Here is a 134,329-nt window from a genome sequence, read left to right on the forward strand (position 1 = left end):
GAGGCCGAGGCGTGCGAATCACAAGGTCAGGAGATCGAGACCACCCTGGCGAACACGGTGAAACCCCGTCTCCAGTAAAAATATAGAAAAATTAGCCGGGCGTGGTGGCGGGCGCCTGTAGTCCCAGCTTCTCGGGAGGCTGAGGCAGGAGAATGGCGTGAATGCGGGGGGCGACGGAGCTTGCAGTGAGCGGAGATCGCGCCACTGCACTCCAGCCTGGGAGACAGAGCGAGACTCCGTTTCAAAAAAAAAGTACACAAGGAGGTTGGGCGTGGTGGCTCACGTCTGTAATCCCAGCAGTTTGGGAGGCCAAGTCAGGTGGATCGCTTGAGCCCAGGAGTTCAAGATCAGCTTGGGCAACACGATGAACCCCGTCTCCAGTAAATATACAAAAAAAAAAAAATTAGCCGTTTCTGGTGGCGCGCGCCTGTGGTCCCAGCAACTTGGGAGGCTGAGACAGGAGAATCGCCTGAGCCCGAGAGGTAGAGGCTGCAGTGAGCCAAGATCGCGCTACTGTACCACTCCTGCCTAGGGGACAGAGCAAGACCCTGTCTCAAAGGAAAAAAACAAAAAAGTACACAAGAGAGTACGGTAAATGGTCTTCCTACCACGATGTATTTTCCAGAAACCCATTCCTCTCCTGGGAGGTAACTATGATCAGTTTCTTCACACCAGCATTTAATCTGTCTACTCAATTTAGAATTTCTAAACCCTTCAGGACCTTCTAAAAACAAAATCGGCCAGCGATTTTAATACTTCCAGTAAAGGTTTGAGCTGAGAAGTCGACTTTCTTCTTTTCCTCTTTTCAACTACTCCTAAGGACTCCTGGAGAAGAAAGAGCAAATATCTCTGCATCTCAATTTCTGGTCCACAGTTAACCCAGTCTCAGTAGCTTGGTAGTTACCATGGCTCCCAGTGCTGTGCGTCTGACGTCATTCTGCGGCGCTGGCTGATGGCGCAATCAGTTCCGGCGCCCTGTGAGGGCGGGGGACCCGGGAGGAGGGTGAAATTTAGCCATCAGTGTGTGGCAGGGTCATGAAAAAGCGGCGGCGGCGGGAGAGAGGAGGAGGCGGCGGCGGCGGCGTGAAACTGCGGTAGCTGCCCCCTGGGCTGGTAGTGTGGCTTTGTGGGGAGGGCGTAGTTCCTAATCCCCTTTCCGGGCAGCCGCCGGGGCTCGGGGCTGTGAGCGGCCGTCAAGGCTGCCTCCCCGGGCCCCCTGCCTCCGCCATGTTCCGCAGGGCACGCCTTAGCGTGAAGCCGAATGTCAGGCCTAGTGTAGGCGCCAGGGGCTCCACAGCTCCCAATCCCCAGCGTGGACAGGAGTCTCCCAGGCCGCCGGAGCCTGCCACGGACTCTGCTTCCAAGCCAGCGGAGCCCACAGGTGTACCCGCAGTCGATTTCGGTGGAGCGGAGCCCCAAGGAAAGGCTCCTAGGCGCAGGTAAGAGCTTGCAGAGGGAAGAATTTTCATTTGCCCCGCCTCTCCGGGCCTGTCACCTGGAAGCTGAGCAAATGAATTTTATCATAGGAGTCCGCTGTCGTTTGCTGTAAGCCTTTCAGTTGAGGCTTGATGAAACCACTCCAAACTGCAGGTTGGTTGTCTGACCTGCAGGGTGTGGCTTATGTGGATTTTGTCACGGTCTGTAGATTCTCCGAGAGGAGACCATGTCTTCCAAGTGGTGGTGGGAAGAATCGGGGTATGGCAGTCCTGAAGTGAAGAATAGCCACACTATTCATTTGAGAGTTTAGGTCACGATAGTTTTCATCCTTCTGGAGTGCTTTGCAGGGAAGTGTTTTTGTCTTTCAAAATATAAAGTATTTATTTTTTAAAGGAGAAGATAATTACCATGTTGGCCAGGCTGTACTCAAACTCCTGACCTCAAGTGATCCACTTGCCTCAGCCAAAAGTGCTGGGGTTACAGGCGTGAGCCACCGTGCCCGGCCTCTTTTTATAAATTTTTTGTGGGTCTTTGCTAGTTGTAAAAATCTATAGGATATATATTCTGTCATTATGCACTCAACATTATTGAGTGAAATGCAGATAATGCATGTATCACATTGTCATAACAGCTAAGATACAAATTTAAATTGAAGTCTTCCTGGAAAGGTTATTCTGTAAGTTAAGGCATTTTCTAATTTTTTATAAGTAGTTGTAAAATATGAAAAAAGTAGACTTTTTAATTATTGACTTATACCACCTCTTTTCTTGACTTAAGTTGCATTTATAGACCATTCCTGAAATATTTATATCTGAGGTGTACCATATCTAATATGCAATTTGGGGTGACTCAGTACTTTTTTTGACTGAAGAGTTTATTCTTTTTTTTTTTTTTTTTTTTTTTTTTTTGAGACGGAGTCTCGCTCTGTCACCCAGGCTGGAGTGCAGTGGCCGGATCTCAGCTCACTGCAAGCTCCGCCTCCCGGGTTTTACGCCATTCTCCTGCCTCAGCCTCCCGAGTAGCTGGGACTACAGGCGCCTGCCACCTCGCCCGGCTAAGTTTTTGTATTTTTAGTAGAGACGGGGTTTCACTGTGTTAGCCAGGGTGGTCTCGATCTCCTGACCTCATGATCCGCCCGTCTCGGCCTCCCAAAGTGCTGGGATTACAGGCTTGAGCCACCGCGCCCGGCCTGAAGAGTTTATTCTGATGGCTGTATAAGTAGCGTTGTACCTGACAAAAGATAAATGATTTCTGCCTCAAAGGGAACTGGGTTTGGCTACTGTAACTAAATGTTTTTCTTCAAACACTGCAATATAGGTATTTCAGAGGTTTGAAGTTTTGCATATTTGATTTGACCTCTCTTTGATAAGTAAAATGCCGGTAGTTTAGACCAGTTTAAAATGTCAGAGAGAATTAAAATTTTTTTATTTTTATATATAAATTAATTTAATGATAAATTATTACTTTTTTACTTAGTAATTCAAATTAGGTTGATTAAGCTTCGTTCTGTAACTTGGTTATTTGTTTTGAGGGAACTAAGCCTATAATTATGTGTTCTAATGTGCCTAGGGACTTTGTGTTTGGAAAAGATTAAGAGTCTATTAGAATTTACATATATTTAAAAGATTTACTAAAGAATTTTTTTTGTAACCTGTCATAATTATCATACATCTCAAGTTATTAGTTTTTTTTTAATTACGAGATTGAGGTTTTGGATTTTCACCAGACTAAGTGTTAAAACTAGCATGTGTAACAGAAGACTCATGGTGCCCTCTTTTTTTCTTTTTTAATTTCAACAGTTCTGAAAAGACTGGTAGTGACAATGATGTTGAAGAATCCAGTAGATCTTCCCCTACTGTTTCACAGAGAAGAAAGCGAATATCAAGTACTTCTAGTCTGGTTAAGGCTAGTGTCAGTGTTCCTTCAGAATCTCATCCCTTATCTACAGTTAATCAAGAGGCTGCACAGCCAACTGCCACTCCAACAAAAGAGAAACAGCCGTGCTCAGACAGATACCGAATATACAAAGCCCAGAAACTGAGGGAAATGTTAAAAGAAGAATTGAGAAAAGAGAAGGTAAAGGAGGAGAATCAGGATTTTGTTGTTGCCTTCTGTTTATGTTAGTAAGGAATCATTGGGAAGAAAAGCGTTTGTAGCATTTTGATGGGGGAACAAAACTGCATAACATCCCTTAGTCAATAGAACATCCCTTCTTGTTAATGGATTGATACACCATGGACTTAAATTACATTTTTCATGGACTTAAATTACATTTTTCACTGATAGTAATTTTTACATTATTTATTTATGTTTTCACTGTTTTTAGTTAAGGCCACAAATAAGTTTCATACACATACACATAGATATACATACACAAACATGTTTATAAAATAAACCTTCAGTCAGATTTTTTTTTTTTTTTTGAAACGGAGTCTTGCTCTGTCGCCCGGGCTGGAGTGCCGGGCTGGAGTGCAGTGGCCGTATCTCAGCTCACTGCAAGCTCCGCCTCCCGGGTTTACGCCATTCTCCTGCCTCAGCCTCCCGAGTAATGGACTACAGGCGCCCGCCACCTCGCCCGGCTAGTTTTTTGTATTTTTTTTAGTAGAGACGGGGTTTCACCGTGTCAGCCAGGATGGTCTCGATCTCCTGACCTCGTGATCCACCCGTCTCGGCCTCCTAAAGTGCTGGGATTACAGGTTTGAGCCACTGCGCCCGGCCTTAGATTTTTCATATAAAGATATCCAAGTGACAAGCGATGTATTTATTTGAATTAAGGCAAGCATATGCTGGGCTTGGTGGCTCATGCCTGTAATTTCAGCACTTTGGGAGCACTAGGCGGGCAGATCACTTGAGGTCAGGAGTTCAAGACCAACCTGGCCAACATGGCAAAACCCTGTCTCTACTAAAAATACAAAAATTAGCTGGGCCTGGTGGCACGCATCTGTAATCCTAACTACTGGGGAGGCTGAGGCATGAGAATTGCTTGAACCTGGGAGGTGGAAGTTGCAGTGAGCTGAGATTGTGCCTCTGTACTCCAGCCTGGGTGGTAGAGTGAAACGGTCTCCAAAAAAATAAAAATAAAAAAAGACAAATGTAGTTGAGCAGAATGAATTGGTAATGTTTTCTAAATTGACAATATGGGAAATTACAAGTGGGAAAAATTTGTGGTATGCATATAGTAGAGTCCATGTTCTTTTTAATCTTGAGGATTGATTTCTTTTCTAGAAGGGCAGGTAACAGCAGTAGAGTGTGCTGGCCCTGGAGTTAAATACTTAAGGATTGAACCTCAGCTTCATTTCTTTACTAGCTATGTGACCTTGAGTAATTTAATTAATCTATTTCCTCATCTGTAAAATAGGACCAATAATAGTTCAGGTTGAGCATCCCTGAAATTGAAAATGCTCCAAAGTCCAAAATGTTTTTTGAGTGCCAAAGTGATGCTCCAAGGAAATGCTCATTGGAGCATATTGGATTTCAGATTTTCAGGTTAGAGATGCTTAGCCAGTATGTATTCTGCAAATATTCAAAAATGTGAAAAAATCCAAAATGTGTATCATTTCTGGTCTCAAGTATTTCAGATAAGAGATGCTCAACCTCTGTCTATCTCATTGGAGGGTTGTGAAGATTAAATGAGTCAATACATGTAAAACACACTTAAAATGGGCCTGGTGTGGTGGCTTATGCCTGTAATCCCAGCACTTTGGGAGACTATGGTGGGCTGATAACCAGAGGTCAGGAGTTCGAGACCAGCCTGGCCAACATGGTGAAACGCTGTCTCTACTAAAAATATAAAAACTATCTGGTCATGGTGGTGCACGCCTGTAATCTCAGCTATTCAGGAGGCTGAGATAGGAGAATCACTTGAACCCGGGAGGCAGAGGTTGCAGTGAGCCAAGATTGCACCATTGCACTCCAGCATGAGTGACAGAGCGAGACTCTGTCTCAAAAAAAATCAAACAAAAAAACTATGTCTTGAAAATAGTAAGTGCCCAACCAGTGTCAGCTCCTGTTATGAATTATAAAATGCCTCTTTAGTTTTTTTTTAAATTAAGGGAAGGCATTTTGCTTCGTGCTTTATGTCTGTTATGTTAGGTAATTATATCAACTGTGTGAAGTAGATATCACTGTTTTACACAGGAGAAAACAAGCTTTGAATTTATGTCTTCTAAAATGTAAGCCTTACGAGAATTGCTTGAACCTGGGAGGCAGAGGTTGCAGTAAGCCAAAATTGTGCTACTGCACTCCAACCTGGGTGACAGAGCAAGGCTATGTCTCAAAAAAAAAAAAAGAGTAAGCCTCTAAAAATGTTTTATGGGTTGGGAATTGGGGGTGGGGGGATTAAAAAAAAGTTCTGTATTTTACAGAAACTGCTTACTTGCGTATTTATTTTGGGGAATTAAAGATTAAACATTTGCTTCAAGAATTTTACAAAATACACAGAATTTCAATTCACTACAGGGTAAAAAAAAAAGCTGTGTAAGCATAAATTCTCAGTGAGCTATTAAGATGTTTAGTTAGAAGGCATCAGTAAGCATTTTATACATTGAGCTTTATTAGTGTTATTCTTTTATTATTTATTTAGTTTTGAGACAAGCACACCCAGGATGGAGTGTGCTAGTATGATTACAGTTCACTGCAACTTCAGCCTCCCAGGCTCAAGTGATCCTTCCACCTCAGCCTCCCAAGTGGCTGTGGCTATAGGCATATGCCACCACATACAGCTAATTTTTTTGTATTTTTTTGTAGAGATAGGGTCTCATTATGTTGCCCAGGCTGGTAACTCCTGAGCTCAAGCAATCCTCCTGCGTCAGCCTCCCAAGGTACTGGGATTATAGGCATAAGCCACTGTGCCTGGCCACATTGAGCTTTTATCTAGTCCTAGTCACTTTAGTTGTTAAAATCTAAATGCTGCCTGGGTGTGTGGTTCACTCCTGTAATCCCAGTGCTTTAGGAGGCTGAGGCAGGAGGATCACTTGAGCCCAGGAATTTGAGACCAGCCTTGGCAACGTAGGGAGACTTCATCTCTACCAAAAAAAAAAAAAACAAAACCCCACAAAATTAGCCAGGTGTTGTGGCAAGCATCTGTAGTCCCAGCTACTTGGGAGGCTGAGGTGGGAGGACTGCTTGAGCTCAGGAGTTCAAGGCTGCAGTGAGCTATGATTGCACCACTGCACTCTAGCCTGGACAACACAGCAAGACCCCATCTCAAAAGTAGATAAATAAAAACTAAAAACTATTAAGGGTAATGTGCTACAACTTTTTAATATTCCATCTACAAAATTACGTAACTAGGGTGAGAATAATATTAGAGCACTTACAGTGAATGCAACAGTGGACTGTATATTTGCATATAGTACATCTGAAATTCTTTAGTATTTATAAAAGTGGATCTGTGTGTGTTTATGTATACAGAAACAATGGAAAAACAAATATGCTATAAATGAAAGTCAGAGGCCACCAGATCGTTCAAAAATGACTATGAGAGACTTCATATATTATCTACCAGATAACAATCCAATGACGTAAGTAAAATTTATTTCAGCTTTACTGTCTCTTTTTTTTTTTTTTTTTTTTTGAGGTAGAGTCTTGCTCCGTCACCCAGGCTGAAGTGCAGTGGTGCAATCTTGGCTCACTGCATCCTCTGCCTCCCAGGTTCAAGTGATTCTCCTGCCTCAGATTCCTGAGTAGCTGGGATTACAGATGCTCACCACCACATCTGGCTAATTTTTATATTTTTAGTAGAGACTGGGTTTCGCCATGTTGGCTTGCCTGGTTTCAAACTCCTTACCTTGGGTGATCCACCCACTTCGGCCTCCCAAAGTGCTGAGATTACAGGCGTGAGCCACCGTGCCTGGCCTTCTGTTTTACTTTCTTTGGGTATGTAGTTATATAAATATCACTTTTATAGTACAGTTTTTTGTTTTCCAAAAGCATGTTGACAAAATTTGGAACACATATGTCCTTTTAAATATAATTTCATAACCAAAAGTAGCTGTATTTCAAGTAATTGCTTTCTGGGGATGTTTAATTATGCCCTTTATTTCTGAGATTAAAAATAAATTTCCTCGCTAGGCGCAGTGGCTCATGCCTGTAATCCCAGCACTTTAGGAGACCAAGGCAGGTGGGCCGCTTGGGTCCTGGAGTTTGAGACCAGCCTGGGCAACATGGTGAAACCCTCTCTCTACAAAAAATACAAAAATTAGCCAGGCATGGTGGCATGTGCCTGTAGTTCCAGCTGTTTGGGAGTCTGAGGCAGGAGGACTGGTTGAGCCCTGGCATTTGAGGCTACAGTGAACAATGTTCATGTCACTGCATTCTGGGTGCAGTCTGGGTGACAGAGTGAGATCCTGTTTAAAAAAAAATTTTTTTTCTTTGTTATATTAATTACCAAGGCATAGTGAAACCAACTAAGCCACTTTTCTGTAGTCAAGATTGCAATTTTGGCCGGGCGAGGTGGCTCACCCCTGTAATCACAGCATTTTGGGAGGCCAAGGCGAGAGGATCACTTGAGGCCAGGAGTTTGAGACCAGCCTGGACAACATAGTGAGACCCCATCTCTACAAAAAATACAAAAATTAGGTGGGCATTGTGGCACATAGGAGGAGGCTGAGGTGGGAGGATCACTTGAACCTGGGAGTTCAAGGTGGCAGTGAGCCAAGATTGCACCACTGCACTCCAGCCTGGGAGACAGCGAGACTCTGTCTCATGTAAAAAAAAAAAAAAAAAAAAAAATTGAAAGGATTGCAGTTTCTATTTTTTTTTTTTTTTTTTTTTGAGACGGAGTCTCGCTCTGTCGCCCAGGCTGGAGTGCAGTGGCCGGATCTCAGCTCACTGCAAGCTCCGCCTCCTGGGTTTACGCCATTCTCCTCCTCAGCCTCCAGAGTCGCTGGGACTACAGGCGCCCGCCACCTCGCCCGGCTAGTTTTTCATATTTTTTAGTAGAGACGGGGTTTCACCGTGTTAGCCAGGATGGTCTCGATCTCCCGACCTCGTGATCCGCCCGTCTCGGCCTCCCAAAGTGCTGGGATTACAGGCTTGAGCCACCGCGCCCGGCCCCTGCAGTTTCTATTTTTAACATACTATAAACTGATCTAAAGGAGTGATCGAAGTTTTATGCCCTGCCTTCTTTTTTTTTTTTTTTTTTTGAGACAGAGTCTTGCTCTGTCGCCCAGGCTGGAGTGCAGTGGCGCAATCTCGGCTCACTGCAAGCTCCGCCTCCCGGGTTCACGCCATTCTCCTGCCTCAGCCTCCTGAGTAGCTGGGACTACAGGCGCCCGCCACCGCGCCCGGCTAATTTTTTGTATTTTTAGTAGAAACGGGGTTTCACCGTGGTCTCGATCTCCTGACCTTGTGATCCGCCCGCCTCGGCCTCCCAAAGTGCTGGGATTACAGGCGTGAGCCACCACGCCCGGCCCTGCCTTCTAATAAAGACAGTAGTAGTGTGATTAGTAAATCCTCCAAGAACAAAGTTTCTTTATTAAAGTTGGCCTGGGGTTTCTGAGGCAGAAGGTTTATAATAAATCTCATTGTTGTATTGTTGATGGTTTAGCAGGTAGAGGTAGGAATAGGGACAGTTCCTTAGCATAGTCCTTTTTGAGATTCACCAGGTCTTTGGCCCTGTTGAAGAAAGGGCCAGAAACCTAGGTTTTGAGTTGTTTAACATCTAGGAGTTGAAGACAAGTCACCTAAGCGGCTTCATGCCTTGGGATTGGGAGCCTCCTTTCACTGGGGAGTTAGAGGATAAGAACATTCTCTGCTGGGCGTGGTGGCTCATGCCTGTAATCCCAGTGTTTTGGGAAGCTAAGGTGGGAGGATGGCACGATCCCCGGAGTTTGAGACCAGCCTGGGCGATATGGTGAAACCTCGTCTCTACAAAAAATTAAAAGACAAAAATTAGCCCTGTGTGGTGGCACGCACCTATAGTCCCAGCTACTTGGGAGGCTGAGGTGGGAGGATTGCTTGAGCTCAAGAAGTAGAGGTTACGTGGAGCTGAGATCACACCACTGCACTTCAGCCTGAGTGACACAGCAAGACCCTATTGTTGTATTAAAAAAAAAAAAAGAGTATTCTCTACTTAGGACCTAACAAATTATTTGTACGTGATGACAAGCTTCTGACTGAAAAATCGGTTGTTGGATTGCACCGTCATTAACAAAATGCTATGGCATGTCTTTAAAAATTAGAAGTTAGAATAATTTTCTTCTGCCTACAGATAGAATTGAGAGGATATAAATTAATAATTTATTAAAGGTATTGTTATTTATGTTCAATAGTTCTTCACTGGAACAAGAAAAGAAAACTGAAAAGCCATCGACTCCAGTCCAGACAAGAGAGTAAGTATTTTATTTTATTTTTGAATATATTCTGTTGCTACATTTTTTAAATGAGATCAAATGGTGCTTCCTGTTATAGTCGAATTACATTTGACTGGGGTCAGGCACAGTGGCTCACTCCTGTAATCTCAGCACTTTGCGGAACCAAGATGGGAGGATTGCCCAAAGCCAGGGGTTGAGACCAGCCTGAGTGTCATAGTGACATTTTGTCTCTACAAAAAATGTAAAAATAAGCTGTACATGGTGGTGTGTACATGTAGTCCTAGTTATTCAGGAGGCTGAGGTGGGAGGATCGCTCGAGCCCACACGTTCAAGGCTGTAGTGAGCTATGATCATGCCACTGCATTCCAGCCTGGGTGACAGAGCAAGACTTTGTCTCTTAAAAAAAAATTACATTTGGTTGGACTTTTGTTTTGGTAATTTTAAAATTTTAATTTAATTTTTGAGACAGGGTATTGCTGTGTCACCCAGGCTGGAGTGCAGTGGTGTGAACACAGCTCACTGCAGCCTTGACCTCCTGGGCTCAAGTGATCCTCCTGCCTCAGCCTCCTGAGTAGCCGGGAGTATAGGTGTGTGCCGCCATGCTTGGCTAAATTTTTTTTTTTTTTTTTTTTGAGATGGAGTCTCGCTCTGTCGCCAGGCTTGAGTGCAGTGGTGCGATCTCGGCTCACTGCAGCCTCTGCCTCCTGGGTTCAAGTGATTCTGCTGCCTCAGCCTCCCGAGCAGCTGGGACTACAGCTGTGCGCCACCATGCCCAGCTAATTTTTGTATTAGTAGAGATGGGGTTTCACCATGTTGGTCAGGATGGTCTCCATCTCTTGACCTCGTGATCCACCTGCCTTGGCCTCCCAAAGTGCTGGGATTACAGGCATGAGCCACCACGCCTGGCTCAAGAAGTCTTTACTCTCTTTTAAAATGAAGAGAAACAAGCAGGACATGGTGGTTCAGGCTTGTAATCCTAGCACTTTTGGAGGCCAGGGCAGGAAGATCACTTGAGGCCAGGAGTTGAGATAAAACTTGAGAAAATCCTCTAATTGTGTCCTTAACAACACATACTGTTTTCATTTGGATTATAGGAAAAGTTGGAAATAGCTAGAAGGTTGAGTTTGTAATCATTTATTTTAAGTTTTATACTATTCAGGGACTACTTTTCATGCCTTTGTGAATTAACTCATCTTTATATCTGGTAGGCAAGAAGGTAAGAGTACTGCTAATGCTGAAGATAATGAAATGGAAGAAGAGACAGATGATGGGCCATTACTGGTTCCTCGAGTAAAAGTGGCAGAAGATGGCTCTATTATTTTGGATGAAGAAAGGTATTTAAAAAAGAGAGAAAGTGAGATTATAATTATATGAGAACAAACATGCTTTGTCTAGTGAAAGAGGTCCTCTTTCTATATCGGCCTTTGTCACTTAGACCTTGACATTTATATTTGCATAATGAATATTGTAAATGGAAAAGTGGGTTAGATTAATTTATAAATTTTAGTAATTTTTATAACTCTTTTGTATGAGAAGATGCCCTTTCTCCTATTAACCTAACACCATTGTTTTATCATCTTTACTGGTCATTGAGTCAGGCTGTTGAACTAATCATATGCTGTCTTCCACTGAGGATAAATTTCTAAGATTGACACAGTCTTGAAGTCAATATTCAGGTTCTCATATTATTAACATATCCTGATGTGTGGTGATAACTGATGGATATACAGTGAAATGTAGGTTTAACATATTTTATGATTTTTGTTATGGTGCGGTATAATTCATCTTCTGGTTTAATTTCTGTTATAACATTAAATTTCTCACATTGGGCATCGTGGAATTTAGTTGTTTTAAGGGTATTTTTTTTTTTAAAGTGATAAATTAAGTAAATAAATAGAGCAATGGAAGGTCTTTGAATGTTTAGCTAGTGAAAAATAATTTTACAGCATTTACATTCTATAATTAAACATAAATATAATACTGCTAATAATAGTTGTTTTTGTGTGCTGTTTTCCATTAGTTTGTAATGATGATTTTACTGGTCATTAAATAGTTAGAGCATGTTTAACTGCTTTGTCTGCAGGAATGTAAAAAATAAAGTGCTTATGTTTTTCAAAATTTCCATTGATTCCAGCACAGTAATACATATTGAATATCAAAGACTTGTGGAAATCAATAATACAAATACCTTTTTATAATACGTAGCCCAAAGATATTTTTTAAATATATTGCTGTTATGGAGTTTGAAAATGAGTTGACACTTCTTTCTACTCTCTTGGAATCACATTTTAGGTAAAACTTAGCAGATGCTTGGAAAATACCCATATTTCACATAAATATTATACTTTTGATATGATTGCCATGCTAAACCTCAAAATGTAACTATTTACATCTCATTTACTATTTGTTTCCTTGTTTTTAGTATAGCTCTATTTAAAAATGTATTTATTTCAGTTTAACTGTAGAAGTTTTAAGAACGAAAGGCCCTTGTGTTGTTGAAGAAAATGACCCCATATTTGAGCGCGGTTCTACAACTACATACTCCAGCTTTAGGAAAAATTATTACTCTAAGCCATGGTCAAACAAAGGTAACTAATTTTCATTTAAAAATGTGTAAGTTCTTTATTTGAAATGAAGTGACTGTTTCGGAATTAAATCAGTTCTCCCCTAAGTAAATAAAATGCAGACTACCATTTTATTCCAGCTAATTTTATTATTGACACCTCTATCTTATGCCCTCCATGGAATGGTATCTCTGACTTTATCTTACAAATCTTTAAAAAAATTTTATTTTTTATAGCAGCTGGGTCTCAGCCAGGTGCAGTGGCTTACACCTGTAATTCCTGCACTTTGGGAGGTTGAGGCAGGAGGATCACTTGAGGTCAGGAGTTTGAGACCAACTTGGGCAACAAAGCAAGACCTCATCTCTACAAAAAAATTAAAAAAAAAAATTAGAAAGTAGAGATAGGGTCTTGATGATTGCAGAGGCTGGAGTGCAGTGAAACGATCATAGCTAACTGCAGCCTGGAACTCCTGGGCTCATGTGATCTTCCTGCCTCAGCCTTCCACAGCAGCTGGCACTACAGGCGTGTGCCACCATACCCAGCTAATTTTTGGGAATTTTTTTTTTTTTTTTTGAGATGGAGTTACCCTCTTTTTGCCCAGGCTGGAGTGCAATGGTGCGATCTCGACTCACTGCAACCTCTGCCTCCTGGGTTCAAGTGATTCTTCTGCCTCACCTTCCCAAGTAGCTGGGATTACAGGCACCTGCCACCAACCCCAGCTAATTTTTGTACTTTTAGTAGAGATGGGCTTTTACCATGTTGGTCAGGCTGGTCTCAAACTCCTGACCTCAGGTGATCTGCCCGCCTTGGCCTCCCAAAGTGCTGGGATTACAGGCAGGAGCCACCGCACCTGACCTGTTTTTTGGATTTTTTGAAGAAATAAGGTCTCAATATGTTGCCCAGTCTGGTCTCCAATGCCTGGGCTCAAGCGATCCTCGTGCCTTTGCCTCCCAAAGTGTTGAGATTACAGATGTGAGCCATTGTGCCCTGCCCAGAATCTGTTCTTTCTTTTTTTTCTTTTTAAGTTTCTTTTAGTCACTGTTGTGCTTAAGGAAATATTTTTTAAGAGTTAACTTTATAGTCATTTTGACTGGAATGTTCCTCTCTGTCAAATCTCTGTACAACAAATACCATTTAAGTCAAAATTAACAATACAATATTTCCTTTTTTTTTTTTGAGATGGAGTTTTGCTGTTGTCGCCTAGGCTGGAGTGCAGTGCTGCGATCTCGGCTCACTGCAACCTCTGCCTCCTGGGTTCAAGCGATTCTTCTGCCTCAGCCTCTTGAGCAGCTGGTATTACAGGTGCCTGCCACCATGCCCAGCTCATTTTTGTGTTTTTAGTAGAGATGGGGTTTCACCATGTTGGCCAGACTGGTCTCGAACTCCTGACCTCAGGTGATCCTCCTGCCTCAGCCTCCCAAAGTGCTGGGATTACAGGTGTAAGCCACTGTGCTTGGCCAACAATACAATATTTCTAATGTGAATAATGTTCTACCTCAGATAATACTGTATAATAAAGTTTCTATAGATAAATATTATGCTGTTAAAAATCTGTTGCATGTTGGCACTTACTATTTTTATTTTAAAAACAGCAGTTTTGGGGAAAAATTCAAACAGCAGAATATAGAGTAAAAAGATTCTATACTTCCCATCTTTCATTTCCCTGTTCCTATTCTCCTGAGGTGTAACTTCTGTTAATGGTTTCTTTTTTTGAGACAGAGTCTCACTCTGTCACCCAGGCTGGAGTGCAGTGGTGGGATCTTGGCTCACTGCAACCTCCACCTCCTGGGTTCAAGTGATTCTCCTTCCTCAGCCTCCCGAGTAGCTGGGATTACAGGCATATGTCACCATGCCCAGCTAATTTCTGTGTTTTTAGTAGAGACAGGATTTCACTGTGTTGGCCAGGATGGTCTGGAACTCCTGACCTCAACCGATGTGCCCGCTTTGGCCTCCCATAGTGCTGGTATTTACAAGCGTGAGCCAACATGCCTGGCCTCTTTTGTATTTTTCTAGCTACTTTCTTTATATACTGCTTAGCACATCTTAGTTGCTTACGTGGTGTAACCCTATCCTGACTATGACTCATAGTTTTCTTCAGAGCACTTCGAATAAAATCAGCTAGGCAGAATGAATGTCTTAAAAAAAAAAATCCAGCTGCTTTTGTATGATTTCTTTTTCTTTCTTTTTTTTTTTTTTTTTTGAGGTGGAGTCTTGCTCTTTTTGCCCAGGCTGGAGTGCAGTGGTGCCATCTCAGCTCACTGTAACCTCCACCTCCCGGATTCAAGCTATTCTTCTGCCTCAGCCTCCCCAGTAGCTGGGATTACAGGTGCACGCCACCATGCCCAGCTCATTTTTTTTAAATTTTTGGTAGAGACGGGGTTTCACCATGTTGGCCTGGCTGGTCTTGAACTCTTTTTTTTTTTTTTTTTTGAGATGGAGTTTCACTTTCGTTGCCCGGGTTGGGGTGCAATGGCGCAATCTTGGCTCACCACAATCTCTGCCTCCTGGGTTCAAGCAATTCTCCTGCCTCAGCCTCCCACATAGCTGGAATTACAGTCATGTGCCACCATGCCCGGCTAATTTTGTATTTTTAGTAGAGATGGGGTTTCTCCATGTTGGTCAGGCTGGTCTCAAACTCCCGACCTCAGGTGACCCACCCGCCTCAGCCTCCCAAAGTGCTATGATTACAGGCATGAGCCACTGTGACCAGCCCTGATCTCCAACTCTTGTCCTCAAATGATCTGCCCGCCTTGGCCTCCCAGAGTTCTGGGATTGCAGGCGTGAGTCACCATGCCCAGCCTATGATTTCTTATACTGAAAAGTTTTTATTTATAATAAGGTGTTTTTAGGTATTCCATGGGGATCTTTCTAGTAAAATTAAGTACTGTCAAATTTTGTAAGATTTCTTTTCTCTGAAATATTGGTAGGATTAATTTTCAGTCATTCTAAATCTTTTATTTTCACAGAAACAGATATGTTTTTTTTAGCCATCAGCATGGTAGGAACTGACTTTTCTATGATCGGACAACTTTTTCCTCACAGAGCAAGGATAGAAATTAAGGTAAAGTAAACCCATCACATTTGTTGATTGGAAAGAGACCAAACATTACAAATGTTAGTAGTATTATTTGTTTACCTTTGGTTTAAATCTCAGTTCATCTTTTTTTTTTTCCATTGAGACAGAGTTTCACTTTGTTGCTCAGGAGTGCGATGGCACTATCTCAGCTCACTGCAACCTCTGCCTCCGGGTTCAAGCAATTCTCGTGCCTCAGCGTGTCACGTAGCTGGTATTACAGGCGCTTGCCACCACGCCCGGCTGATTTTTTTTGTGTTTTAGTAGAGACGGGGTTTCACCATGTTGCCCAGGCTGCTCTCAAACTCCCGAGCTCAGGTAATCCCCCCATCTTGGCCTCCCAAAGTGCTAGGGTTACAGGCAAGAGCCTCTGCTCCCAGCCCATCTTTTTTTTTTTTAAAAAAACTGTTATGACGTTTTTGTTACATTTGTCCCTCTTTTTTGATTGAAAAGTAATATTTATGAGTTCTTATTTGGGTACAGTCTTCTTTATGTTAGTTTCGTGTTTTCTTATTTATATCTACTAATAAAAACGCACTGCAACTAAGATATAGAAGAGTTATATAATGAAAAGAGAAAATAAATGTACCAGAGTACCTTGGTTAAGGGTAGCTTTTTTTTTTTTTGAGATGGAGTCTCGCTCTGTTGCCCAGGTGGAGTGCAGTGGTGTGATCTCGGCTCACTGCAACCTCTGCCTCCTAAATTCAAGTGATTCTCCTACCTCAGCCTCCCTAGTAGCTGGGATTACAGGCGCACACCGCCATGCCCAGCTAATTTTTGTATTTTTTGTAGAGGGAGTTTCACCGTGTTGGTCAGCCTGGTCTCGAACTCTTGACCTCTGGTGATTCACCCGCCTCGGCTTCCCACCAAGTGCTGGAATTATAGGCATGAGCCATCATGCCCGGCCAAAGGTAGCTTTTTGAACACAAAATGTATTTCAGAATTTCCTAGGAAAGCTTAAAGAGAAGAAATCTGAGTTTACACAGTTCTCATTTTCTGATCCACTGCTTTCCTAGGCCCCCTTAACTCTGGGACAACCAGTGGCACTAATAACAACAGTGATGTCAGTTACAGCTATTATATGCCCCAGAGCATGAGCTGTCTCTGTTTTTTAGTTTCTTTGCTTGAGAAACTTATATAAGTTTTCTGGGTTTAAGCTCATTTGAGTGTCATCACACTATGTTGCCATAATGCATTCTTAATTGATAGTGAGATCTTTACCCAACCATGGGCTTTTTCTTTCATTTCTCATCCATGTCATGTTCATTACATTAATAAAAGGAACCATTAGGATGGTATGTTTTTTCCTCTAGAACTAAATTAGGCATGGATTGTCTGGGGACATTACATAAGGGGCATTGTACAGTGTAATGAAATAGTCTTGTATTTCTGCAAGAGATGAGGAACTGTTTATATTCTTTACGTTCATTTTCTGATGTTGATCTTTGATAAAAGAACAAAATGTTAAAATTCTGTGAAGGCTAGAAATTGTCTACAATTGGAGCTCTCTGCTGATCTGAGTAATTAATTATAAATTTGTCACTGGGCTATTTGTCTCAAAAATCATGTAGATTCTTTTCCTGAAAGGTTACTATGGCTCTAGCAGGTCATTGGGTAAAGTGTAGAAAAGTAAGAGTAGGCCGGGCATGGTGGCTCACACCTGTAATCCTAGCACTTTGGGAGGCCGAGGCAGGTGGATCACCTGAGGTCAGGAGTCCAAGACCAGCCAGGCCAACATGGTGAAATCCCGTCTCTACTAAAAATACAAAAATTAGCCATAAGCATGGTGGCGCATACCTGTAATCCCAGCTACTTGGGAGGCTGAGGAAGGAGAATCGCCTGAACCCAGGAGGTGGAGGTTGCTGTGAGCCGAGATTGCGCCACTGCTCTCCAGTCTGCGCAATGGGAGTAAGACTCCATCTCAAAAATGAGAATAGACTATATTTGAAGCTACTGAATTACATTACATTGATTTTCAAATATTGGACTGATGTTGTATTCCTGTATAAGCTCCATTTGGTCATAATTTATTTTTCTGTGTTGTTCTGTTTTGCTACATTTTCTTGAGAATATTTTTGCTACTTTGTTCATGAGGGATACTGATTTGTAATTTTCCTTTACAAAGTCTGTCCTATTTTGATATAAGGCTTATACTGGTCACAGAAATTGAGCTGGAAAGTGCTCCCTCTTCTATTTTATGAAATAATTTGTTGAAGATTAATATTATTTTGTCTTTAACATTTGATAGAATTTACCTGTGAAACTATTTGATTCTGTAGTTTTCTTTGGAGGAAGGGTTTATTTTATAAATTTACTCTTTCATTGATAATTTGTATTTTTCCTCTCTCTCTCTCTGTTTTTTTTTTTTTTTTTTTTTTTTTTTGGAGACAGGGTCTCAGTCTGTCACCCAGGCTGGAGTGCAGTGGCGCTATCATAGCTCACTACAGCCTCAACCTCCTGGGCTTGAGTGATCCTCCCACCTCAGCCTCCTGAGTAGCTGGGACTACAGGCATGTGCTGCAATGCCCAGCTAGTTTTTTGTATTTTTTGGAGAGACTGGGTTTTGCCATGTTGCTCAGGCTGGTTTGGAACTCCTGGGCTCAAGTGATCTGCCTACTTTGGCCTCCCAAAGTTCTGGAATGACAGGTGTGAGCCATTTCTCCCAGCCTCCTTAATAAACCAACTTTTCTTAATGTCAGTTTTAAATTTCCAATTGTTTGTGTGTTGTTATTGATTTTTTTTTTACTGTTTAGCACTTCCATTTACTTTTTGTAAATTTACCGTTCAGCACTTCCATTTACTGTGTTTGTTTTTCTAGCTTCTTAAGATGAACACTTAAAGCATTGATTTTAAAGCCTTCTTTTCTAAAGTAGACATTTACAGCTGTACATTTCCTTTTTGTTTTTGAGACGGAGCCTCGCTCTGTCACCCAGGCTGGAGTGCAGTGGTGGATCTCAGCTCACTGCAAGCTCTGCCTCCTGGGTTCACACCATTCTCCTGCCTCAGCCTCCCAAGTAGCTGGAACTACAGGTGCCCGCCACCACGCCCGGCTAATTTTTTGTATTTTTAGTAGAGATGGGGTTTCACTGTGTTAGCCAGGATGGTCTCCATCTCCTGACCTCATGATACGCCCACCTCGGCCTCCCGAAGTGCTGGGATTACAGTCATGAGCCACCGTGCCCAGCCTGTACATTTCCTTTTAAGCATCACTAGAGCTGTGTCCCACAAATTTTGATTTTTTTTCTTTTTTTTTTTTTTTTTTTGAGACAGTCTTGCTCTGTTGCCCAGGCTGGAGTGCAATGGCATGATCTTGGCTGACTGAAAACTCCACCTCCCAGGCTCAAGCAATCCTCCTGCCTTAGCCTCCCAAGAAGTTGCGACTATAGGTGTGCACTACTATGCTCAGCTAACTTTTGCATTTTTTTGTACAGATGAGTTTTCACCAGGTTGCTCAGGCGAGTTTCTGACTTCTGAGCTTGGCCAGGCATGGTGGCTCATGCCTGTAATCCCAACACTTTGGGAGGCTGAGGTGGGTGGGTCACTTGAGGTCAGGAGTCCAAGACCAGCCTGGCCAACGTGATGAAACCCCACTTCTACTAAAATATAAAAATTAGTCAGGTGTGGTAGCAAGCTCTTATAGTCCTAGCTACTCGGAAGGCTGAGGCAAGAGAATTGCTTGAACCCGGGAGCGAGAGGTTGCAGTGAGCCAAAATTGCATCACTGCACTTCAGCATAGGTGACAGAGCAAGACTCTGTCTCAAAAAAAAAAAAAAAACAAACAACTCTTGAGCTCAAGGCAGATCCTCCTGCCTCGGACTCCCGAAGTGCTGGTATTGTAGGCACGAGCCACTGTGCCTGGCCCGATGTTGTTACTGTTCAGTTAAAAATATTTTCTAGTTTCCCCTGTGATTTCTTCCTTTACTTCTCAGTTATTTAAAAGTTGGTTGCTTAATTTCTAAGCATCTGGGATGTAAGTTTTTATTTTATTTTTTGAGACAGAGCCTGGCTCTGTTTCCCAGAGTGGAGTGCTATGGTGCGACCTTGGCTCACTGCAACCTTTGCCTCCTTGCCACAAACCATCCTCCCACCTTATCCTCCCAAGTAGCTGGGACTATAGGTGTGTGCCACCAAGTCCAGCTAACTTTTTTTTTTTTTTTTTTGTAGAGATGAGGTTTTGCTATGTTGCCCAGGCTGGTCTTGAACTTCTGGGCTCAAGTGATCTGCCTGCCTTGGCTTCCCAGAGTGCTGGGATTACAGGCATGAGCCACTGTGCCGGGCCTAAATATCTTATTGTTTCCTAACCTAATTTTATTGTGTATGTTGATATAATTTGTAATTTAATATTTTTAAAATATATTGATTTATTTTAAAATTTAGCATATTAAAAAATGAAATTTAGCATATTTCCATCTTGGTATGTGTTTCCAGTGTACTTGAAGTTAATGTGTATTCTACAGTTGTTGGATGTGGTGGTATCTAGTTCTGTCAGTTACTAAGAGAGGAATTAAAATCTCCAACCATGACTATGGATGTATTTCTGTTTAGATCTATCAGTTTTTACTTTGTGTATGTTAAAGTTGGTTTGTTGGATGTTGACATTTAGCATGCTGATGAATTTATTCTTTTACCTTTAGGAAATGTTTATTTTTGTTTATTTAGAGACTGGGGTCTCACTATGTTGCCCAGACTGGAGTGCAGTGGCTATTTATAGGGATGATTGCAGCCTCAGTCTCTTGGGCTCAAAAGATCCTCCTGCCTCAGCCTCCTGAATAGCTGGCACTACAAATGTGTGTCACAGTGCCGGGCTCCTGCGTGGTTGTGTTTTTTTAAATTATTGTTACAGAGATGGAGTCTCACTTTGTTGCTCAGGTTGATCTCAAACTCTTGGGCTCAAGCAGTCCTCTCACCTCGGATTCCCAAAGTGTTGGAATTACAGGTGTGAGCCATCCTGACTGGTCCATGAATTTGTTTTTTAATTGTTTCTTTAACCTGCGTCTTCACATTGTAAGTACACATTTTATAGACTACATAGCCTGGTTTTTTTGTTTGTTTTGTTTTGTTTGTTTATTTGTTTTAACCTTGTCAAGGGGCCAGGCTAATCTTGACTGTATTGTTCCAGTTTTAGTATATATCCTACTGAATGGAGCATAGGTCATGCTTTTTTATCTAGTCTGAAATCCTCTGCCCTTTTTTTTTCCCAGGAAGAACTATGTAAATTTTCTAGTAAACATTCTTAGAAAAGCATTACTTTACTGTATATCTCACTGATTTATAAGAAATAACATCAGCCTTAAAAAAACTAGGAAAAAAGATACAGATAATTAAACTTACATGAAAATGGAAAATTATAACAAAAGACTGAGCTTTATACATTTAGTTAAATTAATGAGATTATAATTTAAAAGCTGCATCTGAAAACAAACTTCATTTAATCAACAGCAGTGTTTTATGACTCAAATATACTGAATTTTTTTTTAAAAGAAGGAAACCCACTTTGAAACCATGTTTATTTTAAAACTAGACCTGGGTCAGATGCAGTGGCTCACGACTGTAATCCCAGCCCTTTGGGAGGCTGAGGTGGGTGGATCACTTGAGGTTGGAAGTTTGAGACCAGCCTGGCCAACATGGTAAAACCCCATCTCTGCTAAAAATACAAAAATTAGCTGGGCGTGATGGCTTGTGCCTGTAATCCCAGCTTTTTGAGAGGCTGAGGCATGAGAATCACTTGAACCTGGGAGGCGGAGATTGCAGTGAACTCAGATAGTGCCACTATGCTCTAGCCTGGGCAACAGAGCGACACCCTGTCTCAAAAAAAAAAAAAAAAAAAAATTTGGCCTGTATTCAGCTTAGATTTTTTCCTCTCAGGCTCTGATCATATTTATTTTATTTTGATTTAGGAAGAAAATACTGTTTCTGATGGTATGAAAGGCAAAATTTAAAAGTTTTATGTGTGTTTTTTTTTTGTAATCCTAGTATGGAATTTTTTCCTTCTCTTTTTTCTCTTCTCTTCTGTTCTCTTCTCTTTCTTTCCTTTCTTTTTGGAAGTCTTGCTCTTTTTCTCAGCCTAGAGTGCAGTTGCGTGATCTTGTCTCACTGCAACCTCCGTCTCCTGGGTTCAAGTGATTCTCCTGCCTCAGCCTCCTGAGTAGCTGGGATTTCAGGTGCCTGCCACCATGCCTGGCTAATTTTTGCATTTTTATTAGAGACAGGGTTTCACCATGTTGGCCAGGATGGTCTAAAATTCCTGACTTCAAGTGATCCACCTGGCTTGGCCTCCCAAAGTGCTGGGATTACAGGCATGAGCCACCATGCCTGGCCCCCACTATAAAATTTTAAGAATTATTAATTATTACTGATTAAGGTTATTAAATGCATAACAGTAATTACTTGCCAGCTGTTGGTAGTCTTTTTCTTCTCTAGTTCATCCAGGGAACTCTTAAATTACATCTTCAGCAGAATAATCCTTAAATGTACTTTAATTTTTTTTGAGACAGGGCCTCGCTCTGTTACATATCGTGAAGTGCATGGGCATGATTACGGCTTACTGCAGCCTCTATCTCGGCTCACTGCAGCCTCTTATCTCCTGGGCGCAAATGATCTTCCCACCTCAGCTTCCTAGGTAGCTGGGACTACAGCACATGCCACTATGCTTGGCTAATTAAATTTTTTTTTTTTTTGTAGAGACTAAGTCTCACTACATTGCCCAGGCTGGTTTTGAACTCCTTGACTCGAGTGATCCTCTTGCCTCGCCCTCCCAGTGTTGGGATTACAGGCATGAGCCACTGTGCCTGGCCCTTCAGTGTACTTCATAAGCAAAATGGGAGCTTTTGTTTGGATTTTACTGTTCCTAATTTTATTCTGAAACTCAGTTTTATTCCAGGCCATAAATAACGTATTAACTTTGTAATGCACAGTTGTATCCAATTCAGCAAAACAGTAGTTCATCATCAGGCTGTGTTCACCCAGAGGTTAGGAAAACCAGGATTCGTCACACCTTTTAAAACAAATCTATCTCATGTTATTTGCCAATGTGTAGTTTCAGCCTAAATTCTGACAATGTAATTATATAGATTCGTATCTGTGAGATGAGATATCTTGATTTTCAAAAGGAGCCAAAGGGAGTTCCTCACAGCTTGCCTTTGCCTGGCTGAAGCTGAAAACTTTGTAACTTCATATTGCCAGTGATTTTCCCTTTGCCTTGAAGGAAGGCGAACTGAGGATTCATTTTACCAGTTCAATCACTAAAGCAAGTAAGTCTTAGTATTTGTGATTGTGTGGTCAGCTTTCTCATCTGAGTTGGAAAGCACCGATCCTTTGCTGTTATTTACATCCACCGCTAGGTGGCTTCTTTACCCCCTAGGCCATGCGTTCTTCACCTTCAAGGCAAAAATGCTACCGATTTTCTTCACAATCTGTCTGCTTTCCTCTTCAGGCTTCCTCTAAATCTCTTTATTTTTTTTTTTTTATTTTTTATTTTTTTTGAGACAGAGTCTTGCTCTGTCGCCCAGGCTGGGGTGCAGTGGCCGGATCTCAGCTCACTGCAAGCTCCGCCTCCCGGGTTTAGACCATTCTCCTGCCTCAGCCTCCCGAGTAGCTGGGACTACAGGCGCCTGCCACCTCGCCCGGCTAGTTTTTTGTATTTTTTAGTAGAGACAGGGTTTCACCGTGTTAGCCAGGATGGTCTCGATCTCCTGACCTCGTGATCCGCCCGTCTCGGCCTCCCAAAGTGCTGGGATTACAGGCTTGAGCCACCGCGCCCGGCCTAAATCTCTTTAAACACAAGATTTGCCTTAAATCCATTCCCTGTAAAGCTGGCTGGAGCAGCCTCAATTTGATGAGTTCTAAAAGAACTGGCAGCTTTGAGAAAGCACATCTCGTAAAGTGTTAAAACCCCGGCTTCTCCAAGGCCTAAATTACGCTGCACAGCCACCTTTGCACCAGGAGCTTGCCTCTTTCCAGCTTCCTTTCTCAGCTGCTAGCAAAGTTCAGCACACTGAACCAGCTGTTTATTGGTTTATTATAAAGGATATTGTAAGGGATACAGATGAAGGATTCATAGAGTAAGGTCTGGAAGGGTCTTGAATGCAGGCACTTCTGTCCTGGAGGAGTTGAGGTGCACTGACCTCCCAGCACCTGGTTGCATTCACCAACCGTGAAGCTCCTGAAAATCTCAGCCTTTTATTTGCTTGTTTTTTCAGTAGCCCCAAAGAACATGGCCAGCTTTGCCCTTTTTTCCCTTTTTTTTTTTTTTTTTTTAAGACAGAGTCTCGCTCTGTCATCCAGACTGGAGTACAGTGATGTGATCTCAGTTCACTGCATCCTCTGCCTCCCAGGTTCAAGCCATTCTCCTGCTTCAGCCTCCTGAGTAGCTTGGAATTACAGGCGCGTGCCACCACGCCCAGTTAATTTTTTTTTTTAACTAGAGATGGAGTTTTGCTATGTTGGCCAGGCTCGTCTTGAACTTCCTTACTTCAAGTGGTCTGCCTACCTCAGCTTCCCAAAGTGCTGGGATTATTATAGGCGTGAGCCACTGCGCCCAGTCTCTTTTCCCTTTCCTTTCCTTTTTTTTTTTTTTTTGAGACAGGGTCTTTGTTGCCCAGGCTGGAGTGCAGCAGTGTAACCATGGCTCACTGCAGCCATGGCCTCTTGGACTCAAGCAATCCTCCTACCTCAGCCTCCTGGACCACAGGTGTGCGCTACCGTGCTTGACTAAATTTTTTATTTTTTGTAGATAAGAGATCTTACTATGTTGCCCAGGGTTGTCTCAAATTCCTGGGTTCAAGCAGTCCTCCTGCTTCAGCCTCTCAAAGTGCTGGCATTACAGGCATGAGACACTGTACTTAGCCCTATATATCTTTAAATTCACTTTACAATGAACTTATAATAGTTTAATGAGGCAGCTGGTCCAAGTGTACTGGTGTTTACAACTAAATGATCTCAACTGATAACAGAATTGTTTCTTTTTTAATATTAAATTTTTTAAAAAACCAGCTGACCCATGTTCAGATAAATTTCTTCTTTTCGGGTTTTTTTTTTTTTAGTACAGGGTCTCACTCTCTGTTGCCCAGGCTGGAGTGCAGTGGCATGATTGTGGCTACCTGCAGCTTCAACCTCCTGAGCTCAAGTGATCCCTCCATCTCAGCATCCCAGGTGCCCAAGTACAGGCATATGTCACTATGCCCACGCAATTTTTGTATTTTTTTTGTAGAGATGGGGTTTTGCTATGTTGCCCAGGCTGGTCTCAAACTCCTGGGCTCAAGCAGTCTGCTGCATTGGCCTCCCAGAGTGCAGGGATTGCAGGCTGAGCCACCATACATGGCCCAGATAAATTTCTTTTACCCTACTCTACTTCCACTGCTTTACTTGACTAGCCTTAAAAACAAAAATAAACAGCTGGGTGCGGTGGCTCATGCCTGTAATCCCAGCACTTTGGGAGGCTGAGGCAGGCAGATCACCTGAGGTTGGGAGTTCGAGACCAGGCTGACCAACATGGAGAAACCCTGTCTCTACTAAAAATACAAAATTAGCCAGGCATGGTGGCACATGCCTGTAATCCCAGCTACTCGGAGGGCTGAGGCAAGAGAATCAGTTGAACCTTGGAGGTAGAGGTTGCGATGGCTGAAATCATGCTGTTGGACTCCAGCCTGGGTAACGAGAGAGAAACTCTGTCTCAAAAACAAAAACAAACAAACAAAAAACCAGCTTTCCTTCTCTGTATATAGATATATATGGGTTTTTTGTCTTTTAAGGAAATTGAGTAGAAAAACTAGTTTTTAACATTTAACTATATATTTACCATTTTTGATGTTTTCATTTCTTCCTGTAGGTCTGAATGACAGGTCTACTGTTGAAAAATTTTCTGAGCTTTCATTTTTCTGAATGTTTTTATTTCAACCTTATTTTTGAATGATATATTTTGCTGGTTTGACGGTTTTTTTTTTTTTTGTCTTTTAAAGATATCATTCTGTTTTCTCTTGGCTTTCAGTGTTTCTGATGAAAAGTTGACAGTAATCATATCGTTCTTGCCCCCATATATGATTAATTGTACTTCTCTGGCTGTTTTCAGGATTTCTTTCTTTCTTTTTTTTTTTTTTTTTTAGTATTCAGCTGTATGATGATGATATGCCTAGCTTTAGTTTTGAGTTTGCTGAGCTTCTTGCATCTTTCCCTGTATTTGGGAAATTTTAAATTACTTCTTTTAATAGTTTCTCTGTTTAATTCTCTCGTTCTGGAACTCCACCAACATAGTTTACCCCAAGTGACATTCTACAGGTTACCAAAGCTCTGACCACCTTTTTCCAATCTTTTTTCCTTCATTTCAGTGTTGATAGTTTCTATTGTCATAGCATCAAGTTCACTGACCCTGTCTTTTATCTTCAGTCTTCAGTCTGCTGTTAAGCCCATTTAGTGAATATTTTGTTTCTGATACTATATTTCTTATTTCTGTAATTTCCACCTGGGTTTGCTTTATTTTTATTTTATTTTATTTTTTGAGACGGAGTCTCGCTCTGTCGCCCAGGCTGGAGTGCAGTGGCATGATCTCAGCTCACTGCGAGCTCTGCCTCCCGGGTTTACACCATTCTTCTGCCTCAACCTCCTGAGTAGCTGGGACTACAGGTGCCCATCACCACGCCTGGCTAATTTTTTTTTTTAACTTTATGGAGATGGGGTTTCACCATGTTAGCCAGGATGATCTTGGTCTCCTGACCTTGTGATCCACCTGCCTCGGCCTCCCAAAGTGCTGGAATTACAGGCGTGAGCCACCACGCCTGGCCTCCTCCTGGCTATTTTTTATAGTTTCTATTCCTCTGCTGAGATTTCCCCATCACTTCACTATACTTTCCTCTAAATCCTCAAACATCTGTATAATTAATGGATCCTTTAACTTTTTTGTCTGTTCATTCTAATATCTAGATCACATTGAGATCTGTTAATTTTTTTTCTTTTTATTCTGAGTCTGCTTGCCAGGGAATGGGATCGTGCTATTGTGACTTTTCCTTTTCTTTTCCTATCACATTTTCCTATCTTTTCTCATGTCATGTGGGTTTTAAAAAACAATTAATTTTTTGGTCTCTGTCATGGGTTTGTTTGTTTGTTTGTTTTTGTTTGAGACAGAGTCTCGCTGTGTCACCCAGTCTGGAGTATGGTGGCATGATCATGGCTCACTGCAACCTCTGCCACCCAGGTTCAAGTGATTCTCCTGCCTGAGCCTCCTGAGTAGCTGGGACTATAGGTGTGCACCACCATGCCTGGCTAATTTTTTTTTCTTTTTTTTTTTTTTTTGAGACAGAGTCTCACTCTGTCGTCAGGCTGGAGTGCAGTGGCGCTGTCTCAACTCACTGCAACCTCTGTCTCCTGGGTTCAGGTGATTCTCCTGCCTCAGCCTCCTGAGTAGCTGGGACTACAGGCATGTGCCACCATGCCCAGCTAATTTTTTTTTTTTTTTTTTTTGTATTTTTAGTAGAGACGGGGTTTTACCATGTTGGTCAGGATGGTCTCAATCTCTTGACCTTGTGACCCACCCGCCTTGGCCTCCCAAAGTGCTGGGATTACAGGTGTGAGCCACCGTGCCCAGCTTAATTTTTATATTTTTAGTAGAGATGGGGTTTCATCATGTTGGCCAGGCTGGTCTCGAACTCCTGACCTCAAGTGATCCACCTACCTTGGCCTCCCAAAGTGCTGGGATTATAGGCGTGAGCCATTGTGCCCAACCATTTTTTTTGTTTTGAAATGGAATCTCGCTTTGTTGCCCAGGCTGGAGTTCAGTAGCATGATCGCAGCTCACTGTAACCTCTGCCTGCTGGGTTCAGGTGATTCTTCTGCCTCAGCCTCCCAAGTTGGGATTACAGGTGCACACCACCATGCCTGACTAATTTTTGTATTTTTAGCAGAGATGTGGTTTCACCATGTTGGCTAGGCTGGTCTTGAACTTCTGACCTCAAGTGATCCTTGACGTCCTGACCTCAAGTGACCTCAGCCTCCCAAAGTGCCAGGATTATAAGGAGTGAACCACCATGCCCGGCCAGCCGTGAGTTTTTTTGAAATTGCATACTGGGCTGGGCGCGGTTGCTCATGCCTGTAATGCCAGCACTTTGGGAGGCCAAGGCAGTTGGATCACGAGGTCAGCAGATCGAGACCATCCTGGCTAACACGGAAACCCCGTCTCTACTAAAAATACAAAAAATTAGCTGGGCGTGGTGGCATGCGCCTGTAGTCCCAGCTACTCGGGAGGCTGAGGCAGGAGAATGGCGTGAACTCGGGAGGTGGAGGTTGTAGTGAGCCGAGATCGCGCCACTGCACTCTGGCCTGGGAGACAGAGCAAGACTCTGTCTCAAAAAAAAAAAAAAAAAGGAAATTGCATACCAGACATTGTGAATGATGTGTTGTATAGTGTCTGGATTATGTTTTTTCTTTTGTTTTAAAGAGCATTGGGGCCAGGTGCGGTGGTTCACACCTCTAATCCCAGTACTTTGGGAGGCTGAGATGAGAGGATTGCTTGAGCCCAGAAGTTCAAAACCAGACTGAGCAACATGGCAAGATTCCATCTCTACAAAAACAAAACAAAACAAAACAAAAAAACGCCAGGCGTGGTGGCACACGCAATTCAGGAGGCTGAGGCAAGAGGATTGCTTGAGCCTGGGAGGTCAAGGCTGCAGTGAGCTGTGATCACACCACTGCACTCCAGTCTGGAAGACAGCAAGACTCTGTTTCAATAAACAAAACAAAATAAAAAATAGTGTTGACTTTTGTTCTGGAAAGTCGTTAATTTACTGCTGACCTCTTTGTTCCTGTTAAGGCTTGGCTTAAAGCTTTGTTGAGGCAGATCTAGACTGGTCTTTAATCTAGGACATCCTTTCTCCAATGGGATTTCTTGTCTGATTTACAGAAAATAATTTGAGTTACTATTATATTATTCTTTTTCCAGAACAGTCTCACGGTAGGCATGAGTTACTATTTTCTAAGTTCTCTAAGGATGGTTATACTAATACTATACTGTAAATAGATAAATGAGAGAAGGGAATGCATTGCATACAGTGGCTGCTTTAATGCATTAGTACTTCATTCTCATGCTACATCCCTGGTAGAGAAAGGCTACTCTAGGGTATCGTCTTTATCTCTAATGATGACCTTTCTGGTGTCTGAGGTGAATGTATTTGGGTGTTAGTGAGGTCTTTCCATTAGGATGCACCTGAACTCTGTTGTTGTATGGTGTTTTGTGACTTTTAGCGTCTTCCTTCTGCTCTCATCCCTTTAGCAGCTGTTCTCTTTTAGGCCTTATATTCTGGACATATGCAACCCATACTTAGGCCAAGGTACCATGGAGTACTTCCACCTAGGCATGTGAGGTGCCCCTCACAGTTCCTTTTTAGAGCTATGCTCCTAAAGATTCCCTACTTCTGCAGCCTTAGTTGGATTGCTGTACCCTGTTTAGCCTTCACCTCCCTTTCCTTGGTTGGGAAATTGAGCCCAGGCAGAGAGCCAAGGTAAACATGGGCACATCTTGTCTGTTTTTCTTCTCTCCATGATTGTAGTCTTGCTCTGACTGTTGTCCTTTGCTTGAAAATAATTGATGTATATATTTTGTCAGTGTTAAAAGTCATTCGTGGTAGAGTTGGATATTATCCATAATGAGTTACTTTGTCAGGGCCAGTAGTGGAAATTATGGGATTTATTTTGTGATCATGGAATTTGACCTGTTACTGGTTCTTACCTATGAAATCAATAACTAGTTTCAATACATTCTTCGAGAAAGTTTTAAATTGTTTTGAATTATATTACCAATTAAGTACAATATGAGGTAGCACTGTTTTAGAATTAAATGCCTGAAACCTATTGATGTTTCTTTTAGGACATTTAATTTAATGTTTATAGCCAGTCACTTTTTGTGGAGGTAACATTTGTTAACTTTTGAGGAAATGTTTAAATAACAGTATGATCTTTTAAGGTAGAAATAAGATTATCTTTGAAAACTTCTGTATTGGTAATAAGTTTTGTGAAGAAAAATAAAGAAAAGAATGGGAAAGAAGGGCAACCTGTACATTAAAAGATGTTAATGTCATATCAGGTTTTAAAAATGTGGGTAAGGCTAAACTATAGCATCTAAGAGTACACACTTGGGTCATAAACAAGAAAGTGATTGCTTTACAAGTCATATTAGTGGTTAAGTTCTTTTGAAGGGAGGAAGGGGGCATGAAGTACTTCCTTTGTTTTATGTGATATTCTCTCTCTCCCTCTCTCTTTTTTTTTTTTTTTCCAATAAAAAGCTTTATTTTTTGCTTTTAGTAAAAACTTGTAGATCACTGACGTATAGATGGGAAACATTGGCTGTTTCCTCTCCTACGATGTGTGTATCTTCAGACACATCTTCAGACACAAACTTATGCCCTCAGTCTTCCTAATGACCTTAGGATGGATTGAGCCTTAAGCCTTAAACATCTCCCTCTTAATGGAAGTAATCTGGTAGTAAACTGAGGACAGGGATTTTTGGGGCTGAGAAAAACGTGATGAAATGTGCCTTAATATATAGAAGGTTGTCAAGATAAACTTGGCCTGCTTCAAAATTTCACTTGTTTCTCTATAGCCTTCTCTCCATGCCACTTGAAATATATTAGAACGATGATGTCAGAGGCTTAACCTGATACGAATACTTAATTTTTTTAAAGTTAATACCAGTTACCTTAATCATAGGTTTGATCTGCTTCTGTGTATGTTGACTTTATGTTTTTCTGTCCTTTGTAAATCCAGCTTTCATTGCTGATTCATGCTATTTGTAATGAGAATCAAGAAGCTCAGTAAAAATCTTTCATCCTTATTTTTAAAAAGCCAAAGGTTTAAGTAACTTGCCTATGGGCAAAGACATATTAAGTAGAGAACAGTATGTTATTCCTAAGAGTTTCATTTTAATGCTTACTGCATTTAAGAAAAAAAAGCTTGTTTTATGGGAGAAAATTACCATAGGGTTTTTTGTTGTTGTTAACAGAATAAATTTAAACGTGAAGAGAAAACAAATGGATGGAGAATAGACAAAGCATTCCGTAAGTATTAAGACCTCTTTTACAAAGTATTACTTGGAGAGCCTAAAAAATGACCAGTCTTTTGTCTTTGGCTCCAGTGTGTTTTAGATTTGTTTTGTTCCTGTATTGGCATAAGAGGAAGAAGTCTGAAATTTTTCTGTTTAGCAGTATGGGTCTGGTACTTGCTACAAATATATAGACAGGAGATTATCCAGAATATCTAGGTGCAGGTAAACAGTTTTAAGTCCAAGAAGTTATGGAGGGATTGATGCTACCACTTCTAAGTGTTATTTATTCTGAAGGAACTGTATTGGAGGAGATAATTGTTTCTGGAAGACAGTACTATTAGTTATATAGATGGTTCTTTCTAGTTCTGAATGACTAATCAGTCATTCAGTCTATAACACTGACCACCTACTATATGGTAGTCATTGTTCTAGGTATTGAGTATGTAATGGTGGAAGATATATGGCAGATGAGAATCCTGCATTTAGAGCCCTAAGTCTAATTGGATGGGGGAAGAAAGATAGTGGATAAACATAATTTTAGGTAGTGATTCATTTCCAAAAAGAAGATAAAAGAGAGGGTGGCTGTTTAGATCTCTTTTTCCCTAATGATCATTGGGGGGAAGTTCTGTCTGAAGAGATATACTAGCATTTGAATTTAGATCTTGTCTGAAGGAATGATAGGTATCTTTCAATTTGTAACTAAAATCCTCATTAAAATTAACATTTTTCTTTAAGTCTAGAGAAAGACATCTAAGGATCTATAAAGAAAAATAAATTTACTGTTTAAAATAGTTCTTGTAATTTTTTATTGGAAGATAGGTCTTTTTCTTTTTCACCACACTGGTGGACAGGAATATATTTTTTGTGGATTTATAATTATCAGTATTTTATTATTAATGAATATATTCAATGTCCATTTAGTCATCAGATTAGCCATAGTGCTAATTTTAGGGAAAAAAAATCCAAATGTAGAGAGTACTTACAATTATGTAGCATGTACATTTATTTTATGAGTAGACAGTAAGGTAGGTGGGTAGATTCTATACCCAGTGTTTTATCGGGTCTTTAGGGAAACTGCTTTGCGGAATGGTTCTTAGAAGATCTGGAATATTGTGTTCCTTGGCCCATTCCGTGTTAGAGAAGTGGTCCTGAAACTTTTCATTAAGTTTAACACATTATAGTCAGAAAATAATTCATAAATCTATAAACAGTCTATTTAGAGTGTGAAGCCTTTTATAGACCATTATAATAGATATCGTTAAAATTTATTGATCTTAAACACGATACAGTGTTGTATGCCTGTAGTCCCAGCTACTCTCAGGGGTCGCTGAGGCAGGAGGATCCTTTCAGCCCAAGAATTCGAGGCCAGCCTGGGCAACAGAGCAAGATCCTATCTCAAAACTAAAAACAACTCATTGATTTGGGGGCTTTCTGTTGGACTTTTATTTTATTTTATTTTTTTAGTTAAAACCTATATAGGTTTTTTAAGAGAACTTACGTTTTGAATTTCTCTGAGAACCATGTGGAGATCCTTTATGATTCTTTGAGTCTATGTCTTTCAGAATCATTGTGGAGAGTCAGAACAAATTAAGTCTGGGTCAACAGTGAAATAGGGCCTTCAGGAATCCCAGATTTGGGTTTAGTTTCCTGAAATTCTTTTTATTTTAGTATATACCTTCTTTTCTGAGGCTATCTTGTAATCAAACCAGTCTTCAGCTTATGTGCATAGAGCACCATTTTCTCTACATTTACTGTAAGATTAGATGTAAAGTTCAAGCAAGGATTTGCCTCCTGGCCTGGATTCATTCTTGGAGTGTTCACTGATTACTTTCAGATACAATGCTGTTGATAGGTATTTAGTGGGCATGTTCCTGATTAAATTCATTTACTTCCCACTTTGCTGATTCTTATAAGAGTAAATGGTGAAATGGTTGTGATAAAGGTGGCACCATAGGGCATATGGTGGTGAATAGGCATTTCAAGGACTTCTCAGTCCATAAAAAAATTGATTTATATTTACACACAGTTCAAAGTATAGTTCGAGTTTTGACAAAGAATATGCCTGTGTAACCACTATCCCAAACAATAGAGGAAATGTTTTCATCACTTCACAAGGCCTGTTATGTCCCTTTCTGGACAATCAAATGCTGTCTTCCTGGCCCATGGCAACCACTATTTTCATTTTAATCACCATAGATAGCTTAGTGTGTTCTAGAATATCTTATACATGGTATCATACAGTATGTACCCTAGTATCTGTTTTCTTCCACTCAGTATGTTTTTGAGATTGCCTCAGATTATTGCATGTATCAGTAGTTCCTTTTGTTTAAAACTAGTTTATTTGTAATAAATTATTACAAATTTGTAGTAAACAAATTATTGTTTGTAATAAACTAGTTTATTCCTTTTGTTGCTGAGTGGTGTTCTGATGTGAATTTACCTATTTCTCTGCTAAGACAAAGCTATTTTATTGCTGAGTGGTGTTCTGTTGTGTACTTGTTTATCTGTTCTCCTGCTGATAGACAAACCCATTTGCTTTTGATGTTATGATACTTGAAAAGCTAGAAGTAGTTTTGAAAAATAAAAACTTGAAAGTTCTTTTCCTTTTTTTTAAACAGAGGAAAAGCGCCCTTTTGACTTCGATTTTTTTGCTCATTTGCTTCAGAAAGTTCTTGCTGAAGAAGAGAAAAGAAAACAAAAATCTGTTAAAAATCACAGTTTAAAGGAGAAGAAATCCACCAAACCACGGAAAAATGTAAAAGGTATTGATTTTAAAGGAAAGTGTGCTAGTTTACTTAGTAGTAATAAACTCGTAATGTTGTCCCTCAGGCCTTTGAGAGTTCATGTGTAGCTCAGGTAGTTAAGATCATCAAAGCATCCAGTTGGAGGGAGTATATCTTTTTTCAATCAATTAGTTATCTGGTCCAAAACAATAGCTTTGTTTTAAAATTTTTAACTGGCATGATTGGGTTATTTGATATCTTTCTAGCATAGAGGATAGTTGTAGCCAGTCAAAGAGCATCAGAATTTGGAGTGTCGTATTCTAGTATTAAAAAAATGGAACTCTAATCTTTTGGGGTTGTGACTAGACTGTATTGGTTGAGCATAACATTTCTGAAGGCTAATGTTGACTTGTAAAAGGTAGAAAGACGTTGTATATATGTAGGTATTTTTATTTTTAGGCTTATGTTTTCTTAACTATTTGAACTCTGATCTATGAGGACAATGTTTAGCTGTAATCACATAAAGAAGATGCTTGGAACTATAGGGAACCTTATATGTTAGCTATTTTACGTTTTAGCCCCTTTTGTATTGGTTTTAATCACCAAGAAACAGCCCCAGCGATCGTAAGACACTTTTTCCTAAGGACTCATAGTGTGAGTAGTGGCAGAGGCAGAACTGAAACCTAGGATTGTGAGAGCCTGTGTTGGGGGTCCCCACGACCACCACCGGGGTTTGAGTATTCACCAAGAAGACTAAGGATTCAGCATCCTTTGCCTGGAACATACCAAAATTTCAGATATTCAAAAGGAAAGCAGTTCAGCATAAACCACATTATACGGCTAAGGCACAGTGAACCACTCTTATCAGTTAAGAGTGGTAGGAACCGTTCCCAGAACCAAATTCTGAGACATGACCTGAGGGCCAACCTTGTAAGGAGGATTTTCAAAGGATAGCAGTCAAGCCTGCTAAATTAACTCTTTTCTGTTCAAAGCTGGGCTAGAATTTCTTCTTCTGGAGCATATCTTTTAAAAAGTAGTATTGAGGCCGGGCGCGGTGGCTCAAGCCTGTAATCCCAGCACTTTGGGAGGCCGAGGCGGGCGGATCACAAGGTCAGGAGATCGAGACCACAGTGAAACCCCGTCTCTACTAAAAATACAAAAAATTAGCCGGGCGCGGTGGCGGGTGCCTGTAGTCCCAGCTACTCAGGAGGCTGAGGCAGGAGAATGGCGGGAACCCGGGAGGCGGAGCTTGCAGTGAGCCGAGATCACGCCACTGCACTCCAGCCTGGGCAACAGCGTGAGACTCCGTCTCCAAAAAAAAAATAATAAATAAATAAATAAATAAAAAGTAGTATTGATAACTGCAAAATACCTTTATTCTCAGTAATCTTTTTTTTTTTTTACTTGCACATAATCCTAGAAGATTAAAATATATATCTTCTTGTGATTATCATGTTATAGGTGATAACATGAGTAACTCACTGTATCTTATTTAATGTAAGAACTTTTTTTTTGAGACAGGGTCTCACTTTGTTGCCCAGGCTGGAGTGCAGTGGCCCGATCTTGGCTCACTGAATTCTTCACTGCTCGAGTTCAAATAGTTCTTTCACCTCAGCCTCCTGAATTGCTGAGATTACAGGCACGTGCCACCATGCCTGGCTAATTTTTGTAATTTTTCGTAGAGATGGGGTTTTACCATATTGGCCAGACTGGTCTTAAACTCCTGACCTCAAATGATCTGCCCACCTTGGCCTCCCAAAGCACTGGGATTGCAGGTGTGAGCCACCATGCCCAACCAGAACTTTTTTTTTGAGATGGAGTTTTGCTCTTGTTGCCCAGGCTGGAGTGCCTTGGCGCCATCTCAGCTCACTGCAGCCTCCACCTCTCCAATTCAAGCGATTCTCCTGCCTCAGCCTCCCAAGTAGCTGGGATTACAGGCATGTGCCACCATACCCAGCTAATTTTTGTATTTTTAGTAGAGATGGAGTTTCACCATGTTGGCCAGGCTGGTCTTGAACTCCTGACCTCAAGTGATCCACCTGCGTCAGCCTCCCAAAGTGTTGGGATTACAGGCATGAGCCACCATTCCCAGCCCAGAGTTTTGCTGTTATCGCCCAGGCTGGAGTGCAATGATGCGATCTTGGCTCACTGCAACTTCTGCCTCCCGTGTTCAAGTGATTCTCCTGCCTCAGCCTCCTGAGCAGCTGGGATTACAGGTGCCTGCCACCACGTCCAGCTAATTTCTGTATTTTTAGTAGAGATGGGGTTTCACCATGTTGGCCAGGTTGGTCTCGAACTTCTGACCTCAGATGATCTGCTCGCCTCAGCCTCTCAAAGTACTGGGATTACAGGTGTGAGCCATCGCACCCGGCCTGTATTAAATGCATTTTCAATTTACAGTATACTCAACTTATGATGGGTTTATTGGGATGAAACCCAGTATAAGTCAAGGAGCATCTCTATATGTAATTGTTTTTGTTTAATAAAAATGAGATTTTAAAAAAAAGATTTTATGTGTATCTTGTTCTGCTTGATTTTTTAATGCAACAGTATGCTTTGAAATTTTCATGTGACTGCATATAAACTTACCTCATTATTATTATTGGCTCCATGGATTTTTATATATTATTTAGTCATTTCCCATTGGACATTTTAGGTTGTCTTTAGGTTTTTTGTTCTTGCAAATAAATACTACAGAGGACATCTTTGAGTCTCTTTTCCACCTTCACAAATTTTTCTTTAGGTTGTTTGCATATTTATAGTCGTTTCTCTTGTTTTCAGTCAAAAAAATTGCCTGTGAAAGAGTGAATGATGATCCAGATGAGTCTATGAGTTCTAGAATTTCAGACACAGAAAGATCTCAGAAGGATGCTCAGACAGTTGACGAAGAGTCTCTGACCTTATCAGGGAAGGATGCAGAACAGGTTGCATTAGAAGTAGACCTAAATCAAAAGAAAAGAAGAAGGAAGAAGCAAGATGGAGTTAATGAACTGGAAGTAAACAATCTTTTAGAAAATGCCACTGTTCAGGCGGGTCCTTCTAAAGGAGAAAAACACAAGAGTAAGTTTCTTACATATTTAAAAAGCCTCTATATTACTTGAGAAGACATGTACAGCAATATGGTATGTAACTTAATTTTCTGTCTAGATAGCAATTAATGGTGCTTATTAATTGGTTCTGTACTCATGGTACTGTGCTAACTCTGTTTATTTTTAATTAAAGAAAAAAGTTTATTGTAAAAAGAAAATTAAACAAATTAAAGTGGGGAGATTGTTCTCTAAAGTTTGTTTCTAAGTTGTGTCACCTCCTGTGCATTCCCATTAACTATGATTAGAAATCACATGTATATATAGTTTGAAGTGTGTTGCTTATGTCTGTTAATAAAGCACAGGTTTTCGTGTTGTACCTCTACAGAGCACCTCTGTGAACCCAGAAGGGGTTAATTCCTATAAAAGAACTAGAGGAATATGTGTTCCTTCCATTTTTCTTTTTTACTCTTTGAATGCAAACATATTGCCACTTAAGAGTTGCTTGGGATGAGGGCTAAGAGTTTGAGGGGGAGTCTTGGTCCCTTTCCTTAAGAATTCATATGTACATTATTTAAAGCCGATAACCAAGGAAAAGGTAGGAGCAGACCAGAACAACCTTTCTATAAAATTTATGTTTTCTGTAGTTCAGATTTACCAATCTGATTTTAATATAAGAGTCCTGGTAGCTAACATCGCATGCTTTGTAGGCATCACAATATTATGCTCTTTTTTGGCTTATCATTAGAGTCATTACGTATAATGCAGAACAGCTTAATGATTCACAACCAGATTTTAGAAATCAAACAGACCTTGCTTTAAATTCCAGCTTTTTTACTTGCTTAAGTATTGTATTGGGCAAGTTACTTAAGATCTCTGAACTCAGGGGTTCTCTATGAGGTTAATATTAATATCTTTTAACAGGTTTGTTTCAAGTATTAAATGAGATAATGCATTTGATGGACTTAAGGGTTCCAGCCACTTAATAAGTACTTAATAAATGATAGCTATTACTTTGTTACTAATTGGTATACTTCTGAAGGAGCAAAAGAATAGTTAAGTCAACTTTTAGTTTCCTTACTTGACATATAAAATAAGCCACTTTAAATACTTAGAATTTAAGATAAAAGAAAGATGCTATAAACTATCCAAGAAGCTTGGGCTGATCCTCATCTATGTTAAGTTTTTATTGTGGTCTAAAAATAAGATGTGTGCCTTGCAAATAGGAATTTGAATGTTGAATGGATTAAGATTTTGTAGGAAAAGACAGTGTTATAGGTAAATTCCTTTGTGCTTTAAAATATGTTTTTGCTGTCATTTTTTAGAATAACATGCATTTTGTATTTGTAGATAAATGTCAGGCTATAAGGCCCGAGGTAAAGGAAGGTGAATGCAGTAAGGAGCAGATGCTTTCCTGCACACAAAACGTAGATGGCATTGTGGGTTTTGCCTCCAGTGAAAAAGTTGAGAAAACAACTGACCCCATCCTTTCATTAAGGTATTTTCTGTGTGTTTTCTGGTTTTACCCACATCTGTTGATTACTGAGAAAGGAGTGTTGAAGTCTCCATCTGTAATTGTGGATTTGCCTGTTTCTTTTTTTCAGTTCTATTTGTTTTTGCTCCATATATTTTGAAGCTCTTTTGTTAGGTGTGTACATATCTAGGATTGTTTTGTCTTTTTGGTGAAATTCCCTTTATCATTGTGTACTATCCTTCTGTTATTGCTCTTTTTTTCTGATGTTTACTTTGCCATTGTAGCTTTCTTTTGGTTGGTGTTTACATGGGTTTATCATTTTCTATAATGATTTTCTTTGTCTTTGGTTTTCATTAGTTTGAATATAATGTGTCCTGCTCTGTGTGTGTGTGTGTGTTTTAAAATCTTAATTTGTAATATAAAAACATGAGATTTACCCTCTTAACAGATTTTTTATGTGTACTATACAGTATTGTTAACTATAAGCACAGTGTTGTATTGCCGATCTCTGGAATTTTTTTTTACCTTGCATAACTGTACCTCTGTACCTATTGAACAGCAACTCCCATTTCCTCCGCCTCCCAGCCCTTGGCAATCATGATTCTCTCTTTTTCTTTTTTGTTTTGTTTTGTTTTGTTTTTGAGATGGGGTCGGTTTCTGTCACCCAGGCTGGAGTGCAGTGGCACGATCTCAGCTCCCTGCAACTTCCACCTCCCAGGCTCAAGCAATCCTCCCATCTCAGCCTCCCAAGAAGCTGGGACCACAGGCATGTACCACTACACCTGGCTAATTTCTTGTATTTTTGTTAGAGATGGAGTTTCACCATTTTGCTCAGGCTGGTCTTGAACTGAGCTCAGGTGATCCACCTGCCCTGGCCTCCCAAAGTACTGGGATTACAGGTGTGAGTCACAGCGCCCAGCCTCATGCAGTAGTTTTCCTTCTGTGACTGGCTTATTTCACTTAATGTAATGTCCTCAACTTTCATCCATATTGTAGCATATCAGAAGATTGCCTTTTTTATGACCGAATAATATTATAGTACATGTATAGGCCACATTTTCTTCATCCATTCATTGGTTGATGGACATTTAGGTTGTTTTTGTCTGTTGTCGTCACTGAACATGGGAGTGCAAATATCTCTTTGAGGTCCTGATTTCAGTTCTTGTGGATGAATACCTGGAAGTAGGGTTGCTAGATCATGTGGTAGTTCTACTTTTCATTTTTTGAGGACCCTTCATACTGTTTCCAATAGCGGGTGCACCATTTTACATAACCACCAACAATGTACAAGGGTTCCAGTTTTTTTCACATCTTCTTCAATACTTGTTATCTTTCATTTTATTAATAATGTCCTTCTGAACAGGTAGAAGGTGGTTTCTTATGGTTGTTTTGATTTGCATTTCCCAGATAATTATTGAGTTGAGCATCTTTCGTAGCTGTTAGCCATTTGTGTATCTTCTTTGGAGACATGTCTATTCAGGTCCTGTGCCTGAGTTTTTAATTAGGTTATTTTTTTTTTGCTGTTGAGTTTTGAGAATTATTTATGTAGTTTGGATTTTAGCCCCTTATCAGAAATATGATTTACACATTTTCTCCCATTCCATAGATTGCCTTTTCACTCTGCTGTTTCCTTTGGTGTACAGAAGCTTTTTAGTTCAATGTAGTCCCATTTGTCTAATTTTGCTTTTGTTGCCTATACTTTTGGTGTCATATCTAAGAAACTATTGCCAAAAACAAACTTAAAGCTGTTTACTGTTTTTAAGCATACAATTTAGTAGCATTAATTACATTTACATTGTTGTGCAGCCATCAGCACTATTTCTAAACCTGTTTTATCACTGCAAACAGAAAACCTGCACCCATTATGCAGTAATTCCTCATTCTCCCCTCGCTGCAACCACTGATAATCTCTAATCTGCTTTCTGTTTCCCATCCATGTACTAATCAGGACCAGACTTGCTTAGTTTGAGATCAAATTAGGCCCATTAAGAGTGGTAAGGTTGTAGACAACTTTCTGTTTCTATGTCTAATCTAGATATTTCACATAAGTGGAATCATGCTATTTCTCATAGTTGTTTGTTCCTAGGTGACAGATATCTAAAGTGTGACTTCACAGATACACCTAGTTTTGTAAACTACACAAAACTACTCATGACTTTTTCTAATTTTTAAAATAATTTAAAAAAATTGTGACAGGGTCTTACTCTGTTGCTCCGGCTAGAGTGTAGTAGCATGATCGTGGCTCACCACAACCTTGAACTCTTGGGCTCAAATGATTCTATCACCTCAGCCTCTCGAGTAGCTGGGACTACAGTCATGGGACACCATGCCTGGCTAATTTTAAAAACATTTTTTAGTGGAGATGTTTTCCAGGCTGGTCTCAAACTCCTGGGCTTAAGCAATCCTCACACCTCAGCATGAGCCACTGTGGCCCTAACTTTTTCTACTTTAGGGGAAAACAACCTTGTAATGATCGTTAAAGTCCCAGTTGGTTTTAGAAAACAAAGAGTTGATTCTAAAATTGTTGTGTACACAAGAGTAAAGGCTCAAGAATGGTAAAGACAGGTTTAAAAAACGCCAGCTTTGGAGAGGGACTGTCCTAGACTAATTTTCAAGCTACAGTAACTAAAGCAGCATGGTATTGGTACAGGGTTAGATGAATTGACTCAGCGGAACTGAATATAGAGTTTAGGAAGAGACATTTAGGAATCTGTCATATGGCAGAGGTAGCTTTAGAAATTAGCGGGCAAAGATTGAACTAACTAACCATCAGATTGAGCTCAGATTTGAAAACCATAATATTTAATCCTCATGTTACCATATCCGCTAACTTCCTGATGGATTGAAGACTACATGTATAAAACAAATCTTTACAACTTTTAGAAGAAATGTAGAAAAATATCTTTGTAATGTCAAGGCCTGAGGTAAGACATTTCTATTAAAACATAGAAAACACAGACTTTAAAAGATAAGATTGGTAAGTTTGATGGTAGTAAAATTAAATAGTTCTGTTAACAAATCCTCCATAAAGAAAATAAAAGGCAAGTTACTGATCGGGAGATTTTATGTGTAATATCTAGACAATAAAAATATATAGAGAACTCTTGCTGATAAGTCAGGAAAAGATGAACACCTAGTAGAAAAAATGAGCGAGAAAAAAGAAAAAAAAAAAGGTATGGCTAAATGTGAATATGTGTTGAAATGGTCAGTGCATGACTCTCAGTTATATTATTGTTAGTTGAAATTTATTTTGTGACCGAGTCTTGCTCTATCGCCCAGGCTGGAGTGCAGTGGTGCAATCTCAGCTCACTGCCGCCTCGATTTCCTGGGCTTAAGCGGTCCTCTCACCTCAGCCTTCTGAGTAGCTGGGACTACAGGCACGTTCTATAACACCTGGCTGATAATTGAAATATTTTTAAATATAGTAGTTCTCACTTTGCATAGGACTATGTTAACTGCAACTTGAGCTTATTGGAGCTGTGTCTTTGCTTTATATGACTTTTGGTTACACAGTACCCTGCATAGCAAGGCTTGCCTATATAAATTTTAATGAAAGCTAATTCCTAAATGTTACTATTATTTTACGCACGTTTGATTTGTGAACCACATTTAATAATTTCTCATTTTGAAGCCTTTTTTTTTTTTTTTGAGACAGAGCTTGGCTCTATCACCCGGGCTGGAGTGCAGTGGTGTGATCACCTCCCGGGTTCTAGTGATTCTTTTGCCTCAGCCTCCTAAGTAGGTGGATTATAGGCCTGCACCACCATGCCCAGCTAGTTTTTGTATTTTTATTAGAGATGGAGTTTAACCATATTGGCCAAGATGGTCTCAAACTCCTAGCCTCAAGTAATCGACCCACCCCGGCCTCCCAAAGTGCTGGGATTACAGGCGTGAGCCACTTTGTCCGGCCTTCGTTTTGAAATTTCTTGAGCATGTTCCTAAACGTGTAAATTTGTGGCTGCTGCTTTCTCTGGAGGTACAGTTTTTGTAACATGGTGCAAGATGGATCATAGAAAAGCTAATATAGCAGTTTGTATTATTCTGTAATTTGAAGCAGCATCTTGCAAAATGGTGAATTTGTGTATTTAAAATTTTTAAAAATAATTATTATAAAATATATATTATTAGGAATTCTTTTCTGTCTGATATATTTTCACTTTTTTAGTAATCAACAAGATGCCGCATCAGTAGCAACTGAGTCTTCAGAATCAAACACTTCAGATTTGCCTTCATTAGAAGTTGGAATTAGAGCATCGTGTGAGGTGAATGATGCTGAGGGTAGTTGTACAGAAGAAAGAAATGTTGACCTAAAAAATAATTCACAGTGAGTATTTTATACGATAGGATTTATTTATAAAATTTTGATAAGGTTCTTAAATGATAATAATGTTGCTTTATTTAGGGATTCAAGGGGACTATTAATACATAGTTTATTAATAGTTGAGGGAATCATTTAATATGTAATTATACTGTAGTCTGTTCAGAGTATAACATCAGGTGTTTTTATATTTAATTGCAGAAAGATTCTCTTTCATATTTGTTGTATAATATATGAATTTTAAGAAGGTGGTAACTTATGAAATTCGAAAACAATTTGGAAGCCTAAATATTTGCCATGAGATTTTACTTTTGCTTGGTTTGAGTTATTTTTTATGCCTGGTGTCAAAATAATAGATTTTAATATTGGTGATTTCAAGGAAGTGTATCTTCCAGTATGCAGATACTGGTTAAATTAATATCTTCTCAAGAAATGATTAAAAGCATCATAAAAATCTCCCTTTGAAGAGATATCTGAAGGTTTTATACTTCCTTTTAATCTTCCTCATAATTCCTCATCTCATATGGGCTTAAAAGCTATTCAGTTTATGGGCTGGGCACAGTGGCTTACACCTGTAATCCCAGCACTTTGGGAGGCCGAGGCAGGCGGATCACAAGGTCAGGAGATTGAGACCATCCTGGCTAACATGGTGAAACCCTGTCTTTGCTAAAAATACAAAAAATTAGCCGGGCGTGGTGGTGGCACAGGTGGCAGCCAGTGTGCCTGTAGTCCCAGCTACTTAGAAGGCTGAGGCAGGAGAATGGCGTGAACCCGGGAGGCAGAGCCTTCAGTGAGCTGAGATCACGTCACTGCACTCCATCCTGGGCGACAGAGCGAGACTCTGTCAAAAAAAAAAAAAAAAAAAGAAAGCTATTCATCAATTCTTATTTTTCAGTAAAGTACTGTCACAATGGAAATCAAACTCTTAAAAAATCAAAATGTCAGTTAGTCTTTGAAATAGACAATACATTCATAGGGTTCAAACATCAACAAGTATAAAAAGGTATGATTGAGCTCTCCCTCTTAACCTGTCCCGTTTCACTCAAATAATCCATGTTATTTATTTCTTATATTCTTTCAGAGATTAAAAAAATACATTCAAGCTAATACAAATTTATATTTTTTGCTCTTGTTATAAACCTAATGATACTATATATAACATTTTGCAGTGGTTTTCTTCTGTCTTCATATTCTTATGTAGTAACTCTCCTTGTTCTTTTTATAGCTTAATAGTGTTCTGTATATGTATGCATCATAGTTTGTATTACCAGTGCCCTATTGACTGCTATGTAGGCTGTGTTGCTAAACAGTGCTTATAGTCTTGCACCTCTATCTTTTTGCCTATATACAAGTATATAGGGTAAGTTCCTGAAAATTGAATTGCTTGCTGACAGAATGTGTGTGTGTGTATACACACACTTACACATTTAAATATTTACGATTTTTTTTTGAGACAGGGTTGCAGGAGTGCAGTGGTGTGATCATAGCTCACTGCAACCTCGACCTGGCCCCAGGCTTAGGTGATCCTCTCACCTTAGTCTCCCTAGTAGCTGGGACTATAGGTGCTCACCACCACATCCAGAGATGGAGTCTTGCTCTCGTCACCCAGTCTGGAATGCACTGGCACCATCTTGGCTCACTGCAACCTCTGCCTCCCGGATTCAAGGAATTCACCTTCCTCAGCCTTCTGAGTAGCTGGGACTACAGGCACATGCCGCCATGCATGGCTAATTATTGTTATTTTTAGTAGAAATAGGGTTTCACCATGTTTGCCAGGCTGGTCTCGAACTCCTGACCTGAGGTGATCCACCCACCTCGGCCTCCCAAAGTGCTGGGATTATAGGTATGAGCCACCGTGCCCGGCCTTCCCATCATCTTAATCTTACTTAATATTTCTTAAGTTTTATCCTCACCGTATTGTATTGCATTTCATCTTATCCTCCCTGTTATGAGTTGCTACCTTCAATATATGCCAAAATCATGTCTATTTTGAAGTTGGTTTCTGGATTTTAAATTTGTTTCATTTATCTGTTTACTCATATATTAGTACCACACTGTTTTAATTACTGATGATGAATAGTATATTTTTAATATCAGATAGAACAAATTAGTCTAAGTTTTCTTTGCTACTCTTGTTCTAAGTAAGCTCTTAAAGGAGTTCTTCCTAGTTCTCAGTAGGTTATTTTAGAAGTTCATTTGGACATGACTGCATGTTTGATGCTATTTAAATAATGTTAATTTTTCAGGGAAATTGATCAAACAGAAAATGTTAAACCAATGTTGAGAGGTTGCTTCCAGAGACCTAAACCCAATTTGTCAAGGGCTGGGAAGAAATCGGTTCTTTCACAAGACAAAACAGAGGCAGAGAGCAAGAATTCACATTCAAAAACTTCAGTTGAAAAGGTATGGGGTAAGAGACTTCATGGAAATTAAAATTATAAAAATTTTCTTTAAATAATTGGGAATAAAAGTTTTTGACTTGTAATTACAGAGTAATGTTACTGATATTAAAACGGATACAAGAACTTACATTAACATTAGATTTGTTCCTATCTTAGTCTCCTGTTGACACGTTTTCTTTAACCTGGTGTATAATCATTTCAGATATCCTCAGTGGTGATAAATCTATCGTCTGTTTACTTATATAAAATTTTTATTTAAAATATTTCATAAACCAGCTATATATTAAATTATGCCCACAACGTTCTCATCCACACATAGGCAGTCACATTTCTGTTTGTCTTTTACAAACTGTTTGTTTTTTCTGAGACAGGGTCTTGCTCTATTGCCAAGGCAACAGAGTCCAGGAGTGCAATGGCACTATTACGGCTCTCTACAGACTCAAAATCCTGAGCTCAAGTGATTCTCCCACATCACCCTCCCCAGTAGGTGGGAATACAGGTGTGTGCCACCAAACCCAGATAATTTTTTTTTTTTTTTTTTGAGACAGAGTCTCGCTGTCTCCCAGGCTGGACTGCAATGGCGCGATCTCGGCTCACTGCAAGCTCCATCTCCCGATTTCATACCATTCTCCTGCCTCAGTCTCCTGAGTGCCTGGGACTATAGGCACCCACCACCACGCCTGGCTAATTTTTTGTATTTTTAGTAGAGACGGGGTTTCGGTGTGTTAGCCAGGATGGTCTTGATCTCCTGACCTCGTGATCTGCCCGCCTCAGCCTCCCAAAGTGCTGGGATTACAGGCGTGAACCACCGCGCCCGGCCTGATTTTCTTTTTAAATTAGCAAAAATTAGGAATGGAGTATATGTGCACCAGGCTGGTTTCTGACTCCTGGCCTCAAGTGATTCTCCTGCCTCAGCTTTCCAGAGTGCTAGGATTATAGGCATGAGCCAGCTCACCTGGTCAATAAATTTCTTTATTCTTTTTCTTTCTTTCTTTCTTTCTTTTTTTTTTTTTGCGATGGAGTCTTGCTCTGTCACCTAGGCTGGAGTGCAGTGGCACGTTCTTGACTCACTGCAGCCTCCACCTCTCAGGGTGAAGCAATTCTCCTGCCTCAGTCTCCCAAGTAGCTGGGATTACAGGCACATGCCATCACACCTGGCTAATTTTTGTATTTTTAGTAGAGACAGGGTTTCACCATGTTGGCCAGGCTGGTCTCGAACTCCTGACCTGATGTGATCCACCTGCCCCAGCCTCCCAAAGTGCTGGGATTACAGACATAAGCCACCATGCCTGCCCTTTTTTTTTTTTTTTTTTTTTTTTTTGAGATAGGGTCTCGCTCAGTCGCCCAGGCTGGAGTGCAATGGCATGATCCTGGCTCATTGTAGCCTCTGTCTCACAGGTTCAAGCTATTCTCGTGCCTCAGCCTCCTAAGTAGGTGGGATTGCAGGCATGCACCACCACGCCCAACTAATTTTTGTATTTTCAGTTGAGATGAGGTTTTGTCATGTTGGCCAGGCTTGTCTTGAATTCCTGACCTCAAGTGATCCATCCACATTGGCCTCTCAAAATGCTGGGATTACAGGTGTGAGGGCACCATGCCTGGCCAATAACTTTATCTATGTATGCACACATTTCTATAATTTTTAACCATTATGTGTATAATATTTAAAACCTTTTTCTTTTCTTTGTTTTGTTTTTGGGACGGAGTCTTGCCCTGTCGCCCAGGCTGGGGTGCGATGGCGTGATCTCGGCTCAGTGCAACCTCTGCCTCCAGGGTTCAAGCGATTCTCCTGCCTCAGCCTTCCAAGTAGCTGAGATTACAGGCGCACACCTCTACGCCCAGCCAATTTTTGTACTTTTAGTAGAGACAAGGTTTCACTATGTTGAGCCACTGCACCCTGCCAAAACCTTTTTTACCTGGCCACAGTGGTGCGCACCTGTAATCCCAGCACTTTGGGAGGCCGAGGCCGGTGGTTCACTTTAGGCCAGGAGTTTGAAACCAGCCTGGCCAACATGGCGAAACCCCATCTCTACTAAAAATACAAAAAATTAGCTGGGTGTTGTGACACACGCCTGTAATCCCAACTACTCGGGAGTTTGAGGCAAGAGAACCATCTGAACCCAGGAGGGAAGAGGTTTCAGCGAGCCAAGATTGCGCCACTGTACTCCAGCCTGGGCAACAGAGCGAAACTCTCAAAAAAATAAAAAATTTAAAAAAACTCTTTTCCTCTGAAACTATTAATTTACACTTTTTTGGGTCCAATTGATATTTTTAATAGCTATATCATGTTAACATGTTATTGATTTACCTAATCAGTTTTCTACTAATGGATGTTCAGATTGTTTATATTTTTGTTTATTTGTTTTTTTAACTCTTGTACATTAGAAGCAAACAATTTTGTAAGTAAGGCTTTCTCAAGGAAACAAAGTGTAAATTTCTACAGACTGGTGGGATTGTTGGGTCAAATAATGTTTTAAATATTTTTATGATTCTTGTTATGTGTTGTCTTTTGTTATTTGTTATTTTTATTACTTTAAAAATTTTTCTGATATGTCTGAGTCCTGAATTGTTATGCATTGTCAAGCTGACAGTCATAAATAATGTATTTACATTGCTAAGTGAATCTTTCTGTTTCCTTATAACTTTTCCAGAATTATATTGTTACAATTTTTTTTTTTTTTTTTTTTTGAGACGGAGTCTCGCTCTGTCGCCCAGGCTGGAGTGCAGTGGCCGGATCTCGGCTCACCGCAAACTCCACCTCCCGGGTTTACGCCATTCTCCTGCCTCAGCCTCCCAAGTAGCTGGGACTACAGGTGCCCGCCACCTCGCCCGGCTAGTTTTTTGTATTTTTTAGTAGAGACGGGGTTTCACCGTGTTAGCCAGGATGGTCTCGATCTCCTGATCTCGTGATCCGCCCGTCTCGGCCTCCCAAAGTGCTGGGATTACAGGCTTGAGCCACCGCACGCGGCCTACAATTTTTTTTTTAACTAAAACACTTTTTAAGATGTTGGTTTGCTTTTTACTGTTTTGTGAAATATCTTTTATCATAATCTTTATAGTATAGTTATATCATTCTAATCTTACGTTTATTGAATTCTAGAAAATTTGGAAAATACAGATTCATGTAAAAGTTAAAACAAAAATCACTTGTAATTTTTTTCTTTACCTTTTTTTCTTTGAAATGTTGTAATCTTGTTTCTTTTCTTTTTCTTTTTTTTTTTTTTTTGAGGTGGAGTTTCATTTTTGTTGCCCAAGCTAGAGTGCAATGGTGTGATTTCGGCTTATAGCAACCTCCGCCTCCTGGGTTCAGGCGATTCCCCTGCCTCAGCCTCCCAACTGGCTGGGATTACAGGCATGTGCCACCATGCCCGGCTAATTTTTTTCTATTTTTAATAGAAACGAGGTTTCACCGTGTTATCCCCGCTGGTCTCGAACTTCTGACCTCAGGTGATCCCCCGCCTCAGCCTCCCAAAGTGCTGGGATTACAGGCATAAGCCACCATGCCCAACCATTCTTTCTAATATTTGTAATTTCATTATTTACATGCAACCAATCTTTTCACATATATTGTTGCATATTTTCTTTTACACAACTGAATCGTGGTTTCAATACAGTTTTGTATCCTTTGGTAATTAACATTTCAGAAATATTTTTCTGAAATATTTAGTGTGATTCCATTTTTGTTAAAAAAACAAAAAAATTGTACACCAGGTGTGGTGGCTCATACCTGTAAGCCCAGCCCTTTGGGAGGCTGAGGTGGGCTAATCATCTGAGCCCAGGAATTTGAAACAAGCTTGGGCAACATGGCAAGATCCGGTCTGTACAAAAAAATGAAAAAATTAGCTGGGCATGGTGTGCACCTGTAGTCCCAGCTACTCAGGAGGCTGAGATGGGAGGATCACCTGAGCCTCTGGGGTCAAGGCTGCAGTGAGCTATCATGATGCCACTGTACTCTAGCCTGGGCGACAGAGCGTGACTGTGTCTCAAAAAAAAAAAAAAAATTTCATCTGCATTTAGGATTTTTAGAAAATCTCATCTAGTTAGAAGTACAAAAAATGAAGTTCTTATTTATTTATTTATTGAGATGGAGTCTCACTCTGTCACCCAGGCTGGAGTATAGTGGCGTGACCTCAGCTCACTGCAGCCTCTGCCTCCCGCATTCAAGGAATTCTCCTGCCTTAGCCTCCCAAGTAACTGGGACTACAGGCGCACACTGCCACGCCTGGCTAATTTTTTGTATTTTAGTAGAGACAGTTTCACCATGTTTCCCGGGCTGGTCTTAAACTCCTGAGGTCAGGCAGTCTGCTCGCCTTGGCCTCCCAAAGTGCTAGGATTACAGGCTTGAGCCACTGTGCCCGGCCAGTTCTGTTGTTTTAATTTCCATTTATTTATTGCAAAGTTTGAACTTTTTATGGTAAGTAGATAAATTGTAGCAAATTAAATTCACAGGACCACCTGGAAAAGGATAAGATGAATACATTGGACATTTTGAGAATGGAGACTATGGAGAGAGAGAATCCAGAAGCTGAAACTGTATCTATGTAAGTATTCAGGAAATAGTAACAAAAAAGTAACTCTTAGGAATGATGGTAATAATTTGTTTTCTACTTAATAAGGTCTGAATTTAATTTTCAAGTGGCATACTTTAAGTTCGTTTTCAACCATAGGTGGTTTTGAAACATTAATAATACTCTCTCTGCTTGATATTCCTTCTATGAATTTTTTAAGTCTGTTGAGTTAGCCATTACATTTGAATGTTTATAATATGTGCTCCTGGATAATTTTATTTATAGTAAGAGATTTTAAAAGGGAATATTTAACTTGAAATGGAAATCTAAAATAGAATGTGAATCTGACTGGTGGTGGATTCTGGGCTGTTCCAGGGGTTGCCATTTATACCATGCTTTGGGACTAATCCCCTGGAGTTCTACAGTATTCTATAGTATCCTTAGTCAGGAGTAGTGTTCTATGCTTGACAGATGTAGATTTTTCCAATTTTGTAATAAAATTCTATTTAAAAGTGCTTTTTCAAATGGGCTTTTCAGGATTTGTCTTTTTTTCTTTTTCCTTTTTTTTTGAGATGGAGTCTCGCTTTGTTGAGTAGTGGTGCAGTCTCTGCTCACTGCAGCCTTTGCCTCCCAGGTTCAAGTGATTCTCCTGCCTCAGCCTCCCAAGTAGCTGAGGTTATAGGCGCCCACCACCACGCCCGGCTAATTTTTATATTTTTAGTAGAGACAGATTTAACCATGTCGGCCAGGCTGATCTCGAACTCCTGACCTCAAATGATCCCCCCCGCCTTGGCCTCCCAAAGTGCTAGGATTATAGGTGTGAGCCACCACGTCTGGGAGGATTATGTCTTTTCAGGAAACTTGTGAATTATTTCATATTCCACATGGTTTACTTATTCATGCCAGGGAGAAGGAAATTGGTGACTTCAAAATAAACATTGATTTTATTTCTTTGTGGTTCTAGGTTGGGTGAAAAAAATTGTCTGCAGGAAGAGAGTCAGCTAAAGGCTTTAACACCTGCAAAAGTGAGGGGCCGATTGCAAAAGCCAAAGCCAAATGTAGGTAAAGCTGCTGGAAGAAAAGAAATTCTCATGTCACAGGAAGAAATTGGGGCCAATGTAGAAAAGAATGAAAATGAATCCCGTGCTGATAGAGATGTAAGTACTCTGATTCCTCCTCACATTTTTGTGAAGTACGTGAGCCTTAATATAAGCTTCCCTTCACCCACATGCATGCATACATACATACATACATACATACATACATACACATGTTTATTTCTGACAGAGTCTCGCTCTGTCGCCCAGACTGGAATGCAGTGGCACGATCTTGGCTCACTGCAACCTCTGCCACCCAGGTTCAAGTGATTCTCCTACCTCAGCCACCTGAGATCGTGCCACTGCACTCTAGCCTGGGTGACAGAGCAAGACTCTGTCTCAAAAACAAAAAAATTCCCATGATCTATAATGTTTTTGTATTTTTAGTTGTGTGACTACAGGCGCACACCACCAGGTCTGGCTAATTTTTGTATTTTCAGTAGAGACAGGGTTTTGCCATATTGACCAGCCTGATCTCGAACTCCTGACCTCAGGTGATCCACCCGCCTCAGCCTCCCAAAGTGCTAGGATTACAGGCATGAGCCACTGTGCCCAACCCCTTTACCCCCTTTTAAAAACAGTACTGCACAATTTGTGTGCATCATTTATTAAATTTGTGGTCAAAATGTTATAGCCAACAGCCTTGCTAGTTGTAAAGCCATTTTAGATTTTGGGCATTTACATGATAAATAATCTGTTTCACCTGACCTCATATTTGGACTTGCTTTTCCCTATCACTTAGTAGATGTTTGAATTAACCTTCTCTTTTGGAGAGATCAGTACATATGTGAGTTTTAACATTGGCTTAAACGGCATAAAATGTTAAAAGCTCCCTATTAAGATACAATTCCAAGAACAAAGACTGTGAATTTTGGATTATTTACATAGTCTTTGTGATACAGATAAAAGTTGGCATATTTTGAGATTTCAGTTTCTTACGTTATAATTCCCATGGTCTGTAGACCAGGCATGTTGACCTATGCCTGTAATCCCAGCATTTTGGGAGGCTGAGGTGAGAGGATTGCTTGAGGCCAGGTGTCTGAAACCAGTCTGGGCAACATAGTGACACTCTGTTTCTACAAACAGTTTTTTTAATTAGCTGGGCTTAGTGGTGTGCTTCTATAGTTCCAGCTACTTGGGAGGCTGAGGCAGGAGGATCAGTTGAGTCCAGGAGTTCAAGCCTCCAGTGAGCGATCTATAATTATGCCGTTGCACTCTAGCGTGGGTGACAGAGTGAGACCCAGTCTTAAAAAAACTCCAGCTGGGCGCAGTGGCTCACGCCTGTAATCCCAGCACTCTGGGAGGCTGAGACGGGCGGATCACGAGGTCAGGAGATCAAGACCATCCTGGCTAACATGGTGAAACCCTGTCTCTGCTAAAAATACAAAAAATTAGCCGGGCGTGGTGGTGGCACAGGTGGCAGCTGGTGCACCTGTAGTCCCAGCTACTCAGGAGGCTGAGGCAGGAGAATGGCGTGAACCTGGGAGGCGGAGCTTGCAGTGAGCCGAGATCGCGTCACTGCACTCTAGCCTGGGCAACAGAGCAAGACTCTGTCTCAAAAAAAAAAAAAAATTCACGTGATCTATAATGCAATTGTAATAATCAAAATAATTCAGAAAAATAGACCCCACAGGGGTATTTCTAACAGATGAAACCAAGACAGTTAACTTGTTTTTTGACTGGGAGGAGAGGAATGGGACTTTGAGATATCCTAAAAGGAGTAGCTCTTGAAATTTTCTAAGATAGCTAAAGAAAATACATTAAAAGTATTTTAAAGTCACCATTTTATAATTTTGAATTTTTTTTTACCATTTTATACTTAAATTGGACAACATTTTCAATGAAATCTGTTATGCCTCATTGTGAAACCTAAAACATTAGAAAAATGTGTTTGTTTTTAAGACTCAACACATGGAAGATCAATCATGTAAAGATTTTGAAGAGGAAGATGTCATATTACAACCTGAGAAAAATGATTCTTTTCAAAATGTGCAGCCAGATGAGCCCAAGGTTCTTAATGAATGTCTAAGGTAAGCATCATTTTGTTGATTATATCATCTTTGGATTTTGTAAGAAGTTTTAGAACTCAATCAGTTTTTTAAAACAGAAGCAATTTAGATGGATTTTTTGTCTGCGTATCTAGTTATATAACATTTAAAAATATAACTTCACCTTTCAAGAAAGTTTATGTTGTAGGCTTTATGTGAATTTCTCAGATGATTTGAAAAAAGCTACTCATCATAAATTAGTACTTGAGTTAACATGAATAGCCTTATCACTTTATTTTATTTTATTTTACTTTTTATTTTTTGAGATGGAATTTCACTCTTATTGCCCAGGCTGGAGGACAGTCTTAGCACACTGCAACCACTGCCTCCCAGGTTCAGGTGATTCTCCTGCCTCAGCCTGCTGAGTAGCTGGGATTACAGGCGCCTGCCACCAAGCCCAGCTAATTTTTATATTTTTAGTAGAGACAGGGTTTCACCATGTTGGCCAGGCTGGTCTCGAACTCCTGACCTCTAGTGATCCACCTGCCTTGGCCTCCTAAAATGCTGGGGTTACAGATGTGACCCATCACGCCCAGTCAGCCTTGTCACTTAACATGCGTATTAAATTATATGTTTATGTTCAAATGTAAAATGCTACTTACTTTTAAAATATTTGTTTCTTTGGAATTAGATTGAGCACATATTGCTTTTATTTAAGATTTCTATATTTTGTTTAAAACTTATGTATAGAAACCCATACTGCTTATAGCCAAAGCCTTTTCTATTTTTTATTTCTTCCTTGGAGGGTACCAAGCCAGGCTGATGGAATTACTAGTATACTATTTCAACTTTTCATTTTGGAAATGTTTAAGGTGCGCAAAAGCGCAGTAGTGGACTCCCATATACCTGCTGTCCAGTTTCAATAATTAATATTTTACCAGTCTTTACATTTAAAGACTAGCCTATGCTATAATTTCTTACAGCTGTGTTAACCTGTTTAAATAGTACCTAGCTGGGCATGGCGGCTCATGGCTATCTAGCTACATGGAAGGCCGAAGGAAGAGACTTGCTTGAGCCCAGGAATTAGAAGTTGCAGGGAGCTGTGATTGTGCCACTTTCCTCCAGCCAGGGCAGCAAAGTGAGACAGACTCCTGTCCCTCCAGAAAAGAAAAGTACCTAACCTGAGAGTGAAAGCTAGGTTTCCTGAACTACTTTAAACATCTTTATGGGAAGACAAAAAAATTTATTTATTTCTTGTTGCCTTCAATATTCCTTTGCTTCTTATTCCTCCCCACTGCCCCAATTATTTTACTAATGTGCACACAGTCTCTAGGTAGAAGTTTGTATGACTGCATTGCTTGTTACATATCTCTGATATGGATTTTAATTACAGATAGCTAACAAATTATTATTTTTATTTATATTTTTTCAGTTTAAGCTAGAGTCTTTTAATAGATACTGTGGCTAAGTAGAAAATTAAACTTTCCTGAATGGCCTCTGGGTTTTAGAATGCTGGTGGACATTGTAACTAATATTCAGTCTGATCTCAACAACTTTCCTCTCCATGGGTAGTGTCATTTCTGCTTTGTCATGTGATCTTTCTGGCCTTTGAATCTCTAAAATCTTCAAAAGCAATTCTAAGATTCTGTGTTTTATCAAATTATACACCTATCTATGTCTAGCAGAAAGTTTTCTCCCTCCCCTACTCCAAATATGTTGGCCTGTTCAAGATGCTATGTAAGAGAAAGCGATAGTAGGAAAACAGTCTCTTAAAGAATGCATTAAAAATTCTTTAGGCTGGGCATGGTGACTCACACCTATAATCCCAGCACTTTGGGAGGCTGATACAGGAGGATCACTTGAGGCCAGGAGCTCAAGACAAGCCTGGACAACATAGCAAGACCCCATCTCTATATAAAAAAGGTACTTTATTAGATAAATTAGTGAATATTTCTTTGAAATTTAATCTTCTAGGTTAATTTTGCATCTTATCTACTTCATATAAATATTTTAAGATTTTTGTCATGATTGGTGATGTTCCTTTGGAGGTTTATATATATATATATATTTGAAACATATATATACACACATTTATATGTTTGAAACACACGCAGACACACGCTTCTTTTTAAAGACAGGGTCTTGCTCTTGCACCCAGGCTGGAGTACAGTGGCGCGATCATGGCTCACTGCAGCCTTGACCTCTTGGGCTCAATTGATCTTCTTGCCTCAGCCTCCCAAGTAGCTGGGACAACAGGTGCATGCCACCATGTCTGGCTAATTTTTTTTTTTTTTTTTTTTTGAGACGGAGTCTTGCTCTGTCACCCAGGCTGGAGTGCAGTGGCCGGATCTCAGCTCACTGCAAGCTCCTCCTCTCGGGTTCACGCCATTCTCCTGCCTCAGCCTCCCGAGTAGCTGGGACTACAGGCACCCGCCACTTCACCCGGCTAGTTTTTTGTATTTTTTTAGTAGAGACGGGGTTTCACCGTATTAGCCAGGATGGTCTCAATCTCCTGACCTCATGATCCGCCCGTCTCGGCCTCCCAAAGTGCTGGGATTACAGGCTTGAGCCACCGCGCCCGGCCTGTCTGGCTAATTTTTAAATTTTTTGTAGAAACAGTGTTTTGCCATGTTGCCCAGGCTGATCTTGAACTCTTGGGCTGAAGGGATCCTCCTTCCTTGGCCTCCCAAAGTGCTGGGATTATAGGTGTGAGCCACTGCGCCTGGCCATGAATATTTTATAGATTCTTAAACTCTGTGTTTTAGAAAAACACATATGCAGACCTTAAAGCACATTTATAGTTCTGTGCTCATTCCATATCTTATTTTCTCCATTCGTGGTCCTCTTGCTTTGCCTTCCTTCTCAAATTTGTGATCTGAGGAAGGTTTGTAGATCCACTGCATATTTTGAGAAATAATCTAGTTCAATTTTATATCTGATATCCAGTCTCAGATACTGCCCTTCAGTTAATGCTGTACTTCTTTTGTTACTTAGAAACAATCTAATGCTTTGCTGGAATGGCAGTTTAAAAAATCTAAGCACATAGAATATAGTTACAACATTGCATATCTGTGTCTTACAATCTGAACTGATATTGAAATAATGAAATTATTAATAAAGCCTTTGCTTAAAGCATTTATGTGTTTAAATAATATGCCTGTTTTCAAAATGTGACTTTGTAAAGATAGTTTATCTCTTCCCATGATACCCAAACCAAGATTGCTAGCATAGTAATCTCACTAAAAGCTAGATGTTTCTGGATGGAGATGAAAAGTGTCATAAATCAGAAAATGGAATTCAGTCCATTCTGTACTAATCAAATTAAATTTCCTTCATTGATTGCTGTTAATTTTACATTTAACATTGTCAATTACTAACGTTAATGATGGATATAAACACTTAAGTTACGTAAACAAATACAACTTGAAAAGCAATCTTATTCCTAAGGACCTGTCTTATAGTATCAAAAATTGCATTATTGAAAACAGTTATTTCAGTGAGGAAGGATAGTTTAGGACCTAAGGAAGTTGAAACAAACAGTAGCAACAATAGCATACTTTCGTTTTTTTGTTTTTGTTTTGTTTTTTTTTTTTTGAGACAGAGTCTTGCTCTGTCGCCCAGGCTGGAGTGCAGTGGTATGATCTTGGCTCACTGCAACCTCCGCTTCGTGGGTTCCAGCTATTTTCCTGCCTCAGCCTCCTGTGTAGCTGAGATTACAGGCGTGCGCCACCATGCCCTGCTAATTTTTGTATTTTCAGTAGAGATAGTGTTTCACCATGTTGGCCAGGCTGGTCTCGAACTCTTGACCTCAAGTGATCCGCCTGTCTCAACCTTCCAAAATGCTGGGATTACAGGCTGAGCCACCATGCCCAGCCTAGAATACTTTTAAGTAAATCTTTTGCTTATTTGTTTTTGTTTTTTGTTTGTTTGTTTTGAGACGGGATCTTGCTCTGTTGCTCAGTCTGGAGTACAGTGGCATGATCATAGATTACTGCACTGTCATCCTTCCTGGGCTCAGGTGGTCCTCCCACCTCAGCCTCCTGAATAGCTGGGACTACAGGTGCACGCTACCTCACCTTTTGGGTTTTGTTTTGTTTTGGTAGAGATGAGATTTCTACCAAAAACTCCTGGGGTCGAGCCATCTGCTTCAGCTTCCTGAAGTGCTGGGAGTACAGGTATGAGGCATCATGCCCCGCTCGTCTTTTTTTAAGCTGTTGAATGTATAGTTACATACCTGTTCAGTCTGACATGGCTGAATAAATCTAATCTAGTGTTTCATTTGATCTAGCTTTTGCCCAATATTAATAACTTTTCCTTACCAGTCATATAAAAGCTCTTTCATTTATTTATGTGTTTATTGATTTCACCATCTATTATAATAAACAGAAAGCAAAACAAAAAGTGCTGCTGCTTTTCTGGAGAGCAAGGTGCTTGTTTTGGATAGTGATTGTGTGCCAAGTAGCATTCAGCAAACATTATTGTGTATTTAGTCTTTCCTTTTATTCTTTACTTATATTATGAAATAAGCTCTTAGAGAAACATGTGTATAGGAAATCTCATATAAAGTTGATTTTAAAAGGTGAGGAGGGCAGACCTCATTTGTAGTCCTAAGATTTAATCTTAGTCAAGTCATACTTGTATCCAGGTATTTGAGGTGGTCAGGTCTATTTTGGCAAAGCGTTTGTCTGTGTAAAAGATAGAAGGGATGAAGAGGTAGAAATAGCAGACATACATTAATCTGGCTCCAATGCAGGGAACTGGAGAGTCTTTCCCAGTCAGTATTTGCAAATGGTAGTGTGAATGACAATTGGAAAGAGATTATCAGGATAAAATAGCTTCTATACTGATTGACTTTACTAGGTATATTTAAACTTTTTGCTTTGATTTCAAAAGGTGGGATTTTTTTCTTTTAATTTGTAAATTTTACCCAGAGATTCCTAGGGCTTCCTTAATTTTTTTGAATTTGAGAGTTTTTGGTGTTTCTGTAGTGATTTCTCAAACATCATCTCTTTAGCAGGCAGTCTGGTTTAAAACTTGATTGTGTGCCCCTCCTTTTTTTTTTTTATAGCATTCAAGAGAATAATAAAGCAAATAAACTTAATCAAGTCCCAATTCTAAGGACTCGATTTCAGAAACCAAAGCCAAATATCGGAAGAGGAACCGGAAGGAGAGAAATTTCCTCAAAAGAAGAAGTACTAGAGAAGATTCTTGCCTCTGGGGAAATGACAGCAGCATTGAGAGAAACTGTAAGACTAGACACCTCACCAAAGGAGATGGTACCAGCAGAGATTAATACTACTAAAGAAATGCAGTCAGATTTAAAAGAAACTGGAAGAAGAGCCATTTCTCCCAGGGAGAAGATTCTAGATGTGATTGATGTCACCAGGGAAGTGGAGACAGGTTTGAAAGCAAGGGGAAGAGAGATTTGTTTAAGGGAGAAGACACCAGAGGTGATTGATGCCACTAAGGAAATAGACAAAGATTTGGAAGAAACTGGAAGAAGAGAAATACCCCCACATGAAAATGGCCCAGAGGAGGTCAAGCCTGTAGGTGAAATGGAGACAAATTTAAAAGCAACTGGAAATGAGAGTTCCCCAAGAGAGAAGACACCAGAGGTGATTGATGCCACTCAGGAAATAGACAAAGATTTGGAAGACACTGGAAAAAGAAAAATATCCCCAAAGGAAAATGGCCCAGAGGAGGTCAAGCCTGTAGATGAAATGGAGACAGATTTGAAAGCAACTGGAAGAGAGAGTTCCCCAAGAGAGAAGACACCAGAGGTGATTGATGCTACTGAGGAAATAGAGATAGATTTGGAAGAAACTGAAAGAGAAATATCCCCACAGGAAAATGGCCCAGAGGAGATCAAGCCTCTAGGTGAAATGGAGACGGATTTGAAAGCAGCTGGAAGAGAGAGTTCCCCAAGGGAGAAGACACCAGAGGTGACTGATACCACTGAGGAAATAGAGATAGATTTGGAAGAAACTGAAAGAGAAATATCCCCACAGGAAAATGGCCTAGAAGAGGTCAAGCCTGTAGGTAAAATGGAGACAGATTTGAAAGCAACTGGAAGGGAGATTTCCCCAAAGGAGAAGACACCAGAGGTGATTGATGCCACTGAGGAAATAGACAAAGATTTGGAAGAAACCGGAAGAAGAGAAATATCCCCAGAGGAAAATGGCCCAGAGGAGGTCAAGCCTGTAGATGAAATGGAGACAGATTTGAAAGCAACTGGAAGAGAGAGTTTCCCAAGGGAGAAGACACCAGAGGTGATTGATGCTGCTGAGGAAATAGAGATAGATGTGGAAGAAACTGAAAGAGAAATAGCCCCACAGGAAAGTGGCCCAGAGGAGGTCAGGCCTGTAGGTAAAATGGAGACAGATTTGAAAGAAATTAGAGAAGAAATTTCCCAAAGGGAAAAGGTGCTAGCGGAGATCAGTGCTGTAAGGGAAAAGGAGATTGATTTGAAAGAAACTGGAAAAAGAGACATTTCCATGATGGAGAAAGTATCAGGAAAGATGGCTGTCATTGAAGAAATGGGGACAGATATGAAAGAAACTGGAAGAGAAAATTTTAGAGAGAGAGGATCTGAAGAGATCTGTGTTACTGAGGAAAAGGTGGCAGAATTGAAAAAAACTGGAAAAACACACATTTCTCCAAGGGAAAATGAACTAGAGGAGACCAGTACCTCAAGACAAACTGAGACACATTTAATGCAGAGCGGTAGCAATGACTGCAGTGCTATGCCTTCGCTAGATATTAAAGTATGTATTTTTCTGTCCTTTAAAAGTTTTTTTGAATGCTTTTTTTCAGAGGAAAGTTACCAAAATAATTCCATGATTATTTTGTCCTTAAGTCCAACAGCACTTAAAAATCTCTAAAAGTCTAAAGTCTTTTGTAGCCCTAAGTTTCTGTGTTTCAGTGCCTTGAAGAAACTGTATGTTCTTTTTTAAAAAGATAACTTAGGCTGGGCACACCTCTAAACCCAACACTTTGGGAGGCCAAAATGGGAGGATTACTTGAGCCCAGGAGTTTGAGACCAGCCTGGGCAACATAGGGAGACCTTGTCTCTAAGAAAATAATAATAATAAATAAAATAAAATATAATGAGGTGCAAGCCTGTAGTCCCAGCTACTTGGGAGGCTAAGGTGAGAGGATTGCTTGAGCCCTGGAGGTTGAGGCTGCAGTGAGCTGTGATTGTGCCATTGTACTCCACCCTGGGTGACAGAGTGAGACCCTGTCTCAAAAAGAAATGAAAAAAAAAAAACTATTTTTAACTGAAAAAGTCACTATTATTATTGTTTTTTTTCTCTAAGTCAGACGGGCAAGGATCAAATTTTTCTTTTGGCTTAGGTTTGAGATCCCAAAAATGTTACTGTTCTTAATGTCATTTGAAGTAACTCTTTTAGGTAAAAGAATAGGAAATTAGACTGACTTAGTACTAACCGTAGTGTGAACACACATTATTTATTTTGGCCCCATCTGCATCTGCTTTTATTTCTTGCCCCCCCTGACTTCACTTCTAAAAGTTCTTTTTGTTTTTGCAAGTTACTTTGAAGTTCACAATCTTCTAACATTTTCAAGGACTTTTTTTTTTTTTTTCCTAACTTTTAAAAATAGGTAATGACATTTGTGGTTTGGAAAAGTAATAATGTGCAATGTTAAAAGGGTTTCCTGAATTCCTAGTTTTACCATTTGGAAATTAAATTTTCTTTAAAAATTAAAAACTTCTAAATTGTTAAAGGAAAGTTCAGAATTTAGTAGACTTTTGTTTTAAGTATATAAGATGTTTAAATAATCTTTTATTTGTGCTGATTTACTATGACTGTTTCTCTAGAACATTAGCAGTGAAGTACTGTTGATGATGCACACACCTGTAGAAGAAAAAAGAGATTCTGAAAAAGAAGTATCAAATCCCTTCAGTCATTTCAAGATTTCTTCACAGACTCTTGAATCTGATAAAACAGAAGTCCTGGGGATTCGATCTCCAGATGTTCCAGAGCCATTTTCAGATATTAATTTAAGGTACAAGTGTGTTTTTAAAGAAAAAGATACTAAGTTATAGTTGCAGATTCTGTTAAACTAAGTGAGGTTTCAAGGTATAACATATACAGGATAGTGTTAGAGATTTTAAGATAGTTTTGGGAAGACTGGGAGAGAGGATTGAGGTCACTCTGACAAGTCAGTTGTGAAAGTTACTGACATACAAAATTGTAACAGTCTTAAATCAATACAGGTTTGATAGACTTATGTTTTCTTTGTGCAGAGATGATATAATTCCTAGGCTCATACCTGGATTGTACCATTCATGGTTTTCAGGATCTGCCAGAGAGTTCGATTTGTTTTCCTGTTAAGAATTAGAATTAGGCCAAGTATGGTGGCTCACACCTCTAATCGTAGCAATTTGGGAGGCTGAGTTGGGTGAATCCTTTAAGCCCAGGAGTTTGAGACCAGCCTGGGCAACAGGCTGTAGCAACCCCATCTCTACAAAAAATACAAAAACTAGCTGGGTGTAGTGGCACATGCCTGTAGTCCCAGCTACTTGGGAGACTCAGATGTGAGGATCACCTGAGCCTGCAGAGGTCAAGGCTGCAGTGAGGTATGATTGTGTCATTGCACTCCAGCCTGGGGGACAGAACAAGACCCTGTCTCCAAAAAAGAAAAAAAAAAAAAAAAATTAAATGTTTACTGCCAGTCTCTAAGGTTGTACTGAGACTGTGTTTCCCCTGCCCCTTCAGTTCATTCTAAAGCTTGATAATCCTTGTTCCAAAAGCAGATCTCTTCCTCAAGAACAGAAGTCACTTGAAATTAAACCAGCACCTTTTGTGAGGAGTCGATTCAAAAAACCAAAACCAAACTTAGCAAGAGCAGCTTTGAAGAGAGAGACTACAGAATCAGAAAAATATATATATGGGAAGAAATCAGAAACCAAGAAAATGGAGACTATTGTGATGCAAGAAAATAATGAACAAGCTGATACTCTCCCTTCTCAACATGTGAGTGATATTTAAGATGGAAGTTCTGTGTGTGGGGTTTTTTTTTTGTTTTTGTTTTTGTTTTTTAATTATTAGGGCTAATAAAAGCACCTGGCATTAAAATTTTACAAATATTTCTGTGTAATTTTTGCTGCGTGTAATGTTGCTCCCATGCTTAATGTGCCTCATTGTTACACATAATTTGTGTAAGAATCTCAGATACCTGATAATGGGCAAGCGTGTTGTGGGAAAGCGTTTAGGAGGTCTGGGCTCTGGTTCCAGGTCTGGCTATGTGACCATTGACAAAACAGTTTTTCTTCATAGAAAAAATGACAGTAATAGGGGTTTTTTAAAATTTTTAATTTTTTTTTGAGTTGAAGTCTCACTCTGTTCCCAAGCTGGAGTGTAGTGGTGCAATCTTGGCTCACTGCAACCTCCACCTCCCGGGTTCAAGCGATTCTCCTGCCTCAGCCTCCTGAATGCTGGGACTACAGGCACGCGCCGCCATGCCCGGCTAATTTTTTTTTTTTTATTTTTAGTAGAGACGGGGTTCATGGCTGATCTCGAACTCCTGACCTCGTGATTCACCTGCTTTGGCCTCCCAAAGTGCTGGGATTATGCTGAGCCACGGCGCCTGGCGAGAATAATAGTTTTTTATTTCAGTCTGTTGTGTAGGTGAAATAAAGAGTTAAAAGATTGATTTGAGTTAAAGGTGATATTTTATTTACTTTATTAACTTGGTCCATAACAGATTAAAATTGTGAGAAATGAAATGAATAATTATAAACTGAATGTTTTCCACATATAAAGTCCTTTTTAGAATTAAAACTCTTACTTGACATCTTAAAACAGCTCAGTACTTTACTGTGCATCAACATTTGTACTTTTTCTCCTACACTTTTCTGATTGTAGAAATTTCAATTTGGAAAAATATATGTATTCTAAAAAGTGAAAGTCTTATAATGTCACATCCCTTTCCCCCAAGTTAATCATACAGTAATTTTGAATATATCCACTTATACTTTTTGGTCTTACAGTTTTAAAATAATAAAATGGGAAGGTATTTTTATTTTTTTCCAAAATGACATTAATTTTTGCCTTCTGATTTTTCCACCTACAATATTGTGAGCTTCTTCTTAGATCAGTACAAAGAGATATATCTTCTTTTAAATGATTAGGTACTATTGCATTGTAAAGAAATTAAAATTTATTTATTCAGCCCCTAATGATAGATCTGTCTTATTTCTGATTTTTTGTTTGTCTTTTCCGGTGAGGGAGATGGTGCTTAAATTATTACAATAAATATTTTTGTGTGTATATTTGTACTTGTTGAGTATTTGTAAGATACATTTCTAGAAGTGGAATTGCTGGGAATTTAGAATTTTGGTATAGACAAACTTATTATTCTTTACAAAGATGATACCGGTTTATACTTGTACTAATGGAATAAGAAAGTTCTTATTTCCTTATGCTTTTAGCAACCCTGAATGAAATTTTGTTTTCTACCTTTTAGGATGAAGCTTCCCTAATGATATCAAGAGAAAAAGACACATCAGGTCACAGGAATGAGGAGGCTGTGATATTGCCATGTACACAGACTGAAAAGAACCTTTCACCTTCAAATTCTTGTGAACCTAAAGAGGAGTCTCAGTCAGCACAAGCCCAGGAAAATGACTTAGTTGTTTCTGTGGGGTAAACAGTGATTTTCTTTGAAAATATAAAATAAGAGAGATACTTCTTTTAAATATTTCTCATTTTTATTGAGATATGTTAATTCATTTAAAAAGTGAACATAAAGAATATTGTTTTAATTTTATTGATATAGCAGACTGCCTAAAATATAATATCAGACTGAATTCAACACCACCTAATGGTTGCCTGCTTATCTGCATTGTCAGCTGTGTAAGAGCCTATACCAAGCAATGCATTTAAAAACTACAGGCTGAGCATCCCTAATAAAAAATTCTGAAATGCTCCACAATATAAAACTTTTTGAGAGCTGATGTGATGCTCAAAAGAAATGCTCAGTGGAGCATTTTGGATTTTCAAAGTAGGGATGCTCAACTGATAAGTATAATGCAAATATTTCCAAATCTAAAAAAATCTGAAATCTGAAACATTTCTGGTCCTAAGCATTTTGGGTGAGGGCTGCTCAGCCTGTATGTATATGAGCTATATATATTCATTACCTTTTAAAAATCGGTGAAATACTCATAACATAAAATTTACCTTTTTAACTATTTTTTAATGTGCAGTGGGTTTAAGTGTATTCACATTATTGTCCCGTTGCCACCACCATTCATCTCTAGACTTTATTTTTCATCTTCGTAAAATGAAACTCTCTACCCATTAAATATTAACTTATTCTCCTCTTCTTCCAGCTCCTGGCAACCACCATTCTGTCTGTATATTTAGCTACTCTAGGCATATTATATAAGTTTATTACCTTTTGAGAATTGAAATAACTGTTTTCTTTTGTAAAGTAAGATGTTTATAATCAGAAAGCAATTTCCCTTTGATGGTACAAAGTATTTTTTAGAGCGTTTATTAGAGGAGATCCAAATTTTACATTTTTACATTAGTTTTCAACTTTTTACAGTCAAGTGCCCTGACTTTCTCCCTGTGCCCTTGTTTAGGACTAATAATATAAACACTTTCCAGCAAGAAACGAAGGAAAGTGTTATCCAAACTGCTCGACCAGTAAGGGGCCGACTTCAGAGACCAAGACCAAATGTAAGAAAGACAGGACAGAGGCAAATAGTAGACAAAGGTGACGCCAAAGGCATAATTAAGGAAGAAAGAACAATATTACAAAAAGATGAAACCGAAAAGAAAATCTTAACTGCGGTGAGTTATTGTTATGTAATTAAATTGAGCCTTTTAATGCATTTAAAATAAGTTACAGCTCAGACATGGCTTAGAAATACAGGCATCTGACACTTATTCTACTCAATGAATACAGTTTCCAGTTTTGTTTCAGATTTGCTCTTCTGGATTTTTTTTTTTTAAGTGAAAAAGATGTATTTCTTTTCGAATTAATGAAGCTATTCATCGTAAAAGACAAAATAATATAATAAATACCACAGATCTTACTCTGAGATAACCACTGAAAACTTTTTGACATATCTTACTGGATCTATTTCCATGCACACATATGTACACACTTATGCAGATTTAAGCAATAAAGTCATTACATATTATAACTTTCTGTTACTCACTTAATACTATGTTAAATGGCTTTCTGGATCAATAAATATGTTAGTTACATCATTTTTGCTGTATAACATGCTGTTTTGAATGACAGTTTAATCTCTTACTGATGGGACTTTTGGTATTAGGAAAAAAGTAAGTAGTGTAATGCCTAAAAATGTTCATTTTAGGTAGTTCTTATTTTTCTGTTTAGCAGTGCAAAGTCTGGATTTAAAATAATCTTTATTTGAACCAAAAAGCTCTTTTTTTAAAAAAAAATTAAACTTTTGTTTATTTTAAATTTCATAGCAGGTGACTATTATAGGTTTCAAAGTATTATGTAAACATATCATTGCAATAATCTTTGAAAATTTTCTCTGAACTAGGTATCCTTGTTTTGGCAACAGAATATGAACATTACATATCCAGTTTGAATCTAATTTTAAAGAATTAACCACCGATGGTGGTATGTGCCTGTAATCCCAGTTACTCAGGAGGCCGAGGAAGGAGGATCACTTGAGCCTAGGAGTTTGAGACCAACCTGGGCAGTATGATGAGACTATCTTGAAATAAATAAAAATTTAAAAAAGAAAAGGGATTTTAGAAAACCAAATATCTTTCTTAATGATGGAAATATTTTAAGAGGTATATTCTGCTATAAAAATAACCTACTAATATGATTTTGTCTTTTCAGTCAAATCCTCAAATTGAAACTGATATTGAAGTTCCCTCCTCCACAGTTTCAGAACACAGAATGTGTGAAAATCAAAGTCAGGTGATTCTTGTAGAAAACCTTCATATTAACAAAACAGATGAAACAATCAGGTGAGTTTGCTTTTAATGAGAAAAACATAAGACTTTTCAAAGATAAAAGTTATATATTTTTGCATAGTTGACTTTGTATATTAATAACTTCACATCTTGAAAATGTTAAAAGGATGAAGTAATAAATACTTTTGATACTAGAGTCTTTTAAATCTGCTTCTCGAATACTGTATGAATTGCATGGCTGATATTCTCTTAAGTATATGATATTCTCTTAAGTATATGTAATTTCTCTGAAAAGTTTGACAAGCATCCTACTTCTTGGTACTGAAACTAAACTTTTAATAGTAGTCAAAGATTCTTAAGTTCTTTGTATCTTTTTTAGAAATTCAGGCCAGGCGCAGTGGTTCACGCCTGTAATCCTAGCAGTTTGGGAAACCAAGACGAGAGAATCGCTTGAGTCCAGGAGTTCAAGACCAGCCTGGGCAACATAGTGAGACCTCGTCTCTATAAAAATAACAAATACAAAATAAAAGATGTTTATAACCTAGTGACTAAAGTTCATTAATAGTTAGTGCTATAAAGTACTTACTGTATACTATATTTAGAGGTAACTGTATCAAAGCCAGATGGTAAGAATGATATCTTGGGATGAAGAAGTTTTAACATTACCACTTTTATTTATTACTTGCTATCTGCCTTATTATTATTGATATTAAAGCAAGATGTGTTCTTTAGTAAAAACGCCTTTCCTTTCTGTGTATAGTTCTTGGTCCATCTAATTTACCGTCTTTGTAACTAGAACATGTTTTAGTGAGGTATTTATTAATTTTCCTCCAGGATGTTTTCAGCACTTAAGAATATACTTTAAATATTCAGCTTCCTTTAATTAGGTAGAGTGACTTTGGCTTTCTGGGAAATGCAGAGGAGATGTTATTGTATCCTTTTTTTACCCTCTCTAGTTGGGTGAAGCTAGAATTGGGGCATGTTAGGTCATCTGTCGAAACAGGTGCTATTGATTTATATTTTCTTTTATTATATTTACTTTTTGAGACAAGGTATCTCACTGTGTCGCCCAGGATGGAGTGCAGTGGTGCCGTCACAGCTCACTGCAGCCTCAACTTCCTGGGCTCAAGTGATCCTCCCACCTCAGCCACGAGTAGCTGGGACCACAGGTGCACACCATCATGCCTGGCTATTATTTTTGTATCTTTTTGTAGAGATGGGGTTTCAGCATGTTGCCCAGGCTGGTCCTGAACTCCTGAGCTCAAGTGATCCGCCTGTCTCGGCCTCCCAAAATCTTGGGATTACACAGTGAGCACCATGCCCGACCTCTGTTAATTTTAGATGCTTGAAGCAGTTTGCTTTCATTTAGACAAGTTTCTAATGTGAAGTTTTTATTTTAGTATGGATTACTTTTTTTTTTGGAGACAGAGTCTCAGAGGGCAGTGGCTGGATTGTGGCTCATTGCAACCTTGGCCTCCTAGATTCAAGCAATTCTTGTGCTTCAGCCTCCTGAGTAGTTGGGATTACAGGCACCTACCACCACACCCTACTAATTTTTGTATTTTTAGTAGAGACAGGGATTCACCATGTTGGCCAGCCTGGTCTGGAACTCCTGACCTCAGGTGATCCATCCACCTCAGCCTCCCAAAGTGCTGGGATTACAGGCATGAGCCACTGTGCCCAGTCTGGATTACTTTTCTTTCCAATATTACAGCCCCCACCCCCTGCCCCCGCTTTTTGTCTTAAAAAGCCTTACATTTTTTTTTTTTTGATGTATAATAGTTATACGTATTTTTGGACATGTAATATTTTGATACATTATATACAGTATATAATTATCAATCAGAGTAACTGGGATATCCATCACCGCATACATTTATCTTTATATTGGCAACATAATTTTCTAGCTATTTTGAAATAATACAACAAGTGATTGTTAACTATAATTTTCCTACTGTACTGTTGAATACCAGAACTTATTCCTTCTATCTAACTGTGTTTTTGTACACACTAATCAGCTTCTCATTACTCCCTTCCCTCTTTCCTTCCTAGTCTCTGGTGAGCACCATTCTAATCCCTACCTCCATGAAATCCACTTTTTAAGCTGCTACATATGAGTGAGAATATGCAATATTTGTCTTTCTGTGCCTGGCTTATTTCACCTAACATAATGACCTCTAGTTCCATCTGTGTTGCTGTGAATGACAGGATTTCATTCTTTTTTATGGTTAAATAATATTCCATTGTATATATATATACCACACTTTCTCACTTTTTTTATTCATTTGTTGCTGGACACTTAGGTTGATACTATGTGTTGGCTATTGTGAATACCACTGCAGTAAACATGAGAGTTCAGATATCTCTTTGATACACTGATTTCCTTTCTTTTGGACATATACCTGGCAGTAGGATGGCTCAATCAAATGGTAGTTCTATTTTTAGTTTTTTGAGGAACTTTCATACTTTTTTCCATAATGGCATTCCTACTTTATATTCCCATGAACAGCATATGAGTTTTCCCCTTTCTACACATCCTGACCAGTATTTGTAATTTTTTGTCTTTTTAATAGTAGCCATTTTAACTGCAGTGAGATGATATCTCAGTGCCGTTTTGATTTGTGTTTCCCTGATGATTAATGATGTTGAACATTTTGTCAGACACCTGTTGGCCATTTGTATGTCTTTGAGAACTGTCTGTTTAGATCTTTTGCGTATTCTTTAATCAGATTATTTGTTTTTTGCTATTGAGTTGTTTTCGTTCCTTATATATTCTGGTCATTAACTTTTGTGAGATGGATAGTTGGGAATTTTTTTCTCCCATTCTGTAGGTTGTCTCTTCACTTTGTTGATTGTGTCCTGTGCTGTGCATTGAAAAGTCTTTCCATATTGCTTTTAAGATTAAGGCCAATTTTTATTTCACATTAATTTTAGGTTCCCTTACTAAGCCATTTTTTCAGTTTTTAAAACTGGATATTTTATTGAAAATTTTTTTACTAAAATTCATTACACTTATATTACAAATGCAATATTGGATTAGGTTTATGATTGATCCCAGAGCAATTTAACTCTGATAATGTCTAGGAAACATTACAAATGAATTTGTTTACATCATTCACTTCTCCTAATTACTAACTATGGGATTATTTTCTATGTATAATCCCTTTTTGATCTTAAAGAATTATAGAATTTTGGCCGGGTGCAGTGGCTTACGCCTGTAATCCCAACACTTTGGGAGGCTGAGGCGGGCAGATCACAGGGTCAGGAGATCGAGACCATACTGGCTAACACGGTGAAACCCCGTCTCTACTAAAAATACAGAAAATTAGCCGGGAGTGACGGCGTGTGCCGGTGGTCTGAGCTACTCCGGAGGCTGAGGCAGGAGAATGGTGTGAACCCGGGAGGAGGTGCTTGCAGTGAGCCGAGATCGTGCCCCTGCACTCCAGCCTGGGCGACAGAGCGACACTCCATCTCAAAAAAAAAAAAAAAAAAAAAGAATTTTACCACTGAAAATAACCTTACATACTCATTTATTCCACAAACGTTTTAGTGTCTGCTGTGTGCCAGGTGTTGTTCTAAGTGCTGATGATATACGAATGAACAAAGAAAAAAATGCTGTTACTGTGGAATTCATATTCTAATTGAGAAACAGATTATATAAACAAGAGAAATAAGTTGAATAAATAAGTGATAAATAAGTAGAGAAAAATAAAGTTTTGAGTAGGGGGTATTGTGATTGGGGATTCAATTTTTAATCAGCAGTGACCAGAGAAAGCATCACTGAAAGGGTGCATTGAAGGCCGGGTGCGGTGACTTACGTCTGTAATCCCAGCACTGTGGGAGGCTGAGGCGGGTGGATCACCTGAGGTTGGGAGTTTGAGACCAGCCTGACCAACATAGAGAAACCCCATCTCTACTAAAAATACAAAATTAGCCAGGCGTGGTGGTGTATGCCTGTCTGTAATCCCAGCTACTTGGGAGGCTGAGGCAGGAGAATCACTTGAACCCAGGAGGCGGAGGTTGCAGTGAGCCGAGATCGTGCCATTGCACTGCAGCCTGGGTGACAAGAGCAGAAGTCACTCTAAAAATAAAAAGGATGCATTGAAAAGAAGTGAAGGGCCAGCTGTGGTGGCTCATGCCTGTAATCCTAGCATTTAGGGAGGCCGAGATGGGCAGATCAGTTGAGCTCAGGAGTTCGAGACCAGCCTGGCCAACATGGCAAAACCTTGTCTCTACAAAAAAAATACAAAAATTAGCCAAGTGGGGTGCTGTGCACCTTTAAGAACAAAAGAAAGAAGTAAAGGAGTATGTTGAGTCTAGGGGATGTCCTGGGGAAGAGGAAACAATTCAAAGCACTAAGGCAAGAGGAGAGTATGCTGGCATGCTTGGGGAACAGCAAAGAGGCCAACGTAGGACAGAGTGCAAAAGAGGAAGAATAGTAGATGTATGAGAGGTAAAGGCTGAGGATAGAGATGGATAGATTATATAGGGCAATTGCAAGGATTTTGATTTTTACTCCAAGTGAGCCTTTAAAACACTAGTGACCTTGAGGGCAGCCTTCCCTAATGCTTTCATTTATAATTGACTAAATAGATCTAGAGTGCTTAAGTGACTTACACAAAGTAATATTGGCAGTTTAGCTTTTTTTTTTTTTTTTTTGAGACAGAGTCTTGTTCTGTCGCCCAGGCTGGAGTGCAGTAGCAGTCATGGCTCACTGTAGCCTCAATCTCCCAGACTCAAGTGATTCTCTTGCCTCAGCCTCCCAAGTAGCTGGGACTGCAGGTGTGTACCGCCACACCTGGCTATTTTTTTATTTCTTGTGGAGACAGGGTTTCACCATGTCACCCAGGCTGGTCTTGAACTCCTGGGCTCAAGTGATCGTCCTGCTTTGGCCTCCCAGAATGCTGGGATTACAGGCATGAGTTGCTGTGCCTGGCCAAGCAGTTTAGTTTTCAAGATTTATAACTTTCAGACTAGCAGATTCTGCAGTTACATAGGCAGTGTTTCTTGAAACAAACTTTCTGTGTTTCAGATTATTTTATGCTTAGCCTTTGTATTTCTTGATGAGAGAGATCTGACTTTAAAACTTCCTGTATGGGGCCAGGAGTGGTGGCTCACATCTGTAATCCCAGCACTTTGGGAGGCTGAGGTGGGTGGATCACGAGGTCAGGAGATCAAGACCATCCTGGCTAACACAGTGAAACCCTGTCTCTACTAAAAATACAAAAAATTAGCCGGGTGTGGTGGCGGGTGCCTGTAGTCCCAGCTGCTCGGGAGGCTGAGGTAGGAGAATGGCATGAACCTGGGAGGCGGGGCTTGCAGTAAGCTGAGATTGCGCCACTGCACTCCAGCCTGGGCGACAGAGCGAGACTCCATCTCAAAAAACAAAAACAAAAACAAAAACAAAAATTCCTGTATGGAAACCTGTCACGCCCGTTGTCCCCCACTTTTTTTTTAACCTTTTCTAGTTCGTGAAGTATATTTCAGCTGTTAGCCATACAGTAATTGAAAGTAACTATCTCTGTATAGTTTTTGTTTGTGTGTTTGAGATGGAGTCTTGCTCTGTTGCCCAGGCTGGAGTGCATTGCGTGATCTTGGCTCACTACAACCTCCGTCTTCTGGGTTCAAGTGATTCTCCTGCCTCAGCCTCTTGAGTAGCTGGGATTGTAGGTACCTGCAACCATGCCTGGCTAATTTTTGTATTTTTAGTAGAGAAGGGGTCTCACCATGTGGCTAGGCTGGTCTTGAACTCCTGACCTCAAATAATCCATCTGCCTCAGTTTACCAAAGGGCTGGTGGTATAGGCATGAACTAGTGCGCCTGGCCTCTCTCTGTATAGTTTTACAGTTAGTTTATTCTTAGGTTCAGCATCTTGTAGGTTGTTTTTTTGTTTTGTTTTGTGTTTTTGAGACAGAGTTATGCTCTTGTCGCCAGGCTGAAGTTCACTGGCATGATCTTGGCTCGCTGCAACCTCCATCTTCCAGGTTCAAGCAATACTCGTGCCTCAGCCTCCTGAGTAGCTGGGATTACAGGCGCCTGCCACCACACCCAGCTAATTTTTGTATTTTCAGTAGAGATTGTGTTTTACCATGTTGGCCAGGCTGGTCTTGAACTCCTGACCTCAAGTGACCCACCTGCCTTGGCCTCCCAAAGTGCTGGGATTACAGGTTTGAGCCACCACACCCAGCCAATTTGGCGTTTTGTTGTCCCTTTTGACTTCAGTAGCACATTGGGCTTATTTATATTTTATTCTTAAATACCTCTGCAGAATCACATTTGATTGTAAATAGCTTATACTTAAATATGATTTGTTTTCCCATATAATTAGTCTACATTAGCCAGCATTGTAACCTTGTTAGAATTTCCTGTGAACCTCCGTGTTGTTTACTGCCAGAAGAATGTAGGAGGGTTAGTACATTTGGAAATGTGGTAACTACTCCTAGGTAATTTTTATTTAGGAATATTGCTTAAGATTAGTTTTTAGGCCAGGCGTGGTGGCTCACGCCTGTAATCCCAGCACTTTGGGAGGCTGAGGCAGGTGGATCACCTGAGGTTGGGAGTTTGAGACCAGTCTGGCCAACATGGTGAAACCCCATCTCTACTAAAAATAGAAAAATTGACCAGTCATAGTGGCGCATGCCTTTAATCCCAGCTACTTGGGAGGCTGAGGTAGGAGAATCGCTTGAACCTGGAGGTGGAGGTTGGGGTGAGCTGAGATGGCACCATTGCACTTCAGCCTGGGTGACAAGAGCGAAACTCCGTCTCAAACAAACAAACAAAAAAGATTAGTTTTTTTTTGTTTTTTTTTTTTGAGATGGGGTCTGGCTCTGTCGCCCAGGCTGGAGTGCAGTGGCCGGATCTCAGCTCACTGCAAGCTCCGCCCTCCGGGTTTACGCCATTCTCCTGCCTCAGCCTCCCGAGTAGCTGGGACTACAGGCGCCCACCACCTCGCCCGGCTAGTTTTTTTGTATTTTTTAGTAGAGACGGGGTTTCACCGTGTTCGCCAGGATGGTCTCGATCTCCTGACCTTGTGATCCGCCCGTCTCGGCCTCCCAAAGTGCTGGGATTACAGGCTTGAGCCACCGCGCCCGGCCAAAAGATTAGTTTTTAATGCAGATCTTTCAGAGAACTCATGATAGGTACTTATATATCCAGTTATTCTTTATAAATATCCAGGTTTATATTATTATTATTTTTTTTTTTGAGACAGAGTTTCGCTCTTGTTGCCCAGGCTGGAGTGCAATGGTGCAACTTCAGCTCACCGCAACCTCCGCCTCACTGCACCCTCCACCTCCCAGATTCAAGTGATTCTCCTGCCTCAGCCTCCTGAGTAGCTGGGACTTCAGGCATGCAGCACAATGCCCGGCTAATTTTTTTTTTTTTTGGTAGAAATGGGGTTTCTTCATGCTGGCCAGTCTGATCTTAAACTCCCGACCTCAGGTGATCCGCCCACATTGGCCTCCCAAAGTGCTGGGATTACAGGCGTGAGCCACTGCACCTGGCCTATATTAGTTTTTAAGCTTCCTAATTCAGATCCTTGCCAGTGGGTAAAATATTTTCCAGGAAACCATTAGATAGCTATTCAGGTTACCTTGGGAGCTGAATGCTACTCTCTTGAATGCTAAAACATTGTCTTTTTCTGATTTGGCAGATACAAATGGATTATATTGAGAAGCTTATGACATTGGTTGTCAGTAAACCCTTTTTAGTGGGATCAGGCATGTGGTAGGAGAATAGACTCTACCCTTCAAGCCTACTTTAGAACTAGAAGGATCAAGCTGGTTATAACTGTCATATATTTGTTCATGCTTTGGGGGTCCAATTGAAGGCATTTGTTTAAAGTGCCATCATGAAATCCATCTTCAGCTACTTGCATTTTTTTTTTCTGATCTTGTGATTTCTCTGAAAATTAAAGTAGCATGAAATCACATAATAGAATAAATAAATGAAAGTTTAAAAAGATTAATATTATTGTAAAACTTCTTCAGGCTATATAGAAAATGGAAGCTACAAAAGCTTTGTAAGTTTTTCCTTTCATATCAGCAATGTGTGGTTTCATTTTACTTGCTTGATTTTGTTGCCAATTTATATGTAATCCTTTGAACATAGAATTGATTTGTATCCAAAATTGTCTGATGTAACAGCTGTTATATCAACAAGAAATTCTGATTTTTCTTCTTCAATATGATTCATACTTCATTCTAGACATGAAAATAAACTGTATGTTCCTAGTTCAGCACAAATGACAAGAAGGAAATTCCAAAAGGCTAAGCCAAATTTGGGAAGAGCACACAGTAAGAAAGAGGAACCAATTTTAGAAAAAAGCACAACAGATCAGAGCAAGGAAGGCAAGCCAGAAGATCATTTGCTGCAGAAAGGAGCTTCCAACACCCAGCTCCTTCTAAAAGTAAGTTTGGGCAAAAAAAAAAAAAAAAAAAATTCTCAATGAGGTCTATTTTGTCAAGATCATGAAGAGCATGAGTAAAATATAGTTTTGACTTCCTTCCATACTGTAACCATTTTCATGAAAAGTGACTTTCTAGTGTTATAAAAGATGAGCAACCAATTGCTTGTAATATATGTGTAAACTTGGAGATTTAGGCCAAACTAACAAACCAAATTAACATAGAGATTGTTTCTGTAGTAATAACTGTTTAATTTCTTCTTAAATCTAAGGAAAAAGCTGAGCTTCTGACATCTATGGAGGTTTCAGCGAGAAAAGATTGTGTAGGTTCCAACGAGTCTGCTTTGGCAAAAATAGATGCTGAATTAGAAGAAGCTGGACCATCAAGAAGGGTTGGAGAGGAAACTGTAGGAGATAATTCACTATCTTCAGTTGTTGAAGAGCAATATCTCAATAAACTAACAAGGTAACATTTTATTTAACAAAATGTTTCACAATAGGAAATAAAAATCACTTAACTTTTACCTTAACTTACTGGTAGAACGAAATTTTTGGGTGTTGAGTCTGTTAGACATGGGTAGAAACATGACCAAAGAGTAGTAATTAAGGTAAGTAATTAAGGTGCTCATTTGAATGGAGTCACAAACAAAATGAAGAATACCCTACTTCTATAGTTTTCAAAGAAAATGGAAAGAAACTTAAGTTCTAGAAACCAACGCTGCTCTAATGGATTTCTGCTGCCTCCTTTTTCTTTTAACCTATCTGTTTACCCAGTAGGATAAACTAATACCACCTTTTGATCTCATATTCTGTATTTGTTGGTCCTGTGTGTGTGTTTTGTTTTTTTTGTTTTTTGTTTTTTGTTTTTTGTTTTTGAGACAATTTCATTCTTCTCGTGCAGGCTGGAGTACAATTGTGTGATCTTGACTCACTGCAATCTCCACCTCCCTGGTACAAGTAATTCTCCTGCCTCAGCCTCCTGAGTAGCTGAGATTGCAGGCGTGCACCACCATGCCCAGCTAATTTTTGTATTTTTAGTAGAGATCGGGTTTCACCATGTTGGCCAGGCTTGTCTTGAACTCTTGACCTCAAATGATCTGCCTGCCTCATCCTCCCAAAGTGCTGGGATTACCGGGATGAGCTACTGCTCCCAGCTGGTTCTGTGTCTTTTATCCCTTTTTCTTCTAATAATTATCAGTTTTGTGTTTATTTTATCTTCACTTACTTATTACAGGAAAGAATGGCCCAGAATTAAAAACTTACTATGAAAAATTTGTAGGTAGATAACTAAGAATTAACTCTGAATGAGAAACTAGTAGTTAATTCCTTTTTTATTTTCACAGCATAAGATTTTAAAAGAATGGGTGGTGGGCATTTTCATTTTAATGACTGGAACCGGAGTTTCACTCTAAAAGTTTGGTTTTCATTGAAATTATCCTTGCATGCATATGACCTTGTTGTTTTGATTAAACGTCTAGCTGTCCACAACCGTTAAAAGAATCAAATTACTCTAAAATTGCTCTGGATGGGAAAACAACTATCTCTTCTGCATCTGAGTATGAGAGAAATCGTGGTGAAAGGAGAAGTCACAGAAAGATCAAACCAAATGTCACCAGAGGTCGTGGATCAAAACGAGTTCGGGGTAAGACCTCTAAGAAGGAACCTAGAGCTTCCAAGGCCATACTGGTGACTCTTCGGGCTTCCCAGGAAGAAGAAGATGATGCTGATGATTTTGAGTCTGACTATGAAGAAGAAAGCTGTCATCTTGCTCCTGAAGAAGTAAACAAAGCTCCAGTATTTGTACCTGTTGGTCTCAGATCTCCTGAACCTGTTTCTGCTCAGATAGAGGAAACAATGGAAGAGGTTTGGTTTTTTTTTTTTAATCCTTGGTACTTTTATCTTACTTGGTTTTTACCTCTTGTTTCTTTTAGGGGATCGTTATTTCTTCTCTTAGTGATTATTAGGATTTGAAGAGTTCTTTCTCTAAATAACCTCTACCAAATATAATTTGGGGCTTTGTATAACCTTTTGTGATTGCTCAGACCCTATGGCGCAGGCCCAGCAAGGGAGTCAGTATAACAATGAGAGAAATCTGCTTACACTTGTACCTAGAAGCTGCTTAGTCTACTTTCTGATTAATCTTTCAAACATTTTGGCAGGCGTTTTCTGGTTGATAGAGAAGCGAGAAGGGACTTACTTGTTTTCTTTTTTAAAAAAAAATTGGGCCAGGCGTGGTGGCTCACGCCTGTAATCCCAGCACTTTGAGAGGCCAAGGTGGATGGATCACCTGAAGTCAGGAGTTTGAGACCAGCCTGACCAAGGTGAAACTCTGTCTCTGCTAAAATACAGAAATTAGCTAGGCATGGTGACAGGTGCCTGTAGTCCCAGCTGCTGGGGAAGCTGAGACAGGAGAATTACTTGAACCCTGGGAGGCGAAGAGTGCAGTGAGCCAAGATCGCGCCACTGCACTCCAGCCTAGGCGACAGAGTGAGACTCCATCTCAAAAAAAATAAAATAAAATAAAAATTTAAAAAGTGCTAAAATACATGTAACCTAAAATTTACTATCTCTGTCTCTCTGTTTTTTTTTTTTTTTGAGACAGGATCTCACTCTGTCACCCAGGCTGGAGTGCAGTGGTGGGATCTCAGCTCACTGCAACCTCCACCTCCCAGGTTTAAGTAGTTCTCCTGCCTCAGCCTCCTGTAGCTGGGACTAACAGGTGTGCACCACCACACCTGACTAATTTTTGTATTTTTGGTAGAGACAGGGTTTTATCATGTTGACCAGGGTGGTCTTGAACTCTTGAACAACTCAAGCAGTCCACCAGCCTTGGCCTCCCAAATTGCTGGGGTTACAGGCGTGAGCCACCGTGACCAGCCATCTTACTCATTTTTAAGTGTATGGTTCAGTGGCATTAAGAACTTTCACATGTACATGTTGTCATGCTACCATCACTACCATCCATCCACAGAACTCTTTTTTAAAATAAATTAATTTAGAGATGGGGTTTTGCTACATTGCCCAGTCTGGTCTCAAACTCCTGAGCTCGGCCTTCCAAAGTGCTGGGATCACAGGCATGAACTACTGTGTTCTTTTTTAAGATGATTAAGACATCCTGCAATGAGTGGTTGTCCCCTAGCCTGGCAAAAAACCAAGATACAAGATACAAACACTCAACACCTGTCCCTCGAGCCCTATCCCTGTCCTGTCTGGCCTGGTCACTCCCAGGTCTGCCTTGCACCCCTGGCAAACTCTTTTTATTTTGTTAAAACTGAAATTCTATACCCATTAAACAATAACTCTCCATTCCTCCCCCTAACCTTTTGGCAACCACTTTTTTACATCTTGGCTCTGTAATTTGACTCCTCATATAAATGGAATCATACAGTACTTTTTTGTGTGACCATTTTATTTCATTTAGCATAGTGTTTTCATAGTTCATATATGTTGTAGCTTATGTCAGAGTGTTCTTCATTTTCAAGGTTGAATAATATTCCATTGTGTGCATGTATCACATTTTGTTTATTCCTTTATTATCAATGGACACTTGGGTTGCTTCCACCTTTTGGCTGTTAGAAATAATGCTGGTATGAACATAGTTGTATAAATACCTCTTTGAATCTCTGCTTTTACTTTTTGGGGGATATACCCAGAAGTGGAATTGCTGGATTGTATGTAAATTCTTTTTTTTTTATTTTTTTTTTTTGAGATGGAGTCTCTCTCACTTAGACTGGAGTAGAGTACAGTGGTGCGATCTTGGCTCACTGTAACCTCCATCTCCCAGGTTCAAGCAATTCTCCTGCCTCAGCCTCCCAAGTAGCTGGGATTACAGGCGCCTGCCACCACATCCAGCTAATTTTTTGGTATTTTTAGTAGAGGTGGGGTTTCACCGTGTTGGCCAGGCTGGTCTCAAACTCCTGACCTCAAATGATCCACCTACCTGGGCCTCCCAAAGTGCTGGGATTACAGGTGTGAGCCACTGCACCCAGCCTGGATCGTATGTTAATTCTATACTTAACTTTTCAAGCAACCTTTATACTGTTTTTCACAGGGTTATATCATTTTACATCCCTATCAACAGCGTACATCCTCACGGGTAGTAGCCATGTTGTAACTTTTGATAGTAACCATCCTAAGGGTTGTGAACTAGAGGAACATATTGAACGTATTTAGCTTCGTTACACTTTTGCCTCTTAGTCTGCCATTCCAACTTTGTAACTTCAGAGTTTTCTGTTCTGCCTCAATTTTCAGTCACTTCTTTGGCTTACTGAGGAGCTTATCTGAGTCAGTTTTGGGTAAGCATTCATGATAGTTTCTGAGTCATTTGAAATGAATCAGAGTTAACTAAGATAGTGGCAACAATAAAAGAAACAATAAGAAACATTAAACAATTCAAGTAATGTTTAAGATAATTAAAGTAAACTTTAAATGTTAATGTAATTCCATTAAGAATTAACAGATTATCTGAATTTGTAAAGTCATATATGAAGGGAAGTCAAAACCTACTTTTATTTACTTTTATTCAGTGTTAATAATAAACTGGTAAATGTTTTAGAGTAAATGAACTAATAAAATGGTTGAAGCTAATTTAAATGATGCAAAATGAGGTTTCTTTTTTTTTTTTTAAATGAGGTTGTTTCTTACAATTCAAAGTAAAGATAGTGAATGTGAGCATTATGTGAAACAAGAAAATGCAGAAGGAAGGGTAATTTTGTGGAAAGACATCTGGTTAATGCTGCATGAGAGTTCATTTAGCTATCTATTTTGCATTTTTCTTTCTTTAAGTGAAGCCAAATTGCTAGTGAAACTATGATCAGTAATTAATTTCTGAAAATTAGATACCAGACTGTATCCCTGAATTAATACAGGCTATCTTTTTAAATAGCAGTAATCATAGTAATTGAACAAGGCTTTCCTTAAATTCTATTCCTTGTGGCCAGCCTACTAAACAAGGAAATATATATGTTAGAAAAAATATATATGTTAGAAAAAATTTTCTTTAAAAAGTATTGAGGCTGGGCACAGTGGCTTACGCCTGTAATCCCAGCACTTTGAGAGGTTGAGGCGGGCAGATCACGAGGCCAGGAGTTCGAGACCAGCCTGGCCAACATGGTGAAACCCCATCTCTACTAAAAATACAAAAATTAGCTGGGCGTGGTGGTGGGCTCCCATAATCCCAGCTACTCGGGAGGCTGAGGCAGGAGAATCACTTGAAACCAGAAGGTTGTGGTGAGCCAAGATAGGACCACTGTACTCCAGCCTGGGCGAAAAAGCGAAACTCTGTCTCAAAAAAAAAAAAAAAAAAAAAAAAAAAAGCATTGAAAGGCCAGGCATTGGCGGCTCACGTCTGTAATCCCAGTGATTTGGGAGGCTGAGATGGGAGGATCAGTTGAGGCCAGGAGTTCAAGACCAGCCTATACAACATAACAAGACCCTGTGTCTGCATTCAATCAATAAATTAGCGAGGTGTGTTGGTGCATATTTATAATCCCAGCTACTCAGAAGGCTGAGTGGGGAGGATTGCTGGAGCCCAGGAGTTTGAGGTTATAGTGAGCTACAATCATGCCACTGCATTGTAGCCTGGACAACAGGAGGAGACAAAAGCATTGAAACACAATGGAACATTTTTCTGCCCTAAAGGGACATAAAGTGTTGATATGTGTTACAACATGGATGAATTTTGGGAACCTTCTGCCAAGGGAAAGAAACTAGTTACAAAGTGTCACATATTATGTGATTCCATTCATATGAAATGTCCAAAATAAGGAAATCCACAGAGACAGAAAGTAGATTAGTAGTGGCTTAGGGATTGGGAGATAGGGAAGAGAGGTAGGTTAAGGGAGAGATAGCTAGTGGGTATAAGGTTTATTTTTGAAGTGATGAAAATGTTCCACATTTGAATGTGGTAATGATTGCACATATCTGTGAATATCCCAAAATACGTTGAATTATACACCTTAAGTGGGTGAATTGTATGTTATGTGAATTACAAGTCTTCTTTAAAATTACGAAACTGTATGATGCTTAAAAAACCAACTTTTACTTTATAGAATATTCTCTTTTCCCATCCAGTCCCAACTCTTTAAGAAGAATTTTTTCTTCTCAAATCACCTGAACTTTAACATTTTTTGTTGTGTGTGTTTATTTTTTTCTTTTCTTTTCTTTTCGTTTCTTTATTTATTTTTTTTTTTGAGACAGGGTCTCACTCCGTTGCCCAGGGTCTCACTCCATTGCCCAGGCTGAAGTGCAGTGGTATGATTTCAGCTTGCTACAACCTCTGCCTCCCATGATTTCAGCTTGCTACAAGCAATCCTCCCACCTCGCCACCTGAGTAGCTGGGACTACAGGTGCATACCACCACACCCGGCTAATTTTTTTTTTGTATTTTCAATAGAGACGGGGTTTCACCATGTTGCCTAGGCTGGTCTCAAACTCCTGAGCTCAAGCAATCTGCCTGCCTCGGCCTCCCAAATGCTGAGATTACAGGCGTGAGCTACCGTGCCCGGCCTATTGTTTTTAAATTCATTTTTTTAGAGAAAAGATCTTGCGGTATTGTCCAGGCTGGCCTCAAATTCCCGGGCTCAAGCGCCCCTTCCACCTCAACCTCCGAGTACTTAGAACTACAGGCATGTGCCCCTGCGCTCACTTGAATTTTTTAGTTCATCCCAGTGCTATCAGATATTGTCAAAGATTTTTCTCCAAATTTTGTATCTGAGGAAACAGATGTGGTACATACAAATGTAATTATAACAGATAAGTCAGGGCACAGGGGCTCATGGCCACAGTCCCAGCACTTTGGGAAGCCAAGGTGGGCAGATCACTTGAGTGCAGGAGTTTGAGACCAGCCTAGGCAACACGGTGAAACCTCATCTTTACAAAAAATACAAAAATAAGCTAGGCATGGCGGTACATGCCTGTAGTCCCAGCTACTTGGGGGGCTGAGGCAGGAGGATTGCTTGAGCGTGAGAGGTTGAGGCTGTAGTGAGCCCTGATATTGCCACTGCATCCCAGCTTGGGCGATAGAGTGAGACCTAGTCTCAAAAAAAATAAGATATGTCTTGAAGGCAGATTCTCAGACTTGACTCTTTACTCACAGTTTCTACTCAGCCATACAATATTTTATACTCTTTTTTTCTGTTAATAAGAGAATAGGCCCAGGCGTAGTGGCTGTCATCGCACCACTGCAGCTGGGGTGACATGAGTGAGACTCTGCCTCAGAATAACAAAAGAAAAACCAACAAAAAAGATAATAAGAACCAGACTGTATTGTATATATTCTAGTAGGTAAATACTTTTTTAGTGCTCAGATTACAGGGCTCTTTAAGTAATAGGACTCAAATGGAGAGTAAATGTGAGTGAACTTCTTATTTTACATGGCTGTTGCCCTGGGTATCAAGAATCACGCAGGGTTTGGGGTTTTGGAAGAAGGGAGTTGGGGTGGGGGCAGTGGTATGATAAATATTTTATTTATATATTTATTTATTTTTGAGAACGAAGTGTTACTCTGTTGCCCAGGCTGGGGTGCAGCGGTGCAATCTCGGTTCACTGCAACCTCCACCTCCCAGGTTCAAGTGATTCTCCTGCCTCAGCCTCCCCAGTAGCTAGGACTACAGGCAGGCACCACCATGCCTGGCTAATTTTTGTATTTTTATTGGAGATGGGGCTTCACTGTGTTGGCCAGGCTGGTCTTGAACTCCTGACCTCAGGTGATCCACCTGCCTCGGCCTCCCAGAGTGCTGGGATTACAGGCGTGAGCCACTGCACCCGGTCGGATAAATATTTTTAAGGACTTTCAACTCATTATAGATTGCATTTATGGCAGTATATAATTAGTTGATTACATGTCTACTTTTCTGTTGGATTGTGAGTTCACTGAGGATAGGGACCAAACTTGTCTCATTTGACTTTATATCCCTGTACCCCTAGCCCTCTATAAATGTTAACAGACTGAACACTCTCTAAATGTTAACAGACTGAACAGAGAAATTAGGGGAAAGTAAAGAGAAAGTGAAGAAAATGGAAAATGAAATGCCAGACACTAAGAAGATGAGTCTTAGAAAGTTTGCTTACTGGTTGTAATAGTCACAGCCCCTTCAAAAAATTTAAATATTTTACTTCTGCAAAGTTGCTGTCAGTCAATAAAATAATTACTGCAGCAGCGCGATCTTGGCTCACTGCAAGCTCTGCCTCCTGGGTTCATGCCATTTTCCTGCCTCAGCCTCCCTAGTAGCTGGGACTACAGGCGCCCACCACCATACCTGGCTAATTTTTTGTATTTTTAATAGAGATGGGATTTCACCATGTTAGTCAGGATGGTCTCAATCTCCCGACCTTGTGATCCGCCTGCCTCGGCCTCCCAAAGTACTGGGATTATAGGCGTGAGCCACTGTGCCTGGCCATTCCGTTTCATTTTTTAAGTTATATATGAATGTGGATTATTTCTTTATTTTAGCATTTCATCTTACTTATTCATGTGGAAGATGAGGTTTTGTTTTGCTGTTTTTAATATGCCAAAATGAAATGATAAAACTTTATTTTGACAGCTTGAAATAACCGTGAATGTCCCAGATGTAGGATGCATAGCTGTTGTTGAACATGAGCTTCCTAACACAGATGTGACTACTGAAGAAATGAAACAAGAAGAAAATTTGAATGCATCATCATTTGTAAGCATCCATTTTAATATGTTTTGGCCTTTTATTCTTTGTTTACTTTGAAAAGACTGGCGGTTCATTTTGATAGCTTTAGGTTTACAAACACTTCTTAGCTAATTTCTCTCTGTAAGGGGCTGTTAGTCTGAATAGTAAAAACTAGTGAAAGCATTGATTTTGTTTGTTTTTGGGCAGAGCTCTTAATATCCTCATAGACTTTTACATTAACATTCAGTTGCATTAAATTTATACTAAGTATAAACAAGTTAAAATATATTTTGTTGCATTTTATTTGGCACTCTTCCATTATTGATATTTATTTGCCTTTGCAAGTGGAGGCTTGAAATTGTAACTTTTTAAAAACAACTTTATTGACATATAATTCACACACCATATGATTTACCCATTATTTAAAGTGTACAAGTAAGTGATTTCTAGTATCGTGCAAACATTATCACAGTCAATTTTAGGACATTTTCATCACCTCAAAAAGAAACCTTTTTAGCGGTCACTACTCATTTCCTCCCAACCCTCCCCAGCCTAGGGAACCAATAATTTGTCTTTTGTCTGTATAGATTTGCCTGTTCTAGACATTTCCTAGACATGAAATTATAAAATCTGGTCATTTGTGTCTGGCTTCTTTCACTTAATGTAACATTTTTACTGTTCATCTACGTTGCAGCATGTAGTGATACTTCCTTACTTTTTGTAGCCTAATAATATTCCATATGGATATGGTACATTTTGTTTATCTATTCATCCATTCATGAACATTTGGATTATTTTTATTTTTTGTCTGTTATACATAATGCTGCTGTAAACATTCACGTAGAAGTGTTTGTGTGGATATATGTTTTTATTTCTCTTGGGTACATTTCTAGGAATGTAATTGCTGGGTCTTATGGTAACTCAATGTTTCATCATTTGAGGAACTGCCAAACTGTTTTCCAAAGTAGCTATACCATTTTACATTCCCACCAGCAGTTTATGAGGGTTTCTGTTCTTCCATGTCCTTGCCAGCACTTGTTATTTCACTTTTTGTTTTTTTTGTTCTTTTTTTTTTTTTAATTTATTTTTAGATGGCCTTGCATTGTCACTCAAACTAGAGTGCAGTAACACAATTGTAGCACACTACAACCTTGACCTTCTGAGTGTAAATGATTCTCTCCACTCAGCATTCTAAGTAGCTGTGACTACAGGTGTGTGCCACTATGCCCAGCTAATTTTTTTTTTTTTTTTTTGGTAGAGGTGGGGTCTTGCTGTGTTGCTCAGGCTGGTCTCATACTCCTGTCCTCAAGTGATACTTTTCCCTCAGCCTTCCAAAGGGTTGGGATTACAGGCATGAGCCACTGTGCCTGGCTTGACTTTTTGGATCTAGTTGTCCTAGTGTGTGTGAAGTGGTGTCTCACTGTGGTTTTGATTTGTATTTCCTTGGTGACTAATGATGTCAGGCACATTTTATGTTCCTATTGGCCATTTGTGTATCATCTTTGAGAAATGTGTGTTCAAATATTTTGTCCGTTTTTCTTTTATTGTGCTATTTGTCTTTTTATTATTGAGTTGTAAGGAGTCTTTATATATTCTAGATAAAAGTCCCTTATCAGGTATATGATTTGCAAATATTTCCTCCCTTACTGTGGGTTGTCTTTTCATTTTCTTGATGATTTCCTTTAAAGCAAAAAGTTTTAAATTTTGATGTTCAATTAATCTATTTTTTCTTTTGTTGATCATGCTTCTGTTGTCAGATCTGAGTCCTTTGTCAAACCGAAGGCCATGAAGATTTACCCATTTTTCTTCTAAAAGAGATTTTTGCTTTTACATTTAAGTCTTTGATCCATGTTGAGTTAATTTTTGTACATGGATAACCTCATTATCCAACTTATTTCTTTTGCATATGGCTATCCATTTGTCATATCACCATTTATTCGAAAAGACTGTTCTTTCCACATTGAGTAGTCTTGACACTCTTAACAAAAATCAGCTGACCATAGCTGTATGGGTTTATTTCTGAATTCTGAATTCTGTTGCATAGATCTATATGTCTATTCTTATGCTAGTGATGCTATATTGATCACTGTTACTTTGTAGTAAGTTTTTTTGTTTGTTTATTTGTTTTTTTGGTGTTGAGACGGAGTCTGGTCTGTCACCCAGGCTGGATGCACTCCAGGTGGCGTGATCTCAGCTCACTGCAAGCTCCACCTCCTGGGTTCATGCCATTCTCCTGCCTCAGCATCCCAAGTAGCTGGGACTACAGGTGCCCACCACCATGCCCAGCTAATTTTTTTGTATTTTTAGTAGAGACAGGGTTTCACTGTGTTAGCCATGATGGTCTTGATCTCCTGACCTTGTGATCCACCTGCCTTGGGCTCCCAAAGTGCTGGGATTACAGGCATGAGCCACCGTGCCTGGCCGCTTTGTAATAAGTTTTTGAATTGGGAAGTGTGAGTTTTACTTTATTGTTTTTCGGAATGGTTTTGGCTATTGTGGGTCCCTTTCAATTTCATATGTATTTTATTTTTATTATGTTACATTTTTTTGGTACAGAGAGGGCCCCACAGTGTTGCCCAGGCAGGTTTCAAACTCCTGGCCTCAAGTGATTCTCCCATCTCAGCTTCCGTAAGTGCTGAAATTTCAGACACGAGCCACTATCCCTGGCCCCATATGAATTTTGCCTCATATGAATTTTAAAATCAACTTGTCAGTTTCTGCAAAGCAGTCAGCTAGGAATCTTAGTGGGATTGCATTGCATCTGGAGATCAGTTTAAGGGATAATGCAATCTTAACAGTGTTGAGATTCTTGATCCAAGAATATGAGATCTTTCCCCATTTATTTAAATCTTCTTTACTTTTTTTTTTTTTTTTTAATTTTTATTTTTAAGACAAGAGTCTTGCTCTGTCACCCGGGCTGGAATGCAGTGGTGCAATCTTGGCTCACTGTAACCTCCACCTCCTGGGTTCAAGCAATTCTTGCCTCAGCCTCCTGAGTAGCTTAGATTACAGGCATTTGTCACTACACCCAACTATTTTTTTGTATTTTTATTAGAAATGGGGTTTCACTATATTAGCCATACTGGTTCCCTGGCCTCAAGTGATTTGCCTGCTTTAGCCTTCCAAAGTACTCATGAGTGAGCCACCACACCTGGCTGATTTAGATCTTTTACTTTCAACAATGTTTTGTAGTTTTTAGCATATAAAGTTTGCACTTCTTTGTTAAATTTATTTCCAAGTATGTTATTTTTGTCACTATTGTGAATGGGATTGTTTTCTTTGTTTTTTTTTGGAGACGGAGTTTCCCTCTTATTGCCCAGGCTGGAGTGCAGTGGTGCCATCTTGGCTCTCCACAACCTCTGCCTCCCTGGTTCAAGTGATTCTCCTGCCTCAGCCTCCCGACTAGCTGAGATTACAGGCATATGCCACCACACCCTGCTAATTTTGTATTTTTAGTAGAGATGGGGTTTCTCCATGTTGGTCAGGCTAGTCTCAAAGTCCTGATCTCAGGTGATCCACCCACCCCGGCCTCCCAAAGTGCTGGGATTACAGGCATAAGCTGCTGTGCCCAGCCTGGGATTGTTTTCTTAATTTCATTTTTGGATTGTTCGTTGAAAGTGTGTAGAAATAAAAATGATTTTTGTATATTAGCTTTATATCCTGCAACAACTTTGGTAGATTCCTTAGGATTTTCTATATGTCAAATCATGTCATCTGCAAATAAAGATAGTTTTACCTCGTTCTGTATTAGTTTCCTAGGATCACTATAACAAAGTACAGATGCTCCTCAACTTATGAGGAGATTACATCCTGATAAATCTATCATAAAATAACTATATATATATATATATATATATATACATATATATATATATATTTTTTTTAAAGACAGAGTCTCACTCTGTTGCCCAGGCTGGAGTGCAGTGGTGCCATCTCGGAGACTCGCTACACCCTCCGCCTCCCAGTTTCAAGTGATTCTCCTGCCTCAGCCTCCAGAGTAGCTGGGATTACAAGTGCCCGCCACCACACCCAGCTAATTTTTGTATTTTTAGTAGAGATGAGGTTTTACCATGTTGGTCAGGCTGGTCTCGAACTTCTGACCTCAGGTGATCTTCCCACCTTGGCCTCCCAAAATGCTGAGATTACAGGTGTGAACCACCGTGCCCAGCCTAAAATAAAAAATTTTAAGTCGGGTACTCTTTGAACTACCAAGTTGGTAGCTTTTACCCACAAAAAGTTCTCCAGGCACTTACAGAGATAAGAAAAACAAAACAAAACAAAACAGATTTATTCTCTCACAGCTTTAGAGTCTAGAAGTCTAAAATCAAGGTGTCACCAGTGTTGGTTCCTTCTGGAGGCTCTGAGAAAGAACCATCCCATGCCTTTCTCCTGCCTTCTGGTGGTAGCCAGCAGTCCTTATCATTTCTCAGCATGCAGCAGCATACTTCCACCTTCTGCCTCTATTACCACATGGCATTTTCCCTTTCTGTATGTGTATCCTGTCATCTTATAAGGAAAGGACACCAGTAATAATGGATTAGGACCAACTCTGATCTAGTATGACCTCATCTAAATTTGATTGTATCTACAAATACCGTATTTTTAAATAATGTCGTGTTCACATTATTTGGGATTAAGACTTTGACGTATCTTTCTAGGGGACACAATTCAACCTTTGATACTTTCTTACCTGAATGCCTTTTATTTCTTTTTCTTGCCTAATTGCCCTGGCTGGAACCTATAGTTCAATGTTTAATAGAAGCGAGAGTGGGCATTTTGGTCTTATTCCTGATCTTAGGGGGCAAGTATCCAGTCTTTCATCATTTATTTTTTCATAATTGAGATTTTGTTGGTTGTGTTAAGGATCAGTACACAATTCTTCACATTTATACTGAAAATCTAAAAAGCCATGTATTGTAATTATTTTTAAAAGTTACTCCAGTGACTTTCCAGCTTAAAATTTGGAGGAAAGTTTTCATTAAAAGGCTATCAAGTGCTAGTATCCTTACATATTGATAAACTGTTACATACTTCCACAATTTGCAATTAAATAGCATATATACTACATACTTAAATTTTCAGTCTTTCACAGCACATTAACGAAGTTATTAGGAAAACAGGACTACCACAACCAAAGATTTATAGAGTGCACACAATTCTGATAGGGATTCCAAATTACTGGGATTACAGCCATGACCAAGGAATGGTTTTCTTTAGGAAGCAATTCTACTAAAAAACAACATGGGCCCAGGCGCGATGGCTCATGCCTGTAATCCTAGTAATTTGGAAGGTGGGAGGATCGCATGGTAGTTCAAGGTCAGTCTGGGCAACAGAGGGAGACCCTGTCTCTACAAATACGTTTTTTAAAAGTTGGCTAGGCATGTTGGCATGCACCTCTGGTCCCGGCTACTCTGGAGGCTGAGGCAGGAGGATCGCCTAGGCCCAGGAGGGTGAGGTTGCAGTGAGCTGTCATTGCCACCACTGCACCCCAGTCTGGGCATCAGAGCAAGACTCTGTCTCAAACAAAACAGAACCAGGTTGGGCGCATTGACTCACGCCTATAATCGCAGCACTTTGGGAGGCTGAGGTGGGCAGATCACGAGATCAGGAGTTTGAGACCAGCCTGGGCAACATGGTGAAACCCCATCTCTACTAAAAATACAAAAAATCAGCCGGGCATGGTGGCGCACGCCTGTAATCCCAGCTACTTGGGAGGCTGAGGCAGGAGAATCGCTTGAACCCAGGAGGTGAAGGTTGCAGTGAGTGGAGATTGCGCCATTGCACTCTAGCCTAGGCAACAGAGCAAGACTCTGTCTCAAAAACAAAACAAACTAGCAAACTAAAGAACCAGAACCAAACCATGGGAATAAAAGTAACTAAAAAATTTCAAGACATCAGATGCAGGACTGTGACTCCATATTAATAGTTAATATAGTGGAAGGGTAAGCTGATACCTAAGACAGTCAAAGCCTCCCATAATTCAATATTCCACACTGTTTTCTGGTTGTACCAAAAAATAAACAACTGGCAAATGATTTTTACCCTTAAAAGCATTTACACTTAAAAAATGGGATGTGGTGGGATTCCTTTCTTCTTAAAAATGTTTCTAGAGTTACTAAAAAACTTGCATTTATGAAATAGTTGATAAAAATATTCCTCTGGAATGTACAAGAAGGGAGACAAGGACTATTGGTAAGACATGGTATATGATATTAATCAGACTTGGCTTTTTCTCTCCGGCTTCATCAGAGGCTGGACTTTCCTTGGTTTTTGTTTCTCTGTTTTCTGTAGGTAAATGTGATTTCTTGCTTAGCCACTTTGGTCTGTTTTCCCTTTGTTCCCCTTTTTTCTCTTGTTTGCACTTTTTTGTTTGGAGATTTATCCTTTCCTGCTGCCTTTTTTGGCTTTGTTTCCACTTATGCAGGAGCGGGTTTAGCTGACAGTCATACCAATCTCATGTTGGGCTCTTTCCTTCACTGCTCTTCTGCTGAGCTGATCTTTCTCTTGGGCATCTTGCGGCCGGGAGTGTGCGTGTTGGTGCCTGTGAGCCGCACCATGCTGAGAGCCTTCTCAAAGCTGGGCTGCCTGGCTGCTACCACTTCTCCTATCCTGTCTTATCATTAAGTGTAATGTTACTATGGGTTTTTCATAAATGTCCTTTACCAGGCTAAAGATGTTACTTTCTATTCCTAGTTTGTTGAATGTTTCTTTCATTAAAGGGTGTTGGAATTTGTCATGCTTTTTCCGCATTTATGGAGATGATCATGTGAATTTTGTTTTTTATTGTATTGATTTTTGGATGTTAAACCAACCTCGCTTCCCCAGGAAATATTCTAGGGTCATAATGTCTAATTTTTATACATTGTTGGATTTGGCTTGCTAGTATTTTATTGGTGATTTTTGTGTCCATATTCATAATAAATATTGGTCTGTACTTTTCTTGTGATGTCAGGAGCTGAAGTCCTACTCCCCTAGGGAAAAATGCTCTCCAGGTGGGACCTTGGGGACCGGGGGCCTTGTATTTTTGGGTGCAGCAGTTTGAGGTGGAGTCTCTGCCATGCTGAGCTGGGAGGAAGGAGAGAGAGAGCAGTTTTGGTTCACATAGACTCTCACCTTTGTTAGCAAATTTTCAGATTTTCTTGAACAGATATTTCTTCGTTTGCTTTTTGTCGCTAGGATCATTTTCAGAGGCTGTTAAATGTTTTGTTTTTAAAATCGGTTTCACTGAGGAGTGGGTCAGTGAAGCTTCTCAAGCTGTCGCTCTGGACATTGGTTCTGTAACTTCTTAATTTATTAAAATGCGTTTAAGTTTTAAGCTACGTAGGATTATAAAAATTTTGCAATACCCTTCAGGCCTTGGTTTCCATTGGTAAAAATTGGCAGCAGATATGACTAGAGTTGAAGGATTATGAAAATGAAGAAGTAAAGTAAGAATGGTAGACATACATAACAATATGATAAGAGTTAAAATTTGCACATAATACAATATAAAGATAAAATCAGGAGCAAGAGACACAAAAATTTTGCCTTTAAATTATTTCTGTTCTTGCTGGTGAAATTTTGTGAATAATTATAAATTAAGACAAACCAGTTTATGCTATTGTAACTCAAAGTATGGAAAGACCTCTAAAAATGTAGTGCGTGTTGAGAAACAGAACATGTTTGGAGAAATATTTAAGATATTACTTATTTTTTTCATTTTTAGGAAATGACCACAGGTGAACATATCCAAGATGAACCAGGTAACTGTTATCAAGGAAACTGCTAAGACTACCTTGATTAACACTAGTACAATCATTTAATAGTGGGGATAATAAATGAATCAGTTTGCTGGAGAGTTTAACAAAAAGATTCAGCTATTGAATGTGTTATCTCTGTGAGAAATGTGGATTCTTAGAATGTTATTTTAGAAGGTGAATTAAAAGTTAAATGTTTAAGAAATATTTGAGCGTTTCCTCTGGATCTGTACAAATGGGAGAGCATTTTCCTTGAAGATATTATTTAATGGGAGGGAGGCATGGTCAGTGAGTCAAAACCAACAGTGATGATTTATTTATCTGTAACATATAACCTGAACAAAAGACTACCCTATTAAGGGATTAATGGTTCAGAGGATATTGGAATCTGCTACTAGGAGATAAACACCTCAATTAAAAATATTTTTTAAGTGAACAGATTTCCAGATTCATTCTTTTGTTTTAATGTTGATCTATTTCCTCACAAGGTACCAGTGATGGAAGCACTGAAGCTGCAATAACTTTACTTACAATGGGAGATCTAGTATTGCAATCAGAGATCAGTACTGAACAGGGTGATGGTAAGAATGAAAGCTAAGTCCTACCAAAAATAGAAACTTTTAAAACCTAACTTTTAAGAAATTATACCCACATTTGGCCGGGCGCGGTGGCTCAAGCCTGTAATCCCAGCACTTTGGGAGGCCGAGACGGGCGGATCATGAGGTCAGGAGATCGAGACCATCCTGGCTAACACAGTGAAACCCCGTCTCTACTAAAAATACAAAAACTTAGCCGGGCGAGGTGGCAGGCGCCTGTAGTCCCAGCTACTCGGGAGGCTGAGGTAGGAGAATGGCGTGAACCCGGGAGGCGGAGCTTGCAGTGAGCTGAGATCCGGCCACTGCACTCCAGCCTGGGTGACAGAGTGAGACTCCGTCTCAAAAAAAAAAAAAAAAAAAAAAGAAATTATACCCACATTTGAGTAATAACCCTTTTACATTTGAAGTTGTCTCCATTTTGTTGTTCTTCCATAAAATGTGATATGTATATATTGATCTATCCACTATTTGACTACTGTTTAGGTATAGTGACAGCCAATTCAAGATCGTACACTTGGTTTATTAAGAATAATTTGTATTCAAGCCGGGCATGGTGGCTCACACCTGTAATCCCAGCACTTTGGGAGGCCAAGGCGGGTGGATCAGGAGGTCAGGAGATCAAGACCATCCTGGCTAACACTGTGAAACCCCATCTCTACTAAAAATACAAAAAATTAGCCGGTCATGGTGGCGGACGCCTATAGTCCCAGCTACTTGGGAGGCTGAGGCAGGAGAATGGCGTGAACCTGGAACCTGGGAGGTGGAGCTTGCAGTGAGCCGAGATTGCACCACTGCACTCCAGCCTGGGCAACAGAGCGAGACTGTGTCTCAAAAAATAAACAAACAAATAAATAAATAAAAAGAATAATTCATATTCATGGAATAGTTGCTGTAGTGAATACTGCCATTACCATCATGAATGTCATTGGTTAACTGAGCTCATTGATCACTGATCACTTTATACATGTGTCTTTAGCCAAGGAGTTGCTGCTTGGGATGGTATTCACAATTAGATGACAAATACGGTACAAAGAGACAATAGCACTCATTGAAATAATTTAGTTTAAACTGTTCTCAGTTTGGACAGAGCCAAAAGATTTATCAACCAAGATTTTTAATTTATTAGACGGAAATCACAGGTGATAAATCTTTACTATCTAACTATCTTTTAAGTGCATGAAATGAGTAATTATACTATTCCTGGTAATTATTTTGCTTGGTTATGAGTACTCTACCGTTCATTTTATTTACTTATTTATTTGAGACGGAGTTTGATTATGAGTAGCCTACCATTCATCTTTATTTATTTATTTATTTGAAGCAGAGTCTCACTTTTGTCACCCAGGCTGGAGTGCAATGGCGCAATCTCGGCTCGCTGCAACCTCTGCTGCCCAGGTTCAAGCAACTCTCCTGCCTCAGCCTCTCGAGTAGTTGGGATTACAGGCACCTGCCACCATGCCCAGCTAATTTTTGTGTTTTTAGTGGAGTTGGGGTTTCACTTGGCCAGGCTAGTCTCGAACTCCAGACCTCAGGTGATCCATCTGCCTTGGCCTCCCAAAGTGCTGGGATTACAGGCATGAGCCACTGCGCTAGCCTCCATTCATTTTAAGTAATAGACTTTTGGGCCGGATGCGGCAGCTCAAGCCTATAGTCCCAGCACTTTGGGAGGCCAAGGCTGGTGAATGCTTGACTTCAGGAGTGGAACTCTGTCTCTATAAAAAATACAAAAAATTAGACAGGCATGGTGGTGTACGCCTGTAGTGCTAGCTGCTTGGGAAGCTGAGGTGAGAGGATCGCTTGAGCTCAGGAGGTCAAGACTGCAGTGAGCTGAGATCGTGCCACTGCACTCCAGCCTGGGTGACAAAGTGAGACCCTGTCTCCAAAGTAGATAGGTAAAAACGTATTAGACTTTTAGGCTTGGAACCATATATTTATCAGGAAAGTCTCTGGTTTGTGTTCTGTATAGGGCTCCTTTCTTAGTGGCAGAGTATTGCAGTAGAGCCTGTCAGAAACATATAGAACATAAAGTACCCATAGAACATAAAGGTTTTAAAAATCTTAAATGCTGGCAGTGCCGTCTATCTTGAAATCCATCTGAGATTATATAATTACTCAAAATAACAAAAGGACTCATTTTTACTAATAATTGCATAAAATTTCAGTCTATAAGGATTATTAAGCTCACAATAGGTCAAATCCCTGGCATGAAATAGGGAGATCATAAATTTAAATTTATAGCCAACAAGAGCAAACTTTATTTATTTTTAAAATCTTTTTCTATTGCTGCCACACAAATGAAGCAAACTTTAATAATACAGAATTTTACAGTTACTAAATGTTGAAGAATTTATTTTGAGCATCTAATTTGGTCCATTTTAATTTTTTTTTTTTTTTCTTCAGTAGGGGTATGTATACTTCCTCATGTACATTCAAAGGATAAAAGCCATATTCCTTTTAGCCTAGATAATGTAAATCACAAAATTGTTCATGAATGTCAGGAGCTTTCTTCACCTGTCATTACTACATCTCCTGCATCATTTGAAGAAAACAAGATTGTATTGGAGGAGCAAAGTTCCAGAGAAGAAATAAGTTTAATGGAGAAAGTAAAGGAGAAAGCTACACCAACCAGGTTTATTTTAGTATTCAATTAATAAATATTACTAAAACCACCATCAAATTAGTTAATAGCTTTGAGTAATGCTTGTAAATGTAAAGTAGGCAATGCTAATTTCTTACCCTTTAAAGATGGACTGATTTTGATTTTAGGTTAATGGTTTGCATATTTAAATTATAGTAGTAAATGTTATATATCTTTGAAACTTTAATGAAATAGGTTTATGTAAATGTCTCTGTTTTACAAATACAGACTGAATTCTCATCTTAAGACCTCTAGTAAAGTTACTACTTTGTAATTTTGGTATGAAGAAATGAACACTTGTAGACAATGTGGCACCTAACAGGTCGTTCACTCTATCAGTGCTAGACAGACTGTATTAATGTGAGAGAGTAAGATCTAACGTGATTCATAAATTTCTCTATCTTCTGTTTTTAGGAATACAATTTCTAAAGTGACCAGTAATTTGAGAATAAGAAGTAGACTTGCCAAGCCTAAGCCAAATCTTGAGAAGACTTTGGGGACCAACAGGTTTGATGATCATCAGGAAATTTCCAGTTTGTGTGTAACCAAAGGGGAAGAAATGGAAACTCAAAGAGGTAAATTTTATTCTCTTAATATGTTGCAAAATCATTTTGGCACAAGAAATTACATTAACATTTCAAAGAAATATTTGGTCATTAAATTGTTTTAACTTACAATAAAATAGTTTCAAATTAAAAAGTAAGATGAGCTATAAAATAAATATCCATAAATCTACCAGTTGGTTTTAGTAATTAGTACCAGTTTGCTATATTTGTTTGATCAATTTTTTGTCTTTTTATTCTCTCTCTCTCTCTCATAGTTGACCCTTTAACTAGGGGCACTGACCTCCCCAAACAGTCAGAAATTTGTGTATAGGCTGGGTGCAGTGGCTTACACCTGTAGTTCCAGCATTTTGGGAGGCTTGAGCCCAGGAGTTGGAGGCCAGCCTGGACAACACAGTGAGACCCTGTCTCTTATGAATTGAAAACACACACACATATATATATATATATATATATATATATATTCGTGTATAACTTTTGTCTCCCCAAAAACTTACCTACTAATGACTTACTGTTGACCAGAAGCCTGATTGATAAGATAGTCAATTAACACATATTTTGTATTTTAGATGTGTTATATACTGTATTCTTATGATAAAATAGGCTGGAGAAAACTTTTTAAAAAAGATTTCTTTTTCTGTTTTTTCAACTGATGTCCTTGAGCCATAGAGAAATGAAAATGTTATTAAGAAAGTCAGGCTGGGGCTGGGCACAGTGGCTCACACCTGTAATCCCAGCACTTTGGGAGGCCAGGGCAGGCGGTTCACTTGACACCAGATGGGGCTGGGCAACAAGGCAGAACCCCATCTCTACAAAAGTACAAAAATTAGCCAGGCATGGTGGTGCATGCTTGTAGTCCTAGCTACTCAGGAGGCTGAGGTGGGAGTATCACCTGAGCCCCGGGGAGGTTGAGGTTGCAGTGAACTGTGATCATGCCAGTGTACTCCGGCCTGGGCAGCAGAGTGAGACTCCATATCAAATAAAGAAAAAAGAAAGTCAGGCTAGGCACGGTGGTGGTGCACACCTGAAATGCTAGCCCTTTGGGAGGCAGAGGCAGGAAGATCACGTGAGCGCAGGAGTTTTGAGACCAGCTTGGGCAATATAGGGAGACCTTGTATCTACAAAATAATTTTAAGAAGTTAGCCAGACGTGGTGGCACACACCTGTGGTCCCAGCTACTCATAGGTTTGAGCTTGCAAGATCAGGTCTGCTGTAAATTGTGATATTGCCACTGCACTCTAGCCTGGGCGACAGAGCAAGACCCTGTCTTAAAGAAAAATAAAAGGAAGAAAATTATAAGGAAGAGAAAAAACATTTTCAGTACTGCATTGTATTTATCAGTACCAAAAGTTTATGTCAGCTGTTTACAAGATGAAACATCTGTCTAAAATGGTGGGCAACCCCAACTACAGGTGTCAATCTGTAATACATACCAAGCAATTCAGCTTTTTCTTGTAATGTTAGGACTTTCCTCTGCTTCTTGGGAGTGCTTCCAGCATCATTAATGGCACTTTGTATGGGTCCCATGGTGTTATTCACAGTATTGCACTAAACATGATGAAAAATACAGGAGAACCATGAGAGGTCACCTTTTCTAAAACCTCTGCCGACATGCAGGATCAAATTACCTCTTCTATGTAGAAATCTCTTTTTCCCCCATTTGTGATGCTATTCTTTGCAGTGCAGCTCCTTCCTGAAGACTTCCTCTAAAGTGGAACTAGCCAAACCTCCGCGTACCCACCTCTAAGTCTCTTTTGTATGTTGAGTGTCTAATTATTGATGCTAGTACTATAAAGTGAGGATACAATTATCGTGGCAGCCAGGAGTGAACTATTTGCAGAACATGATTTATTAATCATCTGTTTTACTGTTCAAAAATCTATTAGCCAGGACTTTCTGCCGTGTGTGTAAGCCTGATTTGTGGAATGAGAGAAGTTTGGAAGAGTCACAGTATAGGGATCTTCCTTTTAAGAGGGTATATGTTTCTAATAGAGGGATTTTAGCTGTATTATTTTGGTCTGTATCGTAAGTCTGCTTTTTGTTTAAGAAACAGAGAAAAGTGCTTCCAAAGCAACAGAATTGGAAAATAAAAACGTCGGACCAGTTACAACAGCAGAGAATAAGGATCAGAGCAAATTGGCATGTGTACATGGTATCAAAGGGACCAGTATTTCTCCAGAAGTAAACCTAACTGAAAGGTAAAAGAGGGAAGGGATTCTGAGATTCAGTTTATATTGTTTCAGCGATAGCCTTAAGTTGTGACTCTAAGAATTTGAAAAAGAAGTTCTGTTGCATTAAATATATTTTAAAAGTTTGAAAACCATTGAATCAGATGATCTTTTACACACGTAGCTCTAAAAATAATTCCATGATGTGCCCAATTTCAAATGATATGCATTCTTAACTCTCTTTCAGAAATGAAAATCAAGAAGAGAGCTCTCAGGAGGTTCACATGTTGTCAGTTGCTCCAGTTGCTTCCTCTGAGAGAGGGCCCTGCACACTTGGTTTGGATAGGGGTCTTGGTGAAAATTCTGTTGAAAAGGCCCAGATAAAAGACTCTAAAGGAGACAGTGTGCTTATACTTCCTGTGCCAGAGGTAAAAGAATGTACAATATAATAAGGGATAGCAAGGTGTTTCCCTCCATTAAAAAAAATAAATAAATGAAAAGGTATAATTTACATACAATACACTTCACCTCTTATGTTCGTTTTTCTTTATTTCTTTTTTTTGAGACAGTCTTGGTCTGTTGCCCAGGCTGGAGTGCAGTGGTATGATCTCAGCTCACTGCAGCCTCTGCCTCCCAGGTTCAACAGATTCTTCTGCCTCAGCCTGCCAAGTAGCTGGGACTACAGGCATGTGTCACCACAGCTAGCTAGGTTTTGTATTTTTAGTAGAGACGGGGTTCGCCATATTGGCCAGGCTGGTCTTGAACTCCTGGCTTCAAGTGATCTGCCTGCGTTGGCCTCCAAAAGTGTTGGGATTACAGGCATGAGCCACTGCACCTGGCTAACTTCACCCTTTTTAGTGTACAGTTCTTCAGGTTTTTATAACTATGCAGTCATATAACCAATACATGAACAGTTCCATTAAAAAGTTCCCCAATTGAGAGAAGCCTTGGACTTGAAGAACATGTATACATTATCCAGTTAAAGGGAAAGGAACATGTGTGTGTAAAGAACAGGTGTGGACCAGGTGCAGTGGCTCAAACCTGTAATGCCATTTAAAAAAAAAAAAAAAAAACCCAGGCATGGTGGCATTTGCCTGTAGTCCCAGCTACTCAGGAGGCTGAAGTGGGAGGATTACTTCAGCCTGGGAGGTAGAGGCTGCAGTGAGCTGTGGTCGCCATGCACTCCAGTCTGGGAGACAGAGTGAGACCCTGTCTCCAAGAACAAACAAGTATGAAATAGCATGTAAGTAGTATGAGTGGAATATTAATGAAGAAAGTGATTAGAGATGAACTTAGAAAGGTAACCTGCAGACAGACCATAAAAGGATTTTTATGACTTGATAAGGAGTTTGGTTACATTTGAAGTTACGAGATTCCTCACCCCACCCTGACTTTTTAATTTTTGCTTTTTATTTTGAAATAATTTTAAACTTAGAGAAAAGTTACAAAAATCTTACAAAGAATTATCCCATACACTTCATTTTGATTCATCAATAGTTAATACTTTGCCTCATTTGTTTTTTTACTCTGCCTTGCTCTCCATCTGTATAGATAAATACTTGGCTGGGTGGAGTAGCTCATGCCTGTAATCCCAGTATTTTGGGAGGCTGAGGCAGGCAGATCACCTGAGGTCAGGAGTTCAAGAACGGCTTGGCAAACAAGGTGAAACCCCATCATTACAAAAATTAGCCAGGCGTGGTGGCATGTACCTGTAATCCCAGCTAGTTGGGAGGCTGAGGTGTGAGAATTGCTTGAACTCAGGAGACGGAGGTTGCAGTGACCAAAGATTGCACCATTGTACTCCAGCCTGGGCAACAGAACAAGACTCTGTCTCAAAAAAAAAAACCAAAAAAACTGAATCATTTGAAAGTAACTTGAGTCCATAAATACCTCATCTTGTATCTAATAAGGACAAGGAAGTTCTCTTACAGAGAAAGGACAGTACTGTTGTCACACTCAATATTACTACACTATGTAACATTGTCTCAGTGATATGTAATATACAGTTTCCATTCCAGTTTCCCTAGTTGTCCCAATCCTGTCCATTATAGCTTTTTTCTTTTTTAAACAGAGTCTTACTCTGTCAGCCAGGCTGGAGTGCAGTGGCACGATCTCGGCTCACTGCAACCTCCGCCTCCCAGGTTGAAATGATTCTTGTGCTTCAGCCTCCCGAGTAGCTGGGATTAAAGATGTGCGCCACCACACCTGACTAATTTTTTTGCATAATATTTTTAGAAGAGATGGGGTTTTGCTGTGTTGGCCAGGCTGGTCTTGAGCTCCTGGCCTCAAATGATTTGCCTACCTCAGCCTCCCAAAGTGCTGGGATTACAAGTGTGAGCCACCGCGCCTGGCCAGCTTTTTTTTTCTTTTTCTTAAATTCAAGATCCAATCAGGGCTCTCACATTACATTTGATTATCCTTTCTCCTTATTTTCCTTTAATCTAGAGTATTTTTCTTGTCTTTTTGTTCACAAAAGAAAAAGCAAGAAAAGTTTAGAACAGTCTAGGCTGGCCTACAATCTGGATTTCTTTTTTTTAATTGCTTCCTCATTACTAGATTCAACTTACATATTTTAGGGCAAGATTATTATATAGGTAATGACATGTTCTTCCTTTTATATCACATCGGGAGACACATGATGTCAGTTTGTCCCATTATTGGTGATGCTGACTGATCACTTGGCTAGAATGATACCTGCCAGATTTCTTCATTATAGTGGCATCTTTTCCATTCTGTATTAGTAATTTGTCAAATGGGACCAACGCAGCAAGCTGTCACCCTGTAGTTTTAATATCCATTGATGATTCTTGCCTTAATGAATTATTGACATTGTTGGTTGCAAAATGAGAGTTTTAAGATTTTAAGCAGGCCGGGCGCAATGGCTCACACCTGTAATCCCAGCACTTTGGGAGGCCAAGGCAGGCGGATCACAAGGTCAAGAAATCGAGATCATGCTGGCCAACATGGTGAAACCCCGTCTGTACTAAGAATACAAAAATTAGCTGGGCATGGTGGCATGCACCTGTAGTCCCAGCTACTCGGGAGGCTGATTGTTTGGACCCAGGACGGGGAGGGGCGGAGGCTGCAGTGAGCTGAGATTGCGCCACTGCACTCCAGCCTGGCGACAGAGCAAGACTGTCTCAAAAAAATAATAATAAAATAAAATAAAAGATTTTAAGCAGTAGAAACCCAGCATAGTGTCTTACACCTATAATCCCCGCACTTTTGGGAGGCTGAGGTGGGCGGATCACTTGAGCCCAGGAGTTTGGGACCAGCCTGGGCAACATGGCAAAACCCCATCTCTACCCCCAAAAAATTTTAAAAAAATTAGCCAGGTGTGGTGGCATGCATCTGTACTCCCAACTACTCAGGAGGTTGAGGTGGGAGGATCGCTTGAGCCCAGGAGGTGGAGGTTGTAGTGAGCTAAGAGATTTTAAGCAGTAGAGAATTACAGTCAGGATTGCATTTTAGAAAAACCATGTTTGCAGTTTTTTGGAAAACATTGGAGGGAACCATACTGGATTCAGGGAAAGCAGTTTGCCTCCATTCACATGTCACCTGCTAATAGTACAAAGGCTGGTGTGATGGGAGTAGAGAAAAAGTTGTGGGGTTTGGGTCTCCCTATTCTGTCACTTCAAAAATCATTTCATAAAATGCACATATTTAACAATGTAGTCAGGATTCTTTGTATTAATATTTAAATAAATCAAAAGTTTATTGAAACAGCCTAAAGCTTCAAACACTTGAAAAGTATATATGGTTAGATGTTGTTGAGTTAATCTCTTCACTATATCATATTGACTTGGCCAACCTCACTCTTTCATTTTAATTTTTTATAGCAGTATACACCAACAAGTATTCCAGAAGTCCAACAAGAGAATATAATCAATCCTCAAGACCTAACAGGTATGATAATATGCTTCAGTGACATGTCATAGAACCTAATTGTATGATTTTTACCCCTTCTTTAACTATGGAAAAACACAAAACAGTTTTATTTTAGTCTATGCTGGCCTTAAATTTAAAAAGTTTTATAGAAACACCTTGAAGCATTTTGCATATCAGTTTTGTTTTTCAGAGTCATAAATCTTTTCCATAGTATATCACCTTTATCCTTTATGAAATTACTTCTTGGGCCGGGCATGGTGGCTCACTCCTGTAATCCCAGCACTTTGGGAGGCTGAGGTGGGCAGATCACTTGAGGCCAGGAGTTCAAGACCAGCCTGGCCAACATGGCAAAACACCGTCTCTACTAAAAGTACAAAGCTAGGCAGGCATGGTGGCACACACCTGTAATCCCAGCTACTTGGGAGGCTGAGGCACGAGAATCATTTGAACACAGGAGGCGGAGGTTGCAGTGAGCCGAGATTGTGCCACTGTATTTTAGCCTGGGCGACACAGTGAGACTCTGTCTCCCCCCCCAAAAAAAAAAGGAGGGAACTTACTTCCTCAGGCTGGGGGGTCGTGGCGGGGAGCATTTATTTATTTAATCTTGGTGATAAGTTGTCCTGAAACTGTCTTTTTAGAAATGAAATAAATTAATGATATTCTGTTATTTCATAGTTGAGCTTTTTTATTACTAACTTTTAAACTTTAATAGTGAATCTAGTTGCTAATGTACCTCAAGATGGAGAAGATGAACAAGCCTTTATTTTAACTCTGGTGGAAATTCCAACCAATGCAGTAGAAGAATTTACTGATGCCACTGCACAGTTCATGCCAAACACTTTACTGCCAGCTCCCATATTGGTCAAATCAGTGAATACTGAAGAAAGAGGTGACATGAGGTAATGAATGAGCAAAACTGTTTTCGCTAGGAGGAAAAGTGATTTATGAATTAAGTAGTATTGATTGAACAAACCATTCACCAATATTAGTTGTTATTGTTGTGGAAATCTTATTTATCTTGTTGTGGAAATCTTATTTATCATTTATGTGGTAAGTTAGAGAAGAAATGTAATGTGGTAGATTTTATATCTGATAAAGATGCCACTTAAATGTTTCATGTATTAGTTTGGTATGAAACTTGTTTATTAAGTTATTTTGAAAGCTAAAAATATTAACAGTCTAGATCATAAAATGATACCTGTTAAAAGTGCGGTTACTTTGTATAGACACACACGTATGAAACTGTGAAATATACATTCACAGAAAGTTGTGAAAATAGTACAGTGGTAATAAATACAGATTTTTTCTTAAGAGACAGGGACTTGCTTTGGTGCCTAGGCTAGAGTGCCAGGCTAAAGTGTAGTGGTGCCATCATAGTTCACTGCAGCCTGGAACTCCTGGGCTCAAGAGATCCTCCTGGCTGGATGTAGTGGCTTGCGCCTTTAATCTCAGTTCCTTGGGAGGCCGAGGTGGGAAGATCACCTGAGGTCAGGAGTTGAAGACCAGCCTGGTCAACATGGCAAAACTCCATCACTACTACAAATATAAAAATTAGCTGGGCATGGTGGCATACGCCTGTAATCCCAGCTACTCAGGAGGCGGAGGCAGGAGAACCACTTGAACCCAGGAAGTGGAGGTTGCAGTGAGCTGAGATTGCACCACTGCACTCTAGCCTGGGTGATAGAGTGAGAAAAAAGAAAAAAAGATCCTCCTGCCCCAGCCTTTCAAGTAGCTTCTCAGCTACAGGTGCGCACCACAGTGCTTGGCTAATTTAAACATTTTTTTTTTTTTTTTCCAGAGGTGGAGTCTTGCTCTGGTACCCAGGCTTGTCTCGAATTCCTGGCCTCATGCATTCCTCCCACTTTGGCCTCCCAAAGTGCTGAGATTACAGGCATGAGCCACTGTGTCCAGCTATTCCTGATACTCTTATTTTTTTTTATTTTTATTTTTTGATACTCTTAATTCTTTATTTTGGAAGTAAGTTGTATCTTAACCACCATTAATTAAGATAATTGTCCATAGTGTAGCATTAGAAATTGAAGACTTTTATATTTTTATTTTTGGAGACAAGAGTCTTGCTCTGTCACCCAGGTGGAGTGCAGTGGTGTGATCTCAGCTCACTGTAACCTCCGCCTCCTGAGTTCAAGTAATTCTCGTGCCTAAGTCTCCCAAGTAGCCGGGACTATAGGTGTGTGCCACCACACCTGGCTAATTTTTTGTGTTTTTAGTAGAGATGAGGTTTCGCCATGTTGACCAGGCTGGTCTTAAACTCCTGACCTCAGGTAATACACCTGCCTTGGCCTCCCAAAGTGTTGGGATTACAGGCGTGAGCCGCTGCGCCTGGACTAGAAGGGACATTTTAGGTTAAACGTTTAACTTTACAATCAGGGAAAATACTATTAAATATTCAGATTTAATTCAATATTATGGAATTTAAGTTATAAGCCTTTAAGTATGAATGGAGCTCAAAACTATTAATAGCATTTTTGTGGCCATGGCCATGTATCTCTTTGTTAGTTTGGAGTTTTTTGGTTTTATTGGAATTTTCATTGGAATACCTCAGCCTTTAACCTTGTTATTGAAAGGATTTCTAGGATCATTAAAAAAAAAAGTATTAAATAACTTCTAATTCAGTGATTTAATATGTATTTCTTTTCTATGCAGTATTTGTTTACCAGCAACTTCAGTTGGTCAGGATGCCGTGGGTTTATCTATTTCTGGAAGAGATAATTCTAAAAAGCCTCCTGATAATTTGGATCTTATATCTAGGAAGAGATTTAAATGCAGGCTTGATGAAAATGACCACATTCCTCCTGCCAAAAAATGTTTGCTCACTTTAAGAGATGATTGTCAAGAATATACCTCTGAGGTAAGGTAGAATCATTAAGTAAGATGGCCATATTGCAACAGATCTGTTTCTATTTTTCCCTTTATTCTCTTTAAACTTTTAGATATGTATAAAGTTAGTTCTGACATTTATCATCATAAGTTATTCAAGTAAAACTGGTTTTGGATTATCACTTTTAACCAGTGATAAATGAAAATTGATGGAGAGTAATCAAGAAACGTATTCCCAGCTCTGTATTGGTGGCTAAAAATAAGACCAAAAGCATTATATATGTCTGGATCTTGGCTCTACCACCTAGTAGTTGAAACACCTTAGGCAAGATACTTCACCTGTCTCTCTGATCAGGTTTCCTAATGCGTAAAATGGTAATACTAGTATCATCATCATCATGCTTAAAGCTACCCATTACTTTTAGGAGTAAAACCATAGTGTTTAGTGCCCCGTATTGTCTTGCTGATTTTCGTCTCTAGTCTCATTTTATGCCAGCTTCTGCCTCACTTTCTGGCCACATTGGCCATCTTTCAATTCCTTAAATGTCCCAGGACACTTCATTTGATGTACCTTGTGTGTGCAACATTCCCTTGAAAAACATACAAACTTCTTTAGTTCAGTCATCGCTGCCTCAGGGAAGTCCGGCCAGACCATGCAAATTCAATCACCAACCTCTATGTTGTAGGTTTCCTAGTACCCTCTTATTTTTGTACTCACCTAGTATGCCTCATAATTTATAACTACACTATGGAAAAGACCATTTAAAATCTGTGTTCTCAGAGAGAAAGTTAAAGACCAATAGTTCTTGATTAATAGTTGACAAAGAGCAAATGTACTTTTATATATTTGGTGAGTCAAAAAATGGCATATCCCAGAATTGTTTTATTTTCTCTTGTTATGAGTAAGATTGAACATCTTTTCATATGCTTAGGAGCCATGTATATTTCCTTTTCTATGAACTGACTTTTCCTTTACCCATTTTTCAATTAGATTATTGATCTTTTTCTTATAGAACTGGCAGAACTCTGTTATATATGTCTGTGGTAATGAGGTGCAAATCTTTTTTCCCAGTTCGTCATTTGTCTCTTGACTCTGCTTTCTTTGTTGTTGTTTTCTCATGCAGAACTTTTGAATTAACTTTTTATATGAACATTTCCAGACATATTAAAAGATAGACTGGGTATAATATGTCCCCATGTGCCAGTCATCCAGTTTTGATAATTTATCAGCATTCCATGCAGACATTATTTTGTTTTGTTTTAAAAATATCCTTAATGACATGGATAAAAGACCATAGTACTTTACTAAGTACAAAACTAGGTCACCAGACGATGATATGCCATTTTAAAAATGATAGTTATACAGTGGTGTGAATATGCAAAGAATGCAAAGATGATCTGACATTATGAAATCTAATACAAACCAATAGATCTGAGGAGAAAAATCATCTCTATTTACAGAAAAGGTACCCAATAATATTCATTCCTGGAAAAAACTTATAAAATGGAATAGATATTTTCTTAACACTATAAAATATAACTATTGCAATCTAAAAGCTAGCATCCCACGTAATAAACAATGGAAGTTTGTGATGTAGTAGTCTTTTGATGTGCTGCTTGTACTATTTCTTTGATACTTTTGCACTGATATTGAAACTGATTATAAAAGGCATTTAGCAGCTTTTTCTCTTCCAGTGGGCTCTGGAACACTTTAAAATAGTAGCAATATTTTTGCCATAAATGTTTAGTAGACTTCCTGTAAGAGCTTTTTGGGAGATAACATGGTTTCTTTACTTAAAGAAAAAAAGGAAATAAAATTAACTTCAGTTTTACTTGATAAATAGATTTCTAAATTTTTTTGTAAATTTTCTTAAAACAGGTGCACTCAAAGGAATTAACAAATGTTTTTGAGGAAACAGGTGAGATACATTTTAACATGATTGCATTTTGCTAAATACTCCTGATTATTTGGGATATACCTTGTTCAAATATGAGATTGAAACTGAATATTACTTTTCTGTAAGAGTAATACTTGTATTATTAGCACTTCTTTCCTGCAAAGGCCTTGGATTTGGCAGTTTGGTAGGCAAAAGAAGCTCTTTTCATCCTGTCATCAGTTGAAGACTATGTGGCTACAAGTATTTTCTATATAAGCTCAATAACTACATTTTAGGAGTTAGCTGATTGTAAGGGCTTTCCCCACCCCCCCACCGCGAGACAGGATCTCACTCTGTCACCCAGGCTGAAGTGCAGCGACACAATCACAGCTTACTGCAGCCTCCACCTCTCAGGCTCAAGCAATCCTCCCACCTCAGCCTCCTAACTAGCTGGGACTACAGGCATGTGCTACTATGCCCAGCTAATTTTTTTTTTTTTTTTTGAGATGGAGTCTTGCTCTGTTGCCCAGGCTGGAGTGCAGTGGCGTGATCTCGGCTCACTGCAACCTCCACCTCCCGGGTTTATGCCATTCTCCCGCCTCAGCCTCCCTAGTAGCTGGGACTACAGGCGCCCCCACCACGCCAGGCTAATTTTTTGTATTTTTAGTAGAGACAGGGTTTCACCATATTAGCCAGGATGGTCTCAATCTCCTGACCTCCTGATCTGCCCGCCTCGGAATTTTTGTATTTTTTATAGAGACAGAGTTTCGCCATGTTGCCCAGCCTGGTCTTGAATGTACTTTTGTAGAGAGAGGGTTTTGCCATGTTGCCCATGCTGGTCTTGAACTCCTGGCCTCAAGCAGTCTGCCTGCCCCAGCCTCCCAAAGTGCTGGGATCATAAGCATTAGCCACCACCTGTGGCCTATAATGGCATTCATAATAGGTTCTTTACCCGGAAAATTAGTTTTGTTCTAGAGATCTTTTCAGGCTTAAGCCACCTACGGAAGCTGAAAAGATCTTAGAGTCTTCTATTTTTATAGGAATCTAAAATTTCTGTGGGACATTAAACCACTTAGGGTCTATTTCCCTCATGACTAAAGGCGCTAGTCACATTTATCCTGTGTTTTGTACAACTCTTTATTTTTCATTTCTTTTATGACATCATTTCTCTTTTCTCTCAAACTTAGGCTTATCATTCATACATATAGCCACTGCTTTACCATGACAATGGCACTCAAGAATAAAAATGTTGCTGATGGCATCTTACAAGAGTTAGAGTTACAAGATGGAAGGGTTTGATAACCTATGATGGTTCTGGTTCTTTAAAAACACTTAATAATGGGCCAGGCGCAGGGGCTCATGCCTGTAATCCCAGCACTTTGGGAGGCTGAGGTGGGTGGATAACCTGAGGTCAGGAATTCAAGACCAGCCTGGCCAACATGGCGAAACCCCATCTCTACTAAAAATACAAAAAATTAGCCAGGCCTGGTGGTGGGCGTCTGTAATCCTAGCTACTTGGGAGGCTGAGGCAGGAAATTGCTTGAACCTGGGAGATGGAGGTTGCGGCAAGCCAAGATCATGCCACTGCACTCCAGCCTGGGTGACAGAGCAAAACTCTGTCTCAAAAAACAAACAAAAAATACTTGACTGAGGGTGGTGGCTCACGCCTGTAATCCCAGCACTTTGGGAGGCCAAGGCAGGTGGATGATCTGAGGTCAGGAGTTGGAGACCAGCCTGGCCAACATGGCAAAACCTCCTCTCTGCTAAAAATGCAAAAATTAGCTGGGCGTGGTGGCAGGCACCTGTAATCCCAGCTACTGGGCAGGCTGAGGCAGGAGAATCACTTGAACCTGGGAGGCAGAGGTTGCGGTGAGCTGAGATTACACCATTGCACTCCAGCCTGGGCCACAAGAGCGAAACTCTGTCTCAGAAACAAAACAAAACCAAAAAACCCACACATTTAATGGGCTGAGCGTAGCGAGCGTAGTGGCTCACACCTGTAATCCCAGCACTTTGGGAGGCCAAGGTGAGTGGGTCACTTGAGGTCAGAAGTTCGGGAGCAGCCTGGACAACATGGTGAAACACTGTCTCTACTAAAAATACAAACATTAGTTAGACGTGGTGGTGCATGCCTGTAATCCCAGCTACTCAGGAGGCTAAGGCGAGAGAATTGCTTGAACCCGGGAGGCAGAGGTTGCAGTGAACCGAGATCATGCCACTGCACTCCAGCCTGGGTGACAGAGCAAGACTCTGTTTCAAAAAAACAAAAACAAAAAAACTCTTATAATGTTAATACGGTCTTAGACTTAATTGTCCCAACTTTGACTGTGATACTGTAATATGGTTACAGTTTACAGCCTCTAGAGATGTTCTAAGATTGCTCCCATCCATCTGCTCTCCAATAAAAGCATTAAGCAAACTACAATACAGTGAAGTGTTAGTGAATTTGTTATATGCTGTCTTTAATTAGGTTGTTTCTTTTAGCAGGTGTACTTATCAACCTCATTCTCCCTTCACAGAGCTAAAGCGCTCTCTTTGAGAACAAGGCCTTAGCTATACTGAGGGAAAACAGGTTTTTTTATTGAGTAAGAAAGCTTTAGTTATTTTGTCCTAATCCTTGGCTACTTTGGTTTTGTCTGCTATTTAGTTAAGGAAAGAGAATTCTTTAGCTAAACTTGAGTATTTGAGAGTCTGTAGGTTTTACTTTTCAGGAGACCACAGGTACCTGAGTTACCACCTATATTTTGGATTGGTTTGGTTTCTAAATTTTAACAAACCTTAGATTTTTTAGAAAGTAATCATTCCCATTGTGATTGCTCAAGAAATATTTCTGGGAGAAGATTTTCTAAGCCAAAATATATTGATACAACTATTTTGTTTCTGAATGCAGAAGCTGTAGCATACCTTTTAACCAATTATAATAATAATAATCCAGATAACTCCACTAATGATAATTTAGCTTAGTCTTAATAGGGTAGGTTTATTATAGAATACCATGGGTTTCTTGGTCAAAGTTTGGGATTACATGGAATGTATTAACATCAATATCCTTGCTTTCCATTTGGTCTTTTTTTTGAAGGGGAGTCTCACAAAGGACAAGATATTTTTCCTACCTCGGGAAGCACACTGACAACTCCAGAACCTCAAAGACAGCAAGTTGAACCAGCTTTTCAGAGTAGAGGATCTAGATCTCCTGATGCATGCATAGACAAGAATGTGCCTCAGTTACCTCAGGATGAAATGATTGTGTCTGATAAGGAAGAAAGAACTGATGCTGCTCCTAAGTCTGAGCAAATGGATAACAGAACATCATCTTCTAAAGCCCCATTATCCAGGTACCATGAAAACATATTTAATAAGTGTTGTGCTCTCTGTCTTAATAAATATAACCTATACAGAACAGATATATATATATATATATATCAAGATTAGATCCAGTACTAAGGATGGTGTTTAATAAACATATTGCTCCATCAGTAATGTAAAGGAAGAAGTTTCAGCCAAGGAAATACAGTAATATTGCAGATAAACGTTTTGTACAATAAGAGCTTAAATTTAAGTGCTGAAACTTTGTTTTAGATAGAAAATCTTTAGAATGTTTTATACACTTATTTTTTTAGATTGTTCATGGTTATTTTGATCATTACATATTCATTACATTACATATTCCACCATGTGCAGTAGCTACTAATGCACATATATATGGATGCTGACATCAGACGTTGTTTTATTGAAGTCTCAAATAATGTGTCAGTTTTCTCCCTTGTAACAAACCAAAGAGGTAAATTATGGCTTTCTGTCCATAAGAATAAGTGTTGGAATTTAAGCAAAAGCCAACTTCTCTCACATTTTTCTCATATTCTAGAAACAATGGTTATCAATAATTATTGGCTTGTCAGCAGCATCCAGAAGATTAACGTGGTGTTGCTGAATTGAAGGAGGTGGGGGAACATGCACTAGTCTCCACTAAGAGGAAGGGTTGGGGGAAAGGACACATGTAGCTTAAAAGACATACTTAATAGATCTGTTGTTTTTGTTATCTAAATTATTGGAAGTAAAGCTCAGTAGTATCTCTTCTGGCCTTAGAGATGCGCTGAAAATAGAATGATTCCCAGGTACAGTGGCACATGCCTGTAATCCCAGCTACCCAGGAGGCTGAGGCCGGAGTTTGAGATTGCAGTGAGCTATGATTGTGCCTGCGAATAGCCACTGCACTCCAGCCTGAGCAACATAGCCAGACCGGTCTCTGAAAAAAGGAAAAAAAGGCTGGGTGTGGTGGCTTATGCCTGTAATCCCAGCACTTTGGGAGGCTGAGGTGGGCGGATCACCTGAGGTTGGGAGTTCCAGACCAGCCTAACCAACATGGAGAAGCCCCATCTCTACTAAAAATACAAAATTAGCTGGGCATAGTGGCACATGCCTATAATCCCAGCCACTCAGGAGGCTGAGGCAGGAGAATCGCTTGAACTCAGGAGGTGGAGGTTGTGGTGAGCCAAGATTGTGCCATTGCACTACAGCCTGGGTAACAAGAGTGAAATTCCGTCTCAAGAAAACAAAAAGGAAGAAAAAATAAATAAAATGAGGGAACCATCATGAGAGCTGGGATTAAAACAGGTTGAGAAGCAGTGTTCTAGAACAGAAGTCAGCATTTTTTGTAAAATGGCATTTGTACATATTTTAGGCTTTGGGAGCCATATGGTCTCTGTTAACAGCTATTCAACTCTGCAATTACAGCACAAAAGCAACCACAGACCATATGTAAACAAATGAACATAGCTGTGTTCCAGTAAAACGTACTCACAGAATTGGGTCGGGGACTGCATATGGCCTGTAGAGCATACCATGCTGACCACTGTTCCACAGCCTTGCTACTCAAAGTGTAGTCCTGACAACAGCAGTATGGACATCATTTGAGAACACTTGTTAAAATGCAGAACTCAGGCCATGCCCACTACCAACTGTGCGAATCTTCTTTTTAATAAGATCACCAAGTGATTTGAATGCTAGAGATGTTCTAGAGACCAGGGTCCTGCTAATTTTGTGTAAGCTGTTCTTGAGCTCCTAGCCTTAAGCGGTCCTCCCACCTTAGCCTTGCGAAGCAGAAGCAGTTATTAAGGATGTGTCTTGGCCGGGCACAGTGGCTCACGCCTGTAATCCCAGCACTTTGGGAGGCTGAGGTGAGAAGATCACGAGGTCAGGAGTTCGAGACCAGCATGACCAACATGGTGAAACTCCGTCTCTACTACAGCTACTTGGGAGGCTGAGGCAGGAGAATATCTTGGACCCGAGGGGTGGAGGTTGCAGTGAGTCGAGATCGTGTCACTGCACTCCAGCCTGGGTGACAGAGTGAGACTGTGTCTCAAAAGAAAAAAAAAAACAAAGGAATGTGTCTTCCTGGATATTCTTGACTATCTATCTTTACATTTGTATTTCTAGACCTGGCAGAAGACCCCTGGGATTTTTATCTTTAATATGTTCAAAGAATAGTTTGGAGTCTGACGAACCTATGCAGGTCCATAGTAAGAAACGCCTAAAACCTCTTATACCTGCATTAAGACAGAAATTGAAAAGATCTAATCCATTCAATGAAAGCCAGAAAAAAAATCAAGATTCCTCTGATCCGCTTCCATCTCCAAGTGTTATTAATACTCAATCTAAGAATATTAGCAGCTCAGCAACTCAGGTATGTGATAACTACTGTATTTTATTGTTTGTATGAGATGGGTTGGTTATGAGATTCGACTAGGGAAAACATAGTAATTTGTTATTTTTATTTGATGTCAGAAATTATTTTAGGGCAACTCCCATCCTTCTCTCCATCGTGTTCCTCCATAATGGAAGAAGAAAAGGTGTTGAGTCAGGAAGTTACAGTTAAGTTAGTACAGAGCCGTTGAACTAACCATAAATGGACACTTAATAGCCATTCCTTTAATCTAGAGACCCTTCTGACTTGTGGAAGCAAAAGGAAGCAGTGCTGACACCCACAAGAATTTAAGGAACTGTAAAACTAGAATTTGTTCACATGTTTCATTTCTATGTCTCCTGAAGCTATCCAATGGCAAGTATTGGGATGGAAAAATCTGTAAACCTGTATCAAAGACTTTGTAAAAATATTGGGGTGACTTAAGATCTCAACATAGAAGAGGCTGGTGAGCATCTATTGAATAGCATGAGCCTTTGAAAGGGGTACTTTTGTAAAGAATATCTTTAAACTTTTTTAAACATTTTGTATTATTTGTTAGAATTATTTTCTGAGATCATAGATTTTATCAGTCTTGCTTATCATTACCAAAGTTGTGAGTTTTTTTGTTGTTGTTGTTTTGTTTTGAGACAGAGTCTCACTCACTCTGTCACCCAGGCTGTAGTGCAGTGGCGTGATCTTGGCTCACTGCAACCTGCATCTCCTGGGTTCAAGTGATTCTCCTGTCTCAGCCTCTCGAGCAGCTGAGATTACAGATGCATGCCACAACACCCAGCTAAGTTTTGTATCTTTAGTAGAGACGGGATTTCGCCATGTTGGCCAGGCTGGTCTCAAATGCCTGGCCTCAAGCCATCTGCTCGCCTCGCCTCCCATAGTGTTGGAATTATAGGCATGAGCCACTGCACCTGTCCTGTAGTAGTTATTATATTCAGGGGAAAAGGCCCTTTGTGATAAAGACTGCAATTTTTTTTTCTCTGTATGTCATTTGTCTTTTGATTTTGTGTATGGTGGTTTTTGCCAAGCAGACATTTTTTATTTCTGTTTAGATTAATTTGTCAATCTTTTATAGCTTTCTGCTTTCAGGTAGTTTAAAAAGGTACTCTTCCCAGCTGGGTGCAGTGGCTCACACCTGTAATCCTAGCACTTTGGGAGGCCAAGGCGGGCGGATCACCTGAGGTGAGGAGTTTGAAACCAGCCTGGCCAACATGGCAAAACTCCGTCTCTATCAAAAATACAAAATTTAGTCAGGCATAGTGGCATGCGCGTGTAGTCCCAGCTACTCGGGAGGCTGAGCTAAGAGAATTGCTTGAATCCGGGAGTTGGAGGTTGCAGTGAGCTGAGATCATCCCATTGCACTACAGCCTGGCTTTGTCTTGAAATAAATAAATAAATAAAAAGATACCCTTCCCCACCTACCTCCGTCCAGAATTATAAAAGTGTTTTTCCATGGCATTTTTTACAGTAGAGTTTTTTAAAAAATACTTTTATATTTAAATCTTTTGATCCATCTAGAATTTGTTTTGGTAAGCTATAGGTCTGACTTTTTTCCCCCTGAGATGGTTATATAGTTGTCCAACATCATTTATTTAATAATATAATAACTGTTTTTGATATAGCACTTTTATCAGATGCTAAGTTTCTGTATATATATTGGGGTTATTTCTAGTCTTCTGTTTCATTGATAAATCTGTCATTCCCGTGCCAATACCATGCTCTCTTAATTTGTTTATAGATTTGTAAGTATGCTAATTTCTTTTTTTTTTTTTTTTTTTTTTTTTTTGAGACGGAGTCTCGCTCTGTCACCCAGGCTGGAGTGCAGTGGCCGGATCTCAGCTCACTGCAAGCTCCGCCTCCCGGGTTCACGCCATTCTCCTGCCTCAGCCTCCCGAGTAGCTGGGACTACAGGCGCCCGCCACCTCGCCCGGCTAGTTTTTTGTATTTTTTAGTAGAGACGGGGTTTCACCGTGTTAACCAGGATGGTCTCGATCTCCTGACCTCGTGATCCGCCCGTCTCGGCCTCCCAAAGTGCTGGGATTACAGGCTTGAGCCACCGCGCCCGGCCAAGTATGCTAATTTCTGATAAGGTATCTTTGATATGTTATCTTTAGGTGCTGTTTTGTTTCATGGGTCTATTTTTTTTTTTTTTTTTTTTTTTAATGTGATGGAGGCTTGCTCTGTCGCCCAGGCTGTAGTGCGGTTGCCGGATCTCAGCTCACTGCAAGCTCCGCCTCCCGGGTTCACGCCATTCTCCTGCCTCAGCCTCCTGAGTAGCTGGGACTACAGGCGCCCACCACCTCGCCTGGCTAGTTTTTTGTATTTTTTAGTAGAGACGGGGTTTCACCGTGTTAGCCAGGATGGTCTCGATCTCCTGACCTCGTGATCCGCTCGTCTCGGCCTCCCAAAGTGCTGGGATTACAGGCGTGAGCCACCGCGCCCAGCCGGGTCTGTCTATTCTTATGCAACTAATTGAAGTATTTTTACTTTAATCATTTAGTGACAGATTTAACTGTATTTTTCTTTATTAAAATTGTTCATGGAAATTAGGATGAAGTAATGGACTATGGGTACACTATGATTTACCTAATTATATCTAGTGTGGTATATTTAGTTGCTTCCAATTTTATTATTATAACTAATGCTACAAAGGTTATCTTAGTCATAAAACTTACTACATTTAGGATTATTTACTCTATGTAACAGCATAGAAATGAAATTTTTGGGTCAGTGATTGTGAACATATTTAAAGCTCAGTATTTATTGCCACATTGCTTTTCAAACAGATCATACCAGTTTAGACTGCTATACACACACACACATATATATGTAAATGTATTACAGTTTTATTTTACTTTATTTTTATTACCTTTTTAGGTTTCTTGTGATCAGCCCTTACTGAAAGAAGGACATAAAAGTGCCCAAAAGCGGGCCCCTCAAGGGGAGCCAACCACAGTCTCTGAATATTTCTTCAATGATATCTTCATTGAAGTGGATGAAACAGAATAAAACAGTCTTTTGTCTTTTTCTTTTTTAAATTAGGTCTAGGATTTCCAGAGTCAATTACATCAACGAAACAGTATTTAGAGCAAAATATCACTGTCTATTTTTCTTTAGGTTGATTTTGAATATTTAATAAGCTTGATTTGAAGCTTTTATAATCAGTGGAAAACATTTCTGAGGTTCCTCTCATTCTGATTGGTTCAGCATTTTGCAAATAGCAAGCAATTGAGACTGCTTTCTCAGACAGATGTTGTTTACATTTTGACTCTTCCTGTGCTAAGCACACATGGACATTTGGGAATGCTGTGGATATATGTCTGTATGAATTGCAATGCAGACAGATTTGGGGGTTAATTGTATCGTATTTAACATTTAGCAACTTCTTTTGTGAAGATTTTTTATTTTTAGGGGGAGATGATGAAGGATGAAGCCTTTTCCGTTGCTTCTGTGTACAGTCATGTATCACATGATAATGTTTCAGTCAACAGCGGACCACATATATGACAGTGGTCCCATACGATTAAAATGGAGATAAAAAATTCCTATCAACTAGTGACATTATAGCCAACATAACACAGCGCGTTGCTTTTTTATTTTTAGATATGTTTAGATACACAAATACTACTATTGTGTTACAACTGCCTACAGTATTCAGCATAGTAACACATTGTAGAGGTTTGTAGCCTAGAATCTCTAAGATATACTAGCCTCAGTCTGTAGGGTGTGTCGCAGTCTGTACCATCTCAGTGTTCGTAAGTACACTCTGTGTTGTTCCACACAAGATCACCTAACAAGGCATTTCTTAGAACATACAGTAAGGGACACGTGACTATATGTGAAAACAAATTGTCAAACTTCACTTTAGTATGGTAAATGTTAAAGAACTTTTCTATTATCAGCTGTTTGTCTGACTAAAAAATACATATTTTTCTAATTCATGGTGATGTAACATTAGTCCTCATTGAAAAACTAGTATTTAAACATAATTATTTATAAAGATGACACATCAAAGAGCTTATTTATTTTTAAGTTTTTTATTTAAAAGGATATTCAGTTTTAGCTATTTTCACCCCTCAGATTGTAGATAAGGAAGGCATTAACAAATTTATGTTTGTCTCCTTTTTCTCTTTTAATTTTAAAGATATTTGAAATGCTATAACTAAAAATGTTTGGTGTATATGTTTTGAATACCTTTTTTCCCTCAGTTTAGTATATTGACTTTGTACTGTGAATTTTTCTGTTTTTCTTCTTTCTTGGATAATCTCAGGATTTTCATGAGGGTGGGGGAACTCAACTTTATTTATTAGACAGAATTTCCATACAAAGTTCAATCTCCTTTATACACACACAGACATATATTAGTTTTTAAAAAGCCAACTTCTTCATAGTTTTTTTCTCAATTCTCAAGGAACACTTAGATCTTTAAGCATGGAACATAATAGTGATGTTAAAAACAGAAAATAAGGCTTTATAAAGTTAATGATTATCATCAATATGAATTTAAGATTTGTTTTAATTTCAAGATTTAATGATTTACATGTGTATTTCTATTATCTACCCAAGCAGATCTGTAGTGGTTCCAATTAGACTTCTCAAACAGCAAATTTATCCTGATTTTATTTGAAAAGCCTCTTGGAATGATAATATAGTAGCTCAGGAGTTGGAAACTTCCTGCAAACTATTTTGGGTTTGCAGGCCAGATGGTCTCTGTGGCAGCTACTCAGCTCTGCAATTTCAGTGTGAAAGAAGCCATAGACAGTACTTGAATGAAGGACTGTGGCTGGATTGGCCTTTTAGTTTGACCCCTGCATTAGGCCCCAAATTTTCTTACCCTGAGGTGCTGATATCTGTATGTATGAGTTATTTGTCACTAAAGTTATGAGTTGTGCCTAAAAGTTAAAACTGTTGATTGTATTATATAATGATCAGTGTTTCAATTGGGAAGATATTTTAGAGTCTAGATAATTATGTTTGTATATTGAAAAAATGGTGGCCAGTTTTTAAGCTCCTTAATAGAAGAGAATTATGTCTCAGCAGGTATAACAGTAATGCTAATTTATTGAAACTACTGCTGTTAGAGCACTTCTTATTCATTGTCTTTTAGTAAAATTTATGACATAACATTTTGTCAGAGAGGAGGCTATATAATTTGGAGTGGAAATTGTAAGTAGGCATTTATTTCATGATTGATATGTCACAGAAATTATGGTAGTAAATCACATTGCTATTTTAATACCCTGTTTATGTAAGTTTTTAAAACTCGTATTCTGAAAATATTTCATTCTCTTAGTGTTAGTTTGGGAGTTAGATTGCCATGATTAAACTGTTATTTATCCTTGTGTAATATAATTTTTAACCTTAACATCTGTCTCTTTTTAATCTATAATCTAGTTTTATGGAAGATGGAATTTCTTACTATATAAAGAATACAAAGACTCATTGTATTAGAGAATCAAGTCAGCCAGCTAAATTATCCTACTGTTATATCCTTAAACCTGATTTTGGAAAAGAGAAAGTTAATCAGTGTATTTACCTTACATGGTGGAAAGAACTATGTTAGGTCTGATTCATGTAAAGAAGATGTTGCAAAGAATTTATTTCACAAATCTTAATGGAGATGTGAGTAAAAGTTTTTATCTTTTCTTGACTTTTTCTCCTGAACGCTTATGTCTTAGCAAGTGGTCAGCATGAGGGTTTGAACGCCTAATTGTTGGTCAATGGTTGAGGCATGACAAAAATACTAATATCCACTGTTTATCATCATGTTATTTGAAACAAAAGTGACCATGTATACTATCTTGCTTGAAGAAGTCTTTGACAGAAAAAGCAGTATCATGTCATTTATAAATTTTCTTGTTCTAAAGAAAGCAGTTGTATATATATAAATTATGTAAATAAAAGTTATTTTATACCATTTCTGTTGTGTCTTTTTAAGATGACTAAATAAAGAATTGGGCCGGGCGCGGTGGCTCAAGCCTGTAATCCCAGCACTTTGGGAGGCCGAGACGGGCGGATCATGAGGTCAGGAGATCGAGACCATCCTGGCTAATACGGTGAAACCCCGTCTCTACTAAAAAATACAAAAAACTAGCCGGGCGAAGTGGCGGGTGCCTGTAGTCCCAGCTACTTGGGAGGCTGAGGCAGGAGATTGGCGTGAACCCAAGAGGAGGAGCTTGCAGTGAGCTGAGATCCGGCCACTGCACTCCAGCCTGGGTGACAGAGCAAGACTCCGTCTCAAAAAAAAAAAAAAAAAAAAAAAAGAATTGGCTGGGTATCGTGGCTTACACCTGTAATCCCAGCACTTTGGGAGGCCGAGGTAGGAGGATCACTTGAGCCCAGGAGTTCAAGACCAGCCTGGGCAACATAATGAGACCTCATCTCTACAAAAAAAATAAAAATCAGCCAACTGTGATGGGGTGTGCTTTTGGTCCCAGTTACTCAGCAGGCTGGCATGAGAAGATCGCTTGAGCCCAGGAGGAGGTTGAGGCTGCCGTAAGCTGTGATCGCCCCATCATACTCCAGCCTAGATGACAGAAGATGACCCTGTCTTCGTGGGGAGGGGAAAAGTTTTTGACAGGTGTGCATATCCTTATTTCAAAGCTGTAGGAGTCTGCAATGTGATTGTCCTAATAGTATTTGGAAGAGACTTCACACAGCATCTCTGTTTGCTACAGCATCGCATCCTGAGTCTGCTGGAGAATCCTGTCTTACATTGGGTTTCACTAACAATCGGCTGTCTTCTGGGTTACCCAGGAAATAGGTTGGGGTGGTATTCCCAAATATATTTTATCTCAAATTCAAAGGGCCTCTTCGAACATTGTTGCTTCTGTCGTCATGAAGGCCAGTGCAAGGTGCAGAATCTTGTCTACCCTCTCCCTACTGCCTTTGTTTAAGAGACGGGGTCTCAGTTTGTCGCCCAGGCTGGAGTGTGGTGGCGTGATCATAGCTCACTGCAGCCTCGAACTTCTGGGTGCAAACAGTCCTCCCAGAGAGGTGAGCCATCATGCCTCGGTAGCTTGTTCTTCCCTTTAAAAATAGATCCCACGTCCTCAGACCACTAGACCCTTAGGAGATTTGCCTATGTGATAGGCGCCTGAACTTTAGCAGGATTTACCTCCCAACCTCTTACGTGTGTATGTCTTCCTAAGATATCTAACTGCTTGCTAAGTCCTGCATTCCAGCTCCAGTTAGCATAATGTTATCCATGTCACATTTCATTTTTTGTCAAAAATCAAGAAAATACAAGTCTCACCAGACTATATTCTGAAAGAAAATGAGGGTATTCATATCACTTTGAAGTAAGTAAAATCAGTTGTCCCTGCCATATAAAAATGCAGGTTCTTTTAATTTTTCTCACCGGAATGGAAAATGTTGCATTTTTTTCATGCCACTGGCTTTATTCCAGGTATTAGGAGTTGTGTTGATTTGGTCTGATAAAGGTACCAATCTTGAACTGCAGCTGTGATTGACATCATCATTTGTTAAATCTGTGATAATTTATTGTCATTCCCCAAGACCAGTGGTTCCCAAACTTTATTGCACATCAGACTCACCTGGGAAGCTTTAAAAAGTTTCTATGTCCGAGTTCTATCCCCTATTGTTAATCAGTGTCTGGGTGCAGTGGCTCATGCCTGTTATCCCAGCATTTTGGGAGGCTGAGGCAAGACATAGCGAGACCTCATCTCTACAAACGAAACAAAAACTAGCAGAGCATGGTGGTGTGTGCCTGTGGTCCCAGCTACTGGAGAGGCTGAGGCAGGAAGATCCCTTGAGCCCAGGAGCTCAAGGTTGCAGTGAGGTATGATCACGCCAGCCTGGGTCACAGAGTGAGACCCTGTTGCTAAAAAACATTAAAAAATAATAGGGCCAGGCACAGTGGCTCATGCCTGTAATCTTAGCACTTTGGGAAGCCGAGATGGGAGGATCACTTGAGCCCAGGACTTTGAGACCAGCCTGGGCAACATGGCAAAACCCCTTGTCTACTAAAAATGCAAAAATCAGCCAGGCGTGCTGGCGCGTGCCTGTGGTCCCAGCTACTGGAGAGGCTGGGGTGGGAGGATCACTCGAGCCCGGAGGTGGAGGTTGCAGTGTGCTGAGATTGTGCCACTCACTGTACTCAAGCGTGGGTGACAGGGAGATCCTGTCTCAAAATAAGTAGAAAACACACACACACATTGCAGTGCCTGGGGATGGACGTCAGACATCACCATTTAAAAAGAAATCTGCAGGTGATTCTAAGGTGCAACACCAACACCACACAAAACAAAAAAATGTGAAACATTGTTCGGGACCCGTCTGACTTTAACAACTGGCCAAGCTGGTGAGTCAAATGGAAATGTAGTAGGAATCAACAGATCCCACTCACTCTGTGGGTCAGAGAACGGGGGTGGTTTAAACCTTCTGTTTGGCCCTTCCTTAATGCCTTATCTCATGGGTTAAGGAAACAGTGTGATGACTCTGCTGTATCCTACTTCTATGCATTCTGGGACTGAGGAAATAATTACAGGATGGGCTCCTGTGAGAAGTCAGACCAAGAATCCATCTTTCATGCAACCTCCATTAGCCTTCACTCTGAAAACCGGATCATACAGGCTTTTCAGCTCTCTGGAAATCAGTATCATTTCAGAGTCACTATCTTAATAACCGTGAAATAGCTGAGCATTTCTGATTCCCCAGTGCAAAGTCCCTGTTGAATAACCATAGTTCTATCTGCAGAAGGCTTGGGGGAAGATTAATGGTATACCCATGAAGCCACAATTACAAAATCCTTCCTCAGGGGCTCCCATCCGCCCCCTCAGTCCAGGGACTTTGGGTCTATAACCTGATTTATTTAGTCTGGAAACTGGATATGAGGCTGTCTCCACTGTGGAGACTTGAGTTTGGTTCTTGCACAACAGACCTAGAATTGTTTTGTCTATAGGTGTCATGCAACACTTCAGAAGGCTGTCAGTCTGTTTAACAGGAACCTTGGGGTCAATTAGCCATTATCACAGATCCCCACATGTAAAAATACACTATGTCAGTCCTTTGCTATGGCTTATTATAATAATTGTGCCCATCTGGTCTAAAACAGTTCGGCATTGCTGCCTGGCTTCTTCCAGTATTCTCACTGAGGTCAGGGGACCTAATTCCTTGGCAGTACCTCTCACCATCATCTCCAGCCTGCAAAGGACAGCCATCGTAGTGGCTGCATCAACTCTTCGAAGAGGCTGATGCTTCTGTTACCAAGACTTTAAAGAAAAGAGTGTCCTCCAGGCCCTCTTTGGAGTTATGGTTAGGGGGTGTCTGAATAAGATGTACATAAATATAGCCAGTCCCCCTTTATCTGCAGGTTCCATATCCTGAGATTCAACCCACCAAGGATCAGAAATATTTGAAAAATAAAACAAAAAAAAAATACAACTATAACAAATAATACAAATAAAAAATAAGTATGATGATGATTTACATAGCATTCATATTGTATTAGGTATTATGAGTAACCTAGAGATGATTTAAAGTATATAGAAGGATAGTGCTATGTTATACGCAAATACTATGCCATTTTATTTTTTGAGACAATGTCTGACTCTGTCGCCCAGGCTGGAAGGCAGTGGCGCAATCTCAGCTTACTGCAGCTTCGGCCTCCCAGGCTTAAGGGATCCTCCTGCCTCAGCCTCCCAAGTAGCTGGGACTACAGGTGCATGCCACCATGCCCAGCTAATACTTATATTTTTTGTAAAGATGGGTTTTTGCCATATTGCCCAGCTGGTTTTGAACTCCTGAGCTCAAGTGAACCACCCACCTCGGCCTCCCAAAGTTCTGGGGTTACAGGCCTGTGCTACCACACCTGGCCTCTGGAACCAGTTTTTCTCAGATACCCAGGGACAACTGTAATCCATTCTAACATCCTCATTTTCCTGAGTCTTCAGATGGCTTCTTGTACATGGCTTTCTCTGTATAGTAGTGAGCATCAGAATCACCTTGGAGGGCTTATTAAACACAGGTTGCTGGGCCCCAATCCCAAAGTTTATTTATTTTATTTAATTATTTATTTTTGAGAAGGAGTTTCACTCTTGTTGCCCAGGCTGGAGTGCAATGGCACGATCTCAACTCACTCCAACCTCCACCTCCTGGATTCAAGCAATTCTTCTGCCTCAGCCTCCCGAGTAGCTGGGACTACAGGCAGGCACCACTATTTTGTATTTTTAGTAGAGGTGGGGTCTCACCATGTTGGCCAGGCTGGTCTTGAACTCTTGACCTCAGCAGGTCCGCCTGCCTCAGCCTCCCAAAGTGCTAGGAATATTGAGAGCTGAAAAGGCCAAAGGAATCTTGACCAACTCAGCATTCCACTGAAGGCTATATGATCAGAGAGCAAACTGTTCATCATGAATACAGAATGTGAGCAAACTCGCTTCTGTGCCTGCCCCAGAGGGTTTGCTGAGGGCTATCACTCCCTGGCCCCAGCTCCTTGAGGTTATCTACTGGGACATCTAGAGCCTATTGTTCGAGGAGTGCAGTCTTGCAAGCCTGCTCTGGACCGAGCAGCTGACCTCTTCTTCCACACCCCTTCTTGCTGTCTCTCTTGCCTAACAGCGGAGGGCTGTGTAAAGCTCAGGGCCCTTGTCCACTAGAGGCAAGGTGTCCCCTGACCCTTCTTCCAAACATATTCTTTTGTCTGTTGTCTTTATTCCTGCATTCATCCCCCTTTGTTCGGTCCCCCAGGGATCCTGGCAGGCTACAAGTGGTATCCTGAACAGCAACAGAATCAGGTGCTCTACAGGATTATACAGGCATGAGCCACCACTACAGGCGCCAATCCTGAAGTTTATGATTCAGCAGATCACGGGCCTAAGTTCCCAGGTGAGGCTGATGCTGCTGGCCTGTGAGCACAATTTGAGTATCACTGTTTTATAGCAGATTCTCAAACTTGGCTGCCTACTGGAATCACCTGAGATGTTTAAAAGAATACTCATTCCTAGGTTCCAACATCAGAAATGATAGTTTAAGTGGTATGGAGTGCTTGGCTTGGGATTCCTTTAAATATAGCTTTATTGGCTATATTTGACACACAACAAACTGCATATATTTAGAATACAATTAAATTTTGATATATGTGTACACCCATAAACCATCACCACAATAAAAATAATACATCCATCATTTCCAAAGTTGCCTCTTCTACCCTGGCCTCCTGCTCCTCCCTCTCTCCTGAACACCTCCCAGATCCCAAGGTAACAATCTGCTTTTGGTCACAATGGATAGCCTGCATTTTCTAAAATTTTATATAAATGAAATATATACCCTTTTTCCTTTTTGGTTTCACTTCTTCCCTTTAGTGTGATTTTTTGTTTGTTTGTTTTTGACACAGAGTTTCACTCTTTTTGCCCAGGCTGGAGTGCAGTGGTGCAATATTGGCTCACTGCAGCCTCTGCCTCCTGGGTTCAAGTGATTTTCCTGCCTCAGCCTCCCGAGTAGCTGGAATTACAGGCGCCCCCCACCATGCCTGGCTAATGTTTGTATTTTTAGTAGAGACGGGGTTTCACCATGTTGGCCAGCCTGGTCTCAAACTCCTGAGCTGAGGTGAACCATCTGCCTCGGCCTCCCAAAGTGCTGGGATTACAGGCGTGAGCCACCGCCTCCGGCCTACATATTTTTTTATAAGCTAAATAACCCATGAGAAAGGCGTTAGTTAAAAAAGAAAAGAAAAGAAAAGAAAAAAAATCTCTTGTCAGTTTTTTTTTTTTTTTTTTTTTTTTTTCCCAACCCCATAATCTCTTCCTTAAGGACCTGGAAGCCTTCTCTTTGAAATGAAATCATCGAGGGAAATAGCATTTCTATTTCCTAGTCCTATGGAAAGGGTAGGAACCTAACTTCAGCTGGCACCTGTTAAGTTACAAACCTACCATAAAGACATAAGAAATTTAATTTTCCCTTGGATAAAGACAATTAATAAACACAGGTGGCTACTCCGATTCGCAGGTGATAAGTGGTGCTGTCAAGTCATCTTACTTGAGAACTAGTTGTTTATCTTGAAAACATATATGACATGGGTTGCATCTGCCTGGTTATATAAAGGAGTGAGTGTTTTTTATTTTTCTGAGACAGAGTCTCACTCTGTTACCCAAGCTGGAGTGCAGTAGCGCAATCTTGGCTCACTGTAACCTCTGCCTCCCAGGGGTGAGGGTTAGGTTCTGTCTTTGCAATCTCTTTAGCAGATTGCCTGTAATGCACATCACATTCTAGTTTGATGGGTTTTCAGATAATTAAATTGCTTTTCTTCTCTTCTACTTTTATGGAGACGTTTTTTGTCATGGCAGGAATTTTTGTTTTAAATTATATTTCCCCAACAACATCTTATATAACCCTAGTACAATGATGAAAACCACGAAATTGACATGTGCGCAATACTATTAACTAAAGATTTTATTCAAATTACAGCCAATTCTCAGTAACCTCAAGGATTGGTTCCACAACTCTCCTCCTCCACCAAAACCCCAGGAAGCTCAAGTCCTTTATATAACATGGTATGAGCATATGTCTTATGCACATCCTCCCATGTACTTTAAATTATCTCTGGATTATATCTAATAACTAATACAAATGAGAATGCTATGCAAATAGTCGTTATACCGCATTTTAAATTTGTATTTTTTTATTGTATTGTTGCGTGTTTTTTTTTCAAGACAGGGTCTCACCTATTGCCCAGGCTGCAGTACAGTGGTGCCGTTATAGCTCACTATGGCCTCAACCTCCCATGGCTTAGGTGATCCTCCTGCCTCAGCCCCCCGGGTAGCTAGAATTACAGGTGCCACCACTCCCAGCTGATTTTTGTATTTTTAATAGAGATGGGTTTTTCGCGATGTTGCCCAGGCTGGTCTCAAACTCCTAGGCTCAAGTGATCTGCCCACCTTGGCCTCCCAAAGTGCTGGGATTACAAGTGTGAGCCACTGCACCTGGCCTGTATTGTTTTTTTTTTATTGTCTCTTCCCACCCAATATTTTCCATCTGTGGTTGGTTGAATTTGCCAATGTGGGACCTGGGGATACAGAAAGCTGACTATATATCATGTTTACAAGTAGTGCATGTGTATATACAATTCCATGAAATTTTATCCCATGTAACATCACCATAGTCAGGGTACACAGCTATTCCATCACCCCGAAAATCACTCTCATGCTGTCCCTTATAGTCATTCCCTCCTCCAGCTCTAACCCTTGGCAACCACTTACCTGTTCTCCACTACAACCTTTATTTTTATTTTTTACTTTATGTCACCCAGGCTGGAGTGCATAGCTCACGGCAGCCTTGGCTTCTCATACTCAAGCAATCCTCCCACCTCAGTCTCCCAAGCAGCTGGGACCACAGGTGCATGCCACCACACCCAGCTGTTTTTTTAAAAAAAGATTTTGTAGAGACTGGATTTCGCTATGTTGCCCAGGTTAGTCTCCAACTCCTGGGCTCAGGCGATCCCCACCTCCCGCCTTGGCTTCCCAAAATGCTGGGATTACAGGCATGAGCCACCATGCTGGGCCCACAACTTTTCATTTCATTACAATGGGATCATACAGTATGTAACTGTGCAATAAAGGGTTAATTCAGCAGGTTTGGGTTGTGCACATTCCAAAGAAGGAATTGACACTTGACCAGTTCCTTAACCTATAAACCCTTGAAGTAAAAATCCTGCCTTTTAAGAGTGTTTTTGTATAGCTGGGGCCTTCAGCCATGACAGATAGTTTATGCTAATTTTATGCTGATTTAAAACTGTATCCTTTCACTGTAATAAGCCATAACTGAACATAACTTTTCTGAGTTCTGTGAGTCTTTCTAGTTAATCATTAAGATTAAAGTGGTCTTGGATAACCTTTAGAGATTGTCTTTTACATAAAATCTAATTTTTTTGTTTTTGTTTTTTTAAGAGTTGGGGCCTCGTTCTGTTGCCCAGGCTGGAGTGCAGTGGTGCATTCATAGCTCACTGCAGCCTTGACTTCCTAGGCTCAAGTGATCCTCCCACCTTGGCCTCCAAAGTAGCTGGAACTACAGGTACACGCCACTCTAGCAGGCTAATTTTTATTTTATTTTATTTTTTAAATTATACTTTAAGTTCTAGGGTACATGTGCACAACGTGCCGGTTTGTTACATATGTATACATGTGCCATGTTGGTGTGCTACACCCATTAACTCGTCATTTACATTAGGTATATCTCCTAATGCTATCCCTCCCCCCGCCACTCCCCACAATAGCCCAGTGTGTGATGTTCCCCTTCTCGTGTCCAAGTGATCTCATTGTTCAATTCCCACCTATGAGTGAGAACACGCAGTATTTGGTTTTCTGTTCTTGCCATAGTTTGCTGAGAATGATGGTTTCCAGCTGCATCCATGTCCCTACAAAGGACACGAACTCATCCTTTTTTATGGCTGCATAGTATTCCACGGTATATATGTGCCACATTTTCTTAATCCAGTCTGTCACTGATGGACATTTGGGTTGATTCCAAATCTTTGCTATTGTGAATAGTGCCACAATAAACATACGTGTGCATGTGTCTTTATAGCAGCATGACTTATAATCCTTGGGGTATATACCCAGTAATGGGATGGCTGGGTCAAATGGTATTTCTAGTTCTAGATCCCTGAGGAATCGCCACACTGTTTTCCACAATGATTGAACTAGTTTACAGTCCCACCAACAGTGTAAAAGTGTTCCTATTTCTCCACATCCTCTCCAGCACCTGTTGTTTCCTGATTTTTTAATGATCGCCATTCTAACTGGTGTGAGATGGTATCTCATTGTGGTTTTGATTTGCATTTCTCTGATGGCCAGTGATGACGAGCATTTTTTCATGTGTCTGTTGGTTGTATGAATGTCTTCTTTTGAGAAGTGTCTGTTCATATCCTTTGCCCACTTTTTGATGGGGTTGTTTGCTTTTTTCTCGTAAATTTGATTGAGTTCTTTATAGGTTCTGGATATTAGCCCTTTGTCAGATGAGTAGATTGCAAAAATTTTCTCCCATTTTGTAGGTTGCCTGTTCACTCTGATGGTAGTTTCTTTAGCTGTGCAGAAGCTCTTTAGTTTAATTAGATCCCATTTGTCAATTTTGGCTTTTGTTGCCATTGCTTTTGGTGTTTTAGACATGAAGTCCTCGCCCATGCCTATGTCCTGAATGGTATTACCTAGGTTTTCTTCTAGGGTTTTTATGGTATTAGCTCTAACATTTAAGTCTCTAATCCATCTTGAATTAATTTTCATATAAGGAGTAAGGAAAGGATCCAGTTTCAGCTTTCTACTTATGGCTAGCCAATTTTCCCAGCACCATTTATTAAATAGGGAATCCTTTCCCCATTTATTGTTTTTCTGAGGTTTGTCAAAGATCAGATGGCTGTAGATGTGTGGTATTATTTCTGAGGGCTCTGTTCTGTTCCATTGGTCTATATCTCTGTTTTGGTATGAGTACCATGCTGTTTTGGTGACTGTAGCCTTGTAGTATAGTTTGAAGTCAGGTAGCATGATGCCTCCAGCTTTGTTCTTTTGGCTTAGGATAGTCTTGGCAATGTGGGCTCTTTTTTGGTTCCATATGAACTTTAAAGCAATTTTTTCCAATTCTGTGAAGAAAGTTATTGGTAGCTTAATGGGGATGGCATTGAATCTATAAATTACCTTGGGCAGTATGGCCATTTTCACAATATTGATTCTTCCTATCCATGAGCATGGTATGTTCTTCCATTTGTTTGTGTCCTCTTTGATTTCACTGAGCAGTGGTTTGTAGTTCTCCTTGAAGAGGTCCTTTACATCCCTTGTAAGTTGGATTGCTAGGTATTTTATTCTCTTTGAAGCTATTGTGAATGGGAGCTCATTCATGATTTGGATCTCTGTTTGTCTGTCACTGATGTATAAGAATGCTTGTGATTTTTGCACATTGATTTTGTATCGTGAGACTTTGCTGAAGTTGCTTATCAGCTTAAGGAGATTTTGAGCTGAGACAATGGGGTTTTCTAAATATACAATCATGTCATCTGCAAACAGGGACAATTTGACTTCTTCTTTTCCTAAGTGAATACCCTTGATTTCTTTCTCTTGCCTGATTGCCCTAGCCAGAACTTCCAACACTATGTTGAATAGGAGTGGTGAGAGAGGGCATCCCTGTCTTGTGCCAGTTTTCAAAGGGAATTTTTCCAGTTTTTGCCCATTCAGTATGATATTGGCTGTGGGTTTATTATAAATAGCTCTTACTATTTTGAGATACGTTCCATCAATACCGAATTTATTGAGAGTTTTTAGCATGAAGTGCTGTTGAATTTTGTCAAAGGCCCTTTCTGCATCTATTGAGATAATCATGTGGCTTTTGTCTTTGGTTCTGTTTATATGCTGGAGTACATTTATTGACTTGCATATGTTGAACCAGCCTTGCATCCCAGGAATGAAGCCCCCTTGATCATGGTAGATAAGCTTTTTGATGTACTGTTGGATTCGGTTTGCCAGTATTTTATTGAGGATTTTTGCATCGATGTTCATCAGGGATATTGGTCTAAAATTCTCTTTTTTTGTTGTATCTCTGTCAGGCTTTGGTATCAGGATGACGTTGGCCTCATAAAATGAGTTAGGGAGGATTCCCTCTTTTTCTATTGATTGGAATAGTTTCAGAAGGAATGGTACCAGCTCCTCCTTGTACCTCTGGTAGAATTCGGCTGTGAATCTGTCCAGTCCTGGCCTTTTTTTGGTTGGTAGGCTATTAATTATTGCCTCAATTTCAGAGCCTGCTATTGGTCTATTCAGGGATTCAACTTGTTCCTGGTTTAGTCTTGGGAGAGTGTAAGTGTCCAGGAAATTATCCATTTCTTCCAGGTTTTCTAGTTTATTTGCATAGAGGTGTTTACAGTATTCTCTGATGGTAGTTTGTATTTCTGTGGGGTCGGTGGTGATATCCCCTTTATCATTTTTTATTGCATCTATTTGATTCTTCTCTCTTTTCTTCTTTATTAGTCTTGCTAGTGGTCTATCAATTTTGTTGACCAGCTCCTGGATTCATTGATTTTTTGGAGGGTGTTTTGTGTCTCTATCTCCTTCAGTTCTGCTCTAATCTTAGTTATTTCTTGCCTTCTGCTAGCTTTTGAATGTGTTTGCTCTTGCTTCTCTAGTTCTTTTAATTGTGATGTTAGGGTGTCAATGTTAGATCTTTCCTGCTTTCTCTTGTGGGCATTTAGTGCTCTAAATTTCCCTCTACCCACTGCTTTAAATGTGTCCCAGAGATTCTGGTATGTTGTATCTTTGTTCTCATTGGTTTCAAAGAACATCTTTATTTCTGCCTTCATTTCGTTATGTACCCAGTAGTCATTCGGGAGCAGGTTGTTCAGTTTCCATGTAGTTGAGTGGTTTTGATTGAGTTTCTTAGTCCTGAGTTCTAGTTTGATTGCACTGTGGTCTGAGAGACAGTTTGTTATAATTTCTGTTCTTTTACATTTGCTGAGGAGTGCTTTACTTCCAACTATGTGGTCAATTTTGGAATAAGGGCGATGTGGTGCTGAGAAGAATGTATATTCTGTTGATTTGGGGTGGAGAGTTCTGTAGATGTCTATTAGGTCCGCTTGGTGCAGAGTTGAGTTCAATTCCTGGATATCTTTGTTAATTTTCTGTCTCGTTGATCTGTCTAATGTTGAGAGTGGGGTGTTAAAGTCTCCCATTCTTATTGTATGGGAGTCTAAGTCTCTTTGTAAGTCTCTAAGGACTTGCTTTATGAATCTGGGTGCTCCTGTATTGGGTGCATATATGTTTAGGATAGTTAGCTCTTCCTGATGAATTGATCCCTTTACCATTATGTAATGGCCTTCTTTGTCTCTTTTGATCTTTGATGATTTAAAGTCTGTTTTATCAGAGACTAGTATTGCAACCCCTGCTTTTTTTTGTTTTCCATTTGCTTGGTAGATCTTCCTCCATCCCTTTATTTTGAGCCTATGTGTGTCTCTGCATGTGAGATGGGTCTTGACTCTTTATCCAATTTGCCAGCTGTGTCTTTTAATTGGACCATTTAGTCCATTTACATTTAAGGTTAATACTGTTATGTGTGAACTTGATCCTGTCATTATCATATTAGCTGGTTATTTTGCTCATTAGTTGATGCAGTTTCTTCCTAGCATCGATGGACTTTACATTTTGACATGTTTTTGCAATGGCTGGTACCTGTTGTTCCTTTCCATGTTTAGTGCTTCCTTCAGGAGCTCTTGTAGGGCAGGCCTGGTGGTGACAAAATCTCTAAGGATTTGCTTGTCTGTAAAGGATTTTATTTCTCCTTCACTTATGAAACTTAGTTTGGCTGGATATGAAATTCTGGGTTGAAAATTCTTTTCTTTAAGAATGTTGAATATTGGCACCCACTCTCTTCTAGCTTGGAGAGTTTCTGCCGAGAGATCTGCTGTTAGTCTGATGGGCTTCCCTTTGTGGGTAACCCGACCTTTCTCTCTGGCTGCCCTTAACATTTTTTCCTTCATTTCAACTTTGGTGAATCTGACAATTATGTGTCTTGGAGTTGCTCTTCTCAAGGAGTATCTTTGTGGCATTCTCTGTATTTCCTGAATTTGAATGTTGGCCTGCCTTACTAGGTTGGGGAAGTTCTCCTGGATGATATCCTGCAGAATGTTTTCCAACTTGGTTCCATTTTCCCCATCACTTTCAGGCACACCCATCAGACGTAGATTTGGTCTTTTCACATAATCCCATATTTCTTGGAGGCTTTGTTCATTCCTTTTTACTCTTTTTTCTCTACACTTCTCTTCTCAGTTCGTTTCATTCATTTGATCTTCAATCACTGATACTCTTTCTTCCAGTTGATCCAGTCAGTTAGTGAAGCTTGTGCATTTTTCACGTAGTTCTCGTGTTATGGTTTTCATCTCTATCAGTTCTTTTAGGGACTTCTCTACATTGGTTATTCTAGTTAGCCATTTGTCAAATCTTTTTTCAAGGTTTTGAGTTTCTTTGCGCTGGTTACGTAGTTCCTCCTTTAACACTGAGAAGTTTGATCGACTGAAGCCTTCTTCTCTCAACTCGTCAAAGTCATTCTCCATCCAGCTTTGTTCTGTTGCTGGCGATGAGCTGCGTTCCTTTGGAGGGGGAGATGCGCTCTGATTGTTTGAATTTCCAGCTTTTCTTTTCTTTTTTTTTTTTTTTTTTTTGGAGACGGAGTCTCGGTCTGTCGCCCAGGCTGGAGTGCAGTGGCCGGATCTCAGCTCACTGCAAGCTCCGCCTCCTGGGTTTGCGCCATTCTCCTGCCTCAGCCTCCTGAATAGCTGGGACTACAGCTGCCCGCCACCTCACCCGGCTAGTTTTTTGTATTTTTTAGTAGAGACAGGGTTTCACTGTATTAGCCAGGATGGTCTCGATCTCCTGACCTCGTGATCTGCCCATCTCGGCCTCCCAAAGTGCTGGATTACAGGCTTGAGCCACTGCGCTGGCCGAATTTCCAGCTTTTCTGCACTGCTTTTTCCCCATCTTTGTGGTTTTATCTGCCTTTGGTCTTTGATGATGGTGACATACTGATGGGGTTTTGGTGTGGGTGTCCTTTCTGTTTGTTAGTTTTCCTTCTAACAGTCAAGACCCAGTTTGCTTGAGGTACACTCCAGACCCTGTTTGCCTGGGTATCAGCAGCAGAGGCTGCAGAAGATAGAATATTGCTGAATAGTGAGTGTTGCTGTCTGATTCTTGCTCTGGAAGCTTCGTCTTAGGGGTGTACTCCACCGTGTGAGGTGTGAGGTGTCAGTCTGCACCTAATGGGGGATGTCTCCCAGTTAAGCTACTCAGGGGTCAGGGACCCACTTGAGCAGGCTGTCTGTCCGTTCTCAGATTTCAACCTCCATGCTGGGAGATCCACTGCTCTCTTCAAAGCTGTCAGATAGGGACATTGACCTCTGCCGAAGTTTCTGCTGCTTTTTGTTTAGCTATGCCCTGTCCCCAGAGGTGGAGTCTATAGAGGCAGGCAGGTCTCCTTGAGTTGTGCTGGGCTCCACCCAATTTGAGCTTCCCTGCGGCTTTGTTTACCTACTTAAGCCTCAGCAATGGCAGGCACCCCTCCCCCAGCCTCATTGCTGCCTTGCAGTTAGATCTCAGACTGCTGTGCTAGCAATGAGGGAGGCTCCGTGGGCGTGGGACTCTCTGGGCCAGGTGTGGGATATAATCTCCTGGTGTGCCATTTGCTAAGACCCTTGGTAAAGCACAGTATTAGGGTGGGAGTTACCCAATTTTCCAGGTGTTGTGTGTCTCAATTTCCTTTGGCTAGGAAAAGGAATTCCCTTCCCCCTTGCACTTCCCAGGTGAGGTGATGCCTCACTGTGCTTCAGCTCTCGCTGGTTGGGCTGCACCCACGGACCAGTGCCAACTGTCCGACACAACCCAGTGAGATGAACCCGGTACCTCAGTTGAAAATGCAGAAATCGGCCGGGCGCGGTGGCTCAAGCCTGTAATCCCATCACTTTGGGAGGCCGAGACGGGCGGATCACAAGGTCAGGAGATCGAGACCATCCTGGCTAACCCGGTGAAACCCCGTCTCTAAAAAATACAAAAAAAAAACTAGCCGGGAGAGGTGGCGGGCGCCTGTAGTCCCAGCTACTCCGGAGGCTGAGGCAGGAGAATGGCGTGAACCCGGGAGGCGGAGCTTGCAGTGAGCTGAAATCCGGCCACTGCACTCCAGCCTGGGTGACAGAGCGAGACTCCGTCTCAAAAAAAAAAAAAAAAAAAAGAAAATGCAGAAATCACCCGTCTTCTGTGTTGCTCACACTGGGAGCTGGAGGCTGGAGCTGTTCCTATTTGGCCATCTTGGGTGCTACCAGCTAATTTTTTAAGAGTAGGGCCTTGCTATGTTGCCCAGGCTGGTCTTGAACTCCTGGGCTGAAGGGCCTCAGCCTTCCAAGTAGCTGGGATTGTAGTTGTGAACTACCATTCCCTACATCGTTTTTATTGTAGGCAGTATTTTGTCATATGAATTTACCATAATTTGCTTATTCATTCACCTGTTAATGGACATTTGGGTTGTTTAGAGATTTTGTCTATTACAAATAAAGCTGTTATAAATATTTTTGTTCAAGTTTTTATATGCACACCTAATTTTATTTACCTTGAGTAGATTCTTATAATAGTGAAAAGTAAAAAAGCCTTTACCACGGCTCGGAGTCTAATATCTTCGTAGATACAGGGTAGTTTGGCTGAGGATCAAGCCAGGACTTGACAAGACGAGAGCTGAGGGGTCAATGAAAGGTACAATATGATATAAGGACACTACACAGGAAGGAATGGAAAGCTGAGAAATAGGATGGACACATTTGGGCAGATGTGGTCATGACCCAGACTCTCAAATGCCCAAATCCCCTTGAGCCTTTCTCAGAAGTAGAGGCAACCTACTCTCATATCCACTCCCCATTCCCAACCAGCCTTTACCTGTGTAAAAGTCACTCAGTCACTTCATCTGGGGCACTTGCCTTATGAGCTGATGCCAGTTCTGGTGAGGGACTGATCCTACCATGCCTCCTTGCCTCTGAATCTTAACAGAAGTTATTAGTTATTCCAGTGCAAACCAATAAGCCCTGAACATGGCCCAGAAAGAGACAGTTTCTTGCCAATTTGTATTGGCAAGAGTTAGGGAATACGGAAATGGATTGTAATGCCAAGGAAAACAAATATAAGGTTGGATCGGGATAAATAAATAAATGCGAGTGCATGTGCCTGGAGTGTCAGTCATGTTCTCCAAAGATAGTCACATAATGTCTCTCATCTTTTCTACAAGTGGCCTTGACACTCCTCCCATTGAGTGGTGGGGTCTATGTCCCCTCTCCTTGAATTCAATAGAGTACAACCAAAGTAATACCATGTGATATCCCAGGCAAGGTCATCAAGTTTCTACAGAACAGACTTGATAGCAAAGGAGAGACTGCCAGGTCTAACTGCCTATCCTGACCTCCCAGTTTCTTGCCTGGCCTTTAAATAACCCTCCCTTAGGTGTCCTGGAAAGTCTCCTTGCCCTGATTCCAGAGCAGTTATTTTTTATGTATTCATTCAACAAATTTAGCATCTGCAATATGCCCGGCATAGGCCATAGATGATGACACTGACAAGACCCCAAGTTAGAGAAACTAAATGAGCCCTAACAACAAGTGCTGACCCAAGCCACAATAGAGGCCTGTTTAAGGGAGAAAGAGGTAATGAGGTGGGGTCAGGGAGGGCTTCTAGAGGAGGAGATTCCTGAGCCAAGTCCTAAAGGATGTGTACGGGCTCACCAGGTGGAGAAGATGGAACGGACAAGTTTGGTTGTAGGAAGATGCCCTGGGCAGAGGGAACAGTGCGTATAAAGGAAGGAGAGCATGTGGAAGATGGCAGCCAAAGTGAATGAGCAATACATAGGAAGGAACTGAGGGTGAGATGAAAGGCGGTGCACCAGGCTGCAGAGATCAGCCCTCGCAATTACATTTTTCAATTCATTCTCTTATTTTTATTATATAAAACATTATTTTGGCCAGGCACGGTGGCTCACACCTGTAATCCCAGCACTTTGGGAGGCTGAGGCGGGTGGATCATGAGGTCAGGAAATCGAGACCATCTTGGCTAACATAGTGAAACCCCGTCTCTACTAAAAATACAAAAAATTAGCCAGACGTGGTGGTGGGCACCTGTAGTCCCAGCTATTCAGGAGGCTGAGGCAGGAGAATGGTGTGAACCCGGGAGGCGGAGCTTGCAGTGAGCCAAGATCATACCACTGCACTCCAGCCTGGGCAACAGAGCGAGATTCTGTCTCAAAATAAATAAATAAATAAAACAAAAACATTATTTTATTTTATTTTTGTTGTTTTTTTAGAGACAGGGTCTAGCTCTGTTACTCAGGCTGAAGTGCCTCGCAGGATCATGGCCCACTGCAGCCTCAAACTCCTGGACTCAAGTGATTCTCCCACCTCACCCTCCAAGTGGCTAGGACTACAGGCACATGCCACTTATGCATGGCTATTTTTATTTTTCAGAGACATGGGCTCACTATGTTGCCTAGCCTAGTTTCAAGTTCCTGGCCTCAATAAAACATTCTTTTAAAAAATCAGAGATGGCAAAGATTATGTTCCCTGTAATCTCAATAGTGGGGTAGAGAGACACTGGACACTAACAGATGCTAGGTGACTTTGCTTGTGGCCTTCTGTGCACTTGCACTTCACCTTTTGCATTTTTCTACTTAGCTGTTCTGGGAACATTATACATTTCCAAAGAGCTTTTTGTGACAAAAGTTACAAGAAATAAGAAACATGTATGACTTTTTTTTTTTTTTTTTTTTTTTTTTTTGTCTGACAGGGTCTTGCTCTGTCACCCAGGCTGGAGTGCAGTGGTGCCATGTCGTCTCACTGCAGCCTCTGCCTCTCAGGTTCCAGCGATTCTCCTGCCTCAGCCTCCCAGGTAGCTGGGATTACAGGCATGTGCCACTATGCCCGGCTAATGTTTGTATTCTTAGTAGAGACGGGGTTCCATCATGTTGGCCAAGCTGGTCTCGAACTCCTGACCTCAGGTGATCTACCTGCCTCGGCCTCCCAAAATGCTAGGATTACAGGCGTGAGCCACTGCACCCAGCCGAAACACGTATGACCTTTAAAGAAAGCAAGGAATAATATCCTATTATGTCTTTTCTGTCTTCAGGTGGTGATTGTAAGTACTTTGCATTATTGAAGAACTATTTAGAGAAAAATAAAGTGTGGTAATTAAAATATCAAACACTCTCTTCTGGTACCCTGATACATATGAAAAGTCAGTTTTTACTGGCCTTTTTTCTGTTGACCATGGGAGGCAAGCACAGTGTAAATCATACCTTTGCAGTTTAGCTCATGCTCTCCTCCATTTGCACAAAGCCTGGCCATGTTCACGGCTCAGTCCACTCTCAATGCTTCTGCAAGGCTCAGCTGCAACTCTTTCCCAATTGCATTCTGTTCCTTTAATGTCTGTCCTACACAGTCCAGCAAGAAATCACGTGGCCATTTGTATTATTTTCTTATAAGTACCTTGAACTCTGAAACTAAGTTTACCTCCAGGTGTAGACGCACCCTTTCTCTACCCCATCCTCCCCCTTTACTCTGTCCCGCTAAGCAATCGATGGAGTAGAAGTAGTAAGTGCTCAATAAATATGTGAACGAAAAACCTTAAGTTCAAGGCATTTTGTATAGAGTGTTTTAATTTTTATGATGTCCACAATCTTCACTACATAGTGCCCAGAGTGGGAGGCTGTGGTGGGCGGATCACTTGAGTCCAGGAGTTCAAGACCCAGCATGGCCAACATGGTGAAACCCTTACAAAAATAAAAAATTAGCCAGGCTTGGTGGCACAAACTTGTAGTCCCAGCTACTCGAGAGGCTGAGGTGGGAGGTCGAGGATTCAGCGAGCTGTGATCGTGCTACTGCATGGCAACCTGGGCGACAGAG

General features: G+C 40.2%; 1 protein-coding gene across 6 annotated transcripts; it reads left to right on the plus strand.

Moving 5' to 3' along the window:
• Positions 1–1,002: 1,002 nt before the first annotated feature.
• Positions 1,003–115,840, plus strand: BDP1 (B double prime 1, subunit of RNA polymerase III transcription initiation factor IIIB). 6 transcript variants are annotated; one of them, XR_013418373.1, is made up of 40 exons: positions 1,003–1,439; positions 3,237–3,513; positions 6,850–6,959; positions 9,711–9,770; positions 10,961–11,086; positions 12,207–12,340; positions 15,283–15,377; positions 30,369–30,423; positions 33,029–33,172; positions 35,915–36,193; positions 37,510–37,657; positions 41,799–41,957; positions 44,198–44,354; positions 48,803–48,894; positions 49,826–50,018; positions 51,861–51,988; positions 57,015–58,710; positions 59,784–59,971; positions 60,720–60,942; positions 62,435–62,613; positions 63,558–63,768; positions 64,805–64,935; positions 73,087–73,288; positions 73,558–73,751; positions 74,764–75,148; positions 81,829–81,951; positions 89,630–89,666; positions 90,149–90,241; positions 92,657–92,885; positions 93,309–93,469; positions 95,505–95,655; positions 95,873–96,053; positions 99,465–99,531; positions 100,226–100,412; positions 102,178–102,382; positions 104,231–104,270; positions 107,308–107,563; positions 109,665–109,911; positions 110,166–110,286; positions 112,801–115,840. XR_013418373.1 is itself a non-coding variant. In XM_015140253.3 (39 exons), exons 1-39 carry the CDS (start codon positions 1,228–1,230, stop codon positions 112,930–112,932), a joined length of 7,887 nt encoding a protein of 2,628 aa, XP_014995739.3. In that variant the 5' UTR covers positions 1,003–1,227; the 3' UTR covers positions 112,933–115,840. The 6 variants fall into 6 exon arrangements, 4 of the variants coding, with proteins under 4 accessions (XP_014995739.3, XP_002804455.4, XP_014995741.3 ...); XR_013418374.1 differs by having other exon boundaries at positions 99,468–99,531; XM_015140253.3 differs by lacking the exon at positions 110,166–110,286.
• The last annotated feature ends 18,489 nt before the right edge of the window (positions 115,841–134,329 follow it).

The sequence above is a fragment of the Macaca mulatta genome, chromosome 6, assembly GCF_049350105.2.
Source record: "Macaca mulatta isolate MMU2019108-1 chromosome 6, T2T-MMU8v2.0, whole genome shotgun sequence".
NCBI classification, from domain to species: domain Eukaryota; kingdom Metazoa; phylum Chordata; class Mammalia; order Primates; family Cercopithecidae; genus Macaca; species Macaca mulatta.

Bases quoted from the DNA above. Each gene is read 5' to 3' on its own strand.
- BDP1 (XM_015140253.3), top strand. From the start codon at position 1,228: ATGTTCCGCAGGGCACGCCTTAGCGTGAAGCCGAATGTCAGGCCTAGT. The intron at 6,960-9,710 runs GTAAGTAAAATT...TATGTTCAATAG, and splicing joins CCAGATAACAATCCAATGAC to TTCTTCACTGGAACAAGAAA. The intron at 11,087-12,206 runs GTATTTAAAAAA...TATTTATTTCAG, and splicing joins ATTATTTTGGATGAAGAAAG to TTTAACTGTAGAAGTTTTAA.